Source organism: Globicephala melas, unplaced genomic scaffold, assembly GCF_963455315.2.
Source record: "Globicephala melas unplaced genomic scaffold, mGloMel1.2 SCAFFOLD_172, whole genome shotgun sequence".
NCBI lineage: Eukaryota > Metazoa > Chordata > Mammalia > Artiodactyla > Delphinidae > Globicephala > Globicephala melas.
In genome coordinates this window covers 154,331-296,331 of record NW_027207344.1, presented here as the reverse complement: position 1 = coordinate 296,331, position 142,001 = coordinate 154,331, and positions in this window count along the sequence as shown.

Below are 142,001 nucleotides of genomic sequence, written 5' to 3'. Positions count from 1 at the left end.
GTTCACACGTTGAGTTTCCTTTTAGTGCTAGAGCTTGTCAGGCTGACCACACCGCAGTCACGGAAGCACCTGGTTTAGACAGCAAATTCATTTTCTCCCCAGAAGCATTCTTACAGGGTTTGCAGGCCTATCAAGTGCAGGGAATGTCAGGCAGCTTCAAGGCAGCATGAATGCAGCCTTCAAAACGGGAAACCAAGGCTAGTTGCAGCAGGCCCCCGTTTCCATGGGCACACTCAGCATACCCCACTGTGGTTTCTAACAAGTCCAAAGAGACACAGGTTACCCTGTGTTTCCTTCCGTAAATCAGCTTCTCAAAATAGGGTGTTCTGCATCAAGCGAACTGCCTAAACCAAGGAACGCCGTAGCTGCTCCTCTGGGCCTTGGCTATTCAAAAGCCTGCAGTGCCACAGGAAGAACAGGACTTAAACTGCAGTCAGAAAGCAAGCCGACTTGCTCTAGGAGGCATGGTGACTTCAGGCAGGAGGTCCTGGATGGTATGCGAAGCCGAGGGTTACTCTGAGTGCAGCTCAGACTAGGGCAACGCCTAAGACTTCTACGCCATGTGGGACGTGCCAGAACGGTGTTCGTGAACGTGCGCGAGTGCTGAGGAAATTAAGACGCTCCAAAAGAGAGTGCAGTGCGTTTCCCTACGCTCGGCATGCACAGAGGGGCTCTACAGGGCTACGGGACTGGATGTCGCTTAGCAGACCCAGGTGCGCCTGGGGCTACTCAGTGTTCCTGCCGGCAACAGGGTGCCCACGCTAGCCTCCTAGGTGTCCACGTTACAGGTACGCAGAGCACAGGCCACCGGCTCATGGAAACTGCTGCACGCCTCCGCTTCTGCACGGCAAATCAGGGCCTTACTTCCAGGCATGTGTTTCTACTGGGTGTGCCGTCAGCGGCACCGCATGGCAAGATGCTGACTTTCTCCTCGAGCAGAGTGACTGCAGGTACGAGGGCCTCGAAGCATTCAAAGCAGAGTGTTATCACATGGCAGCTCACACAAGGGCCATGACAAAGTCTTCCTGGGCAGTTCGCACTCACCAGCAATGTTGTCCTGAGGCCGGTCGAGGTCTCTGGAAATGTAGCTCTCCTCAAGGAACGTACAGTGTGTTGCCCGTCTCTAGGCACGCACAGACGGCCTCCGAGGGATCAACAAATGGGACTGGAAGTTTCGCAGCCGGCACACAGGGGTCTGGAGGTTCTCAGTGAACTTGGAGGGGAAATGATGCATACCCGAAAGGACTAGGGGTCCTCAGAAGTGTTCTTCTTTATAATAAAGCATATAAGCGACTAAGAACTCATGGAAAGAGCTGTATGCCTCCGTATCTACATGGCTACTAAGGTCTTAAACTGGAGGCAAGTTCTCACGTTAAGTTTCCTTTTAGTGCTAGAGCTTGTCAGGCTGATCACACCGCAGTCACGGAAGCACCTGGTTTAGACAGCAAATTCATTTTCTCCCCAGAAGCATTCTTACAGGGTTTACAGGCCTGTCAAGAGCAGGGAATGTCAGGCAGCTTCAAGGCAGCATGAATGCAGCCTTCAAAATGGGAAAGCAAGGCTAGTTCCAGCAGGCCCCCGTTTCCATGGGCACACTCAGCATACCCCACTGTGGTTTCTAACAAGTCCAAAGAGACACAGGTTACCCTGTGTTTCCTTCCCTGAATCAGCTTCTCAAAGTAGGGTGTTCTGCATCAGGCGAACTGCCTCAACCAAGGAACGCCGTAGCTGCTCCTCCGGGCCTTGGCTATTCAAAAGCCTGCAGTGCCACAGGAAGAACAGGACTTAAACTGCAGTCAGAACGCAAGCCGACTTCCTCTAGGAGGCATGGTGACTTCAGGCAGGAGGTCCTGGATGGAATGCGAAGCCGAGGGTTACTCTGAGTGCAGCTCAGACTAGGGCAACGCCTAAGACTTCTATGCCATGTGGGACGTGCCAGAACGGTGTTCGTGAACGTGCGCGAGTGCTGAGGAAATTAAGACTCTCCAAAAGAGAGTGCAGTGCGTTTCCCTACGCTCGGCATGCACAGAGGGGCTCTAAAGGGCTACGGGACTGGATGTTGCTTAGCAGACCCAGGTGCGCCTGGGGCTACTCAGTGTTCCTGCCCGCAACAGGGTGCCCACGCTAGCCTCCTATGTGTCCAGAAAACTGTGCTGCCGTTAAAGTTACGCAGGGCACAGGCCCCCGGCTCATGCAAACTGCTGCACGCCTCCGCTTCAGCACGGCAAATCAGGGCCTTACTTCCAGGCATGTGTTTCTGCTGGGTGTGCCGTCATCGACACCGCATAGCAAGATGCTGACTTTCTCCTCGAGCAGAGTGACTGCAGGTACGAGGGCCTCGAAGCATTCAAAGCAGAGTGTTATCACATGGCAGCTCACACAAGGGCCATGACAAAGTCTTCCTGGGCAGTTCGCACTCACCAGCAATGTTGTCCTGAGGCCGGTCGAGGTCTCTGGAAATGTAGCTCTCCTCAAGGAACGTACAGTGTGTTGCCCGTCTCTAGGCACGCACAGACGGCCTCCGAGGGATCAACAAATGGGACTGGAAGTTTCGCAGCCGGCACACAGGGGTCTGGAGGTACTCAGTGAACTTGGAGGGGAAATGATGCATACCCGAGAGGCCTAGGAGTCCTCAGAAGTGTAGTTCCTTTAAAATAAAGCATATAAGCGACTAAGAACTCACGGAAAGAGCTGTATGCCTCCGTATCTACATGGCTACTAAGGGCTTAAACTGGAGGCAAGTTCACACGTTGAGTTTCCTTTTAGTGCTAGAGCTTGTCAGGCTGACCACACCGCAGTCACGGAAGCACCTGGTTTAGACAGCAAATTCATTTTCTCCCCAGAAGCATTCTTACAGGGTTTGCAGGCCTATCAAGTGCAGGGAATGTCAGGCAGCTTCAAGGCAGCATGAATGCAGCCTTCAAAACGGGAAACCAAGGCTAGTTCCAGCAGGCCCCCGTTTCCATGGGCACACTCAGCATACCCCACTGTGGTTTCTAACAAGTCCAAAGAGACACAGGTTACCCTGTGTTTCCTTCCGTAAATCAGCTTCTCAAAATAGGGTGTTCTGCATCAAGCGAACTGCCTAAACCAAGGAACGCCGTAGCTGCTCCTCTGGGCCTTGGCTATTCAAAAGCCTGCAGTGCCACAGGAAGAACAGGACTTAAACTGCAGTCAGAACGCAAGCCGACTTGCTCTAGGAGGCATGGTGACTTCAGGCAGGAGGTCCTGGATGGTATGCGAAGCCGAGGGTTACTCTGAGTGCAGCTCAGACTAGGGCAACGCCTAAGACTTCTACGCCATGTGGGACGTGCCAGAACGGTGTTCGTGAACGTGCGCGAGTGCTGAGGAAATTAAGACGCTCCAAAAGAGAGTGCAGTGCGTTTCCCTACGCTCGGCATGCACAGAGGGGCTCTACAGGGCTACGGGACTGGATGACGCTTAGCAGACCCAGGTGCGCCTGGGGCTACTCAGTGTTCCTGCCGGCAACAGGGTGCCCACGCTAGCCTCCTAGGTGTCCACGTTACAGGTACGCAGAGCACAGGCCACCGGCTCATGGAAACTGCTGCACGCCTCCGCTTCTGCACGGCAAATCAGGGCCTTACTTCCAGGCATGTGTTTCTGCTGGGTGTGCCGTCAGCGGCACCGCATGGCAAGATGCTGACTTTCTCCTCGAGCAGAGTGACTGCAGGTACGAGGGCCTCGAAGCATTCAAAGCAGAGTGTTATCACATGGCAGCTCACACAAGGGCCATGACAAAGTCTTCCTGGGCAGTTCGCACTCACCAGCAATGTTGTCCTGAGGCCGGTCGAGGTCTCTGGAAATGTAGCTCTCCTCAAGGAACGTACAGTGTGTTGCCCGTCTCTAGGCACGCACAGACGGCCTCCGAGGGATCAACAAATGGGACTGGAAGTTTCGCAGCCGGCACACAGGGGTCTGGAGGTACTCAGTGAACTTGGAGGGGAAATGATGCATACCCGAAAGGACTAGGGGTCCTCAGAAGTGTTCTTCTTTATAATAAAGCATATAAGCGACTAAGAACTCATGGAAAGAGCTGTATGCCTCCGTATCTACATGGCTACTAAGGTCTTAAACTGGAGGCAAGTTCTCACGTTAAGTTTCCTTTTAGTGCTAGAGCTTGTCAGGCTGATCACACCGCAGTCACGGAAGCACCTGGTTTAGACAGCAAATTCATTTTCTCCCCAGAAGCATTCTTACAGGGTTTACAGGCCTGTCAAGAGCAGGGAATGTCAGGCAGCTTCAAGGCAGCATGAATGCAGCCTTCAAAATGGGAAAGCAAGGCTAGTTCCAGCAGGCCCCCGTTTCCATGGGCACACTCAGCATACCCCACTGTGGTTTCTAACAAGTCCAAAGAGACACAGGTTACCCTGTGTTTCCTTCCCTGAATCAGCTTCTCAAAGTAGGGTGTTCTGCATCAAGCGAACTGCCTCAACCAAGGAACGCCGTAGCTGCTCCTCTGGGCCTTGGCTATTCAAAAGCCTGCAGTGCCACAGGAAGAACAGGACTTAAACTGCAGTCAGAATGCAAGCCGACTTCCTCTAGGAGGCATGGTGACTTCAGGCAGGAGGTCCTGGATGGAATGCGAAGCCGAGGGTTACTCTGAGTGCAGCTCAGACTAGGGCAACGCCTAAGACTTCTATGCCATGTGGGACGTGCCAGAACGGTGTTCGTGAACGTGCGCGAGTGCTGAGGAAATTAAGACGCTCCAAAAGAGAGTGCAGTGCGTTTCCCTACGCTCGGCATGCACAGAGGGGCTCTAAAGGGCTACGGGACTGGATGTTGCTTAGCAGACCCAGGTTAGCCTGGGGCTACTCAGTGTTCCTGCCGGCAACAGGGTGCCCACGCTAGCCTCCTATGTGTCCAGAAAACTGTGCTGCCGTTAAAGGTACGCAGAGCACAGGCCCCCGGCTCATGCAAACTGCTGCACGCCTCCGCTTCAGCACGGCAAATCAGGGCCTTACTTCCAGGCATGTGTTTCTGCTGGGTGTGCCGTCATCGACACCGCATAGCAAGATGCTGACTTTCTCCTCGAGCAGAGTGACTGCAGGTACGAGGGCCTCGAAGCATTCAAAGCAGAGTGTTATCACATGGCAGCTCACACAAGGGCCATGACAAAGTCTTCCTGGGCAGTTCGCACTCACCAGCAATGTTGTCCTGAGGCCGGTCGAGGTCTCTGGAAATGTAGCTCTCCTCAAGGAACGTACAGTGTGTTGCCCGTCTCTAGGCACGCACAGACGGCCTCCGAGGGATCAACAAATGGGACTGGAAGTTTCGCAGCCGGCACACAGGGGTCTGGAGGTACTCAGTGAACTTGGAGGGGAAATGATGCATACCCGAGAGGCCTAGGAGTCCTCAGAAGTGTAGTTCCTTTAAAATAAAGCATATAAGCGACTAAGAACTCACGGAAAGAGCTGTATGCCTCCGTATCTACATGGCTACTAAGGGCTTAAACTGGAGGCAAGTTCACACGTTGAGTTTCCTTTTAGTGCTAGAGCTTGTCAGGCTGACCACACCGCAGTCACGGAAGCACCTGGTTTAGACAGCAAATTCATTTTCTCCCCAGAAGCATTCTTACAGGGTTTGCAGGCCTATCAAGTGCAGGGAATGTCAGGCAGCTTCAAGGCAGCATGAATGCAGCCTTCAAAACGGGAAACCAAGGCTAGTTCCAGCAGGCCCCCGTTTCCATGGGCACACTCAGCATACCCCACTGTGGTTTCTAACAAGTCCAAAGAGACACAGGTTACCCTGTGTTTCCTTCCGTAAATCAGCTTCTCAAAATAGGGTGTTCTGCATCAAGCGAACTGCCTAAACCAAGGAACGCCGTAGCTGCTCCTCTGGGCCTTGGCTATTCAAAAGCCTGCAGTGCCACAGGAAGAACAGGACTTAAACTGCAGTCAGAACGCAAGCCGACTTGCTCTAGGAGGCATGGTGACTTCAGGCAGGAGGTCCTGGATGGTATGCGAAGCCGAGGGTTACTCTGAGTGCAGCTCAGACTAGGGCAACGCCTAAGACTTCTATGCCATGTGGGACGTGCCAGAACGGTGTTCGTGAACGTGCGCGAGTGCTGAGGAAATTAAGACGCTCCAAAAGAGAGTGCAGTGCGTTTCCCTACGCTCGGCATGCACAGAGGGGCTCTACAGGGCTACGGGACTGGATGTCGCTTAGCAGACCCAGGTGCGCCTGGGGCTACTCAGTGTTCCTGCCGGCAACAGGGTGCCCACGCTAGCCTCCTAGGTGTCCACGTTACAGGTACGCAGAGCACAGGCCACCGGCTCATGGAAACTGCTGCACGCCTCCGCTTCTGCACGGCAAATCAGGGCCTTACTTCCAGGCATGTGTTTCTGCTGGGTGTGCCGTCAGCGGCACCGCATGGCAAGATGCTGACTTTCTCCTCGAGCAGAGTGACTGCAGGTACGAGGGCCTCGAAGCATTCAAAGCAGAGTGTTATCACATGGCAGCTCACACAAGAGCCATGACAAAGTCTACCTGGGCACTTCGGACTCAGCAGCAATGTTGTCCTGAGGCCGTTCGAGGACTCTGGAAATGTAGCTCTCCTCAAGGAACGTACAGTGTGTTGCCCGTCTCTAGGCACTCACAGAGGGCCTCCGAGGGATCAACAAATGGGACTGGAAGTTTCGCAGCCGGCACACAGGGTTCTTGAGGTACTCAGTGAACTTGGAGGGGAAATGATGCATACCCGAAAGGACTAGGAGTCCTCAGAAGTGTTCTTCTTTATAATAAAGCATATAAGCGACTAAGAACTCATGGAAAGAGCTGTATGCCTCCGTATCTACATGGCTACTAAGGTCTTAAACTGGAGGCAAGTTCTCACGTTAAGTTTCCTTTTAGTGCTAGAGCTTTTCAGGCTGATCACACCGCAGTCACGGAAGCACCTGGTTTAGACAGCAAATTCATTTTCTCCCCAGAAGCATTCTTACAGGGTTTACAGGCCTGTCCAGAGCAGGGAATGTCAGGCAGCTTCAAGGCAGCATGAATGCAGCCTTCAAAATGGGAAAGCAAGGCTACTTCCAGCAGGCCCCCGTTTCCATGGGCACACTCAGCATACCCCACTGTGGTTTCTAACAAGTCCAAAGAGACACAGGTTACCCTGTGTTTCCTTCCCTGAATCAGCTTCTCAAAGTAGGATGTTCTGCATCAAGCGAACTGCCTCAACCAAGGAACGCCGTAGCTGCTCCTCTGGGCCTTGGCTATTCAAAAGCCTGCAGTGCCACAGGAAGAACAGGACTTAAACTGCAGTCAGAACGCAAGCCGACTTGCTCTAGGAGGCATGGTGACTTCAGGCAGGAGGTCCTGGATGGAATGCGAAGCCGAGGGTTACTCTGAGTGCAGCTCAGACTAGGGCAACGCCTAAGACTTCTATGCCATGTGGGACGTGCCAGAACGGTGTTCGTGAACGTGCGCGAGTGCTGAGGAAATTAAGACTCTCCAAAAGAGAGTGCAGTGCGTTTCCCTACGCTCGGCATGCACAGAGGGGCTCTAAAGGGCTACGGGACTGGATGTTGCTTAGCAGACCCAGGTGCGCCTGGGGCTACTCAGTGTTCCTGCCCGCAACAGGGTGCCCACGCTAGCCTCCTATGTGTCCAGAAAACTGTGCTGCCGTTAAAGTTACGCAGGGCACAGGCCCCCGGCTCATGCAAACTGCTGCACGCCTCCGCTTCAGCACGGCAAATCAGGGCCTTACTTCCAGGCATGTGTTTCTGCTGGGTGTGCCGTCATCGACACCGCATAGCAAGATGCTGACTTTCTCCTCGAGCAGAGTGACTGCAGGTACGAGGGCCTCGAAGCATTCAAAGCAGAGTGTTATCACATGGCAGCTCACACAAGGGCCATGACAAAGTCTTCCTGGGCAGTTCGCACTCACCAGCAATGTTGTCCTGAGGCCGGTCGAGGTCTCTGGAAATGTAGCTCTCCTCAAGGAACGTACAGTGTGTTGCCCGTCTCTAGGCACGCACAGACGGCCTCCGAGGGATCAACAAATGGGACTGGAAGTTTCGCAGCCGGCACACAGGGGTCTGGAGGTACTCAGTGAACTTGGAGGGGAAATGATGCATACCCGAGAGGCCTAGGAGTCCTCAGAAGTGTAGTTCCTTTAAAATAAAGCATATAAGCGACTAAGAACTCACGGAAAGAGCTGTATGCCTCCGTATCTACATGGCTACTAAGGGCTTAAACTGGAGGCAAGTTCACACGTTGAGTTTCCTTTTAGCGCTAGAGCTTGTCAGGCTGACCACACCGCAGTCACGGAAGCACCTGGTTTAGACAGCAAATTCATTTTCTCCCCAGAAGCATTCTTACAGGGTTTGCAGGCCTATCAAGTGCAGGGAATGTCAGGCAGCTTCAAGGCAGCATGAATGCAGCCTTCAAAACGGGAAACCAAGGCTAGTTCCAGCAGGCCCCCGTTTCCATGGGCACACTCAGCATACCCCACTGTGGTTTCTAACAAGTCCAAAGAGACACAGGTTACCCTGTGTTTCCTTCCCTGAATCAGCTTCTCGAAGTAGGATGTTCTGCATCAAGCGAACTGCCTCAACCAAGGAACGCCGTAGCTGCTCCTCTGGGCCTTGGCTATTCAAAAGCCTGCAGTGCCACAGGAAGAACAGGACTTAAACTGCAGTCAGAACGCAAGCCGACTTCCTCTAGGAGGCATGCTGACTTCAGGCAGGAGGTCCTGGATGGAATGCGAAGCCGAGGGTTACTCTGAGTGCAGCTCAGACTAGGGCAACGCCTAAGACTTCTACGCCATGTGGGACGTGCCAGAACGGTGTTGGTGAACGTGCGCGAGTGCTGAGGAAATTAAGACGCTCCAAAAGAGAGTGCAGTGCGTTTCCCTACGCTCGGCATGCACAGAGGGGCTCTAAAGGGCTACGGGACTGGATGTTGCTTAGCAGACCCAGGTGCGCCTGGGGCTACTCACTGTTCCTGCCGGCAACAGGGTGCCCACGCTAGCCTCCTAGGTGTCCACGTTACAGGTACGCAGAGCACAGGCCACCGGCTCATGGAAACTGCTGCACGCCTTCGCTTCTGCACGGCAAATCAGGGCCTTACTTCCAGGCATGTGTTTCTGCTGGGTGTGCCGTCAGCGACACCGCATGGCAAGATGCTGACTTTCTCCTCGAGCAGAGTGACTGCAGGTACGAGGGCCTCGAAGCATTCAAAGCAGAGTGTTATCACATGGCAGCTCACACAAGAGCCATGACAAAGTCTACCTGGGCACTGCAGACTCAGCAGCAATGTTGTCCTGAGGCCGTTCGAGGACTCTGGAAATGTAGCTCTCCTCAAGGAACGTACAGTGTGTTGCCCGTCTCTAGGCACTCACAGAGGGCCTCCGAGGGATCAACAAATGGGACTGGAAGTTTCGCAGCCGGCACACAGGGGTCTGGAGGTACTCAGTGAACTTGGGGGGGAAATGATGCATACCCGAGAGGACTAGGAGTCCTCAGAAGTGTTCTTCTTTATAATAAAGCATATAAGCGACTAAGAACTCATGGAAAGAGCTGTATGCCTCCGTATCTACATGGCTACTAAGGGCTTACACTGGAAGCAAATTCTCACGTTAAGTTTCCTTTTAGTGCTAGAGCTTGTCAGGCTGATCACACCGCAGTCACGGAAGCACCTGGTTTAGACAGCAAATTCATTTTCTCCCCAGAAGCATTCTTACAGGGTTTACAGGCCTGTCAAGAGCAGGGAATGTCAGGCAGCTTCAAGGCAGCATGAATGCAGCCTTCAAAATGGGAAAGCAAGGCTAGTTCCAGCAGGCCCCCGTTTCCATGGGCACACTCAGCATACCCCACTGTGGTTTCTAACAAGTCCAAAGAGACACAGGTTACCCTGTGTTTCCTTCCCTGAATCAGCTTCTCAAAGTAGGGTGTTCTGCATCAAGCGAACTGCCTCAACCAAGGAACGCCGTAGCTGCTCCTCTGGGCCTTGGCTATTCAAAAGCCTGCAGTGCCACAGGAAGAACAGGACTTAAACTGCAGTCAGAACGCAAGCCGACTTCCTCTAGGAGGCATGCTGACTTCAGGCAGGAGGTCCTGGATGGAATGCGAAGCCGAGGGTTACTCTGAGTGCAGCTCAGACTAGGGCAACGCCTAAGACTTCTATGCCATGTGGGACGTGCCAGAACGGTGTTCGTGAACGTGCGCGAGTGCTGAGGAAATTAAGACGCTCCAAAAGAGAGTGCAGTGCGTTGCCCTACGCACGGCATGCACAGAGGGGCTCTAAAGGGCTACGGGACTGGATGTTGCTTAGCAGACCCAGGTGTGCCTGGGGGTACTCAGTGTTCCTGCCGGCAACAGGGTGCCCACGCTAGCCTCCTATGTGTCCAGAAAACTGTGCTGCCGTTAAAGGTACGCAGAGCACAGGCCCCCGGCTCATGCAAACTGCTGCACGCCTCCGCTTCAGCACGGCAAATCAGGGCCTTACTTCCAGGCATGTGTTTCTGCTGGGTGTGCCGTCAGAGACACCGCATGGCAAGATGCTGACTTTCTCCTCGAGCAGAGTGACTCCAGGTACGAGGGCCTCGAAGCATTCAAAGCAGAGTGTTATCAAAAGGCAGCTCACACAAGGGCCATGACAAAGTCTTCCTGGGCACTTCGGACTCAGCAGCAATGTTGTCCTGAGGCCGTTCGAGGACTCTGGAAATGTAGCTCTCCTCAAGGAACGTACAGTGTGTTGCCCGTCTCTAGGCACGCACAGACGGCCTCTGAGGGATCAACAAATGGGACTGGAAGTTTCGCAGCCGGCACACAGGGGTCTGGAGGTACTCAGTGAACTTGGAGGGGAAATGATGCATACCCGAGAGGCCTAGGAGTCCTCAGAAGTGTAGTTCCTTTAAAATAAAGCATATAAGCGACTAAGAACTCACGGAAAGAGCTGTATGCCTCCGTATCTACATGGCTACTAAGGGCTTAAACTGGAGGCAAGTTCACACGTTGAGTTTCCTTTTAGCGCTAGAGCTTGTCAGGCTGACCACACCGCAGTCACGGAAGCACCTGGTTTAGACAGCAAATTCATTTTCTCCCCAGAAGCATTCTTACAGGGTTTGCAGGCCTATCAAGTGCAGGGAATGTCAGGCAGCTTCAAGGCAGCATGAATGCAGCCTTCAAAACGGGAAAGCAAGGCTAGTTCCAGCAGGCCCCCGTTTCCATGGGCACACTCAGCATACCCCACTGTGGTTTCTAACAAGTCCAAAGAGACACAGGTTACCCTGTGTTTCCTTCCCTGAATCAGCTTCTCAAAGTAGGGTGTTCTGCATCAAGCGAACTGCCTCAACCAAGGAACGCCGTAGCTGCTCCTCTGGGCCTTGGCTATTCAAAAGCCTGCAGTGCCACAGGAAGAACAGGACTTAAACTGCAGTCAGAACGCAAGCCGACTTGCTCTAGGAGGCATGGTGACTTCAGGCAGGAGGTCCTGGATGGAATGCGAAGCCGAGGGTTACTCTGAGTGCAGCTCAGACTAGGGCAACGCCTAAGACTTCTACGCCATGTGGGACGTGCCAGAACGGTGTTCGTGAACGTGCGCGAGTGCTGAGGAAATTAAGACTCTCCAAAAGAGAGTGCAGTGCGTTTCCCTACGCTCGGCATGCACAGAGGGGCTCTAAAGGGCTACGGGACTGGATGTTGCTTAGCAGACCCAGGTGCGCCTGGGGGTACTCAGTGTTCCTGCCGGCAACAGGGTGCCCACGCTAGCCTCCTATGTGTCCAGAAAACTGTGCTGCCGTTAAAGGTACGCAGAGCACAGGCCACCGGCTCATGCAAACTGCTGCACGCCTCCGCTTCAGCACGGCAAATCAGGGCCTTACTTCCAGGCATGTGTTTCTGCTGGGTGTGCCGTCATCGACACCGCATAGCAAGATGCTGACTTTCTCCTCGAGCAGAGTGACTGCAGGTACGAGGGCCTCGAAGCATTCAAAGCAGAGTGTTATCACATGGCAGCTCACACAAGGGCCATGACAAAGTCTTCCTGGGCAGTTCGCACTCACCAGCAATGTTGTCCTGAGGCCGGTCGAGGTCTCTGGAAATGTAGCTCTCCTCAAGGAACGTACAGTGTGTTGCCCGTCTCTAGGCACGCACAGACGGCCTCCGAGGGATCAACAAATGGGACTGGAAGTTTCGCAGCCGGCACACAGGGGTCTGGAGGTACTCAGTGAACTTGGAGGGGAAATGATGCATACCCGAGAGGCCTAGGAGTCCTCAGAAGTGTAGTTCCTTTAAAATAAAGCATATAAGCGACTAAGAACTCACGGAAAGAGCTGTATGCCTCCGTATCTACATGGCTACTAAGGGCTTAAACTGGAGGCAAGTTCACACGTTGAGTTTCCTTTTAGCGCTAGAGCTTGTCAGGCTGACCACACCGCAGTCACGGAAGCACCTGGTTTAGACAGCAAATTCATTTTCTCCCCAGAAGCATTCTTACAGGGTTTGCAGGCCTATCAAGTGCAGGGAATGTCAGGCAGCTTCAAGGCAGCATGAATGCAGCCTTCAAAACGGGAAAGCAAGGCTAGTTCCAGCAGGCCCCCGTTTCCATGGGCACACTCAGCATACCCCACTGTGGTTTCTAACAAGTCCAAAGAGACACAGGTTACCCTGTGTTTCCTTCCCTGAATCAGCTTCTCGAAGTAGGATGTTCTGCATCAAGCGAACTGCCTCAACCAAGGAACGCCGTAGCTGCTCCTCTGGGCCTTGGCTATTCAAAAGCCTGCAGTGCCACAGGAAGAACAGGACTTAAACTGCAGTCAGAACGCAAGCCGACTTCCTCTAGGAGGCATGCTGACTTCAGGCAGGAGGTCCTGGATGGAATGCGAAGCCGAGGGTTACTCTGAGTGCAGCTCAGACTAGGGCAACGCCTAAGACTTCTACGCCATGTGGGACGTGCCAGAACGGTGTTGGTGAACGTGCGCGAGTGCTGAGGAAATTAAGACGCTCCAAAAGAGAGTGCAGTGCGTTTCCCTACGCTCGGCATGCACAGAGGGGCTCTAAAGGGCTACGGGACTGGATGTTGCTTAGCAGACCCAGGTGCGCCTGGGGCTACTCACTGTTCCTGCCGGCAACAGGGTGCCCACGCTAGCCTCCTAGGTGTCCACGTTACAGGTACGCAGAGCACAGGCCACCGGCTCATGGAAACTGCTGCACGCCTTCGCTTCTGCACGGCAAATCAGGGCCTTACTTCCAGGCATGTGTTTCTGCTGGGTGTGCCGTCAGCGACACCGCATGGCAAGATGCTGACTTTCTCCTCGAGCAGAGTGACTGCAGGTACGAGGGCCTCGAAGCATTCAAAGCAGAGTGTTATCACATGGCAGCTCACACAAGAGCCATGACAAAGTCTACCTGGGCACTTCGGACTCAGCAGCAATGTTGTCCTGAGGCCGTTCGAGGACTCTGGAAATGTAGCTCTCCTCAAGGAACGTACAGTGTGTTGCCCGTCTCTAGGCACTCACAGAGGGCCTCCGAGGGATCAACAAATGGGACTGGAAGTTTCGCAGCCGGCACACAGGGGTCTGGAGGTACTCAGTGAACTTGGGGGGGAAATGATGCATACACGAGAGGCCTAAGAGTCCTCAGAAGTGTTCTTCCTTCATAATAAAGCATATAAGCGACTAAGAACTCATGGAAAGAGCTGCATGCCTCCGTATCTACATGGCTACTAAGGGCTTAAACTGGAGGCAAGTTCACACGTTGAGTTTCCTTTTAGTGCTAGAGCTTGTCAGGCTGACCACACCGCAGTCACGGAAGCACATGGTTTAGACAGCAAATTCATTTTCTCCCCAGAAGCATTCTTACAGGGTTTGCAGGCCTATCAAGTGCAGGGAATGTCAGGCAGCTTCAACGCAGCATGAATGCAGCCTTCAAAACGGGAAAGCAAGGCTAGTTCCAGCAGGCCCCCGTTTCCATGGGCACACTCAGCATACCCCACTGGGGTTTCTAACAAGTCCAAAGAGACACAGGTTACCCTGTGTTTCCTTCCCTGAATCAGCTTTTCGAAGTAGGGTGTTCTGCATCAAGCGAACTGCCTCAACCAAGGAAAGCCGTAGCTGCTCCTCTGGGCCTTGGCTATTCAAAAGCCTGCAGTGCCACAGGAAGAACAGGACTTAAACTGCAGTCAGAACGCAAGCCGACTTCCTCTAGGAGGCATGGTGACTTCAGGCAGGAGGTCCTGGATGGAATGCGAAGCTGAGGGTTACTCTGAGTGCAGCTCAGACTAGGGCAACGCCTAAGACTTCTACGCCATGTGGGACGTGCCAGAACGGTGTTCGTGAACGTGCGCGAGTGCTGAGGAAATTAAGACGCTCGAAAAGAGAGTGCAGTGCGTTTCCCTACGCTCGGCATGCACAGAGGGGCTCTAAAGGTCTATGGGACTGGATGTTGCTTAGCAGACCCAGGTGAGCCTGGGGCTACTCAGTGTTCCTGCCGGCAACAGGGTGCCCACGCTAGCTTCCTAGGTGTCCACGTTAAAGGTACGCAGAGCACAGGCCACCGGCTCATGGAAACTGCTGCACGCCTCCGCTTCTGCACGGCAAATCAGGGCCTTACTTCCAGGCATGTGTTTCTGCTGGGTGTGCCGTCAGCGACACCGCATGGCAAGATGCTGACTTTCTCCTCGAGCAGAGTGACTGCAGGTACGAGGGCCTCGAAGCATTCAAAGCAGAGTGTTATCACATGGCAGCTCACAAAAGGGCCATGACAAAGTCTTCCTGAGCATTTCGGACTCAGCAGCAATGTTGTCCAGACGCCGTTCGAGGACTCTGGAAATGTAGCTCACCTCAAGGAACATACAGTGTGTTGCCCGTCTCTAGGCACGCACAGACGGCCTCCAAGGGATCAACAAATGGGATTCGAAGTTTCGCAGCCGGCACACAGGGGTCTGGAGGTACTCAGTGAACTTGGAGTGGAAATGATGCATACCCGAGAGCACTGGGAGTCCTCAGAAGTGTACTTCCTTTAAAATAAAGCATATAAGCGACTAAGAACTCTTGGAAAGAGCTGTATGCCTCCGTATCTACATGGCTACTAAGGGCCTAAACTGGAGGCAAGTTCACACGTTGAGTTTCCTTTTAGTGCTAGAGCTTGTCAGGCTGACCACACTGCAGTCACGGAAGCACATGGTTTAGACAGCAATTCATTTTCTCCCCAGAAGCATTCTTACAGGGTTTGCAGGCCTATCAAGTACAGGGAATGTCAGGCAGCTTCAAGGCAGCATGAATGCAGCCCTCAAAACGGGAAAGCAAGGCTAGTTCCAGCAGGCCCCCGTTTCCATGGGCACACTCAGCATACCCAACTGTGGTTTCTAACAAGTCCAAAGAGACACAGGTTACCCTGTGTTTCCTTCCCTGAATCAGCTTCTCGAAGTAGGGTGTTCTGCATCAAGTGAACTGCCTCAACCAAGGAACGCCGTAGCTGCTCCTCTGGGCCTTGTCTATTCAAAAGCCTGCAGTGCCACAGGAAGAACAGGACTTAAACTGCAGTCAGAACGCAAGCCGACTTCCTCTAGGAGGCATGGTGACTTCAGGCAGGAGGTCCTGGATGGAATGCGAAGCCAAGGGTTACTCTGAGTGCAGCTCAGACTAGGGCAACGCCTAAGACTTCTACGCCATGTGGGACGTGCCAGAACAGTGTTCGTAAACGTGCGTGAGTGCTGAGGAAATTAAGACGCTCCAAAAGAGAGTGCAGTGCGTTTCCCTACGCTCGGCATGCACAGAGGGGCTCTACAGGGCTACGGGACTGGATGTTGCTTAGCAGACCCAGGTGCGCCTGGGGGTACTCAGTGTTCCTGCAGGCAACAGGGTGCCCACTCTAGCCTCCTAGGTGTCCAGAAAACTGTGCTGCCGTTAAAGGTACGCAGAGCACAGGCCACCGGCTCATGGAAACTGCTGCACGCCTCCGCTTCTCCACGGCAAATCAGGGCCTTACTTCTAGGCATGTGTTTCTGCTGGGTGTGCCGTCAGCGACACCGCATGGCAAGATGCTGACTTTCTCCGCGAGCAGAGTGACTGCAGGTACGAGGGCCTCGAAACAGTCAAAGCAGAGTGTTATCACATGGCAGCTCACACAAGAGCCATGACAAAGTCTTCCTGGGCTCTTCGCAATCACCAGCAATGTTGTCCTGAGGCCGGTCGAGGTCTCTGGAAACGTAGCTCTCCTCAAGGATCGTACAGTGTGTTGCCCGTCTCTAGGCACGCACAGACGGCCTCCGAGGGATCAACAAACGGGACTGGAAGTTTCGCAGCCGGCACACAGGGGTCTGGAGGTACTCAGTGAAGTTGGAGGGGAAATGATGCATACACGAGAGGCCTAAGAGTCCTCAGAAGTGTTCTTCCTTCATAATAAAGCATATAAGCGACTAAGAACTCATGGAAAGAGCTGCATGCCTCCGTATCTACATGGGTACTAAGGGCCTAAACTGGAGGCAAATTCACACGTTGAGTTTCCTTTTAGCGCTAGAGCTTGTCAGGGTGACCACACCGCAAGCGCAGAAGCACCTGGTTTAGGTAGCAAATTCATTTTCTCCCCAGAAGCATTCTTACAGTGTTTACAGGCCTGTCAAGAGCACGGAATATCAGGCAGCTTCAAGGCAGCATGAATGCAGCCTTCATAATGGGAAAGCATGGCTAGTTCCAGCAAGTCCCCGTTTCCATGGGCACACTCAGCATACCCCACTGTGGTTTCTAACAAGTCCAAAGAGACACAGGTTACCCTGTGTGTCTTTCCCTGAATCAGCTTCTCTAAGTAGAGTGTTCTGCATCAAGCGAACTGACTCAACCAAGGAACGCCGTAGCTGCTCCTCTGGGCCTTGGCTATTCAAAAGCCTGCAGTGCCACAGGAAGAACAGGACTTAAACTGCAGTCAGAATGCAAGCCGACTTCCTCTAGGAGGCACGGTGATTTCAGGCAGGAGGTCCTGGATGGAATGCGAAGCCGAGGGTTACTCTGAGTGCAGCTCAGACTAGGGCAACGCCTAAGACTTCTACGCCATGTGGGACGTGCCAGAACGGTGTTGGTGAACGTGCGCGAGTGCTGAGGAAATTAAGACGCTCCAAAAGAGAGTGCAGTGCGTTTCCCTACGCTCTGCAAGCAAAGATGGGCTCTACAGGGCTACGGGACTGGATGTTGCTTAGCAGACCCAGGTGCGCCTGGGGGTACTCAGTGTTCCTGCCGGCAACAGGGTGCCCACGCTAGCCTCCTAGGTGTCCAGAAAACTGTGCTGCCGTTAAAGGTACGCAGAGCACAGGCCACCGGCTCATGGAAACTGCTGCACGCCTCCGCTTCTGCACGGCAAATCAGGGCCTTACTTCCAGGCATGTGTTTCTGCTGGGTGTGCCGTCAGCGATACCGCATGGCAAGATGCTGACTTTCACCTCGAGCAGAGTGACTCCAGGTACGAGGGCCTCGAAGCATTCAAAGCAGAGTGTTATCAAAAGGCAGCTCACACAAGGGCCATGACAAAGTCTTCCTGGGCACTTCGGACTCAGCAGCAATGTTGTCCTGAGGCCGTTCGAGGACTCTGGAAATGTAGCTCTCCTCAAGGAACGTACAGTGTGTTGCCCGTCTCTAGGCACGCACAGACGGCCTCCGAGGGATCAACAAATGGGACTGGAAGTTTCGCAGCCGGCACACAGGGGTCTGGAGGTACTCAGTGAACTTAGAGGGGAAATGATGCATACCCGAGAGCACTGGGAGTCCTCAGAAGTGTACTTCCTTTAAAATAAAGCATATAAGCGACTAAGAACTCTTGGAAAGAGCTGTATGCCTCTGTATCTACATGGCTACTAAGGGCCTAAACTGGAGGCAAGTTCACACGTTGAGTTTCCTTTTAGTGCTAGAGCTTGTCAGGCTGACCACACCGCAGTCACGGAAGCACATGGTTTAGACAGCAAATTCATTTTCTCCCCAGAAGCATTCTTACAGGGTTTGCAGGCCTATCAAGTGAAGGGAATGTCAGGCAGCTTCAAGGCAGCATGAATGCAGCCTTCAAAACGGGAAAGCAAGGCTAGTTCCAGCAGGCCCCCGTTTCCATGGGCACACTCAGCATACCCCACTGTGGTTTCTAACAAGTCCAAAGAGACACAGGTTACCCTGTGTTTCCTTCCCTGAATCAGCTTCTCTAAGTAGAGTGTTCTGCATCAAGCGAACTGACTCAACCAAGGAACGCCGTAGCTGCTCCTCTGGGCCTTGGCTATTCAAAAGCCTGCAGTGCCACAGGAAGAACAGGACTTAAACTGCAGTCAGAATGCAAGCCGACTTCCTCTAGGAGGCACGGTGATTTCAGGCAGGAGGTCCTGGATGGAATGCGAAGCCGAGGGTTACTCTGAGTGCAGCTCAGACTAGGGCAACGCCTAAGACTTCTACGCCATGTGGGACGTGCCAGAACGGTGTTGGTGAACGTGCGCGAGTGCTGAGGAAATTAAGACGCTCCAAAAGAGAGTGCAGTGCGTTTCCCTACGCTCTGCAAGCAAAGATGGGCTCTACAGGGCTACGGGACTGGATGTTGCTTAGCAGACCCAGGTGCGCCTGGGGGTACTCAGTGTTCCTGCCGGCAACAGGGTGCCCACGCTAGCCTCCTAGGTGTCCAGAAAACTGTGCTGCCGTTAAAGGTACGCAGAGCACAGGCCACCGGCTCATGGAAACTGCTGCACGCCTCCGCTTCTGCACGGCAAATCAGGGCCTTACTTCCAGGCATGTGTTTCTGCTGGGTGTGCCGTCAGCGACACCGCATGGCAAGATGCTGACTTTCACCTCGAGCAGAGTGACTCCAGGTACGAGGGCCTCGAAGCATTCAAAGCAGAGTGTTATCAAAAGGCAGCTCACACAAGGGCCATGACAAAGTCTTCCTGGGCACTTCGGACTCAGCAGCAATGTTGTCCTGAGGCCGTTCGAGGACTCTGGAAATGTAGCTCTCCTCAAGGAACGTACAGTGTGTTGCCCGTCTCTAGGCACGCACAGACGGCCTCCGAGGGATCAACAAATGGGACTGGAAGTTTCGCAGCCGGCACACAGGGGTCTGGAGGTACTCAGTGAACTTAGAGGGGAAATGATGCATACCCGAGAGCACTGGGAGTCCTCAGAATTGTACTTCCTTTAAAATAAAGCATATAAGCGACTAAGAACTCTTGGAAAGAGCTGTATGCCTCTGTATCTACATGGCTACTAAGGGCCTAAACTGGAGGCAAGTTCACACGTTGAGTTTCCTTTTAGTGCTAGAGCTTGTCAGGCTGACCACACCGCAGTCACGGAAGCACATGGTTTAGACAGCAAATTCATTTTCTCCCCAGAAGCATTCTTACAGGGTTTGCAGGCCTATCAAGTGAAGGGAATGTCAGGCAGCTTCAAGGCAGCATGAATGCAGCCTTCAAAACGGGAAAGCAAGGCTAGTTCCAGCAGGCCCCCGTTTCCATGGGCACACTCAGCATACCCCACTGTGGTTTCTAACAAGTCCAAAGAGACACAGGTTACCCTGTGTTTCCTTCCCTGAATCAGCTTCTCGAAGTAGGGTGTTCTGCATCAAGCGAACTGCCTCAACCAAGGAACGCCGTAGCTGCTCCTCTGGGCCTTGGCTATTCAAAAGCCTGCAGTGCCACAGGAAGAACAGGACTTAAACTGCAGTCAGAACGCAAGCCGACTTGCTCTAGGAGGCATGGTGACTTCAGGCAGGAGGTCCTGGATGGAATGCGAAGCCGAGGGTTACTCTGAGTGCAGCTCAGACTAGGGCAACGCCTAAGACTTCTACGCCATGTGGGACGTGCCAGAACGGTGTTCGTGAACGTGTGCGAGTGCTGAGGAAATTAAGACGCTCCAAAAGAGAGTGCAGTGCGTTTCCCTACGCTCGGCATGCACAGAGGGGCTCTAAAGGCCTACGGGACTGGATGTTGCTTAGCAGACCCAGGTGCGCCTGGGGCTACTCAGTGTTCCTGCCGGCAACAGGGTGCCCACGCTAGCCTCCTAGGTGTCCACGTTACAGGTACGCAGAGCACAGGCCACCGGCTCATGGAACCTGCTGCACGCCTCCGCTTCTGCACGGCAAATCAGGGCCTTACTTCCAGGCATGTGTTTCTGCTGGGTGTGCCGTCAGCGACACCTCATGGCAAGATGCTGACTTTCTCCTCGAGCAGAGTGACTGCAGGTACGAGGGCCTCGAAGCATTCAAAGCAGAATGTTATCACATGGCAGCTCACACAAGGGCCATGACAAAGTCTACCTGGGCACTTCGGACTCAGCAGCAATGTTGTCCTGAGGCCGTTCGAGGACTCTGGAAATGTAGCTCTCCTCAAGGAACGTACAGTGTGTTGCCCGTCTCTAGGAACTCACAGAGGGTCTCCGAGGGATCAACAAATGGGACTGGAAGTTTCGCAGCCGGCACACAGGGGTCTGGAGGTACTCAGTGAACTTGGAGGGGAAATGATGCATACCCGAGAGGACTAGGAGTCCTCAGAAGTGTTCTTCTTTATAATAAAGCATATAAGCGACTAAGAACTCATGGAAAGAGCTGCATGCCTCCGTATCTACATGGCTACTAAGGGCTTAAACTGGAGGCAAGTTCTCACGTTAAGTTTCCTTTTAGTGCTAGAGCTTGTCAGGCTGACCACACCGCAGTCACGGAAGCACCTGGTATAGACAGCAAATTCATTTTCTCCCCAGAAGCATTCTTACAGGGTTTACAGGCCTTTCAAGAGCAGGGAATGTCTGGCAGCTTCAAGGCAGCATGAATGCAGCCTTCAAAACGGGAAAGCAAGGCTAGTTCCAGCAGGCCCCCGTTTCCATGGGCACACTCAGCATACCCCACTGTGGTTTCTAACAAGTCCAAAGAGACACAGGTTACCCTGTGTTTCCTTCCGTAAATCAGCTTCTCAAAATAGTGTGTTGTGCATCAAGCGAACTGCCTCAACCAAGGAACGCCGTAGCTGCTCCTCTGGGCCTTGGCTATTCAAAAGCCTGCAGTGCCATAGGAAGAACAGGACTTAAACTGCAGTCAGAACGCAAGCCGACTTCCTCTAGGAGGCATGGTGACTTCAGGCAGGAGGTCCTGGTTGGAATGCGAAGCCGAGGGTTACTCTGAGTGCAGCTCAGACTAGGGCAACGCCTAAGACTTCTACGCCATGTGGGACGTGCCAGAACGGTGTTCGTGAACGTGCGTGAGTGCTGAGGAAATTAAGACGCTCGAAAAGAGAGTGCAGTGTGTTTCTCTACGCTCGGCATGCACAGAGGGGCTCTAAAGGGCTACGAGACTGGATGTTGCTTAGCAGACCCAGGTGAGCCTGGGGCTACTCAGTGTTCCTGCCGGCAACAGGGTGCCCACGCTAGCTTCCTAGGTGTCCACGTTAAAGGTACGCAGAGCACAGGCCACCGGCTCATGGAAACTGCTGCACGCCTCCGCTTCTGCACGGCAAATCAGGGCCTTACTTCCAGGCATGTGTTTCTGCTGGGTGTGCCGTCAGCGACACCGCATGGAAAGATGCTGACTTTCTCCTCGAGCAGAGTGACTGCAGGTACGAGGGCCTCGAAGCATTCAAAGCAGAGTGTTATCACATGGCAGCTCACACAAGGGCCATGACAAAGTCTTCCTGGGCACTTCGGACTCAGCAGCAATGTTGTCCTGAGGCCGTTCGAGGACTCTGGAAATGTAGCTCTCCTCAAGGAATGTACAGTGTGTTGCCCGTCTCTAGGCACGCACAGACGGCCTCCGAGGGATCAACAAATGGGACTGGAAGTTTCGCAGCCGGCACACAGGGGTCTGGAGGTACTCAGTGAACTTGGAGGGGAAATGATGCATACACGAGAGGCCTAGGAGTCCTCAGAAGTGTAGTTCCTTTAAAATAAAGCATATAAGCGACTAAGAACTCACGGAAAGAGCTGTATGCCTCCGTATCTAAATGGCTACTAAGGGCTTAAACTGGAGGCAAGTTCACACGTTGAGTTTCCTTTTAGCGCTAGAGCTTGTCAGGCTGACCACACCGCAGTCACGGAAGCACCTGGTTTAGACAGCAAATTCATTTTCTCCCCAGAAGCATTCTTACAGGGTTTGCAGGCCTATCAAGTGCAGGGAATGTCAGGCAGCTTCAAGGCAGCATGAATGCAGCCTTCAAAACGGGAAAGCAAGGCTAGTTCCAGCAGGCCCCCGTTTCCATGGGCACACTCAGCATACCCCACTGTGGTTTCTAACAAGTCCAAAGAGACACAGGTTACCCTGTGTTTCTTTCCCTGAATCAGCTTCTCGAAGTAGGGTGTTCTGCATCAAGCGAACTGCCTCAACCAAGGAACGCCATAGCTGCTCCTCTGGGCCTTGGCTATTCAAAAGCCTGCAGTGCCACAGGAAGAACAGGACTTCAACTGCAGTCAGAACGCAAGCCGACTTCCTCTAGGAGGCATGGTGACTTCAGGCAGGAGGTCCTGGATGGAATGCGAAGCCAAGGGTTACTCTGAGTGCAGCTCAGACTAGGGCAACGCCTAAGACTTCTACGCCATGTGGGACGTGCCAGAACGGTGTTCGTGAACGTGCGTGAGTGCTGAGGAAATTAAGACGCTCGAAAAGAGAGTGCAGTGCGTTTCTCTACGCTCGGCATGCACAGAGGGGCTCTAAAGGGCTACGGGACTGGATGTTGCTTAGCAGACCCAGGTGAGCCTGGGGCTACTCAGTGTTCCTGCCGGCAACAGGGTGCCCACGCTAGCTTCCTAGGTGTCCACGTTAAAGGTACGCAGAGCACAGGCCACCGGCTCATGGAAACTGCTGCACGCCTCCGCTTCTGCACGGCAAATCAGGGCCTTACTTCCAGGCATGTGTTTCTGCTGGGTGTGCCGTCAGCGACACCGCATGGCAAGATGCTGACTTTCTCCTCGAGCAGAGTGACTGCATGTACGAGGGTCTCCAAACAGTCAAAGCAGAGTGTTATCACATGGCAGCTCACACAAGGGTCATGACAAAGTCTTCCTGGGCACTTCGGACTCTGCAGCAATGTTGTCCTGAGGCCGGTCGAGGTCTATGGAAATGTAGCTCTCCTCAAGGAACGTACAGTGTGTTGCCCGTCTCTAGGCACGCACAGACGGCCTCCGAGGGATCAACAAATGGGAGTGGAAATTTCGCAGCCGGCACACAGGGGTCTGGAGGTACTCAGTGAACTTGGAGGGGAAATGATGCATACCCGAGAGGACTAGGAGTCCTCAGAAGTGTTCTTCTTTATAATAAAGCATATAAGCGACTAAGAACTCATGGAAAGAGCTGCATGCCTCCGTATCTACATGGCTACTAAGGGCTTAAACTGGTGGCAAGTTCTCACGTTAAGTTTCCTTTTAGTGCTACAGCTTGTCAGGCTGACCACACCGCAGTCACGGAAGCACCTGGTTTAGACAGCAAATTCATTTTCTCCCCAGAAGCATTCTTACAGGGTTTACAGGCCTGTCAAGAGCAGGGAATGTCAGGCAGCTTCAAGGCAGCATGAATGCAGCCTTCAAAATGGGAAAGCAAGGCTAGTTCCAGCAGGCCCCCGTTTCCATGGGCACACTCAGCATACCCCACTGTGGTTTCTAACAAGTCCAAAGAGACACAGGTTACCCTGTGTTTCCTTCCCTGAATCAGCTTCTCGAAGTAGGGTGTTCTGCATCAAGCGAACTGCCTCAACCAAGGAACGCCGTAGCTGCTCCTCTGGGCCTTGGCTATTCAAAAGCCTGCAGTGCCACAGGAAGAACAGGACTTAAACTGCAGTCAGAACGCAAGCCGACTTCCTCTAGGAGGCATGGTGACTTCAGGCAGGAGGTCCTGGATGGAATGCGAAGCCGAGGGTTACTCTGAGTGCAGCTCAGACTAGGGCAACGCCTAAGACTTCTACGCCATGTGAGACGTGCCAGAACGGTGTTCGTGAACGTGCGCGAGTGCTGAGGAAATTAAGACGCTCGAAAAGAGAGTGCAGTGAGTTTCCCTACGCTCGGCATGCACAGAGGGGCTCTAAAGGGCTACGGGACTGGATGTTGCTTAGCAGACCCAGGTGCGCCTGGGGCTACTCAGTGTTCCTGCCGGCAACAGGGTGCCCACGCTAGCTTCCTAGGTGTCCACGTTAAAGGTACGCAGAGCACAGGCCACCGGCTCATGGAAACTGCTGCACGCCTCCGCTTCTGCACGGCAAATCAGGGCCTTACTTCCAGGCATGTGTTTCTGCTGGGTGTGCCGTCAGCGACACCGCATGGCAAGATGCTGACTTTCTCCTCGAGCAGAGTGACTGCAGGTACGAGGGCCTCGAAGCATTCAAAGCAGAGTGTTATCACATGGCAGCTCACACAAGGGCCATGACAAAGTCTTCCTGGGCACTTCGGACTCAGCAGCAATGTTGTCCTGAGGCCGTTCGAGGACTCTGGAAATGTAGCTCTCCTCAAGGAACGTACAGTGTGTTGCCCGTCTCTAGGCACGCACAGACGGCCTCCGAGGGATCAACAAATGGGACTGGAAGTTTCGCAGCCGGCACACAGGGGTCTGGAGGTACTCAGTGAACTTGGAGGGGAAATGATGCATACACGAGAGGCCTAGGAGTCCTCAGAAGTGTAGTTCCTTTAAAATAAAGCATATAAGCGACTAAGAACTCACGGAAAGAGCTGTATGCCTCCGTATCTAAATGGCTACTAAGGGCTTAAACTGGAGGCAAGTTCACACGTTGAGTTTCCTTTTAGCGCTAGAGCTTGTCAGGCTGACCACACCGCAGTCACGGAAGCACCTGGTTTAGACAGCAAATTCATTTTCTCCCCAGAAGCATTCTTACAGGGTTTGCAGGCCTATCAAGTGCAGGGAATGTCAGGCAGCTTCAAGGCAGCATGAATGCAGCCTTCAAAACGGGAAAGCAAGGCTAGTTCCAGCAGGTCCCCGTTTCCATGGGCACACTCAGCATACCCCACTGTGGTTTCTAACAAGTCCAAAGAGACACAGGTTACCCTGTGTTTCTTTCCCTGAATCAGCTTCTCGAAGTAGGGTGTTCTGCATCAAGCGAACTGCCTCAACCAAGGAACGCCATAGCTGCTCCTCTGGGCCTTGGCTATTCAAAAGCCTGCAGTGCCACAGGAAGAACAGGACTTAAACTGCAGTCAGAACGCAAGCCGACTTCCTCTAGGAGGCATGGTGACTTCAGGCAGGAGGTCCTGGATGGAATGCGAAGCCAAGGGTTACTCTGAGTGCAGCTCAGACTAGGGCAACGCCTAAGACTTCTACGCCATGTGGGACGTGCCAGAACGGTGTTCGTGAACGTGCGTGAGTGCTGAGGAAATTAAGACGCTCGAAAAGAGAGTGCAGTGCGTTTCTCTACGCTCGGCATGCACAGAGGGGCTCTAAAGGGCTACGGGACTGGATGTTGCTTAGCAGACCCAGGTGAGCCTGGGGCTACTCAGTGTTCCTGCCGGCAACAGGGTGCCCACGCTAGCTTCCTAGGTGTCCACGTTAAAGGTACGCAGAGCACAGGCCACCGGCTCATGGAAACTGCTGCACGCCTCCGCTTCTGCACGGCAAATCAGGGCCTTACTTCCAGGCATGTGTTTCTGCTGGGTGTGCCGTCAGCGACACCGCATGGCAAGATGCTGACTTTCTCCTCGAGCAGAGTGACTGCATGTACGAGGGTCTCCAAACAGTCAAAGCAGAGTGTTATCACATGGCAGCTCACACAAGGGTCATGACAAAGTCTTCCTGGGCACTTCGGACTCTGCAGCAATGTTGTCCTGAGGCCGGTCGAGGTCTATGGAAATGTAGCTCTCCTCAAGGAACGTACAGTGTGTTGCCCGTCTCTAGGCACGCACAGACGGCCTCCGAGGGATCAACAAATGGGAGTGGAAATTTCGCAGCCGGCACACAGGGGTCTGGAGGTACTCAGTGAACTTGGAGGGGAAATGATGCATACCCGAGAGGACTAGGAGTCCTCAGAAGTGTTCTTCTTTATAATAAAGCATATAAGCGACTAAGAACTCATGGAAAGAGCTGCATGCCTCCGTATCTACATGGCTACTAAGGGCTTAAACTGGTGGCAAGTTCTCACGTTAAGTTTCCTTTTAGTGCTACAGCTTGTCAGGCTGACCACACCGCAGCCACGGAAGCACCTGGTTTAGACAGCAAATTCATTTTCTCCCCAGAAGCATTCTTACAGGGTTTACAGGCCTGTCAAGAGCAGGGAATGTCAGGCAGCTTCAAGGCAGCATGAATGCAGCCTTCAAAATGGGAAAGCAAGGCTAGTTCCAGCAGGCCCCCGTTTCCATGGGCACACTCAGCATACCCCACTGTGGTTTCTAACAAGTCCAAAGAGACACAGGTTACCCTGTGTTTCCTTCCCTGAATCAGCTTCTCGAAGTAGGGTGTTCTGCATCAAGCGAACTGCCTCAACCAAGGAACGCCGTAGCTGCTCCTCTGGGCCTTGGCTATTCAAAAGCCTGCAGTGCCACAGGAAGAACAGGACTTAAACTGCAGTCAGAACGCAAGCCGACTTCCTCTAGGAGGCATGGTGACTTCAGGCAGGAGGTCCTGGATGGAATGCGAAGCCGAGGGTTACTCTGAGTGCAGCTCAGACTAGGGCAACGCCTAAGACTTCTACGCCATGTGAGACGTGCCAGAACGGTGTTCGTGAACGTGCGCGAGTGCTGAGGAAATTAAGACGCTCGAAAAGAGAGTGCAGTGAGTTTCCCTACGCTCGGCATGCACAGAGGGGCTCTAAAGGGCTACGGGACTGGATGTTGCTTAGCAGACCCAGGTGCGCCTGGGGCTACTCAGTGTTCCTGCCGGCAACAGGGTGCCCACGCTAGACTCCTAGGTGTCCAGAAAACTGTGCTGCCGTTAAAAGTACGCAGAGCACAGGCCACCGGCTCATGGAAACTGCTGCACGCCTCCGCTTCTGCACGGCAAATCAGGGCCTTACTTCCAGGCATGTGTTTCTGCTGGGTGTGCCGTCAGCGACACCGCATGGCAAGATGCTGACTTTCTCCTCGAGCAGAGTGACTGCAGGTACGAGGGCGTCGAAGCATTCAAAGCAGAGTGTTATCACATGGCAGCTCACACAAGGGCCATGACAAAGTCTTCCTGGGCAGTTCGCACTCACCAGCAATGTTGTCCTGAGGCCGGTCGAGGTCTCTGGAAATGTAGCTCTCCTCAAGGAACGTACAGTGTGTTGCCCGTCTCTAGGCACGCACAGACGGCCTCCGAGGGATCAACAAATGGGACTGGAAGTTTCGCAGCCGGCACACAGGGTTCTGGAGGTACTCAGTGAACTTGGAGGGGAAATGATGCATACCCGAGAGGCCTAGGAGTCCTCAGAAGTGTAGTTCCTTTAAAATAAAGCATATAAGCGACTAAGAACTCACGGAAAGAGCTGTATGCCTCCGTATCTACATGGCTACTAAGGGCTTAAACTGGAGGCAAGTTCACACGTTGAGTTTCCTTTTAGTGCTAGAGCTTGTCAGGCTGACCACACCGCAGTCACGGAAGCACCTGGTTTAGACAGCAAATTCATTTTCTCCCCAGAAGCATTCTTACAGGGTTTGCAGGCCTATCAAGTGCAGGGAATGTCAGGCAGCTTCAAGGCAGCATGAATGCAGCCTTCAAAACGGGAAACCAAGGCTAGTTGCAGCAGGCCCCCGTTTCCATGGGCACACTCAGCATACCCCACTGTGGTTTCTAACAAGTCCAAAGAGACACAGGTTACCCTGTGTTTCCTTCCGTAAATCAGCTTCTCAAAATAGGGTGTTCTGCATCAAGCGAACTGCCTAAACCAAGGAACGCCGTAGCTGCTCCTCTGGGCCTTGGCTATTCAAAAGCCTGCAGTGCCACAGGAAGAACAGGACTTAAACTGCAGTCAGAACGCAAGCCGACTTGCTCTAGGAGGCATGGTGACTTCAGGCAGGAGGTCCTGGGTGGTATGCGAAGCCGAGGGTTACTCTGAGTGCAGCTCAGACTAGGGCAACGCCTAAGACTTCTACGCCATGTGGGACGTGCCAGAACGGTGTTCGTGAACGTGCGCGAGTGCTGAGGAAATTAAGACGCTCCAAAAGAGAGTGCAGTGCGTTTCCCTACGCTCGGCATGCACAGAGGGGCTCTACAGGGCTACGGGACTGGATGACGCTTAGCAGACCCAGGTGCGCCTGGGGCTACTCAGTGTTCCTGCCGGCAACAGGGTGCCCACGCTAGCCTCCTAGGTGTCCACGTTACAGGTACGCAGAGCACAGGCCACCGGCTCATGGAAACTGCTGCACGCCTCCGCTTCTGCACGGCAAATCAGGGCCTTACTTCCAGGCATGTGTTTCTGCTGGGTGTGCCGTCAGCGACACCGCATGGCAAGATGCTGACTTTCTCCTCGAGCAGAGTGACTGCAGGTACGAGGGCCTCGAAGCATTCAAAGCAGAGTGTTATCACATGGCAGCTCACACAAGGGCCATGACAAAGTCTTCCTGGGCAGTTCGCACTCACCAGCAATGTTGTCCTGAGGCCGGTCGAGGTCTCTGGAAATGTAGCTCTCCTCAAGGAACGTACAGTGTGTTGCCCGTCTCTAGGCACGCACAGACGGCCTCCGAGGGATCAACAAATGGGACTGGAAGTTTCGCAGCCGGCACACAGGGGTCTGGAGGTACTCAGTGAACTTGGAGGGGAAATGATGCATACCCGAAAGGACTAGGGGTCCTCAGAAGTGTTCTTCTTTATAATAAAGCATATAAGCGACTAAGAACTCATGGAAAGAGCTGTATGCCTCCGTATCTACATGGCTACTAAGGGCTTAAACTGGAGGCAAGTTCACACGTTGAGTTTCCTTTTAGTGCTAGAGCTTGTCAGGCTGACCACACCGCAGTCACGGAAGCACCTGGTTTAGACAGCAAATTCATTTTCTCCCCAGAAGCATTCTTACAGGGTTTGCAGGCCTATCAAGTGCAGGGAATGTCAGGCAGCTTCAAGGCAGCATGAATGCAGCCTTCAAAACGGGAAACCAAGGCTAGTTCCAGCAGGCCCCCGTTTCCATGGGCACACTCAGCATACCCCACTGTGGTTTCTAACAAGTCCAAAGAGACACAGGTTACCCTGTGTTTCCTTCCGTAAATCAGCTTCTCAAAATAGGGTGTTCTGCATCAAGCGAACTGCCTAAACCAAGGAACGCCGTAGCTGCTCCTCTGGGCCTTGGCTATTCAAAAGCCTGCAGTGCCACAGGAAGAACAGGACTTAAACTGCAGTCAGAACGCAAGCCGACTTGCTCTAGGAGGCATGGTGACTTCAGGCAGGAGGTCCTGGATGGTATGCGAAGCCGAGGGTTACTCTGAGTGCAGCTCAGACTAGGGCAACGCCTAAGACTTCTACGCCATGTGGGACGTGCCAGAACGGTGTTCGTGAACGTGCGCGAGTGCTGAGGAAATTAAGACGCTCGAAAAGAGAGTGCAGTGCGTTTCCCTACGCTCGGCATGCACAGAGGGGCTCTACAGGGCTACGGGACTGGATGTCGCTTAGCAGACCCAGGTGCGCCTGGGGCTACTCAGTGTTCCTGCCGGCAACAGGGTGCCCACGCTAGCCTCCTAGGTGTCCACGTTACAGGTACGCAGAGCACAGGCCACCGGCTCATGGAAACTGCTGCACGCCTCCGCTTCTGCACGGCAAATCAGGGCCTTACTTCCAGGCATGTGTTTCTGCTGGGTGTGCCGTCAGCGGCACCGCATGGCAAGATGCTGACTTTCTCCTCGAGCAGAGTGACTGCAGGTACGAGGGCCTCGAAGCATTCAAAGCAGAGTGTTATCACATGGCAGCTCACACAAGAGCCATGACAAAGTCTACCTGGGCACTTCGGACTCAGCAGCAATGTTGTCCTGAGGCCGTTCGAGGACTCTGGAAATGTAGCTCTCCTCAAGGAACGTACAGTGTGTTGCCCGTCTCTAGGCACTCACAGAGGGCCTCCGAGGGATCAACAAATGGGACTGGAAGTTTCGCAGCCGGCACACAGGGTTCTTGAGGTACTCAGTGAACTTGGAGGGGAAATGATGCATACACGAGAGGCCTAGGAGTCCTCAGAAGTGTAGTTCCTTTAAAATAAAGCATATAAGCGACTAAGAACTCACGGAAAGAGCTGTATGCCTCCGTATCTACATGGCTACTAAGGGCTTAAACTGGAGGCAAGTTCACACGTTGAGTTTCCTTTTAGCGGTAGAGCTTGTCAGGCTGACCACACCGCAGTCATGGAAGCACCTGGTTTAGACAGCAAATTCATTTTCTCCCCAGAAGCATTCTTACAGGGTTTGCAGGCCTATCAAGTGCAGGGAATGTCAGGCAGCTTCAAGGCAGCATGAATGCAGCCTTCAAAATGGGAAAGCAAGGCTAGTTCCAGCAGGCCCGCGTTTCCATGGGCACACTCAGCATACCCCACTGTGGTTTCTAACAAGTCCAAAGAGACACAGGTTACCCTGTGTTTCCTTCCCTGAATCAGCTTCTCAAAGTAGGGTGTTCTGCATCAAGCGAACTGCCTCAACCAAGGAACGCCGTAGCTGCTCCTCTGGGCCTTGGCTATTCAAAAGCCTGCAGTGCCACAGGAAGAACAGGACTTAAACTGCAGTCAGAACGCAAGCCGACTTGCTCTAGGAGGCATGGTGACTTCAGGCAGGAGGTCCTGGATGGAATGCGAAGCCGAGGGTTACTCTGAGTGCAGCTCAGACTAGGGCAACGCCTAAGACTTCTACGCCATGTGGGACGTGCCAGAACGGTGTTCGTGAACATGCGCGAGTGCTGAGGAAATTAAGACTCTCCAAAAGAGAGTGCAGTGCGTTTCCCTACGCTCGGCATGCACAGAGGGGCTCTAAAGGGCTACGGGACTGGATGTTGCTTAGCAGACCCAGGTGCGCCTGGGGGTACTCAGTGTTCCTGCCGGCAACAGGGTGCCCACGCTAGCCTCCTATGTGTCCAGAAAACTGTGCTGCCGTTAAAGGTACGCAGAGCACAGGCCCCCGGCTCATGCAAACTGCTGCACGCCTCCGCTTCAGCACGGCAAATCAGGGCCTTACTTCCAGGCATGTGTTTCTGCTGTGTGTGCCGTCATCGACACCGCATAGCAAGATGCTGACTTTCTCCTCGAGCAGAGTGACTGCAGGTACGAGGGCCTCGAAGCATTCAAAGCAGAGTGTTATCACATGGCAGCTCACACAAGGGCCATGACAAAGTCTTCCTGGGCAGTTCGCACTCACCAGCAATGTTGTCCTGAGGCCGGTCGAGGTCTCTGGAAATGTAGCTCTCCTCAAGGAACGTACAGTGTGTTGCCCGTCTCTAGGCACGCACAGACGGCCTCCGAGGGATCAACAAATGGGACTGGAAGTTTCGCAGCCGGCACACAGGGGTCTGGAGGTACTCAGTGAACTTGGAGGGGAAATGATGCATACCCGAGAGGCCTAGGAGTCCTCAGAAGTGTAGTTCCTTTAAAATAAAGCATATAAGCGACTAAGAACTCACGGAAAGAGCTGTATGCCTCCGTATCTACATGGCTACTAAGGGCTTAAACTGGAGGCAAGTTCACACGTTGAGTTTCCTTTTAGCGCTAGAGCTTGTCAGGCTGACCACACCGCAGTCACGGAAGCACCTGGTTTAGACAGCAAATTCATTTTCTCCCCAGAAGCATTCTTACAGGGTTTGCAGGCCTATCAAGTGCAGGGAATGTCAGGCAGCTTCAAGGCAGCATGAATGCAGCCTTCAAAACGGGAAAGCAAGGCTAGTTCCAGCAGGCCCCCGTTTCCATGGGCACACTCAGCATACCCCACTGTGGTTTCTAACAAGTCCAAAGAGACACAGGTTACCCTGTGTTTCCTTCCCTGAATCAGCTTCTCGAAGTAGGATGTTCTGCATCAAGCGAACTGCCTCAACCAAGGAACGCCGTAGCTGCTCCTCTGGGCCTTGGCTATTCAAAAGCCTGCAGTGCCACAGGAAGAACAGGACTTAAACTGCAGTCAGAACGCAAGCCGACTTCCTCTAGGAGGCATGCTGACTTCAGGCAGGAGGTCCTGGATGGAATGCGAAGCCGAGGGTTACTCTGAGTGCAGCTCAGACTAGGGCAACGCCTAAGACTTCTACGCCATGTGGGACGTGCCAGAACGGTGTTCGTGAACGTGCGCGAGTGCTGAGGAAATTAAGACGCTCCAAAAGAGAGTGCAGTGCGTTTCCCTACGCTCGGCATGCACAGAGGGGCTCTAAAGGGCTACGGGACTGGATGTTGCTTAGCAGACCCAGGTGCGCCTGGGGCTACTCACTGTTCCTGCCGGCAACAGGGTGCCCACGCTAGCCTCCTAGGTGTCCACGTTACAGGTACGCAGAGCACAGGCCACCGGCTCATGGAAACTGCTGCACGCCTTCGCTTCTGCACGGCAAATCAGGGCCTTACTTCCAGGCATGTGTTTCTGCTGGGTGTGCCGTCAGCGACACCGCATGGAAAGATGCTGACTTTCTCCTCGAGCAGAGTGACTGCAGGTACGAGGGCCTCGAAGCATTCAAAGCAGAGTGTTATCACATGGCAGCTCACACAAGAGCCATGACAAAGTCTACCTGGGCACTTCGGACTCAGCAGCAATGTTGTCCTGAGGCCGTTCGAGGACTCTGGAAATGTAGCTCTCCTCAAGGAACGTACAGTGTGTTGCCCGTCTCTAGGCACTCACAGAGGGCCTCCGAGGGATCAACAAATGGGACTGGAAGTTTCGCAGCCGGCACACAGGGGTCTGGAGGTACTCAGTGAACTTGGGGGGGAAATGATGCATACCCGAGAGGACTAGGAGTCCTCAGAAGTGTTCTTCTTTATAATAAAGCATATAAGCGACTAAGAACTCATGGAAAGAGCTGTATGCCTCCGTATCTACATGGCTACTAAGGGCTTACACTGGAAGCAAATTCTCACGTTAAGTTTCCTTTTAGTGCTAGAGCTTGTCAGGCTGATCACACCGCAGTCACGGAAGCACCTGGTTTAGACAGCAAATTCATTTTCTCCCCAGAAGCATTCTTACAGGGTTTACAGGCCTGTCAAGAGCAGGGAATGTCAGGCAGCTTCAAGGCAGCATGAATGCAGCCTTCAAAATGGGAAAGCAAGGCTAGTTCCAGCAGGCCCCCGTTTCCATGGGCACACTCAGCATACCCCACTGTGGTTTCTAACAAGTCCAAAGAGACACAGGTTACCCTGTGTTTCCTTCCCTGAATCAGCTTCTCAAAGTAGGGTGTTCTGCATCAAGCGAACTGCCTAAACCAAGGAACGCCGTAGCTGCTCCTCTGGGCCTTGGCTATTCAAAAGCCTGCAGTGCCACAGGAAGAACAGGACTTAAACTGCAGTCAGAACGCAAGCCGACTTCCTCTAGGAGGCATGCTGACTTCAGGCAGGAGGTCCTGGATGGAATGCGAAGCCGAGGGTTACTCTGAGTGCAGCTCAGACTAGGGCAACGCCTAAGACTTCTATGCCATGTGGGACGTGCCAGAACGGTGTTCGTGAACGTGCGCGAGTGCTGAGGAAATTAAGACGCTCCAAAAGAGAGTGCAGTGCGTTGCCCTACGCACGGCATGCACAGAGGGGCTCTAAAGGGCTACGGGACTGGATGTTGCTTAGCAGACCCAGGTGTGCCTGGGGGTACTCAGTGTTCCTGCCGGCAACAGGGTGCCCACGCTAGCCTCCTATGTGTCCAGAAAACTGTGCTGCCGTTAAAGGTACGCAGAGCACAGGCCCCCGGCTCATGCAAACTGCTGCACGCCTCCGCTTCAGCACGGCAAATCAGGGCCTTACTTCCAGGCATGTGTTTCTGCTGGGTGTGCCGTCAGAGACACCGCATGGCAAGATGCTGACTTTCTCCTCGAGCAGAGTGACTCCAGGTACGAGGGCCTCGAAGCATTCAAAGCAGAGTGTTATCAAAAGGCAGCTCACACAAGGGCCATGACAAAGTCTTCCTGGGCACTTCGGACTCAGCAGCAATGTTGTCCTGAGGCCGTTCGAGGACTCTGGAAATGTAGCTCTCCTCAAGGAACGTACAGTGTGTTGCCCGTCTCTAGGCACGCACAGACGGCCTCCGAGGGATCAACAAATGGGACTGGAAGTTTCGCAGCCGGCACACAGGGGTCTGGAGGTACTCAGTGAACTTGGAGGGGAAATGATGCATACCCGAGAGGCCTAGGAGTCCTCAGAAGTGTAGTTCCTTTAAAATAAAGCATATAAGCGACTAAGAACTCACGGAAAGAGCTGTATGCCTCCGTATCTACATGGCTACTAAGGGCTTAAACTGGAGGCAAGTTCACACGTTGAGTTTCCTTTTAGCGCTAGAGCTTGTCAGGCTGACCACACCGCAGTCACGGAAGCACCTGGTTTAGACAGCAAATTCATTTTCTCCCCAGAAGCATTCTTACAGGGTTTGCAGGCCTATCAAGTGCAGGGAATGTCAGGCAGCTTCAAGGCAGCATGAATGCAGCCTTCAAAACGGGAAAGCAAGGCTAGTTCCAGCAGGCCCCCGTTTCCATGGGCACACTCAGCATACCCCACTGTGGTTTCTAACAAGTCCAAAGAGACACAGGTTACCCTGTGTTTCCTTCCCTGAATCAGCTTCTCAAAGTAGGGTGTTCTGCATCAAGCGAACTGCCTCAACCAAGGAACGCCGTAGCTGCTCCTCTGGGCCTTGGCTATTCAAAAGCCTGCAGTGCCACAGGAAGAACAGGACTTAAACTGCAGTCAGAACGCAAGCCGACTTGCTCTAGGAGGCATGGTGACTTCAGGCAGGAGGTCCTGGATGGAATGCGAAGCCGAGGGTTACTCTGAGTGCAGCTCAGACTAGGGCAACGCCTAAGACTTCTACGCCATGTGGGACGTGCCAGAACGGTGTTCGTGAACGTGCGCGAGTGCTGAGGAAATTAAGACTCTCCAAAAGAGAGTGCAGTGCGTTTCCCTACGCTCGGCATGCACAGAGGGGCTCTAAAGGGCTACGGGACTGGATGTTGCTTAGCAGACCCAGGTGCGCCTGGGGGTACTCAGTGTTCCTGCCGGCAACAGGGTGCCCACGCTAGCCTCCTATGTGTCCAGAAAACTGTGCTGCCGTTAAAGGTACGCAGAGCACAGGCCCCCGGCTCATGCAAACTGCTGCACGCCTCCGCTTCAGCACGGCAAATCAGGGCCTTACTTCCAGGCATGTGTTTCTGCTGGGTGTGCCGTCATCGACACCGCATAGCAAGATGCTGACTTTCTCCTCGAGCAGAGTGACTGCAGGTACGAGGGCCTCGAAGCATTCAAAGCAGAGTGTTATCACATGGCAGCTCACACAAGGGCCATGACAAAGTCTTCCTGGGCAGTTCGCACTCACCAGCAATGTTGTCCTGAGGCCGGTCGAGGTCTCTGGAAATGTAGCTCTCCTCAAGGAACGTACAGTGTGTTGCCCGTCTCTAGGCACGCACAGACGGCCTCCGAGGGATCAACAAATGGGACTGGAAGTTTCGCAGCCGGCACACAGGGGTCTGGAGGTACTCAGTGAACTTGGAGGGGAAATGATGCATACCCGAGAGGCCTAGGAGTCCTCAGAAGTGTAGTTCCTTTAAAATAAAGCATATAAGCGACTAAGAACTCACGGAAAGAGCTGTATGCCTCCGTATCTACATGGCTACTAAGGGCTTAAACTGGAGGCAAGTTCACACGTTGAGTTTCCTTTTAGCGCTAGAGCTTGTCAGGCTGACCACACCGCAGTCACGGAAGCACCTGGTTTAGACAGCAAATTCATTTTCTCACCAGAAGCATTCTTACAGGGTTTGCAGGCCTATCAAGTGCAGGGAATGTCAGGCAGCTTCAAGGCAGCATGAATGCAGCCTTCAAAACGGGAAAGCAAGGCTAGTTCCAGCAGGCCCCCGTTTCCATGGGCACACTCAGCATACCCCACTGTGGTTTCTAACAAGTCCAAAGAGACACAGGTTACCCTGTGTTTCCTTCCCTGAATCAGCTTCTCGAAGTAGGATGTTCTGCATCAAGCGAACTGCCTCAACCAAGGAACGCCGTAGCTGCTCCTCTGGGCCTTGGCTATTCAAAAGCCTGCAGTGCCACAGGAAGAACAGGACTTAAACTGCAGTCAGAACGCAAGCCGACTTCCTCTAGGAGGCATGCTGACTTCAGGCAGGAGGTCCTGGATGGAATGCGAAGCCGAGGGTTACTCTGAGTGCAGCTCAGACTAGGGCAACGCCTAAGACTTCTACGCCATGTGGGACGTGCCAGAACGGTGTTCGTGAACGTGCGCGAGTGCTGAGGAAATTAAGACGCTCCAAAAGAGAGTGCAGTGCGTTTCCCTACGCTCGGCATGCACAGAGGGGCTCTAAAGGGCTACGGGACTGGATGTTGCTTAGCAGACCCAGGTGCGCCTGGGGCTACTCACTGTTCCTGCCGGCAACAGGGTGCCCACGCTAGCCTCCTAGGTGTCCACGTTACAGGTACGCAGAGCACAGGCCACCGGCTCATGGAAACTGCTGCACGCCTTCGCTTCTGCACGGCAAATCAGGGCCTTACTTCCAGGCATGTGTTTCTGCTGGGTGTGCCGTCAGCGACACCGCATGGCAAGATGCTGACTTTCTCCTCGAGCAGAGTGACTGCAGGTACGAGGGCCTCGAAGCATTCAAAGCAGAGTGTTATCACATGGCAGCTCACACAAGAGCCATGACAAAGTCTACCTGGGCACTTCGGACTCAGCAGCAATGTTGTCCTGAGGCCGTTCGAGGACTCTGGAAATGTAGCTCTCCTCAAGGAACGTACAGTGTGTTGCCCGTCTCTAGGCACTCACAGAGGGCCTCCGAGGGATCAACAAATGGGACTGGAAGTTTCGCAGCCGGCACACAGGGGTCTGGAGGTACTCAGTGAACTTGGGGGGGAAATGATGCATACCCGAGAGGACTAGGAGTCCTCAGAAGTGTTCTTCTTTATAATAAAGCATATAAGCGACTAAGAACTCATGGAAAGAGCTGTATGCCTCCGTATCTACATGGCTACTAAGGGCTTACACTGGAAGCAAATTCTCACGTTAAGTTTCCTTTTAGTGCTAGAGCTTGTCAGGCTGATCACACCGCAGTCACGGAAGCACCTGGTTTAGACAGCAAATTCATTTTCTCCCCAGAAGCATTCTTACAGGGTTTACAGGCCTGTCAAGAGCAGGGAATGTCAGGCAGCTTCAAGGCAGCATGAATGCAGCCTTCAAAATGGGAAAGCAAGGCTAGTTCCAGCAGGCCCCCGTTTCCATGGGCACACTCAGCATACCCCACTGTGGTTTCTAACAAGTCCAAAGAGACACAGGTTACCCTGTGTTTCCTTCCCTGAATCAGCTTCTCAAAGTAGGGTGTTCTGCATCAAGCGAACTGCCTCAACCAAGGAACGCCGTAGCTGCTCCTCTGGGCCTTGGCTATTCAAAAGCCTGCAGTGCCACAGGAAGAACAGGACTTAAACTGCAGTCAGAACGCAAGCCGACTTCCTCTAGGAGGCATGCTGACTTCAGGCAGGAGGTCCTGGATGGAATGCGAAGCCGAGGGTTACTCTGAGTGCAGCTCAGACTAGGGCAACGCCTAAGACTTCTATGCCATGTGGGACGTGCCAGAACGGTGTTCGTGAACGTGCGCGAGTGCTGAGGAAATTAAGACGCTCCAAAAGAGAGTGCAGTGCGTTGCCCTACGCACGGCATGCACAGAGGGGCTCTAAAGGGCTACGGGACTGGATGTTGCTTAGCAGACCCAGGTGTGCCTGGGGGTACTCAGTGTTCCTGCCGGCAACAGGGTGCCCACGCTAGCCTCCTATGTGTCCAGAAAACTGTGCTGCCGTTAAAGGTACGCAGAGCACAGGCCCCCGGCTCATGCAAACTGCTGCACGCCTCCGCTTCAGCACGGCAAATCAGGGCCTTACTTCCAGGCATGTGTTTCTGCTGGGTGTGCCGTCAGAGACACCGCATGGCAAGATGCTGACTTTCTCCTCGAGCAGAGTGACTCCAGTTACGAGGGCCTCAAAGCATTCAAAGCAGAGTGTTATCAAAAGGCAGCTCACACAAGGGCCATGACAAAGTCTTCCTGGGCACTTCGGACTCAGCAGCAATGTTGTCCTGAGGCCGTTCGAGGACTCTGGAAATGTAGCTCTCCTCAAGGAACGTACAGTGTGTTGCCCGTCTCTAGGCACGCACAGACGGCCTCCGAGGGATCAACAAATGGGACTGGAAGTTTCGCAGCCGGCACACAGGGGTCTGGAGGTACTCAGTGAACTTGGAGGGGAAATGATGCATACCCGAGAGGCCTAGGAGTCCTCAGAAGTGTAGTTCCTTTAAAATAAAGCATATAAGCGACTAAGAACTCACGGAAAGAGCTGTATGCCTCCGTATCTACATGGCTACTAAGGGCTTAAACTGGAGGCAAGTTCACACGTTGAGTTTCCTTTTAGCGCTAGAGCTTCTCAGGCTGACCACACCGCAGTCACGGAAGCACCTGGTTTAGACAGCAAATTCATTTTCTCCCCAGAAGCATTCTTACAGGGTTTGCAGGCCTATCAAGTGCAGGGAATGTCAGGCAGCTTCAAGGCAGCATGAATGCAGCCTTCAAAACGGGAAAGCAAGGCTAGTTCCAGCAGGCCCCCGTTTCCATGGGCACACTCAGCATACCCCACTGTGGTTTCTAACAAGTCCAAAGAGACACAGGTTACCCTGTGTTTCCTTCCCTGAATCAGCTTCTCAAAGTAGGGTGTTCTGCATCAAGCGAACTGCCTCAACCAAGGAACGCCGTAGCTGCTCCTCTGGGCCTTGGCTATTCAAAAGCCTGCAGTGCCACAGGAAGAACAGGACTTAAACTGCAGTCAGAACGCAAGCCGACTTGCTCTAGGAGGCATGGTGACTTCAGGCAGGAGGTCCTGGATGGAATGCGAAGCCGAGGGTTACTCTGAGTGCAGCTCAGACTAGGGCAACGCCTAAGACTTCTACGCCATGTGGGACGTGCCAGAACGGTGTTCGTGAACGTGCGCGAGTGCCGAGGAAATTAAGACTCTCCAAAAGAGAGTGCAGTGCGTTTCCCTACGCTCGGCATGCACAGAGGGGCTCTAAAGGGCTACGGGACTGGATGTTGCTTAGCAGACCCAGGTGCGCCTGGGGGTACTCAGTGTTCCTGCCGGCAACAGGGTGCCCACGCTAGCCTCCTATGTGTCCAGAAAACTGTGCTGCCGTTAAAGGTACGCAGAGCACAGGCCCCCGGCTCATGCAAACTGCTGCACGCCTCCGCTTCAGCACGGCAAATCAGGGCCTTACTTCCAGGCATGTGTTTCTGCTGGGTGTGCCGTCATCGACACCGCATAGCAAGATGTTGACTTTCTCCTCGAGCAGAGTGACTGCAGGTACGAGGGCCTCGAAGCATTCAAAGCAGAGTGTTATCACATGGCAGCTCACACAAGGGCCATGACAAAGTCTTCCTGGGCAGTTCGCACTCACCAGCAATGTTGTCCTGAGGCCGGTCGAGGTCTCTGGAAATGTAGCTCTCCTCAAGGAACGTACAGTGTGTTGCCCGTCTCTAGGCACGCACAGACGGCCTCCGAGGGATCAACAAATGGGACTGGAAGTTTCGCAGCCGGCACACAGGGGTCTGGAGGTACTCAGTGAACTTGGAGGGGAAATGATGCATACCCGAGAGGCCTAGGAGTCCTCAGAAGTGTAGTTCCTTTAAAATAAAGCATATAAGCGACTAAGAACTCACGGAAAGAGCTGTATGCCTCCGTATCTACATGGCTACTAAGGGCTTAAACTGGAGGCAAGTTCACACGTTGAGTTTCCTTTTAGCGCTAGAGCTTGTCAGGCTGACCACACCGCAGTCACGGAAGCACCTGGTTTAGACAGCAAATTCATTTTCTCCCCAGAAGCATTCTTACAGGGTTTGCAGGCCTATCAAGTGCAGGGAATGTCAGGCAGCTTCAAGGCAGCATGAATGCAGCCTTCAAAACGGGAAAGCAAGGCTAGTTCCAGCAGGCCCCCGTTTCCATGGGCACACTCAGCATACCCCACTGTGGTTTCTAACAAGTCCAAAGAGACACAGGTTACCCTGTGTTTCCTTCCCTGAATCAGCTTCTCGAAGTAGGATGTTCTGCATCAAGCGAACTGCCTCAACCAAGGAACGCCGTAGCTGCTCCTCTGGGCCTTGGCTATTCAAAAGCCTGCAGTGCCACAGGAAGAACAGGACTTAAACTGCAGTCAGAACGCAAGCCGACTTCCTCTAGGAGGCATGCTGACTTCAGGCAGGAGGTCCTGGATGGAATGCGAAGCCGAGGGTTACTCTGAGTGCAGCTCAGACTAGGGCAACGCCTAAGACTTCTACGCCATGTGGGACGTGCCAGAACGGTGTTCGTGAACGTGCGCGAGTGCTGAGGAAATTAAGACGCTCCAAAAGAGAGTGCAGTGCGTTTCCCTACGCTCGGCATGCACAGAGGGGCTCTAAAGGGCTACGGGACTGGATGTTGCTTAGCAGACCCAGGTGCGCCTGGGGCTACTCACTGTTCCTGCCGGCAACAGGGTGCCCACGCTAGCCTCCTAGGTGTCCACGTTACAGGTACGCAGAGCACAGGCCACCGGCTCATGGAAACTGCTGCACGCCTTCGCTTCTGCACGGCAAATCAGGGCCTTACTTCCAGGCTTGTGTTTCTGCTGGTTGTGCCGTCAGCGACACCGCATGGCAAGATGCTGACTTTCTCCTCGAGCAGAGTGACTGCAGGTACGAGGGCCTCGAAGCATTCAAAGCAGAGTGTTATCACATGGCAGCTCACACAAGAGCCATGACAAAGTCTACCTGGGCACTTCGGACTCAGCAGCAATGTTGTCCTGAGGCCGTTCGAGGACTCTGGAAATGTAGCTCTCCTCAAGGAACGTACAGTGTGTTGCCCGTCTCTAGGCACTCACAGAGGGCCTCCGAGGGATCAACAAATGGGACTGGAAGTTTCGCAGCCGGCACACAGGGTTCTGGAGGTACTCAGTGAACTTGGGGGGGAAATGATGCATACCCGAGAGGACTAGGAGTCCTCCGAAGTGTTCTTCTTTATAATAAAGCATATAAGCGACTAAGAACTCATGGAAAGAGCTGTATGCCTCCGTATCTACATGGCTACTAAGGGCTTACACTGGAAGCAAATTCTCACGTTAAGTTTCCTTTTAGTGCTAGAGCTTGTCAGGCTGATCACACCGCAGTCACGGAAGCACCTGGTTTAGACAGCAAATTCATTTTCTCCCCAGAAGCATTCTTACAGGGTTTACAGGCCTGTCAAGAGCAGGGAATGTCAGGCAGCTTCAAGGCAGCATGAATGCAGCCTTCAAAATGGGAAAGCAAGGCTAGTTCCAGCAGGCCCCCGTTTCCATGGGCACACTCAGCATACCCCACTGTGGTTTCTAACAAGTCCAAAGAGACACAGGTTACCCTGTGTTTCCTTCCCTGAATCAGCTTCTCAAAGTAGGGTGTTCTGCATCAAGCGAACTGCCTCAACCAAGGAACGCCGTAGCTGCTCCTCTGGGCCTTGGCTATTCAAAAGCCTGCAGTGCCACAGGAAGAACAGGACTTAAACTGCAGTCAGAACGCAAGCCGACTTCCTCTAGGAGGCATGCTGACTTCAGGCAGGAGGTCCTGGATGGAATGCGAAGCCGAGGGTTACTCTGAGTGCAGCTCAGACTAGGGCAACGCCTAAGACTTCTATGCCATGTGGGACGTGCCAGAACGGTGTTCGTGAACGTGCGCGAGTGCTGAGGAAATTAAGACGCTCCAAAAGAGAGTGCAGTGAGTTTCCCTACGCTCGGCATGCACAGAGGGGCTCTAAAGGGCTACGGGACTGGATGTTGCTTAGCAGACCCAGGTGTGCCTGGGGGTACTCAGTGTTCCTGCCGGCAACAGGGTGCCCACGCTAGCCTCCTATGTGTCCAGAAAACTGTGCTGCCGTTAAAGGTACGCAGAGCACAGGCCCCCGGCTCATGCAAACTGCTGCACGCCTCCGCTTCAGCACGGCAAATCAGGGCCTTACTTCCAGGCATGTGTTTCTGCTGGGTGTGCCGTCAGAGACACCGCATGGCAAGATGCTGACTTTCTCCTCGAGCAGAGTGACTCCAGGTACGAGGGCCTCGAAGCATTCAAAGCAGAGTGTTATCAAAAGGCAGCTCACACAAGGGCCATGACAAAGTCTTCCTGGGCACTTCGGACTCAGCAGCAATGTTGTCCTGAGGCCGTTCGAGGACTCTGGAAATGTAGCTCTCCTCAAGGAACGTACAGTGTGTTGCCCGTCTCTAGGCACGCACAGACGGCCTCCGAGGGATCAACAAATGGGACTGGAAGTTTCGCAGCCGGCACACAGGGGTCTGGAGGTACTCAGTGAACTTGGAGGGGAAATGATGCATACCCGAGAGGCCTAGGAGTCCTCAGAAGTGTAGTTCCTTTAAAATAAAGCATATAAGCGACTAAGAACTCACGGAAAGAGCTGTATGCCTCCGTATCTACATGGCTACTAAGGGCTTAAACTGGAGGCAAGTTCACACGTTGAGTTTCCTTTTAGCGCTAGAGCTTGTCAGGCTGACCACACCGCAGTCACGGAAGCACCTGGTTTAGACAGCAAATTCATTTTCTCCCCAGAAGCATTCTTACAGGGTTTGCAGGCCTATCAAGTGCAGGGAATGTCAGGCAGCTTCAAGGCAGCATGAATGCAGCCTTCAAAACGGGAAAGCAAGGCTAGTTCCAGCAGGCCCCCGTTTCCATGGGCACACTCAGCATACCCCACTGTGGTTTCTAACAAGTCCAAAGAGACACAGGTTACCCTGTGTTTCCTTCCCTGAATCAGCTTCTCAAAGTAGGGTGTTCTGCATCAAGCGAACTGCCTCAACCAAGGAACGCCGTAGCTGCTCCTCTGGGCCTTGGCTATTCAAAAGCCTGCAGTGCCACAGGAAGAACAGGACTTAAACTGCAGTCAGAACGCAAGCCGACTTGCTCTAGGAGGCATGGTGACTTCAGGCAGGAGGTCCTGGATGGAATGCGAAGCCGAGGGTTACTCTGAGTGCAGCTCAGACTAGGGCAACGCCTAAGACTTCTACGCCATGTGGGACGTGCCAGAACGGTGTTCGTGAACGTGCGCGAGTGCTGAGGAAATTAAGACTCTCCAAAAGAGAGTGCAGTGCGTTTCCCTACGCTCGGCATGCACAGAGGGGCTCTAAAGGGCTACGGGACTGGATGTTGCTTAGCAGACCCAGGTGCGCCTGGGGCTACTCAGTGTTCCTGCCGGCAACAGGGTGCCCACGCTAGCCTCCTAGGTGTCCACGTTACAGGTACGCAGAGCACAGGCCCCCGGCTCATGGAAACTGCTGCACGCCTCCGCTTCTGCACGGCAAATCAGGGCCTTACTTCCAGGCATGTGTTTCTGCTGGGTGTGCCGTCAGCGACACCGCATGGCAAGATGCTGACTTTCTCCTCGAGCAGAGTGACTGCAGGTACGAGGGCCTCGAAGCATTCAAAGCAGAGTGTTATCACATGGCAGCTCACACAAGAGCCATGACAAAGTCTACCTGGACACTTCGAACTCAGCAGCAATGTTGTCCTGAGGCCGTTCGAGGACTCTGGAAATGTAGCTCTCCTCAAGGAACGTACAGTGTGTTGCCCGTCTCTAGGCACTCACAGAGGGCCTCCGAGGGATCAACAAATGGGACTGGAAGTTTCGCAGCCGGCACACAGGGTTCTGGAGGTACTCAGTGAACTTGGAGGGGAAATGATGCATACCCGAGAGGACTAGGAGTCCTCAGAAGTGTTCTTCTTTATAATAAAGCATATAAGCGACTAAGAACTCATGGAAAGAGCTGTATGCCTCCGTATCTACATGGCTACTAAGGGCTTAAACTGGAGGCAACTTCTCACGTTAAGTTTCCTTTTAGTGCTAGAGCTGGTCAGGCTGACCACACCGCAGTCACGGAAGCACCTGGTTTAGACAGCAAATTCATTTTCTCCCCAGAAGCATTCTTACAGGGTTTACAGGCCTTTCAAGAGCAGGGAATGTCAGGCAGCTTCAAGGCAGCATGAATGCAGCCTTGAAAATGGGAAAGCAAGGCTAGTTCCAGCAGGCCCCCGTTTCCATGGGCACACTCAGCATACCCCACTGTGGTTTCTAACAAGTCCAAAGAGACACAGGTTACCCTGTGTTTCCTTCCGTAAATCAGCTTCTCAAAATAGGGTGTTCTGCATCAAGCGAACTGCCTCAACCAAGGAACGCCGTAGCTGCTCCTCTGGGCCTTGGCTATTCAAAAGCCTGCAGTGCCACAGGAAGAACAGGACTTAAACTGCAGTCAGAACGCAAGCCGACTTCCTCTAGGAGGCATGGTGACTTCAGGCAGGAGGTCCTGGATGGAATGCGAAGCCAAGGGTTACTCTGAGTGCAGCTCAGACTAGGGCAACGCCTAAGACTTCTACGCCATGTGGGACGTGCCAGAACGGTGTTCGTGAACGTGCGCGAGTGCTGAGGAAATTAAGACGCTCGAAAAGAGAGTGCAGTGCGTTTCCCTACGCTCGGCATGCACAGAGGGGCTCTAAAGGGCTATGGGACTGGATGTTGCTTAGCAGACCCAGGTGCGCCTGGGGCTACTCAGTGTTCCTGCCGGCAACAGGGTGCCCACGCTAGCTTCCTAGGTGTCCACGTTAAAGGTACGCAGAGCACAGGCCACAGGCTCATGGAAACTGCTGCACGCCTCCGCTTCTGCACGGCAAATCAGGGCCTTACTTCCAGGCATGTGTTTCTGCTGGGTGTGCCGTCAGCGACACCGCATGGCAAGATGCTGACTTTCTCCTCGAGCAGAGTGACTGCATGTACGAGGGTCTCCAAACAGTCAAAGCAGAGTGTTATCACATGGCAGCTCACACAAGGGCCATGACAAAGTCTTCCTGAGCATTTCGGACTCAGCAGCAATGTTGTCCAGACGCCGTTCGATGACTCTGGAAATGTAGCTCACCTCAAGGAACATACAGTGTGTTGCCCGTCTCTAGGCACGCACAGACGGCCTCCAAGGGATCAACAAATGGGAGTGGAAGTTTCGCAGCCGGCACACAGGGGTCTGGAGGTACTCAGTGAACTTGGAGGGGAAATGATGCATACCCGAGAGCACTGCAAGTCCTCAGAAGTGTACTTCCTTTAAAATAAAGCATATAAGCGACTAAGAACTCTTGGAAAGAGCTGTATGCCTCCGTATCTACATGGCTACTAAGGGCCTAAACTGGAGGCAAGTTCACACGTTGAGTTTCCTTTTAGTGCTAGAGCTTGTCAGGTTGACCACACCGCAGTCACGGAAGCACGTGGTTTAGACAGCAAATTCATTTTCTCCCCAGAAGCATTCTTACAGGGTTTGCAGGCCTATCAAGTACAGGGAATGTCAGGCAGCTTCAAGGCCGCATGAATGCAGCCCTCAAAACGGGAAAGCAAGGCTAGTTCCAGCAGGCCCCCGTTTCCATGGGCACACTCAGCATACCCCACTGTGGTTTCTAACAAGTCCAAAGAGACACAGGTTACCCTGTGTTTCCTTCCCTGAATCAGCTTCTCGAAGTAGGGTGTTCTGCATCAAGTGAACTGCCTCAACCAAGGAACGCCGTAGCTGCTCCTCTGGGCCTTGTCTATTCAAAAGCCTGCAGTGCCACAGGAAGAACAGGACTTAAACTGCAGTCAGAACACAAGCCGACTTCCTCTAGGAGGCATGGTGACTTCAGGCAGGAGGTCCTGGATGGAATGCGAAGCCAAGGGTTACTCTGAGTGCAGCTCAGACTAGGGCAACGCCTAAGACTTCTATGCCATGTGGAACGTGCCAGAACGGTGTTCTTGAACGTGCGTGAGTGCTGAGGAAATTAAGACGCTCGAAAAGAGAGTGCAGTGCGTTTCCCTACTCTCGGCATGCACAGAGGGGCTCTAAAGGGCTACGGGACTGGATGTTGCTTAGCAGACCCAGGTGCGCCTGGGCCTACTCAGTGTTCCTGCCGGCAACAGGGTGCCCACGCTAGCCTCCTAGGTGTCCACGTTACAGGTACGCAGAGCACAGGCCACCGGCTCATGGAAACTGCTGCACGCCTCCGCTTCTGCACGGCAAATCAGGGCCTTACTTCCAGGCATGTGTTTCTGCTGGGTGTGCCGTCAGCGACACCGCATGGCAAGATGCTGACTTTCTCCTCGAGCAGAGTGACTGCAGGTACGAGGGCCTCGAAGCATTCAAAGCAGAGTGTTATCACATGGCAGCTCACACAAGGGCCATGACAAAGTCTTCCTGAGAACCTCGGACTCAGCAGCAATGTTGTCCTGAGGCCGTTCGAGGACTCTGGAAATGTAGCTCTCCTCAAGGTACGTACAGTGTGTTGCCCGTCTCTAGGCACGCACAGACGGCCTCCGAGGGATCAACAAATGGGACTGGAAGTTTCGCAGCCGGCACACATGGGTCTGGAGGTACTCAGTGAACTTGGAGGGGAAATGATGCATACACGACAGGCCTAGGAGTCCTCAGAAGTGTACTTCCTTTATAATAAAGCATATAAGCGACTAAGAACTCATGGAAAGTGTTGCATGCCTCCGTATCTACACGGGTACTAAGGGCCTATCGTGGAGGCAATTTCACACGTTGAGTTTCCTTTTAGCGCTAGAGCTTGTCAGGGTGATCACACCGCAGGCGCAGAAGCACCTGGTTTAGACCGCAAATTCATTTTCTCCCCAGAAGCATTCTTACAGGCTTTACAGGCCCATCAAGTGCAGGGAATGTCAGGCAGCTTCAAGGCAGCCTGAATGCAGCCCTCAAAATGGGAAAGCAAGGCTAGTTCCAGCAGGCCACCATCTCCATGGGCACATTCAGCATACCCCACTGTGGTTTCTAACAAGTCCAAAGAGACACAGGTTACCCTGTGTTTCTTTCCCTGAATCAGCTTCTCGAAGTAGGGTGTTCTGCATCAAGCGAACTGCCTCAACCAAGGAACGCCATAGCTGCTCCTCTGGGCCTTGGCTATTCAAAAGCCTGCAGTGCCACAGGAAGAACAGGACTTAAACTGCAGTCAGAACGCAAGCCGACTTCCTCTAGGAGGCATGGTGACTTCAGGCAGGAGGTCCTGGATGGAATGCGAAGCCAAGGGTTACTCTGAGTGCAGCTCAGACTAGGGCAACGCCTAAGACTTCTACGCCATGTGGGACGTGCCAGAACGGTGTTCGTGAACGTGCGTGAGTGCTGAGGAAATTAAGACGCTCGAAAAGAGAGTGCAGTGCGTTTCTCTACGCTCGGCATGCACAGAGGGGCTCTAAAGGGCTACGGGACTGGATGTTGCTTAGCAGACCCAGGTGAGCCTGGGGCTACTCAGTGTTCCTGCCGGCAACAGGGTGCCCACGCTAGCTTCCTAGGTGTCCACGTTAAAGGTACGCAGAGCACAGGCCACCGGCTCATGGAAACTGCTGCACGCCTCCGCTTCTGCACGGCAAATCAGGGCCTTACTTCCAGGCATGTGTTTCTGCTGGGTGTGCCGTCAGCGACACCGCATGGCAAGATGCTGACTTTCTCCTCGAGCAGAGTGACTGCATGTACGAGGGTCTCCAAACAGTCAAAGCAGAGTGTTATCACATGGCAGCTCACACAAGGGTCATGACAAAGTCTTCCTGGGCACTTCGGACTCTGCAGCAATGTTGTCCTGAGGCCGGTCGAGGTCTATGGAAATGTAGCTCTCCTCAAGGAACGTACAGTGTGTTGCCCGTCTCTAGGCACGCACAGACGGCCTCCGAGGGATCAACAAATGGGAGTGGAAGTTTCGCAGCCGGCACACAGGGGTCTGGAGGTACTCAGTGAACTTGGAGGGGAAATGATGCATACCCGAGAGGACTAGGAGTCCTCAGAAGTGTTCTTCTTTATAATAAAGCATATAAGCGACTAAGAACTCATGGAAAGAGCTGCATGCCTCCGTATCTACATGGCTACTAAGGGCTTAAACTGGAGGCAAGTTCTCACGTTAAGTTTCCTTTTAGTGCTACAGCTTGTCAGGCTGACCACACCGCAGTCACGGAAGCACCTGGTTTAGACAGCAAATTCATTTTCTCCCCAGAAGCATTCTTACAGGGTTTACAGGCCTGTCAAGAGCAGGGAATGTCAGGCAGCTTCAAGGCAGCATGAATGCAGCCTTCAAAATGGGAAAGCAAGGCTACTTCCAGCAGGCCCCCGTTTCCATGGGCACACTCAGCATACCCCACTGTGGTTTCTAACAAGTCCAAAGAGACACAGGTTACCCTGTGTTTCCTTCCCTGAATCAGCTTCTCGAAGTAGGGTGTTCTGCATCAAGCGAACTGCCTCAACCAAGGAACGCCGTAGCTGCTCCTCTGGGCCTTGGCTATTCAAAAGCCTGCAGTGCCACAGGAAGAACAGGACTTAAACTGCAGTCAGAACGCAAGCCGACATCCTCTAGGAGGCATGGTGACTTCAGGCAGGAGGTCCTGGATGGAATGCGAAGCCGAGGGTTACTCTGAGTGCAGCTCAGACTAGGGCAACGCCTAAGACTTCTACGCCATGTGAGACGTGCCAGAACAGTGTTCGTGAACGTGCGCGAGTGCTGAGGAAATTAAGACGCTCGAAAAGAGAGTGCAGTGAGTTTCCCTACGCTCGGCATGCACGGAGGGGCTCTAAAGGGCTACGGGACTGGATGTTGCTTAGCAGACCCAGGTGCGCCTGGGGGTACTCAGTGTTCCTGCCGGCAACAGGGTGCCCACGCTAGACTCCTAGGTGTCCAGAAAACTGTGCTGCCGTTAAAGGTACGCAGAGCACAGGCCACCGGCTCATGGAAACTGCTGCACGCCTCCGCTTCTGCACGGCAAATCAGGGCCTTACTTCCAGGCATGTGTTTCTGCTGGGTGTGCCGTCAGCGACACCGCATGGAAAGATGCTGACTTTCTCCTCGAGCAGAGTGACTGCAGGTACGAGGGCGTCGAAGCATTCAAAGCAGAGTGTTATCACATGGCAGCTCACACAAGGGCCATGACAAAGTCTTCCTGGGCAGTTCGCACTCACCAGCAATGTTGTCCTGAGGCCGGTCGAGGTCTCTGGAAATGTAGCTCTCCTCAAGGAACGTACAGTGTGTTGCCCGTCTCTAGGCACGCACAGACGGCCTCCGAGGGATCAACAAATGGGACTGGAAGTTTCGCAGCCGGCACACAGGGGTCTGGAGGTACTCAGTGAACTTGGAGGGGAAATGATGCATACCCGAGAGGCCTAGGAGTCCTCAGAAGTGTAGTTCCTTTAAAATAAAGCATATAAGCGACTAAGAACTCACGGAAAGAGCTGTATGCCTCCGTATCTACATGGCTACTAAGGGCTTAAACTGGAGGCAAGTTCACACGTTGAGTTTCCTTTTAGTGCTAGAGCTTGTCAGGCTGACCACACCGCAGTCACGGAAGCACCTGGTTTAGACAGCAAATTCATTTTCTCCCCAGAAGCATTCTTACAGGGTTTGCAGGTCTATCAAGTGCAGGGAATGTCAGGCAGCTTCAAGGCAGCATGAATGCAGCCTTCAAAACGGGAAACCAAGGCTAGTTCCAGCAGGCCCCCGTTTCCATGGGCACACTCAGCATACCCCACTGTGGTTTCTAACAAGTCCAAAGAGACACAGGTTACCCTGTGTTTCCTTCCGTAAATCAGCTTCTCAAAATAGGGTGTTCTGCATCAAGCGAACTGCCTAAACCAAGGAACGCCGTAGCTGCTCCTCTGGGCCTTGGCTATTCAAAAGCCTGCAGTGCCACAGGAAGAACAGGACTTAAACTGCAGTCAGAACGCAAGCCGACTTGCTCTAGGAGGCATGGTGACTTCAGGCAGGAGGTCCTGGATGGTATGCGAAGCCGAGGGTTACTCTGAGTGCAGCTCAGACTAGGGCAACGCCTAAGACTTCTACGCCATGTGGGACGTGCCAGAACGGTGTTCGTGAACGTGCGCGAGTGCTGAGGAAATTAAGACGCTCGAAAAGAGAGTGCAGTGCGTTTCCCTACGCTCGGCATGCACAGAGGGGCTCTACAGGGCTACGGGACTGGATGTCGCTTAGCAGACCCAGGTGCGCCTGGGGCTACTCAGTGTTCCTGCCGGCAACAGGGTGCCCACGCTAGCCTCCTAGGTGTCCACGTTACAGGTACGCAGAGCACAGGCCACCGGCTCATGGAAACTGCTGCACGCCTCCGCTTCTGCACGGCAAATCAGGGCCTTACTTCCAGGCATGTGTTTCTGCTGGGTGTGCCGTCAGCGGCACCGCATGGCAAGATGCTGACTTTCTCCTCGAGCAGAGTGACTGCAGGTACGAGGGCCTCGAAGCATTCAAAGCAGAGTGTTATCACATGGCAGCTCACACAAGGGCCATGACAAAGTCTTCCTGGGCACTTCGGACTCAGCAGCAATGTTGTCCTGAGGCCGTTCGAGGACTCTGGAAATGTAGCTCTCCTCAAGGAACGTACAGTGTGTTGCCCGTCTCTAGGCACGCACAGACGGCCTCCGAGGGATCAACAAATGGGACTGGAAGTTTCGCAGCCGGCACACAGGGGTCTGGAGGTACTCAGTGAACTTGGAGGGGAAATGATGCATACCCGAGAGGCCTAGGAGTCCTCAGAAGTGTAGTTCCTTTAAAATAAAGCATATAAGCGACTAAGAACTCACGGAAAGAGCTGTATGCCTCCGTATCTACATGGCTACTAAGGGCTTAAACTGGAGGCAAGTTCACACGTTGAGTTTCCTTTTAGCGCTAGAGCTTGTCAGGCTGACCACACCGCAGTCACGGAAGCACCTGGTTTAGACAGCAAATTCATTTTCTCCCCAGAAGCATTCTTACAGGGTTTGCAGGCCTATCAAGTGCAGGGAATGTCAGGCAGCTTCAAGGCAGCATGAATGCAGCCTTCAAAACGGGAAAGCAAGGCTAGTTCCAGCAGGCCCCCGTTTCCATGGGCACACTCAGCATACCCCACTGTGGTTTCTAACAAGTCCAAAGAGACACAGGTTACCCTGTGTTTCCTTCCCTGAATCAGCTTCTCAAAGTAGGGTGTTCTGCATCAAGCGAACTGCCTCAACCAAGGAACGCCGTAGCTGCTCCTCTGGGCCTTGGCTATTCAAAAGCCTGCAGTGCCACAGGAAGAACAGGACTTAAACTGCAGTCAGAACGCAAGCCGACTTGCTCTAGGAGGCATGGTGACTTCAGGCAGGAGGTCCTGGATGGTATGCGAAGCCGAGGGTTACTCTGAGTGCAGCTCAGACTAGGGCAACGCCTAAGACTTCTACGCCATGTGGGACGTGCCAGAACGGTGTTCGTGAACGTGCGCGAGTGCTGAGGAAATTAAGACGCTCGAAAAGAGAGTGCAGTGAGTTTCCCTACGCTCGGCATGCACAGAGGGGCTCTAAAGGGCTACGGGACTGGATGTTGCTTAGCAGACCCAGGTGCGCCTGGGGGTACTCAGTGTTCCTGCCGGCAACAGGGTGCCCACGCTAGCCTCCTATATGTCCAGAAAACTGTGCTGCCGTTAAAGGTACGCAGAGCACAGGCCCCCGGCTCATGCAAACTGCTGCACGCCTCCGCTTCAGCACGGCAAATCAGGGCCTTACTTCCAGGCATGTGTTTCTGCTGGGTGTGCCGTCATCGACACCGCATAGCAAGATGCTGACTTTCTCCTCGAGCAGAGTGACTGCAGGTACGAGGGCCTCGAAGCATTCAAAGCAGAGTGTTATCACATGGCAGCTCACACAAGGGCCATGACAAAGTCTTCCTGGGCACTTCGGACTCAGCAGCAATGTTGTCCTGAGGCCGTTCGAGGACTCTGGAAATGTAGCTCTCCTCAAGGAACGTACAGTGTGTTGCCCGTCTCTAGGCACGCACAGACGGCCTCCGAGGGATCAACAAATGGGACTGGAAGTTTCGCAGCCGGCACACAGGGGTCTGGAGGTACTCAGTGAACTTGGAGGGGAAATGATGCATACCCGAGAGGCCTAGGAGTCCTCAGAAGTGTAGTTCCTTTAAAATAAAGCATATAAGCGACTAAGAACTCACGGAAAGAGCTGTATGCCTCCGTATCTACATGGCTACTAAGGGCTTAAACTGGAGGCAAGTTCACACGTTGAGTTTCCTTTTAGCGCTAGAGCTTGTCAGGCTGACCACACCGCAGTCACGGAAGCACCTGGTTTAGACAGCAAATTCATTTTCTCCCCAGAAGCATTCTTACAGGGTTTGCAGGCCTATCAAGTGCAGGGAATGTCAGGCAGCTTCAAGGCAGCATGAATGCAGCCTTCAAAACGGGAAAGCAAGGCTAGTTCCAGCAGGCCCCCGTTTCCATGGGCACACTCAGCATACCCCACTGTGGTTTCTAACAAGTCCAAAGAGACACAGGTTACCCTGTGTTTCCTTCCCTGAATCAGCTTCTCAAAGTAGGGTGTTCTGCATCAAGCGAACTGCCTCAACCAAGGAACGCCGTAGCTGCTCCTCTGGGCCTTGGCTATTCAAAAGCCTGCAGTGCCACAGGAAGACCAGGACTTAAACTGCAGTCAGAACGCAAGCCGACTTGCTCTAGGAGGCATGGTGACTTCAGGCAGGAGGTCCTGGATGGAATGCGAAGCCGAGGGTTACTCTGAGTGCAGCTCAGACTAGGGCAACGCCTAAGACTTCTACGCCATGTGAGACGTGCCAGAACAGTGTCCGTGAACGTGCGCGAGTGCTGAGGAAATTAAGACGCTCGAAAAGAGAGTGCAGTGAGTTTCCCTACGCTCGGCATGCACGGAGGGGCTCTAAAGGGCTACGGGACTGGATGTTGCTTAGCAGACCCAGGTGCGCCTGGGGGTACTCAGTGTTCCTGCCGGCAACAGGGTGCCCACGCTAGACTCCTAGGTGTCCAGAAAACTGTGCTGCCGTTAAAGGTACGCAGAGCACAGGCCACCGGCTCATGGAAACTGCTGCACGCCTCCGCTTCTGCACGGCAAATCAGGGCCTTACTTCCAGGCATGTGTTTCTGCTGGGTGTGCCGTCAGCGACACCGCATGGAAAGATGCTGACTTTCTCCTCGAGCAGAGTGACTGCAGGTACGAGGGCGTCGAAGCATTCAAAGCAGAGTGTTATCACATGGCAGCTCACACAAGGGCCATGACAAAGTCTTCCTGGGCAGTTCGCACTCACCAGCAATGTTGTCCTGAGGCCGGTCGAGGTCTCTGGAAATGTAGCTCTCCTCAAGGAACGTACAGTGTGTTGCCCGTCTCTAGGCACGCACAGACGGCCTCCGAGGGATCAACAAATGGGACTGGAAGTTTCGCAGCCGGCACACAGGGGTCTGGAGGTACTCAGTGAACTTGGAGGGGAAATGATGCATACCCGAGAGGCCTAGGAGTCCTCAGAAGTGTAGTTCCTTTAAAATAAAGCATATAAGCGACTAAGAACTCACGGAAAGAGCTGTATGCCTCCGTATCTACATGGCTACTAAGGGCTTAAACTGGAGGCAAGTTCACACGTTGAGTTTCCTTTTAGTGCTAGAGCTTGTCAGGCTGACCACACCGCAGTCACGGAAGCACCTGGTTTAGACAGCAAATTCATTTTCTCCCCAGAAGCATTCTTACAGGGTTTGCAGGTCTATCAAGTGCAGGGAATGTCAGGCAGCTTCAAGGCAGCATGAATGCAGCCTTCAAAACGGGAAACCAAGGCTAGTTCCAGCAGGCCCCCGTTTCCATGGGCACACTCAGCATACCCCACTGTGGTTTCTAACAAGTCCAAAGAGACACAGGTTACCCTGTGTTTCCTTCCGTAAATCAGCTTCTCAAAATAGGGTGTTCTGCATCAAGCGAACTGCCTAAACCAAGGAACGCCGTAGCTGCTCCTCTGGGCCTTGGCTATTCAAAAGCCTGCAGTGCCACAGGAAGAACAGGACTTAAACTGCAGTCAGAACGCAAGCCGACTTGCTCTAGGAGGCATGGTGACTTCAGGCAGGAGGTCCTGGATGGTATGCGAAGCCGAGGGTTACTCTGAGTGCAGCTCAGACTAGGGCAACGCCTAAGACTTCTACGCCATGTGGGACGTGCCAGAACGGTGTTCGTGAACGTGCGCGAGTGCTGAGGAAATTAAGACGCTCGAAAAGAGAGTGCAGTGCGTTTCCCTACGCTCGGCATGCACAGAGGGGCTCTACAGGGCTACGGGACTGGATGTCGCTTAGCAGACCCAGGTGCGCCTGGGGCTACTCAGTGTTCCTGCCGGCAACAGGGTGCCCACGCTAGCCTCCTAGGTGTCCACGTTACAGGTACGCAGAGCACAGGCCACCGGCTCATGGAAACTGCTGCACGCCTCCGCTTCTGCACGGCAAATCAGGGCCTTACTTCCAGGCATGTGTTTCTGCTGGGTGTGCCGTCAGCGGCACCGCATGGCAAGATGCTGACTTTCTCCTCGAGCAGAGTGACTGCAGGTACGAGGGCCTCGAAGCATTCAAAGCAGAGTGTTATCACATGGCAGCTCACACAAGGGCCATGACAAAGTCTTCCTGGGCACTTCGGACTCAGCAGCAATGTTGTCCTGAGGCCGTTCGAGGACTCTGGAAATGTAGCTCTCCTCAAGGAACGTACAGTGTGTTGCCCGTCTCTAGGCACGCACAGACGGCCTCCGAGGGATCAACAAATGGGACTGGAAGTTTCGCAGCCGGCACACAGGGGTCTGGAGGTACTCAGTGAACTTGGAGGGGAAATGATGCATACCCGAGAGGCCTAGGAGTCCTCAGAAGTGTAGTTCCTTTAAAATAAAGCATATAAGCGACTAAGAACTCACGGAAAGAGCTGTATGCCTCCGTATCTACATGGCTACTAAGGGCTTAAACTGGAGGCAAGTTCACACGTTGAGTTTCCTTTTAGCGCTAGAGCTTGTCAGGCTGACCACACCGCAGTCACGGAAGCACCTGGTTTAGACAGCAAATTCATTTTCTCCCCAGAAGCATTCTTACAGGGTTTGCAGGCCTATCAAGTGCAGGGAATGTCAGGCAGCTTCAAGGCAGCATGAATGCAGCCTTCAAAACGGGAAAGCAAGGCTAGTTCCAGCAGGCCCCCGTTTCCATGGGCACACTCAGCATACCCCACTGTGGTTTCTAACAAGTCCAAAGAGACACAGGTTACCCTGTGTTTCCTTCCCTGAATCAGCTTCTCAAAGTAGGGTGTTCTGCATCAAGCGAACTGCCTCAACCAAGGAACGCCGTAGCTGCTCCTCTGGGCCTTGGCTATTCAAAAGCCTGCAGTGCCACAGGAAGAACAGGACTTAAACTGCAGTCAGAACGCAAGCCGACTTGCTCTAGGAGGCATGGTGACTTCAGGCAGGAGGTCCTGGATGGTATGCGAAGCCGAGGGTTACTCTGAGTGCAGCTCAGACTAGGGCAACGCCTAAGACTTCTACGCCATGTGGGACGTGCCAGAACGGTGTTCGTGAACGTGCGCGAGTGCTGAGGAAATTAAGACGCTCGAAAAGAGAGTGCAGTGAGTTTCCCTACGCTCGGCATGCACAGAGGGGCTCTAAAGGGCTACGGGACTGGATGTTGCTTAGCAGACCCAGGTGCGCCTGGGGGTACTCAGTGTTCCTGCCGGCAACAGGGTGCCCACGCTAGCCTCCTATATGTCCAGAAAACTGTGCTGCCGTTAAAGGTACGCAGAGCACAGGCCCCCGGCTCATGCAAACTGCTGCACGCCTCCGCTTCAGCACGGCAAATCAGGGCCTTACTTCCAGGCATGTGTTTCTGCTGGGTGTGCCGTCATCGACACCGCATAGCAAGATGCTGACTTTCTCCTCGAGCAGAGTGACTGCAGGTACGAGGGCCTCGAAGCATTCAAAGCAGAGTGTTATCACATGGCAGCTCACACAAGGGCCATGACAAAGTCTTCCTGGGCACTTCGGACTCAGCAGCAATGTTGTCCTGAGGCCGTTCGAGGACTCTGGAAATGTAGCTCTCCTCAAGGAACGTACAGTGTGTTGCCCGTCTCTAGGCACGCACAGACGGCCTCCGAGGGATCAACAAATGGGACTGGAAGTTTCGCAGCCGGCACACAGGGGTCTGGAGGTACTCAGTGAACTTGGAGGGGAAATGATGCATACCCGAGAGGCCTAGGAGTCCTCAGAAGTGTAGTTCCTTTAAAATAAAGCATATAAGCGACTAAGAACTCACGGAAAGAGCTGTATGCCTCCGTATCTACATGGCTACTAAGGGCTTAAACTGGAGGCAAGTTCACACGTTGAGTTTCCTTTTAGCGCTAGAGCTTGTCAGGCTGACCACACCGCAGTCACGGAAGCACCTGGTTTAGACAGCAAATTCATTTTCTCCCCAGAAGCATTCTTACAGGGTTTGCAGGCCTATCAAGTGCAGGGAATGTCAGGCAGCTTCAAGGCAGCATGAATGCAGCCTTCAAAACGGGAAAGCAAGGCTAGTTCCAGCAGGCCCCCGTTTCCATGGGCACACTCAGCATACCCCACTGTGGTTTCTAACAAGTCCAAAGAGACACAGGTTACCCTGTGTTTCCTTCCCTGAATCAGCTTCTCAAAGTAGGGTGTTCTGCATCAAGCGAACTGCCTCAACCAAGGAACGCCGTAGCTGCTCCTCTGGGCCTTGGCTATTCAAAAGCCTGCAGTGCCACAGGAAGACCAGGACTTAAACTGCAGTCAGAACGCAAGCCGACTTGCTCTAGGAGGCATGGTGACTTCAGGCAGGAGGTCCTGGATGGAATGCGAAGCCGAGGGTTACTCTGAGTGCAGCTCAGACTAGGGCAACGCCTAAGACTTCTACGCCATGTGGGACGTGCCAGAACGGTGTTCGTGAACGTGCGCGAGTGCTGAGGAAATTAAGACTCTCCAAAAGAGAGTGCAGTGCGTTTCCCTACGCTCGGCATGCACAGAGGGGCTCTAAAGGGCTACGGGACTGGATGTTGCTTAGCAGACCCAGGTGCGCCTGGGGGTACTCAGTGTTCCTGCCGGCAACAGGGTGCCCACGCTAGCCTCCTATGTGTCCAGAAAACTGTGCTGCCGTTAAAGGTACGCAGAGCACAGGCCCCCGGCTCATGCAAACTGCTGCACGCCTCCGCTTCAGCACGGCAAATCAGGGCCTTACTTCCAGGCATGTGTTTCTGCTGGGTGTGCCGTCATCGACACCGCATAGCAAGATGCTGACTTTCTCCTCGAGCAGAGTGACTGCAGGTACGAGGGCCTCGAAGCATTCAAAGCAGAGTGTTATCACATGGCAGCTCACACAAAGGCCATGACAAAGTCTTCCTGGGCACTTCGGACTCAGCAGCAATGTTGTCCTGAGGCCGTTCGAGGACTCTGGAAATGTAGCTCTCCTTAAGGAACGTACAGTGTGTTGCCCGTCTCTAGGCACGCACAGACGGCCTCCGAGGGATCAACAAATGGGACTGGAAGTTTCGCAGCCGGCACACAGGGGTCTGGAGGTACTCAGTGAACTTGGAGGGGAAATGATGCATACCCGAGAGGCCTAGGAGTCCTCAGAAGTGTAGTTCCTTTAAAATAAAGCATATAAGCGACTAAGAACTCACGGAAAGAGCTGTATGCCTCCGTATCTACATGGCTACTAAGGGCTTAAACTGGAGGCAAGTTCACACGTTGAGTTTCCTTTTAGCGCTAGAGCTTGTCAGGCTGACCACACCGCAGTCACGGAAGCACCTGGTTTAGACAGCAAATTCATTTTCTCCCCAGAAGCATTCTTACAGGGTTTGCAGGCCTATCAAGTGCAGGGAATGTCAGGCAGCTTCAAGGCAGCATGAATGCAGCCTTCAAAATGGGAAAGCAAGGCTAGTTCCAGCAGGCCCCCGTTTCCATGGGCACACTCAGCATACCCCACTGTGGTTTCTAACAAGTCCAAAGAGACACAGGTTACCCTGTGTTTCCTTCCCTGAATCAGCTTCTCAAAGTAGGGTGTTCTGCATCAAGCGAACTGCCTCAACCAAGGAACGCCGTAGCTGCTCCTCTGGGCCTTGGCTATTCAAAAGCCTGCAGTGCCACAGGAAGAACAGGACTTAAACTGCAGTCAGAACGCAAGCCGACTTGCTCTAGGAGGCATGGTGACTTCAGGCAGGAGGTCCTGGATGGAATGCGAAGCCGAGGGTTACTCTGAGTGCAGCTCAGACTAGGGCAACGCCTAAGACTTCTACGCCATGTGGGACGTGCCAGAACGGTGTTCGTGAACGTGCGCGAGTGCTGAGGAAATTAAGACTCTCCAAAAGAGAGTGCAGTGCGTTTCCCTACGCTCGGCATGCACAGAGGGGCTCTAAAGGGCTACGGGACTGGATGTTGCTTAGCAGACCCAGGTGCGCCTGGGGGTACTCAGTGTTCCTGCCGGCAACAGGGTGCCCACGCTAGCCTCCTATGTGTCCAGAAAACTGTGCTGCCGTTAAAGGTACGCAGAGCACAGGCCCCCGGCTCATGCAAACTGCTGCACGCCTCCGCTTCAGCACGGCAAATCAGGGCCTTACTTCCAGGCATGTGTTTCTGCTGGGTGTGCCGTCATCGACACCGCATAGCAAGATGCTGACTTTCTCCTCGAGCAGAGTGACTGCAGGTACGAGGGCCTCGAAGCATTCAAAGCAGAGTGTTATCACATGGCAGCTCACACAAGGGCCATGACAAAGTCTTCCTGGGCAGTTCGCACTCACCAGCAATGTTGTCCTGAGGCCGGTCGAGGTCTCTGGAAATGTAGCTCTCCTCAAGGAACGTACAGTGTGTTGCCCGTCTCTAGGCACGCACACACGGCCTCCGAGGGATCAACAAATGGGACTGGAAGTTTCGCAGCCGGCACACAGGGGTCTGGAGGTACTCAGTGAACTTGGAGGGGAAATGATGCATACCCGAGAGGCCTAGGAGTCCTCAGAAGTGTAGTTCCTTTAAAATAAAGCATATAAGCGACTAAGAACTCACGGAAAGAGCTGTATGCCTCCGTATCTACATGGCTACTAAGGGCTTAAACTGGAGGCAAGTTCACACGTTGAGTTTCCTTTTAGCGCTAGAGCTTGTCAGGCTGACCACACCGCAGTCACGGAAGCACCTGGTTTAGACAGCAAATTCATTTTCTCCCCAGAAGCATTCTTACAGGGTTTGCAGGCCTATCAAGTGCAGGGAATGTCAGGCAGCTTCAAGGCAGCATGAATGCAGCCTTCAAAACGGGAAAGCAAGGCTAGTTCCAGCAGGCCCCCGTTTCCATGGGCACACTCAGCATACCCCACTGTGGTTTCTAACAAGTCCAAAGAGACACAGGTTACCCTGTGTTTCCTTCCGTAAATCAGCTTCTCAAAATAGGGTGTTCTGCATCAAGCGAACTGCCTAAACCAAGGAACGTCGTAGCTGCTCCTCTGGGCCTTGGCTATTCAAAAGCCTGCAGTGCCACAGGAAGAACAGGACTTAAACTGCAGTCAGAACGCAAGCCGACTTGCTCTAGGAGGCATGGTGACTTCAGGCAGGAGGTCCTGGATGGTATGCGAAGCCGAGGGTTACTCTGAGTGCAGCTCAGACTAGGGCAACGCCTAAGACTTCTACGCCATGTGGGACGTGCCAGAACGGTGTTCGTGAACGTGCGCGAGTGCTGAGGAAATTAAGACGCTCCAAAAGAGAGTGCAGTGCGTTTCCCTACGCTCGGCATGCACAGAGGGGCTCTACAGGGCTACGGGACTGGATGTCGCTTAGCAGACCCAGGTGCGCCTGGGGCTACTCAGTGTTCCTGCCGGCAACAGGGTGCCCACGCTAGCCTCCTAGGTGTCCACGTTACAGGTACGCAGAGCACAGGCCACCGGCTCATGGAAACTGCTGCACGCCTCCGCTTCTGCACGGCAAATCAGGGCCTTACTTCCAGGCATGTGTTTCTGCTGGGTGTGCCGTCAGCGACACCGCATGGCAAGATGCTGACATTCTCCGCGAGCAGAGTGACTGCAGGTACGAGGGCCTCGAAGCATTCAAAGCAGAGTGTTATCACATGGCAGCTCACACAAGGGCCATGACAAAGTCTTCCTGGGCACTTCGGACTCAGCAGCAATGTTGTCCTGAGGCCGTTCGAGGACTCTGGAAATGTAGCTCTCCTCAAGGAACGTACAGTGTGTTGCCCGTCTCTAGGCACCCACAGACGGCCTCCGAGGGATCAACAAATGGGACTGGAAGTTTCGCAGCCGGCACACAGGGGTCTGGAGGTACTCAGTGAACTTGGAGGGGAAATGATGCATACACGAGAGGCCTAGGAGTCCTCAGAAGTGTAGTTCCTTTAAAATAAAGCATATAAGCGACTAAGAACTCACGGAAAGAGCTGTATGCCTCCGTATCTACATGGCTACTAAGGGCTTAAACTGGAGGCAAGTTCACACGTTGAGTTTCCTTTTAGCGCTAGAGCTTGTCAGGCTGACCACACCGCAGTCACGGAAGCACCTGGTTTAGACAGCAAATTCATTTTCTCCCCAGAAGCATTCTTACAGGGTTTGCAGGCCTATCAAGTGCAGGGAATGTCAGGCAGCTTCAAGGCAGCATGAATGCAGCCTTCAAAACGGGAAAGCAAGGCTAGTTCCAGCAGGCCCCCGTTTCCATGGGCACACTCAGCATACCCCACTGTGGTTTCTAACAAGTCCAAAGAGACACAGGTTACCCTGTGTTTCCTTCCCTGAATCAGCTTCTCGAAGTAGGATGTTCTGCATCAAGCGAACTGCCTCAACCAAGGAACGCCGTAGCTGCTCCTCTGGGCCTTGTCTATTCAAAAGCCTGCAGTGCCACAGGAAGAACAGGACTTAAACTGCAGTCAGAACGCAAGCCGACTTGCTCTAGGAGGCATGGTGACTTCAGGCAGGAGGTCCTGGATGGAATGCGAAGCCGAGGGTTACTCTGAGTGCAGCTCAGACTAGGGCAACGCCTAAGACTTCTACGCCATGTGAGACGTGCCAGAACAGTGTCCGTGAACGTGCGCGAGTGCTGAGGAAATTAAGACGCTCGAAAAGAGAGTGCAGTGAGTTTCCCTACGCTCGGCATGCACGGAGGGGCTCTAAAGGGCTACGGGACTGGATGTTGCTTAGCAGACCCAGGTGCGCCTGGGGGTACTCAGTGTTCCTGCCGGCAACAGGGTGCCCACGCTAGACTCCTAGGTGTCCAGAAAACTGTGCTGCCGTTAAAGGTACGCAGAGCACAGGCCACCGGCTCATGGAAACTGCTGCACGCCTCCGCTTCTGCACGGCAAATCAGGGCCTTACTTCCAGGCATGTGTTTCTGCTGGGTGTGCCGTCAGCGACACCGCATGGAAAGATGCTGACTTTCTCCTCGAGCAGAGTGACTGCAGGTACGAGGGCGTCGAAGCATTCAAAGCAGAGTGTTATCACATGGCAGCTCACACAAGGGCCATGACAAAGTCTTCCTGGGCAGTTCGCACTCACCAGCAATGTTGTCCTGAGGCCGGTCGAGGTCTCTGGAAATGTAGCTCTCCTCAAGGAACGTACAGTGTGTTGCCCGTCTCTAGGCACGCACAGACGGCCTCCGAGGGATCAACAAATGGGACTGGAAGTTTCGCAGCCGGCACACAGGGGTCTGGAGGTACTCAGTGAACTTGGAGGGGAAATGATGCATACCCGAGAGGCCTAGGAGTCCTCAGAAGTGTAGTTCCTTTAAAATAAAGCATATAAGCGACTAAGAACTCACGGAAAGAGCTGTATGCCTCCGTATCTACATGGCTACTAAGGGCTTAAACTGGAGGCAAGTTCACACGTTGAGTTTCCTTTTAGTGCTAGAGCTTGTCAGGCTGACCACACCGCAGTCACGGAAGCACCTGGTTTAGACAGCAAATTCATTTTCTCCCCAGAAGCATTCTTACAGGGTTTGCAGGTCTATCAAGTGCAGGGAATGTCAGGCAGCTTCAAGGCAGCATGAATGCAGCCTTCAAAACGGGAAACCAAGGCTAGTTCCAGCAGGCCCCCGTTTCCATGGGCACACTCAGCATACCCCACTGTGGTTTCTAACAAGTCCAAAGAGACACAGGTTACCCTGTGTTTCCTTCCGTAAATCAGCTTCTCAAAATAGGGTGTTCTGCATCAAGCGAACTGCCTAAACCAAGGAACGCCGTAGCTGCTCCTCTGGGCCTTGGCTATTCAAAAGCCTGCAGTGCCACAGGAAGAACAGGACTTAAACTGCAGTCAGAACGCAAGCCGACTTGCTCTAGGAGGCATGGTGACTTCAGGCAGGAGGTCCTGGATGGTATGCGAAGCCGAGGGTTACTCTGAGTGCAGCTCAGACTAGGGCAACGCCTAAGACTTCTACGCCATGTGGGACGTGCCAGAACGGTGTTCGTGAACGTGCGCGAGTGCTGAGGAAATTAAGACGCTCGAAAAGAGAGTGCAGTGCGTTTCCCTACGCTCGGCATGCACAGAGGGGCTCTACAGGGCTACGGGACTGGATGTCGCTTAGCAGACCCAGGTGCGCCTGGGGCTACTCAGTGTTCCTGCCGGCAACAGGGTGCCCACGCTAGCCTCCTAGGTGTCCACGTTACAGGTACGCAGAGCACAGGCCACCGGCTCATGGAAACTGCTGCACGCCTCCGCTTCTGCACGGCAAATCAGGGCCTTACTTCCAGGCATGTGTTTCTGCTGGGTGTGCCGTCAGCGGCACCGCATGGCAAGATGCTGACTTTCTCCTCGAGCAGAGTGACTGCAGGTACGAGGGCCTCGAAGCATTCAAAGCAGAGTGTTATCACATGGCAGCTCACACAAGGGCCATGACAAAGTCTTCCTGGGCACTTCGGACTCAGCAGCAATGTTGTCCTGAGGCCGTTCGAGGACTCTGGAAATGTAGCTCTCCTCAAGGAACGTACAGTGTGTTGCCCGTCTCTAGGCACGCACAGACGGCCTCCGAGGGATCAACAAATGGGACTGGAAGTTTCGCAGCCGGCACACAGGGGTCTGGAGGTACTCAGTGAACTTGGAGGGGAAATGATGCATACCCGAGAGGCCTAGGAGTCCTCAGAAGTGTAGTTCCTTTAAAATAAAGCATATAAGCGACTAAGAACTCACGGAAAGAGCTGTATGCCTCCGTATCTACATGGCTACTAAGGGCTTAAACTGGAGGCAAGTTCACACGTTGAGTTTCCTTTTAGCGCTAGAGCTTGTCAGGCTGACCACACCGCAGTCACGGAAGCACCTGGTTTAGACAGCAAATTCATTTTCTCCCCAGAAGCATTCTTACAGGGTTTGCAGGCCTATCAAGTGCAGGGAATGTCAGGCAGCTTCAAGGCAGCATGAATGCAGCCTTCAAAACGGGAAAGCAAGGCTAGTTCCAGCAGGCCCCCGTTTCCATGGGCACACTCAGCATACCCCACTGTGGTTTCTAACAAGTCCAAAGAGACACAGGTTACCCTGTGTTTCCTTCCCTGAATCAGCTTCTCAAAGTAGGGTGTTCTGCATCAAGCGAACTGCCTCAACCAAGGAACGCCGTAGCTGCTCCTCTGGGCCTTGGCTATTCAAAAGCCTGCAGTGCCACAGGAAGAACAGGACTTAAACTGCAGTCAGAACGCAAGCCGACTTGCTCTAGGAGGCATGGTGACTTCAGGCAGGAGGTCCTGGATGGTATGCGAAGCCGAGGGTTACTCTGAGTGCAGCTCAGACTAGGGCAACGCCTAAGACTTCTACGCCATGTGGGACGTGCCAGAACGGTGTTCGTGAACGTGCGCGAGTGCTGAGGAAATTAAGACGCTCGAAAAGAGAGTGCAGTGAGTTTCCCTACGCTCGGCATGCACAGAGGGGCTCTAAAGGGCTACGGGACTGGATGTTGCTTAGCAGACCCAGGTGCGCCTGGGGGTACTCAGTGTTCCTGCCGGCAACAGGGTGCCCACGCTAGCCTCCTATATGTCCAGAAAACTGTGCTGCCGTTAAAGGTACGCAGAGCACAGGCCCCCGGCTCATGCAAACTGCTGCACGCCTCCGCTTCAGCACGGCAAATCAGGGCCTTACTTCCAGGCATGTGTTTCTGCTGGGTGTGCCGTCATCGACACCGCATAGCAAGATGCTGACTTTCTCCTCGAGCAGAGTGACTGCAGGTACGAGGGCCTCGAAGCATTCAAAGCAGAGTGTTATCACATGGCAGCTCACACAAGGGCCATGACAAAGTCTTCCTGGGCACTTCGGACTCAGCAGCAATGTTGTCCTGAGGCCGTTCGAGGACTCTGGAAATGTAGCTCTCCTCAAGGAACGTACAGTGTGTTGCCCGTCTCTAGGCACGCACAGACGGCCTCCGAGGGATCAACAAATGGGACTGGAAGTTTCGCAGCCGGCACACAGGGGTCTGGAGGTACTCAGTGAACTTGGAGGGGAAATGATGCATACCCGAGAGGCCTAGGAGTCCTCAGAAGTGTAGTTCCTTTAAAATAAAGCATATAAGCGACTAAGAACTCACGGAAAGAGCTGTATGCCTCCGTATCTACATGGCTACTAAGGGCTTAAACTGGAGGCAAGTTCACACGTTGAGTTTCCTTTTAGCGCTAGAGCTTGTCAGGCTGACCACACCGCAGTCACGGAAGCACCTGGTTTAGACAGCAAATTCATTTTCTCCCCAGAAGCATTCTTACAGGGTTTGCAGGCCTATCAAGTGCAGGGAATGTCAGGCAGCTTCAAGGCAGCATGAATGCAGCCTTCAAAACGGGAAAGCAAGGCTAGTTCCAGCAGGCCCCCGTTTCCATGGGCACACTCAGCATACCCCACTGTGGTTTCTAACAAGTCCAAAGAGACACAGGTTACCCTGTGTTTCCTTCCCTGAATCAGCTTCTCAAAGTAGGGTGTTCTGCATCAAGCGAACTGCCTCAACCAAGGAACGCCGTAGCTGCTCCTCTGGGCCTTGGCTATTCAAAAGCCTGCAGTGCCACAGGAAGACCAGGACTTAAACTGCAGTCAGAACGCAAGCCGACTTGCTCTAGGAGGCATGGTGACTTCAGGCAGGAGGTCCTGGATGGAATGCGAAGCCGAGGGTTACTCTGAGTGCAGCTCAGACTAGGGCAACGCCTAAGACTTCTACGCCATGTGGGACGTGCCAGAACGGTGTTCGTGAACGTGCGCGAGTGCTGAGGAAATTAAGACTCTCCAAAAGAGAGTGCAGTGCGTTTCCCTACGCTCGGCATGCACAGAGGGGCTCTAAAGGGCTACGGGACTGGATGTTGCTTAGCAGACCCAGGTGCGCCTGGGGGTACTCAGTGTTCCTGCCGGCAACAGGGTGCCCACGCTAGCCTCCTATGTGTCCAGAAAACTGTGCTGCCGTTAAAGGTACGCAGAGCACAGGCCCCCGGCTCATGCAAACTGCTGCACGCCTCCGCTTCAGCACGGCAAATCAGGGCCTTACTTCCAGGCATGTGTTTCTGCTGGGTGTGCCGTCATCGACACCGCATAGCAAGATGCTGACTTTCTCCTCGAGCAGAGTGACTGCAGGTACGAGGGCCTCGAAGCATTCAAAGCAGAGTGTTATCACATGGCAGCTCACACAAAGGCCATGACAAAGTCTTCCTGGGCACTTCGGACTCAGCAGCAATGTTGTCCTGAGGCCGTTCGAGGACTCTGGAAATGTAGCTCTCCTTAAGGAACGTACAGTGTGTTGCCCGTCTCTAGGCACGCACAGACGGCCTCCGAGGGATCAACAAATGGGACTGGAAGTTTCGCAGCCGGCACACAGGGGTCTGGAGGTACTCAGTGAACTTGGAGGGGAAATGATGCATACCCGAGAGGCCTAGGAGTCCTCAGAAGTGTAGTTCCTTTAAAATAAAGCATATAAGCGACTAAGAACTCACGGAAAGAGCTGTATGCCTCCGTATCTACATGGCTACTAAGGGCTTAAACTGGAGGCAAGTTCACACGTTGAGTTTCCTTTTAGCGCTAGAGCTTGTCAGGCTGACCACACCGCAGTCACGGAAGCACCTGGTTTAGACAGCAAATTCATTTTCTCCCCAGAAGCATTCTTACAGGGTTTGCAGGCCTATCAAGTGCAGGGAATGTCAGGCAGCTTCAAGGCAGCATGAATGCAGCCTTCAAAATGGGAAAGCAAGGCTAGTTCCAGCAGGCCCCCGTTTCCATGGGCACACTCAGCATACCCCACTGTGGTTTCTAACAAGTCCAAAGAGACACAGGTTACCCTGTGTTTCCTTCCCTGAATCAGCTTCTCAAAGTAGGGTGTTCTGCATCAAGCGAACTGCCTCAACCAAGGAACGCCGTAGCTGCTCCTCTGGGCCTTGGCTATTCAAAAGCCTGCAGTGCCACAGGAAGAACAGGACTTAAACTGCAGTCAGAACGCAAGCCGACTTGCTCTAGGAGGCATGGTGACTTCAGGCAGGAGGTCCTGGATGGAATGCGAAGCCGAGGGTTACTCTGAGTGCAGCTCAGACTAGGGCAACGCCTAAGACTTCTACGCCATGTGGGACGTGCCAGAACGGTGTTCGTGAACGTGCGCGAGTGCTGAGGAAATTAAGACTCTCCAAAAGAGAGTGCAGTGCGTTTCCCTACGCTCGGCATGCACAGAGGGGCTCTAAAGGGCTACGGGACTGGATGTTGCTTAGCAGACCCAGGTGCGCCTGGGGGTACTCAGTGTTCCTGCCGGCAACAGGGTGCCCACGCTAGCCTCCTATGTGTCCAGAAAACTGTGCTGCCGTTAAAGGTACGCAGAGCACAGGCCCCCGGCTCATGCAAACTGCTGCACGCCTCCGCTTCAGCACGGCAAATCAGGGCCTTACTTCCAGGCATGTGTTTCTGCTGGGTGTGCCGTCATCGACACCGCATAGCAAGATGCTGACTTTCTCCTCGAGCAGAGTGACTGCAGGTACGAGGGCCTCGAAGCATTCAAAGCAGAGTGTTATCACATGGCAGCTCACACAAGGGCCATGACAAAGTCTTCCTGGGCAGTTCGCACTCACCAGCAATGTTGTCCTGAGGCCGGTCGAGGTCTCTGGAAATGTAGCTCTCCTCAAGGAACGTACAGTGTGTTGCCCGTCTCTAGGCACGCACACACGGCCTCCGAGGGATCAACAAATGGGACTGGAAGTTTCGCAGCCGGCACACAGGGGTCTGGAGGTACTCAGTGAACTTGGAGGGGAAATGATGCATACCCGAGAGGCCTAGGAGTCCTCAGAAGTGTAGTTCCTTTAAAATAAAGCATATAAGCGACTAAGAACTCACGGAAAGAGCTGTATGCCTCCGTATCTACATGGCTACTAAGGGCTTAAACTGGAGGCAAGTTCACACGTTGAGTTTCCTTTTAGCGCTAGAGCTTGTCAGGCTGACCACACCGCAGTCACGGAAGCACCTGGTTTAGACAGCAAATTCATTTTCTCCCCAGAAGCATTCTTACAGGGTTTGCAGGCCTATCAAGTGCAGGGAATGTCAGGCAGCTTCAAGGCAGCATGAATGCAGCCTTCAAAACGGGAAAGCAAGGCTAGTTCCAGCAGGCCCCCGTTTCCATGGGCACACTCAGCATACCCCACTGTGGTTTCTAACAAGTCCAAAGAGACACAGGTTACCCTGTGTTTCCTTCCGTAAATCAGCTTCTCAAAATAGGGTGTTCTGCATCAAGCGAACTGCCTAAACCAAGGAACGTCGTAGCTGCTCCTCTGGGCCTTGGCTATTCAAAAGCCTGCAGTGCCACAGGAAGAACAGGACTTAAACTGCAGTCAGAACGCAAGCCGACTTGCTCTAGGAGGCATGGTGACTTCAGGCAGGAGGTCCTGGATGGTATGCGAAGCCGAGGGTTACTCTGAGTGCAGCTCAGACTAGGGCAACGCCTAAGACTTCTACGCCATGTGGGACGTGCCAGAACGGTGTTCGTGAACGTGCGCGAGTGCTGAGGAAATTAAGACGCTCCAAAAGAGAGTGCAGTGCGTTTCCCTACGCTCGGCATGCACAGAGGGGCTCTACAGGGCTACGGGACTGGATGTCGCTTAGCAGACCCAGGTGCGCCTGGGGCTACTCAGTGTTCCTGCCGGCAACAGGGTGCCCACGCTAGCCTCCTAGGTGTCCACGTTACAGGTACGCAGAGCACAGGCCACCGGCTCATGGAAACTGCTGCACGCCTCCGCTTCTGCACGGCAAATCAGGGCCTTACTTCCAGGCATGTGTTTCTGCTGGGTGTGCCGTCAGCGACACCGCATGGCAAGATGCTGACATTCTCCGCGAGCAGAGTGACTGCAGGTACGAGGGCCTCGAAGCATTCAAAGCAGAGTGTTATCACATGGCAGCTCACACAAGGGCCATGACAAAGTCTTCCTGGGCACTTCGGACTCAGCAGCAATGTTGTCCTGAGGCCGTTCGAGGACTCTGGAAATGTAGCTCTCCTCAAGGAACGTACAGTGTGTTGCCCGTCTCTAGGCACCCACAGACGGCCTCCGAGGGATCAACAAATGGGACTGGAAGTTTCGCAGCCGGCACACAGGGGTCTGGAGGTACTCAGTGAACTTGGAGGGGAAATGATGCATACACGAGAGGCCTAGGAGTCCTCAGAAGTGTAGTTCCTTTAAAATAAAGCATATAAGCGACTAAGAACTCACGGAAAGAGCTGTATGCCTCCGTATCTACATGGCTACTAAGGGCTTAAACTGGAGGCAAGTTCACACGTTGAGTTTCCTTTTAGCGCTAGAGCTTGTCAGGCTGACCACACCGCAGTCACGGAAGCACCTGGTTTAGACAGCAAATTCATTTTCTCCCCAGAAGCATTCTTACAGGGTTTGCAGGCCTATTAAGTGCAGGGAATGTCAGGCAGCTTCAAGGCAGCATGAATGCAGCCTTCAAAACGGGAAAGCAAGGCTAGTTCCAGCAGGCCCCCGTTTCCATGGGCACACTCAGCATACCCCACTGTGGTTTCTAACAAGTCCAAAGAGACACAGGTTACCCTGTGTTTCCTTCCCTGAATCAGCTTCTCGAAGTAGGATGTTCTGCATCAAGCGAACTGCCTCAACCAAGGAACGCCGTAGCTGCTCCTCTGGGCCTTGTCTATTCAAAAGCCTGCAGTGCCACAGGAAGAACAGGACTTAAACTGCAGTCAGAACGCAAGCCGACTTCCTCTAGGAGGCATGGTGACTTCAGGCAGGAGGTCCTGGATGGAATGCGAAGCCGAGGGTTACTCTGAGTGCAGCTCAGACTAGGGCAACGCCTAAGACTTCTACGCCATGTGGGACGTGCCAGAACGGTGTTCGTGAACGTGCGCGAGTGCTGAGGAAATTAAGACTCTCCAAAAGAGAGTGCAGTGCGTTTCCCTACGCTCGGCATGCACAGAGGGGCTCTAAAGGGCTACGGGACTGGATGTTGCTTAGCAGACCCAGGTGCGCCTGGGGGTACTCAGTGTTCCTGCCGGCAACAGGGTGCCCACGCTAGCCTCCTCGGTGTCCAGAAAACTGTGCTGCCGTTAAAGGTACGCAGAGCACAGGCCCCCGGCTCATGCAAACTGCTGCACGCCTCCGCTTCAGCACGGCAAATCAGGGCCTTACTTCCAGGCATGTGTTTCTGCTGGGTGTGCCGTCAGCGACACCGCATGGCAAGATGCTGACTTTCTCCTCGAGCAGAGTGACTCCAGGTACGAGGGCCTCGAAGCATTCAAAGCAGAGTGTTATCAAAAGGCAGCTCACACAAGGGCCATGACAAAGTCTTCCTGGGCACTTCGGACTCAGCAGCAATGTTGTCCTGAGGCCGTTCGAGGACTCTGGAAATGTAGCTCTCCTCAAGGAACGTACAGTGTGTTGCCCGTCTCTAGGCACGCACAGACGGCCTCCGAGGGATCAACAAATGGAACTGGAAGTTTCGCAGCCGGCACACAGGGGTCTGGAGGTACTCAGTGAACTTGGAGGGGAAATGATGCATACCCGAGAGGACTAGGAGTCCTCAGAAGTGCTCTTCTTTATAATAAAGCATATAAGCGACTAAGAACTCATGGAAAGAGCTGTATACCTCCGTATCTACATGGCTACTAAGGGCTTAAACTGGAGGCAAGTTCTCACGTTAAGTTTCCTTTTAGTGCTAGAGCTGGTCAGGCTGACCACACCGCAGTCACGGAAGCACCTGGTTTAGACAGCAAATTCATTTTCTCCCCAGAAGCATTCTTACAGGGTTTACAGGCCTGTCAAGAGCAGGGAATGTCAGGCAGCTTCAAGGCAGCATGAATGCAGCCTTGAAAATGGGAAAGCAAGGCTAGTTCCAGCAGGCCCCCGTTTCCATGGGCACACTCAGCATACCCCACTGTGGTTTCTAACAAGTCCAAAGAGACACAGGTTACCCTGTGTTTCCTTCCCTGAATCAGCTTCTCAAAGTAGGGTGTTCTGCATCAAGCGAACTGCCTCAACCAAGGAACGCCGTAGCTGCTCCTCTGGGCCTTGGCTATTCAAAAGCCTGCAGTGCCACAGGAAGAACAGGACTTAAACTGCAGTCAGAACGCAAGCCGACTTCCTCTAGGAGGCATGGTGACTTCAGGCAGGAGGTCCTGGATGGAATGCGAAGCCGAGGGTTACTCTGAGTGCAGCTCAGACTAGGGCAACGCCTAAGACTTCTACGCCATGTGGGACGTGCCAGAACGGTGTTCGTGAACGTGCGCGAGTGCTGAGGAAATTAAGACTCTCCAAAAGAGAGTGCAGTGCGTTTCCCTACGCTCGGCATGCACAGAGGGGCTCTAAAGGGCTACGGGACTGGATGTTGCTTAGCAGACCCAGGTGCGCCTGGGGCTACTCAGTGTTCCTGCCGGCAACAGGGTGCCCACGCTAGCCTCCTCGGTGTCCAGAAAACTGTGCTGCCGTTAAAGGTAGGCAGAGCACAGGCCCCCGGCTCATGGAAACTGCTGCACGCCTCCGCTTCTGCACGGCAAATCAGGGCCTTACTTCCAGGCATGTGTTTCTGCTGGGTGTGCCGTCAGCGACACCGCATGGCAAGATGCTGACTTTCTCCTCGAGCAGAGTGACTGCAGGTACGAGGGCCTCGAAGCATTCAAAGCAGAGTGTTATCACATGGCAGCTCACACAAGAGCCATGACAAAGTCTACCTGGGCACTTCGGACTCAGCAGCAATGTTGTCCTGAGGCCGTTCGAGGACTCTGGAAATGTAGCTCTCCTCAAGGAACGTACAGTGTGTTGCCCGTCTCTAGGCACTCACAGAGGGCCTCCGAGGGATCAACAAATGGGACTGGAAGTTTCGCAGCCCGCACACAGGGTTCTGGAGGTACTCAGTGAACTTGGGGGGGAAATGATGCATACCCGAGAGGACTAGGAGTCCTCAGAAGTGTTCTTCTTTATAATAAAGCATATAAGAGACTAAGAACTCATGGAAAGAGCTGTATGCCTCCGTATCTACATGGCCACTAAGGGCTTACACTGGAGGCAAATTCTCACGTTAAGTTTCCTTTTAGTGCTAGAGCTTGTCAGGCTGATCACACCGCAGTCACGGAAGCACCTGGTTTAGACAGCAAATTCATTTTCTCCCCAGAAGCATTCTTACAGGGTTTACAGGCCTGTCAAGAGCAGGGAATGTCAGGCAGCTTCAAGGCAGCATGAATGCAGCCTTCAAAATGGGAAAGCAAGGCTAGTTCCAGCAGGCCCCCGTTTCCATGGGCACACTCAGCATACCCCACTGTGGTTTCTAACAAGTCCAAAGAGACACAGGTTACCCTGTGTTTCCTTCCCTGAATCAGCTTCTCAAAGTAGGGTGTTCTGCATCAAGCGAACTGCCTCAACCAAGGAACGCCGTAGCTGCTCCTCTGGGCCTTGGCTATTCAAAAGCCTGCAGTGCCACAGGAAGAACAGGACTTAAACTGCAGGCAGAACGCAAGCCGACTTCCTCTAGGAGGCATGCTGACTTCAGGCAGGAGGTCCTGGATGGAATGCGAAGCCGAGGGTTACTCTGAGTGCAGCTCAGACTAGGGCAACGCCTAAGACTTCTATGCCATGTGGGACGTGCCAGAACGGTGTTCGTGAACGTGCGCGAGTGCTGAGGAAATTAAGACGCTCCAAAAGAGAGTGCAGTGCGTTGCCCTACGCACGGCATGCACAGAGGGGCTCTAAAGGGCTACGGGACTGGATGTTGCTTAGCAGACCCAGGGGCGCCTGGGGCTACTCAGTGTTCCTGCCGGCAACAGGGTGCCCACGCTAGCCTCCTAGGTGTCCAGAAAACTGTGCTGCCGTTAAAGGTACGCAGAGCACAGGCCCCCGGCTCATGCAAACTGCTGCACGCCTCCGCTTCAGCACGGCAAATCAGGGCCTTACTTCCAGGCATTGTGTTTCTGCTGGGTGTGCCGTCAGTGACACCGCATGGCAAGATGCTGACTTTCTCCTCGAGCAGAGTGACTGCAGGTACGAGGGCCTCGAAGCATTCAAAGCAGAGTGTTATCACATGGCAGCTCACACAAGGGCCATGACAAAGTCTTCCTGGGCACTTCGGACTCAGCAGCAATGTTGTCCTGAGGCCGTTCGAGGACTCTGGAAATGTAGCTCTCCTCAAGGAACGTACAGTGTGTTGCCCGTCTCTAGGCACGCACAGACGGCCTCCGAGGGATCAACAAATGGGACTGGAAGTTTCGCAGCCGGCACACAGGGGTCTGGAGGTACTCAGTGAACTTGGAGGGGAAATGATGCATACACGAGAGCCCTAGGAGTCCTCAGAAGTGTAGTTCCTTTAAAATAAAGCATATAAGCGACTAAGAACTCACGGAAAGAGCTGTATGCCTCCGTATCTACATGGCTACTAAGGGCTTAAACTGGAGGCAAGTTCACACGTTGAGTTTCCTTTTAGCGCTAGAGCTTGTCAGGCTGACCACACTGCAGTCACGGAAGCACCTGGTTTAGACAGCAAATTCATTTTCTCCCCAGAAGCATTCTTACAGGGTTTGCAGGCCTATCAAGTGCAGGGAATGTCAGGCAGCTTCAAGGCAGCATGAATGCAGCCTTCAAAACGGGAAAGCAAGGCTAGTTCCAGCAGGCCCCCGTTTCCATGGGCACACTCAGCATACCCCACTGTGGTTTCTAACAAGTCCAAAGAGACACAGGTTACCCTGTGTTTCCTTCCCTGAATCAGCTTCTCAAAGTAGGGTGTTCTGCATCAAGCGAACTGCCTCAACCAAGGAACGCCGTAGCTGCTCCTCTGGGCCTTGGCTATTCAAAAGCCTGCAGTGCCACAGGAAGAACAGGACTTAAACTGCAGTCAGAACGCAAGCCGACTTCCTCTAGGAGGCATGGTGACTTCAGGCAGGAGGTCCTGGATGGAATGCGAAGCCGAGGGTTACTCTGAGTGCAGCTCAGACTAGGGCAACGCCTAAGACTTCTACGCCATGTGAGACGTGCCAGAACGGTGTTCGTGAACGTGCGCGAGTGCTGAGGAAATTAAGACGCTCGAAAAGAGAGTGCAGTGCGTTTCCCTACGCTCGGCATGCACAGAGGGGCTCTAAAGGGCTACGGGACTGGATGTTGCTTAGCAGACCCAGGTGCGCCTGGGGCTACTCAGTGTTCCTGCCGGCAACAGGGTGCCCACGCTAGCCTCCTATGTGTCCAGAAAACTGTGCTGCCGTTAAAGGTACGCAGAGCACAGGCCCCCGGCTCATGCAAACTGCTGCACGCCTCCGCTTCATCACGGCAAATCAGGGCCTTACTTCCAGGCATTGTGTTTCTGCTGGGTGTGCCGTCAGTGACACCGCATTGCAAGATGCTGACTTTCTCCTCGAGCAGAGTGACTGCAGGTACGAGGGCCTCGAAGCATTCAAAGCAGAGTGTTATCACATGGCAGCTCACACAAGGGCCATGACAAAGTCTTCCTGGGCACTTCGGACTCAGCAGCAATGTTGTCCTGAGGCCGTTCGAGGACTCTGGAAATGTAGCTCTCCTCAAGGAACGTACAGTGTGTTGCCCGTCTCTAGGCACGCACAGACGGCCTCCGAGGGATCAACAAATGGGACTGGAAGTTTCGCAGCCGGCACACAGGGGTCTGGAGGTACTCAGTGAACTTGGAGGGGAAATGATGCATACACGAGAGCCCTAGGAGTCCTCAGAAGTGTAGTTCCTTTAAAATAAAGCATATAAGCGACTAAGAACTCACGGAAAGAGCTGTATGCCTCCGTATCTACATGGCTACTAAGGGCTTAAACTGGAGGCAAGTTCACACGTTGAGTTTCCTTTTAGCGCTAGAGCTTGTCAGGCTGACCACACTGCAGTCACGGAAGCACCTGGTTTAGACAGCAAATTCATTTTCTCCCCAGAAGCATTCTTACAGGGTTTGCAGGCCTATCAAGTGCAGGGAATGTCAGGCAGCTTCAAGGCAGCATGAATGCAGCCTTCAAAACGGGAAAGCAAGGCTAGTTCCAGCAGGCCCCCGTTTCCATGGGCACACTCAGCATACCCCACTGTGGTTTCTAACAAGTCCAAAGAGACACAGGTTACCCTGTGTTTCCTTCCCTGAATCAGCTTCTCAAAGTAGGGTGTTCTGCATCAAGCGAACTGCCTCAACCAAGGAACACCGTAGCTGCTCCTCTGGGCCTTGGCTATTCAAAAGCCTGCAGTGCCACAGGAAGAACAGGACTTAAACTGCAGTCAGAACGCAAGCCGACTTCCTCTAGGAGGCATGGTGACTTCAGGCAGGAGGTCCTGGATGGAATGCGAAGCCGAGGGTTACTCTGAGTGCAGCTCAGACTAGGGCAACGCCTAAGACTTCTACGCCATGTGAGACGTGCCAGAACGGTGTTCGTGAACGTGCGCGAGTGCTGAGGAAATTAAGACGCTCGAAAAGAGAGTGCAGTGCGTTTCCCTACGCTCGGCATGCACAGAGGGGCTCTAAAGGGCTACGGGACTGGATGTTGCTTAGCAGACCCAGGTGCGCCTGGGGCTACTCAGTGTTCCTGCCGGCAACAGGGTGCCCACGCTAGCCTCCTAGGTGTCCAGAAAACTGTGCTGCCGTTAAAGGTACGCAGAGCACAGGCCCCCGGCTCATGCAAACTGCTGCACGCCTCCGCTTCAGCACGGCAAATCAGGGCCTTACTTCCAGGCATTGTGTTTCTGCTGGGTGTGCCGTCAGTGACACCGCATGGCAAGATGCTGACTTTCTCCTCGAGCAGAGTGACTGCAGGTTCGAGGGCTTCGAAGCATTCAAAGCAGAGTGTTATCACATGGCAGCTCACACAAGGGCCATGACAAAGTCTTCCTGGGCACTTCGGACTCAGCAGCAATGTTGTCCTGAGGCCGTTCGAGGACTCTGGAAATGTAGCTCTACTCAAGGAACGTACAGTGTGTTGCCCGTCTCTAGGCACGCACAGACGGCCTCCGAGGGATCAACAAATGGGACTGGAAGTTTCGCAGCCGGCACACAGGGGTCTGGAGGTACTCAGTGAACTTGGAGGGGAAATGATGCATACACGAGAGCCCTAGGAGTCCTCAGAAGTGTAGTTCCTTTAAAATAAAGCATATAAGCGACTAAGAACTCACGGAAAGAGCTGTATGCCTCCGTATCTACATGGCTACTAAGGGCTTAAACTGGAGGCAAGTTCACACGTTGAGTTTCCTTTTAGCGCTAGAGCTTGTCAGGCTGACCACACTGCAGTCACGGAAGCACCTGGTTTAGACAGCAAATTCATTTTCTCCCCAGAAGCATTCTTACAGGGTTTGCAGGCCTATCAAGTGCAGGGAATGTCAGGCAGCTTCAAGGCAGCATGAATGCAGCCTTCAAAACGGGAAAGCAAGGCTAGTTCCAGCAGGCCCCCGTTTCCATGGGCACACTCAGCATACCCCACTGTGGTTTCTAACAAGTCCAAAGAGACACAGGTTACCCTGTGTTTCCTTCCCTGAATCAGCTTCTCAAAGTAGGGTGTTCTGCATCAAGCGAACTGCCTCAACCAAGGAACGCCGTAGCTGCTCCTCTGGGCCTTGGCTATTCAAAAGCCTGCAGTGCCACAGGAAGAACAGGACTTAAACTGCAGTCAGAACGCAAGCCGACTTCCTCTAGGAGGCATGGTGACTTCAGGCAGGAGGTCCTGGATGGAATGCGAAGCCGAGGGTTACTCTGAGTGCAGCTCAGACTAGGGCAACGCCTAAGACTTCTACGCCATGTGAGACGTGCCAGAACGGTGTTCGTGAACGTGCGCGAGTGCTGAGGAAATTAAGACGCTCGAAAAGAGAGTGCAGTGCGTTTCCCTACGCTCGGCATGCACAGAGGGGCTCTAAAGGGCTACGGGACTGGATGTTGCTTAGCAGACCCAGGTGCGCCTGGGGCTACTCAGTGTTCCTGCCGGCAACAGGGTGCCCACGCTAGCCTCCTAGGTGTCCAGAAAACTGTGCTGCCGTTAAAGGTAGGCAGAGCACAGGCCACCGGCTCATGGAAACTGCTGCACGCCTCCGCTTCTGCACGGCAAATCAGGGCCTTACTTCCAGGCATGTGTTTCTGCTGGGTGTGCCGTCAGCGACACCGCATGGCAAGATGCTGACTTTCTCCTCGAGCAGAGTGACTGCAGGTACGAGGGCCTCGAAGCATTCAAAGCAGAGTGTTATCACATGGCAGCTCACACAAGGGCCATGACAAAGTCTTCCTGGGCAGTTCGCACTCACCATCAATGTTGTCCTGAGGCCGGTCGAGGTCTCTGGAAATGTAGCTCTCCTCAAGGAACGTACAGTGTGTTGCCCGTCTCTAGGCACGCACAGACGGCCTCCGAGGGATCAACAAATGGGACTGGAATTTTCGCAGCCAGCACACAGGGGTCTGGAGGTACTCAGTGAACTTGGAGGGGAAATGATGCATACCCGAGAGGCCTAGGAGTCCTCAGAAGTGTAGTTCCTTTAAAATAAAGCATATAAGCGACTAAGAACTCACGGAAAGAGCTGTATGCCTCCGTATCTACATGGCTACTAAGGGCTTAAACTGGAGGCAAGTTCACACGTTGAGTTTCCTTTTAGTGCTAGAGCTTGTCAGGCTGACCACACCGCAGTCACGGAAGCACCTGGTTTAGACAGCAAATTCATTTTCTCCCCAGAAGCATTCTTACAGGGTTTGCAGGCCTATCAAGTGCAGGGAATGTCAGGCAGCTTCAAGGCAGCATGAATGCAGCCTTCAAAACGGGAAAGCAAGGCTAGTTCCAGCAGGCCCCCGTTTCCATGGGCACACTCAGCATACCCCACTGTGGTTTCTAACAAGTCCAAAGAGACACAGGTTACCCTGTGTTTCCTTCCCTGAATCAGCTTCTCAAAATAGGGTGTTCTGCATCAAGCGAACTGCCTCAACCAAGGAACGCCGTAGCTGCTCCTCTGGGCCTTGGCTATTCAAAAGCCTGCAGTGCCACAGGAAGAACAGGACTTAAACTGCAGTCAGAACGCAAGCCGACTTGCTCTAGGAGGCATGGTGACTTCGGGCAGGAGGTCCTGGATGGTATGCGAAGCCGAGGGTTACTCTGAGTGCAGCTCAGACTAGGGCAACGCCTAAGACTTCTACGCCATGTGGGACGTGCCAGAACGGTGTTTGTGAACGTGCGCGAGTGCTGAGGAAATTAGGACGCTCCAAAAGAGAGTGCAGTGCGTTTCCCTACGCTCGGCATGCACAGAGGGGCTCTACAGGGCTACGGGACTGGATGTCGCTTAGCAGACCCAGGTGCGCCTGGGGCTACTCAGTGTTCCTGCCGGCAACATGGTGCCCACGCTAGCCTCCTAGGTGTCCACGTTACAGGTACGCAGAGCACAGGCCACCGGCTCATGGAAACTGCTGCACGCCTCCGCTTCTGCACGGCAAATCAGGGCCTTACTTCCAGGCATGTGTTTCTGCTGGGTGTGCCGTCAGCGGCACCGCATGGCAAGATGCTGACTTTCTCCTCGAGCAGAGTGACTGCAGGTACGAGGGCCTCGAAGCATTCAAAGCAGAGTGTTATCACATGGCAGCTCACACAAGAGCCATGACAAAGTCTACCTGGGCACTTCGGACTCAGCAGCAATGTTGTCCTGAGGCCGTTCGAGGACTCTGGAAATGTAGCGCTCCTCAAGGAACGTACAGTGTGTTGTCCGTCTCTAGGCACTCACAGACGGCCTCCGAGGGATCAACAAATGGGACTGGAAGTTTCGCAGCCGGCACACAGGGTTCTGGAGGTACTCAGTGAACTTGGGGGGGAAATGATGCATACCCGAGAGGACTAGGAGTCCTCAGAAGTGTTCTTCTTTATAATAAAGCATATAAGCGACTAAGAACTCATGGAAAGAGCTGTATGCCTTCGTATCTACATGGCTACTAAGGGCTTACACTGGAGGCAAATTCTCACGTTAAGTTTCCTTTTAGTGCTAGAGCTTGTCAGGCTGACCACACCGCAGTCACGGAAGCACCTGGTTTAGACAGCAAATTCATTTTCTCCCCAGAAGCATTCTTACAGGGTTTACAGGCCTGTCAAGAGCAGGGAATGTCAGGCAGCTTCAAGGCAGCATGAATGCAGCCTTCAAAATGGGAAAGCAAGGCTAGTTCCAGCAGGCCCCCGTTTCCATGGGCACACTCAGCATACCCCACTGTGGTTTCTAACAAGTCCAAAGAGACACAGGTTACCCTGTGTTTCCTTCCATAAATCAGCTTCTCAAAATAGGGTGTTCTGCATCAAGCGAACTGCCTCAACCAAGGAACGCCGTAGCTGCTCTTCTGGGCCTTGGCTATTCAAAAGCCTGCAGTGCCACAGGAAGAACAGGACTTAAACTGCAGTCAGAACGCAAGCCGACTTCCTCTAGGAGGCATGGTGACTTCAGGCAGGAGGTCCTGAATGGAATGCGAAGCCGAGGGTTACTCTGAGTGCAGCTCAGACTACGGCAACGCCTAAGACTTCTATGCCATGTGGGACGTGCCAGAACGGTGTTCGTGAACGTGCGCGAGTGCTGAGGAAATTAAGACGCTCCAAAAGAGAGTGCAGTGCGTTTCCCTACGCTCGGCATGCACAGAGGGGCTCTAAAGGGCTACGGGACTGGATGTTGCTTAGCAGACCCAGGTGCGCCTGGGGCTACTCAGTGTTCCTGCCGGCAACAGGGTGCCCACGCTAGCCTCCTATGTGTCCAGAAAACTGTGCTGCCGTTAAAGGTACGCAGAGCACAGGCCCCCGGCTCATGCAAACTGCTGCACGCCTCCGCTTCAGCACGGCAAATCAGGGCCTTACTTCCAGGCATTGTGTTTCTGCTGGGTGTGCCGTCAGTGACACCGCATGGCAAGATGCTGACTTTCTCCTCGAGCAGAGTGACTGCAGGTACGAGGACCTCGAAGCATTCAAAGCAGAGTGTTATCACATGGCAGCTCACACAAGGGCCATGACAAAGTCTTCCTGGGCACTTCGGACTCAGCAGCAATGTTGTCCTGAGGCCGTTCGCGGTCTCTGGAAATGTAGCTCTCCTCAAGGAACGTACAGTGTGTTGCCCGTCTCTAGGCACGCACAGAGGGCCGCCAAGGGATCAACAAATGGGAGTCGAAGTTTCGCAGCCGGCCCACAGGGCTCTGGAGGTACTCAGTGAACTTGGAGGGGAAATGATGCATACCCGAGAGGCCTAGGAGTCCTCAGAAGTGTACTTCCTTTATAGTAAAGCATATAAGCGACTAAGAACTCATGGAAAGAGCTGCATGCCTCCGTATCTACATGGGTACTAAGGGCCTAAACTGGAGGCAAGTTCACACGTTGAGTTTCCTTTTAGCGCTAGAGCTTGTCAGGGTGACCACACCGCAGGCGCAGAAGCACCTAGTGTAGATAGCAAATTCATTTTCTCCCCAGAAGCATTCTTACAGGGTTTGCAGGCCTGTCAAGAGCAGGGAATGTCAGGCAGCTTCAAGGCAGCATGAACGCAGCCTTCAAAATGGGAAAGCAAGGCTAGTTCCAGCAGGCCCCCGTTTCCATGGGCACACTCAGCATACCCCACTGTGGTTTCTAACAAGCCCAAAGAGACACCGGTTACGCTATGTATCTTTCCCTGAATCAACTTCTCGAATTCGAGTGTTCTGCATCAAGCGAACTGCCTCAACCAAGGAACGCCGTAGCTGCTCCTCTGGGCCTGTGGCTATTCAAAAGCCTGCAGTGCCACAGGAAGAACAGGACTTAAACTGCAGTCAGAACGCAAGCCGACTTCCTCTAGGAGGCACGTTGATTTCAGGCAGGAGGTCCTGGATGGAAGGCGAAGCCGAGGGTTACTCTGAGTGCTGCTCAGACTAGGGCAACGCCTAAGACTTCTACGCCATGTGGGACGTGCCAGAACGGTGTTCGTGAACGTGCGCGAGTGCTGAGGAAACTAAGACGCTTCAAAGGAGAGTGCAGTGCGTTTCCCTACGCTCGGCATGCACAGAGGGGGCTCTAAAGGGCTACGGGACTGGATGTTGCTTAGCAGACCCAGGTGCGCCTGGGCCTACTCGGTGTTCCTGCCGGCAACAGGGTGCCCACGCTAGCCTCCTAGGTGTCCAGAAAACTGTGCTGCCGTTAAAGGTAGGCAGAGCACAGGCCACCGGCTCATGGAAACTGCTGCACGCCTCCGCTTCTGCACGGTAAATCAGGGCCTTACTTCCAGGCATGTGTTTCTGCTGGGTGTGCCGTCATCGACACCGCATGGCAAGATGCTGACTTTCTCCTCGAGCAGAGTGACTCCAGGTACGAGGGCCTCGAAGCATTCAAAGCAGAGTGTTATCACATGGCAGCTCACACAAGGGCCATGACAAAGTCTTCCTGGGCACTTCGGACTCAGCAGCAATGTTGTCCTGAGGCCGTTCGCGGTCTCTGGAAATGTAGCTCTCCTCAAGGAACGTACAGTGTGTTGCCCGTCTCTAGGCACGCACAGAGGGCCGCCAAGGGATCAACAAATGGGAGTCGAAGTTTCGCAGCCGGCCCACAGGGCTCTGGAGGTACTCAGTGAACTTGGAGGGGAAATGATGCATACCCGAGAGGCCTAGGAGTCCTCAGAAGTGTACTTCCTTTATAGTAAAGCATATAAGCGACTAAGAACTCATGGAAAGAGCTGCATGCCTCCGTATCTACATGGGTACTAAGGGGCTAAACTGGAGGCAAGTTCACACGTTGAGTTTCCTTTTAGCGCTAGAGCTTGTCAGGCTGACCACACTGCAGTCACGGAAGCACCTGGTTTAGACAGCAAATTCATTTTCTCCCCAGAAGCATTCTTACAGGGTTTGCAGGCCTATCAAGTGCAGGGAATGTCAGGCAGCTTCAAGGCAGCATGAATGCAGCCTTCAAAACGGGAAAGCAAGGCTAGTTCCAGCAGGCCCCCGTTTCCATGGGCACACTCAGCATACCCCACTGTGGTTTCTAACAAGTCCAAAGAGACACAGGTTACCCTGTGTTTCCTTCCCTGAATCAGCTTCTCAAAGTAGGGTGTTCTGCATCAAGCGAACTGCCTCAACCAAGGAACGCCGTAGCTGCTCCTCTGGGCCTTGGCTATTCAAAAGCCTGCAGTGCCACAGGAAGAACAGGACTTAAACTGCAGTCAGAACGCAAGCCGACTTCCTCTAGGAGGCATGGTGACTTCAGGCAGGAGGTCCTGGATGGAATGCGAAGCCGAGGGTTACTCTGAGTGCAGCTCAGACTAGGGCAACGCCTAAGACTTCAACGCCATGTGAGACGTGCCAGAACGGTGTTCGTGAACGTGCGCGAGTGCTGAGGAAATTAAGACGCTCGAAAAGAGAGTGCAGTGCGTTTCCCTACGCTCGGCATGCACAGAGGGGCTCTAAAGGGCTACGGGACTGGATGTTGCTTAGCAGACCCAGGTGCGCCTGGGGCTACTCAGTGTTCCTGCCGGCAACAGGGTGCCCACGCTAGCCTCCTAGGTGTCCAGAAAACTGTGCTGCCGTTAAAGGTAGGCAGAGCACAGGCCACCGGCTCATGGAAACTGCTGCACGCCTCCGCTTCTGCACGGCAAATCAGGGCCTTACTTCCAGGCATGTGTTTCTGCTGGGTGTGCCGTCAGCGACACCGCATGGCAAGATGCTGACTTTCTCCTCGAGCAGAGTGACTGCAGGTACGAGGGCCTCGAAGCATTCAAAGCAGAGTGTTATCACATGGCAGCTCACACAAGGGCCATGACAAAGTCTTCCTGGGCAGTTCGCACTCACCATCAATGTTGTCCTGAGGCCGGTCGAGGTCTCTGGAAATGTAGCTCTCCTCAAGGAACGTACAGTGTGTTGCCCGTCTCTAGGCACGCACAGACGGCCTCCGAGGGATCAACAAATGGGACTGGAAGTTTCGCAGCCAGCACACAGGGGTCTGGAGGTACTCAGTGAACTTGGAGGGGAAATGATGCATACCCGAGAGGCCTAGGAGTCCTCAGAAGTGTAGTTCCTTTAAAATAAAGCATATAAGCGACTAAGAACTCACGGAAAGAGCTGTATGCCTCCGTATCTACATGGCTACTAAGGGCTTAAACTGGAGGCAAGTTCACACGTTGAGTTTCCTTTTAGTGCTAGAGCTTGTCAGGCTGACCACACCGCAGTCACGGAAGCACCTGGTTTAGACAGCAAATTCATTTTCTCCCCAGAAGCATTCTTACAGGGTTTGCAGGCCTATCAAGTGCAGGGAATGTCAGGCAGCTTCAAGGCAGCATGAATGCAGCCTTCAAAACGGGAAAGCAAGGCTAGTTCCAGCAGGCCCCCGTTTCCATGGGCACACTCAGCATACCCCACTGTGGTTTCTAACAAGTCCAAAGAGACACAGGTTACCCTGTGTTTCCTTCCCTGAATCAGCTTCTCAAAATAGGGTGTTCTGCATCAAGCGAACTGCCTCAACCAAGGAACGCCGTAGCTGCTCCTCTGGGCCTTGGCTATTCAAAAGCCTGCAGTGCCACAGGAAGAACAGGACTTAAACTGCAGTCAGAACGCAAGCCGACTTGCTCTAGGAGGCATGGTGACTTCGGGCAGGAGGTCCTGGATGGTATGCGAAGCCGAGGGTTACTCTGAGTGCAGCTCAGACTAGGGCAACGCCTAAGACTTCTACGCCATGTGGGACGTGCCAGAACGGTGTTTGTGAACGTGCGCGAGTGCTGAGGAAATTAGGACGCTCCAAAAGAGAGTGCAGTGCGTTTCCCTACGCTCGGCATGCACAGAGGGGCTCTACAGGGCTACGGGACTGGATGTCGCTTAGCAGACCCAGGTGCGCCTGGGGCTACTCAGTGTTCCTGCCGGCAACATGGTGCCCACGCTAGCCTCCTAGGTGTCCACGTTACAGGTACGCAGAGCACAGGCCACCGGCTCATGGAAACTGCTGCACGCCTCCGCTTCTGCACGGCAAATCAGGGCCTTACTTCCAGGCATGTGTTTCTGCTGGGTGTGCCGTCAGCGGCACCGGATGGCAAGATGCTGACTTTCTCCTCGAGCAGAGTGACTGCAGGTACGAGGGCCTCGAAGCATTCAAAGCAGAGTGTTATCACATGGCAGCTCACACAAGAGCCATGACAAAGTCTACCTGGGCACTTCGGACTCAGCAGCAATGTTGTCCTGAGGCCGTTCGAGGACTCTGGAAATGTAGCGCTCCTCAAGGAACGTACAGTGTGTTGTCCGTCTCTAGGCACTCACAGACGGCCTCCGAGGGATCAACAAATGGGACTGGAAGTTTCGCAGCCGGCACACAGGGTTCTGGAGGTACTCAGTGAACTTGGGGGGGAAATGATGCATACCCGAGAGGACTAGGAGTCCTCAGAAGTGTTCTTCTTTATAATAAAGCATATAAGCGACTAAGAACTCATGGAAAGAGCTGTATGCCTTCGTATCTACATGGCTACTAAGGGCTTACACTGGAGGCAAATTCTCACGTTAAGTTTCCTTTTAGTGCTAGAGCTTGTCAGGCTGACCACACCGCAGTCACGGAAGCACCTGGTTTAGACAGCAAATTCATTTTCTCCCCAGAAGCATTCTTACAGGGTTTACAGGCCTGTCAAGAGCAGGGAATGTCAGGCAGCTTCAAGGCAGCATGAATGCAGCCTTCAAAATGGGAAAGCAAGGCTAGTTCCAGCAGGCCCCCGTTTCCATGGGCACACTCAGCATACCCCACTGTGGTTTCTAACAAGTCCAAAGAGACACAGGTTACCCTGTGTTTCCTTCCATAAATCAGCTTCTCAAAATAGGGTGTTCTGCATCAAGCGAACTGCCTCAACCAAGGAACGCCGTAGCTGCTCTTCTGGGCCTTGGCTATTCAAAAGCCTGCAGTGCCACAGGAAGAACAGGACTTAAACTGCAGTCAGAACGCAAGCCGACTTCCTCTAGGAGGCATGGTGACTTCAGGCAGGAGGTCCTGGATGGAATGCGAAGCCGAGGGTTACTCTGAGTGCAGCTCAGACTACGGCAACGCCTAAGACTTCTATGCCATGTGGGACGTGCCAGAACGGTGTTCGTGAACGTGCGCGAGTGCTGAGGAAATTAAGACGCTCCAAAAGAGAGTGCAGTGCGTTTCCCTACGCTCGGCATGCACAGAGGGGCTCTAAAGGGCTACGGGACTGGATGTTGCTTAGCAGACCCAGGTGCGCCTGGGGCTACTCAGTGTTCCTGCCGGCAACAGGGTGCCCACGCTAGCCTCCTATGTGTCCAGAAAACTGTGCTGCCGTTAAAGGTACGCAGAGCACAGGCCCCCGGCTCATGCAAACTGCTGCACGCCTCCGCTTCAGCACGGCAAATCAGGGCCTTACTTCCAGGCATGTGTTTCTGCTGGGTGTGGCGTCAGCGACACCGCATGGCAAGATGCTGACTTTCTCCTCGAGCAGAGTGACTCCAGGTACGAGGGCCTCGAAGCATTCAAAGCAGAGTGTTATCACATGGCAGCTCACACAAGGGCCATGACAAAGTCTTCCTGGGCACTTCGGACTCAGCAGCAATGTTGTCCTGAGGCCGTTCGCGGTCTCTGGAAATGTAGCTCTCCTCAAGGAACGTACAGTGTGTTGCCCGTCTCTAGGCACGCACAGAGGGCCGCCAAGGGATCAACAAATGGGAGTCGAAGTTTCGCAGCCGGCCCACAGGGCTCTGGAGGTACTCAGTGAACTTGGAGGGGAAATGATGCATACCCGAGAGGCCTAGGAGTCCTCAGAAGTGTACTTCCTTTATAGTAAAGCATATAAGCGACTAAGAACTCATGGAAAGAGCTGCATGCCTCCGTATCTACATGGGTACTAAGGGCCTAAACTGGAGGCAAGTTCACACGTTGAGTTTCCTTTTAGCGCTAGAGCTTGTCAGGGTGACCACACCGCAGGCGCAGAAGCACCTAGTGTAGATAGCAAATTCATTTTCTCCCCAGAAGCATTCTTACAGGGTTTGCAGGCCTGTCAAGAGCAGGGAATGTCAGGCAGCTTCAAGGCAGCATGAACGCAGCCTTCAAAATGGGAAAGCAAGGCTAGTTCCAGCAGGCCCCCGTTTCCATGGGCACACTCAGCATACCCCACTGTGGTTTCTAACAAGCCCAAAGAGACACCGGTTACGCTATGTATCTTTCCCTGAATCAACTTCTCGAATTCGAGTGTTCTGCATCAAGCGAACTGCCTCAACCAAGGAACGCCGTAGCTGCTCCTCTGGGCCTGTGGCTATTCAAAAGCCTGCAGTGCCACAGGAAGAACAGGACTTAAACTGCAGTCAGAACGCAAGCCGACTTCCTCTAGGAGGCACGTTGATTTCAGGCAGGAGGTCCTGGATGGAAGGCGAAGCCGAGGGTTACTCTGAGTGCTGCTCAGACTAGGGCAACGCCTAAGACTTCTACGCCATGTGGGACGTGCCAGAACGGTGTTCGTGAACGTGCGCGAGTGCTGAGGAAACTAAGACTCTTCAAAGGAGAGTGCAGTGCGTTTCCCTACGCTCGGCATGCACAGAGGGGGCTCTAAAGGGCTACGGGACTGGATGTTGCTTAGCAGACCCAGGTGCGCCTGGGCCTACTCGGTGTTCCTGCCGGCAACAGGGTGCCCACGCTAGCCTCCTAGGTGTCCAGAAAACTGTGCTGCCGTTAAAGGTAGGCAGAGCACAGGCCCCCGGCTCATGGAAACTGCTGCACGCCTCCGCTTCTGCACGGTAAATCAGGGCCTTACTTCCAGGCATGTGTTTCTGCTGGGTGTGCCGTCATCGACACCGCATGGCAAGATGCTGACTTTCTCCTCGAGCAGAGTGACTCCAGGTACGAGGGCCTCGAAGCATTCAAAGCAGAGTGTTATCACATGGCAGCTCACACAAGGGCCATGACAAAGTCTTCCTGGGCACTTCGGACTCAGCAGCAATGTTGTCCTGAGGCCGTTCGCGGTCTCTGGAAATGTAGCTCTCCTCAAGGAACGTACAGTGTGTTGCCCGTCTCTAGGCACGCACAGAGGGCCGCCAAGGGATCAACAAATGGGAGTCGAAGTTTCGCAGCCGGCCCACAGGGCTCTGGAGGTACTCAGTGAACTTGGAGGGGAAATGATGCATACCCGAGAGGCCTAGGAGTCCTCAGAAGTGTACTTCCTTTATAGTAAAGCATATAAGCGACTAAGAACTCATGGAAAGAGCTGCATGCCTCCGTATCTACATGGGTACTAAGGGCCTAAACTGGAGGCAAGTTCACACGTTGAGTTTCCTTTTAGCGCTAGAGCTTGTCAGGGTGACCACACCGCAGGCGCAGAAGCACCTAGTGTAGATAGCAAATTCATTTTCTCCCCAGAAGCATTCTTACAGGGTTTGCAGGCCTGTCAAGAGCAGGGAATGTCAGGCAGCTTCAAGGCAGCATGAACGCAGCCTTCAAAATGGGAAAGCAAGGCTAGTTCCAGCAGGCCCCCGTTTCCATGGGCACACTCAGCATACCCCACTGTGGTTTCTAACAAGCCCAAAGAGACACCGGTTACGCTATGTATCTTTCCCTGAATCAACTTCTCGAATTCGAGTGTTCTGCATCAAGCGAACTGCCTCAACCAAGGAACGCCGTAGCTGCTCCTCTGGGCCTGTGGCTATTCAAAAGCCTGCAGTGCCACAGGAAGAACAGGACTTAAACTGCAGTCAGAACGCAAGCCGACTTCCTCTAGGAGGCACGTTGATTTCAGGCAGGAGGTCCTGGATGGAAGGCGAAGCCGAGGGTTACTCTGAGTGCTGCTCAGACTAGGGCAACGCCTAAGACTTCTACGCCATGTGGGACGTGCCAGAACGGTGTTCGTGAACGTGCGCGAGTGCTGAGGAAACTAAGACGCTTCAAAGGAGAGTGCAGTGCGTTTCCCTACGCTCGGCATGCACAGAGGGGGCTCTAAAGGGCTACGGGACTGGATGTTGCTTAGCAGACCCAGGTGCGCCTGGGCCTACTCGGTGTTCCTGCCGGCAACAGGGTGCCCACGCTAGCCTCCTCGGTGTCCAGAAAACTATGCTGCCGTTAAAGGTAGGCAGAGCACAGGCCACCGGCTCATGGAAACTGCCGCACGCCTCCGCTTCTGCACGGCAAATCAGGGCCTTACTTCCAGGCATGTGTTTCTGCTGGGTGTGGCGTCAGCGACACCGCATGGCAAGATGCTGACTTTCTCCTCGAGCAGAGTGACTCCAGGTACGAGGGCCTCGAAGCATCCAAAGCAGAGTGTTACCACATGGCAGCTCACACAAGGGCCATGACAAAGTCTTCCTGGGCACTTCGGACTCAGCAGCAACGTTGTCCTGAGGCCGTTCGCGGTCTCTGGAAATGTAGCTCTCCTCAAGGAACGTACAGTGTGTTGCCCGTCTCTAGGCACGCACAGAGGGCCGCCAAGGGATCAACAAATGGGAGTCGAAGTTTCGCAGCCGGCCCACAGGGCTCTGGAGGTACTCAGTGAACTTGGAGGGGAAATGATGCATACCCGAGAGGCCTAGGAGTCCTCAGAAGTGTACTTCCTTTATAGTAAAGCATATAAGCGACTAAGAACTCATGGAAAGAGCTGCATGCCTCCGTATCTACATGGGTACTAAGGGCCTAAACTGGAGGCAAGTTCACACGTTGAGTTTCCTTTTAGCGCTAGAGCTTGTCAGGGTGACCACACCGCAGGCGCAGAAGCACCTAGTGTAGATAGCAAATTCATTTTCTCCCCAGAAGCATTCTTACAGGGTTTGCAGGCCTGTCAAGAGCAGGGAATGTCAGGCAGCTTCAAGGCAGCATGAACGCAGCCTTCAAAATGGGAAAGCAAGGCTAGTTCCAGCAGGCCCCCGTTTCCATGGGCACACTCAGCATACCCCACTGTGGTTTCTAACAAGTCCAAAGAGACACCGGTTACGCTATGTATCTTTCCCTGAATCAACTTCTCGAATTCGAGTGTTCTGCATCAAGCGAACTGCCTCAACCAAGGAACGCCGTAGCTGCTCCTCTGGGCCTGTGGCTATTCCAAAGCCTGCAGTGCCACAGGAAGAACAGGACTTAAACTGCAGTCAGAACGCAAGCCGACTTCCTCTAGGAGGCACGTTGATTTCAGGCAGGAGGTCCTGGATGGAAGGCGAAGCCGAGGGTTACTCTGAGTGCTGCTCAGACTAGGGCAACGCCTAAGACTTCTACGCCATGTGGGACGTGCCAGAACGGTGTTCGTGAACGTGCGCGAGTGCTGAGGAAACAAGACGCTTCAAAGGAGAGTGCAGTGCGTTTCCCTACGCTCGGCATGCACAGAGGGGGCTCTAAAGGGCTACGGGACTGGATGTTGCTTAGCAGACCCAGGTGCGCCTGGGCCTACTCGGTGTTCCTGCCGGCAACAGGGTGCCCACGCTAGCCTCCTCGGTGTCCAGAAAACTGTCCTGCCGTTAAAGGTAGGCAGAGCACAGGCCACCGGCTCATGGAAACTGCCGCACGCCTCCGCTTCTGCACGGCAAATCAGGGCCTTACTTCCAGGCATGTGTTTCTGCTGGGTGTGGCGTCAGCGACACCGCATGGCAAGATGCTGACTTTCTCCTCGAGCAGAGTGACTCCAGGTACGAGGGCCTCGAAGCATCCAAAGCAGAGTGTTATCACATGGCAGCTCACACAAGGGCCATGACAAAGTCTTCCTGGGCACTTCGGACTCAGCAGCAACGTTGTCCTGAGGCCGTTCGCGGTCTCTGGAAATGTAGCTCTCCTCAAGGAACGTACAGTGTGTTGCCCGTCTCTAGGCACGCACAGAGGGCCGCCAAGGGATCAACAAATGGGAGTCGAAGTTTCGCAGCCGGCCCACAGGGCTCTGGAGGTACTCAGTGAACTTGGAGGGGAAATGATGCGTACCCGAGAGGCCTAGGAGTCCTCAGAAGTGTACTTCCTTTATAGTAAAGCATATAAGCGACTAAGAACTCATGGAAAGAGCTGCATGCCTCCGTATCTACATGGGTACTAAGGGCCTAAACTGGAGGCAAGTTCACACGTTGAGTTTCCTTTTAGCGCTAGAGCTTGTCAGGGTGACCACACCGCAGGCGCAGAAGCACCTAGTGTAGATAGCAAATTCATTTTCTCCCCAGAAGCATTCTTACAGGGTTTGCAGGCCTGTCAAGAGCAGGGAATGTCAGGCAGCTTCAAGGCAGCATGAACACAGCCTTCAAAATGGGAAAGCAAGGCTAGTTCCAGCAGGCCCCCGTTTCCATGGGCACACTCAGCATACCCCACTGTGGTTTCTAACAAGTCCAAAGAGACACCGGTTACGCTATGTATCTTTCCCTGAATCAACTTCTCGAATTCGAGTGTTCTGCATCAAGCGAACTGCCTCAACCAAGGAACGCCGTAGCTGCTCCTCTGGGCCTGTGGCTATTCAAAAGCCTGCAGTGCCACAGGAAGAACAGGACTTAAACTGCAGTCAGAACGCAAGCCGACTTCCTCTAGGAGGCACGTTGATTTCAGGCAGGAGGTCCTGGATGGAAGGCGAAGCCGAGGGTTACTCTGAGTGCTGCTCAGACTAGGGCAACGCCTAAGACTTCTACGCCATGTGGGACGTGCCAGAACGGTGTTCGTGAACGTGCGCGAGTGCTGAGGAAACTAAGACTCTTCAAAGGAGAGTGCAGTGCGTTTCCCTACGCTCGGCATGCACAGAGGGGGCTCTAAAGGGCTACGGGACTGGATGTTGCTTAGCAGACCCAGGTGCGCCTGGGCCTACTCGGTGTTCCTGCCGGCAACAGGGTGCCCACGCTAGCCTCCTAGGTGTCCAGAAAACTGTGCTGCCGTTAAAGGTAGGCAGAGCACAGGCCCCCGGCTCATGGAAACTGCTGCACGCCTCCGCTTCTGCACGGTAAATCAGGGCCTTACTTCCAGGCATGTGTTTCTGCTGGGTGTGCCGTCATCGACACCGCATGGCAAGATGCTGACTTTCTCCTCGAGCAGAGTGACTCCAGGTACGAGGGCCTCGAAGCATTCAAAGCAGAGTGTTATCACATGGCAGCTCACACAAGGGCCATGACAAAGTCTTCCTGGGCACTTCGGACTCAGCAGCAATGTTGTCCTGAGGCCGTTCGCGGTCTCTGGAAATGTAGCTCTCCTCAAGGAACGTACAGTGTGTTGCCCGTCTCTAGGCACGCACAGAGGGCCGCCAAGGGATCAACAAATGGGAGTCGAAGTTTCGCAGCCGGCCCACAGGGCTCTGGAGGTACTCAGTGAACTTGGAGGGGAAATGATGCATACCCGAGAGGCCTAGGAGTCCTCAGAAGTGTACTTCCTTTATAGTAAAGCATATAAGCGACTAAGAACTCATGGAAAGAGCTGCATGCCTCCGTATCTACATGGGTACTAAGGGCCTAAACTGGAGGCAAGTTCACACGTTGAGTTTCCTTTTAGCGCTAGAGCTTGTCAGGGTGACCACACCGCAGGCGCAGAAGCACCTAGTGTAGATAGCAAATTCATTTTCTCCCCAGAAGCATTCTTACAGGGTTTGCAGGCCTGTCAAGAGCAGGGAATGTCAGGCAGCTTCAAGGCAGCATGAACGCAGCCTTCAAAATGGGAAAGCAAGGCTAGTTCCAGCAGGCCCCCGTTTCCATGGGCACACTCAGCATACCCCACTGTGGTTTCTAACAAGCCCAAAGAGACACCGGTTACGCTATGTATCTTTCCCTGAATCAACTTCTCGAATTCGAGTGTTCTGCATCAAGCGAACTGCCTCAACCAAGGAACGCCGTAGCTGCTCCTCTGGGCCTGTGGCTATTCAAAAGCCTGCAGTGCCACAGGAAGAACAGGACTTAAACTGCAGTCAGAACGCAAGCCGACTTCCTCTAGGAGGCACGTTGATTTCAGGCAGGAGGTCCTGGATGGAAGGCGAAGCCGAGGGTTACTCTGAGTGCTGCTCAGACTAGGGCAACGCCTAAGACTTCTACGCCATGTGGGACGTGCCAGAACGGTGTTCGTGAACGTGCGCGAGTGCTGAGGAAACTAAGACGCTTCAAAGGAGAGTGCAGTGCGTTTCCCTACGCTCGGCATGCACAGAGGGGGCTCTAAAGGGCTACGGGACTGGATGTTGCTTAGCAGACCCAGGTGCGCCTGGGCCTACTCGGTGTTCCTGCCGGCAACAGGGTGCCCACGCTAGCCTCCTCGGTGTCCAGAAAACTATGCTGCCGTTAAAGGTAGGCAGAGCACAGGCCACCGGCTCATGGAAACTGCCGCACGCCTCCGCTTCTGCACGGCAAATCAGGGCCTTACTTCCAGGCATGTGTTTCTGCTGGGTGTGGCGTCAGCGACACCGCATGGCAAGATGCTGACTTTCTCCTCGAGCAGAGTGACTCCAGGTACGAGGGCCTCGAAGCATCCAAAGCAGAGTGTTACCACATGGCAGCTCACACAAGGGCCATGACAAAGTCTTCCTGGGCACTTCGGACTCAGCAGCAACGTTGTCCTGAGGCCGTTCGCGGTCTCTGGAAATGTAGCTCTCCTCAAGGAACGTACAGTGTGTTGCCCGTCTCTAGGCACGCACAGAGGGCCGCCAAGGGATCAACAAATGGGAGTCGAAGTTTCGCAGCCGGCCCACAGGGCTCTGGAGGTACTCAGTGAACTTGGAGGGGAAATGATGCGTACCCGAGAGGCCTAGGAGTCCTCAGAAGTGTACTTCCTTTATAGTAAAGCATATAAGCGACTAAGAACTCATGGAAAGAGCTGCATGCCTCCGTATCTACATGGGTACTAAGGGCCTAAACTGGAGGCAAGTTCACACGTTGAGTTTCCTTTTAGCGCTAGAGCTTGTCAGGGTGACCACACCGCAGGCGCAGAAGCACCTAGTGTAGATAGCAAATTCATTTTCTCCCCAGAAGCATTCTTACAGGGTTTGCAGGCCTGTCAAGAGCAGGGAATGTCAGGCAGCTTCAAGGCAGCATGAACGCAGCCTTCAAAATGGGAAAGCAAGGCTAGTTCCAGCAGGCCCCCGTTTCCATGGGCACACTCAGCATACCCCACTGTGGTTTCTAACAAGTCCAAAGAGACACCGGTTACGCTATGTATCTTTCCCTGAATCAACTTCTCGAATTCGAGTGTTCTGCATCAAGCGAACTGCCTCAACCAAGGAACGCCGTAGCTGCTCCTCTGGGCCTGTGGCTATTCCAAAGCCTGCAGTGCCACAGGAAGAACAGGACTTAAACTGCAGTCAGAACGCAAGCCGACTTCCTCTAGGAGGCACGTTGATTTCAGGCAGGAGGTCCTGGATGGAAGGCGAAGCCGAGGGTTACTCTGAGTGCTGCTCAGACTAGGGCAACGCCTAAGACTTCTACGCCATGTGGGACGTGCCAGAACGGTGTTCGTGAACGTGCGCGAGTGCTGAGGAAACAAGACGCTTCAAAGGAGAGTGCAGTGCGTTTCCCTACGCTCGGCATGCACAGAGGGGGCTCTAAAGGGCTACGGGACTGGATGTTGCTTAGCAGACCCAGGTGCGCCTGGGCCTACTCGGTGTTCCTGCCGGCAACAGGGTGCCCACGCTAGCCTCCTCGGTGTCCAGAAAACTGTCCTGCCGTTAAAGGTAGGCAGAGCACAGGCCACCGGCTCATGGAAACTGCCGCACGCCTCCGCTTCTGCACGGCAAATCAGGGCCTTACTTCCAGGCATGTGTTTCTGCTGGGTGTGGCGTCAGCGACACCGCATGGCAAGATGCTGACTTTCTCCTCGAGCAGAGTGACTCCAGGTACGAGGGCCTCGAAGCATCCAAAGCAGAGTGTTATCACATGGCAGCTCACACAAGGGCCATGACAAAGTCTTCCTGGGCACTTCGGACTCAGCAGCAACGTTGTCCTGAGGCCGTTCGCGGTCTCTGGAAATGTAGCTCTCCTCAAGGAACGTACAGTGTGTTGCCCGTCTCTAGGCACGCACAGAGGGCCGCCAAGGGATCAACAAATGGGAGTCGAAGTTTCGCAGCCGGCCCACAGGGCTCTGGAGGTACTCAGTGAACTTGGAGGGGAAATGATGCGTACCCGAGAGGCCTAGGAGTCCTCAGAAGTGTACTTCCTTTATAGTAAAGCATATAAGCGACTAAGAACTCATGGAAAGAGCTGCATGCCTCCGTATCTACATGGGTACTAAGGGCCTAAACTGGAGGCAAGTTCACACGTTGAGTTTCCTTTTAGCGCTAGAGCTTGTCAGGGTGACCACACCGCAGGCGCAGAAGCACCTAGTGTAGATAGCAAATTCATTTTCTCCCCAGAAGCATTCTTACAGGGTTTGCAGGCCTGTCAAGAGCAGGGAATGTCAGGCAGCTTCAAGGCAGCATGAACACAGCCTTCAAAATGGGAAAGCAAGGCTAGTTCCAGCAGGCCCCCGTTTCCATGGGCACACTCAGCATACCCCACTGTGGTTTCTAACAAGTCCAAAGAGACACCGGTTACGCTATGTATCTTTCCCTGAATCAACTTCTCGAATTCGAGTGTTCTGCATCAAGCGAACTGCCTCAACCAAGGAACGCCGTAGCTGCTCCTCTGGGCCTGGGGCTATTCAAAAGCCTGCAGTGCCACAGGAAGAACAGGACTTAAACTGCAGTCAGAACGCAAGCCGACTTCCTCTAGGAGGCACGTTGATTTCAGGCAGGAGGTCCTGGATGGAAGGCGAAGCCGAGGGTTACTCTGAGTGCTGCTCAGACTAGGGCAACGCCTAAGACTTCTACGCCATGTGGGACGTGCCAGAACGGTGTTCGTGAACGTGCGCGAGTGCTGAGGAAACTAAGACGCTTCAAAGGAGAGTGCAGTGCGTTTCCCTACGCTCGGCATGCACAGAGGGGGCTCTAAAGGGCTACGGGACTGGATGTTGCTTAGCAGACCCAGGTGCGCCTGGGCCTACTCGGTGTTCCTGCCGGCAACAGGGTGCCCACGCTAGCCTCCTCGGTGTCCAGAAAACTGTGCTGCCGTTAAAGGTAGGCAGAGCACAGGCCACCGGCTCATGGAAACTGCCGCACGCCTCCGCTTCTGCACGGCAAATCAGGGCCTTACTTCCAGGCATGTGTTTCTGCTGGGTGTGGCGTCAGCGACACCGCATGGCAAGATGCTGACTTTCTCCTCGAGCAGAGTGACTCCAGGTACGAGGGCCTCGAAGCATCCAAAGCAGAGTGTTATCACATGGCAGCTCACACAAGGGCCATGACAAAGTCTTCCTGGGCACTTCGGACTCAGCAGCAACGTTGTCCTGAGGCCGTTCGCGGTCTCTGGAAATGTAGCTCTCCTCAAGGAACGTACAGTGTGTTGCCCGTCTCTAGGCACGCACAGAGGGCCGCCAAGGGATCAACAAATGGGAGTCGAAGTTTCGCAGCCGGCCCACAGGGCTCTGGAGGTACTCAGTGAACTTGGAGGGGAAATGATGCGTACCCGAGAGGGCTAGGAGTCCTCAGAAGTGTACTTCCTTTATAGTAAAGCATATAAGCGACTAAGAACTCATGGAAAGAGCTGCATGCCTCCGTATCTACATGGGTACTAAGGGCCTAAACTGGAGGCAAGTTCACACGTTGAGTTTCCTTTTAGCGCTAGAGCTTGTCAGGGTGACCACACCGCAGGCGCAGAAGCACCTAGTGTAGATAGCAAATTCATTTTCTCCCCAGAAGCATTCTTACAGGGTTTGCAGGCCTGTCAAGAGCAGGGAGTGTCAGGCAGCTTCAAGGCAGCATGAACGCAGCCTTCAAAATGGGAAAGCAAGGCTAGTTCCAGCAGGCCCCCGTTTCCATGGGCACACTCAGCATACCCCACTGTGGTTTCTAACAAGTCCAAAGAGACACCGGTTACGCTATGTATCTTTCCCTGAATCAACTTCTCGAATTCGAGTGTTCTGCATCAAGCGAACTGCCTCAACCAAGGAACGCCGTAGCTGCTCCTCTGGGCCTGTGGCTATTCAAAAGCCTGCAGTGCCACAGGAAGAACAGGACTTAAACTGCAGTCAGAACGCAAGCCGACTTCCTCTAGGAGGCACGTTGATTTCAGGCAGGAGGTCCTGGATGGAAGGCGAAGCCGAGGGTTACTCTGAGTGCTGCTCCGACTAGGGCAACGCCTAAGACTTCTACGCCATGTGGGACGTGCCAGAACGGTGTTCGTGAACGTGCGCGAGTGCTGAGGAAACTAAGACGCTTCAAAGGAGAGTGCAGTGCGTTTCCCTACGCTCGGCATGCACAGAGGGGGCTCTAAAGGGCTACGGGACTGGATGTTGCTTAGCAGACCCAGGTGCGCCTGGGCCTACTCGGTGTTCCTGCCGGCAACAGGGTGCCCACGCTAGCCTCCTCGGTGTCCAGAAAACTGTGCTGCCGTTAAAGGTAGGCAGAGCACAGGCCACCGGCTCATGGAAACTGCCGCACGCCTCCGCTTCTGCACGGCAAATCAGGGCCTTACTTCCAGGCATGTGTTTCTGCTGGGTGTGGCGTCAGCGACACCGCATGGCAAGATGCTGACTTTCTCCTCGAGCAGAGTGACTCCAGGTACGAGGGCCTCGAAGCATTCAAAGCAGAGTGTTATCACATGGCAGCTCACACAAGGGCCATGACAAAGTCTTCCTGGGCACTTCGGACTCAGCAGCAATGTTGTCCTGAGGCCGTTCGCGGTCTCTGGAAATGTAGCTCTCCTCAAGGAACGTACAGTGTGTTGCCCGTCTCTAGGCACGCACAGAGGGCCGCCAAGGGATCAACAAATGGGAGTCGAAGTTTCGCAGCCGGCCCACAGGGCTCTGGAGGTACTCAGTGAACTTGGAGGGGAAATGATGCGTACCCGAGAGGCCTAGGAGTCCTCAGAAGTGTACTTCCTTTATAGTAAAGCATATAAGCGACTAAGAACTCATGGAAAGAGCTGCATGCCTCCGTATCTACATGGGTACTAAGGGCCTAAACTGGAGGCAAGTTCACACGTTGAGTTTCCTTTTAGCGCTAGAGCTTGTCAGGGTGACCACACCGCAGGCGCAGAAGCACCTAGTGTAGATAGCAAATTCATTTTCTCCCCAGAAGCATTCTTACAGGGTTTGCAGGCCTGTCAAGAGCAGGGAATGTCAGGCAGCTTCAAGGCAGCATGAACGCAGCCTTCAAAATGGGAAAGCAAGGCTAGTTCCAGCAGGCCCCCGTTTCCATGGGCACACTCAGCATACCCCACTGTGGTTTCTAACAAGTCCAAAGAGACACCGGTTACGCTATGTATCTTTCCCTGAATCAACTTCTCGAATTCGAGTGTTCTGCATCAAGCGAACTGCCTCAACCAAGGAACGCCGTAGCTGCTCCTCTGGGCCTGTGGCTATTCAAAAGCCTGCAGTGCCACAGGAAGAACAGGACTTAAACTGCAGTCAGAACGCAAGCCGACTTCCTCTAGGAGGCACGTTGATTTCAGGCAGGAGGTCCTGGATGGAAGGCGAAGCCGAGGGTTACTCTGAGTGCTGCTCAGACTAGGGCAACGCCTAAGACTTCTACGCCATGTGGGACGTGCCAGAACGGTGTTCGTGAACGTGCGCGAGTGCTGAGGAAACTAAGACGCTTCAAAGGAGAGTGCAGTGCGTTTCCCTACGCTCGGCATGCACAGAGGGGGCTCTAAAGGGCTACGGGACTGGATGTTGCTTAGCAGACCCAGGTGCGCCTGGGCCTACTCGGTGTTCCTGCCGGCAACAGGGTGCCCACGCTAGCCTCCTCGGTGTCCAGAAAACTGTGCTGCCGTTAAAGGTAGGCAGAGCACAGGCCACCGGCTCATGGAAACTGCCGCACGCCTCCGCTTCTGCACGGCAAATCAGGGCCTTACTTCCAGGCATGTGTTTCTGCTGGGTGTGGCGTCAGCGACACCGCATGGCAAGATGCTGACTTTCTCCTCGAGCAGAGTGACTCCAGGTACGAGGGCCTCGAAGCATCCAAAGCAGAGTGTTACCACATGGCAGCTCACACAAGGGCCATGACAAAGTCTTCCTGGGCACTTCGGACTCAGCAGCAACGTTGTCCTGAGGCCGTTCGCGGTCTCTGGAAATGTAGCTCTCCTCAAGGAACGTACAGTGTGTTGCCCGTCTCTAGGCACGCACAGAGGGCCGCCAAGGGATCAACAAATGGGAGTCGAAGTTTCGCAGCCGGCCCACAGGGCTCTGGAGGTACTCAGTGAACTTGGAGGGGAAATGATGCATACCCGAGAGGCCTAGGAGTCCTCAGAAGTGTACTTCCTTTATAGTAAAGCATATAAGCGACTAAGAACTCATGGAAAGAGCTGCATGCCTCCGTATCTACATGGGTACTAAGGGCCTAAACTGGAGGCAAGTTCACACGTTGAGTTTCCTTTTAGCGCTAGAGCTTGTCAGGGTGACCACACCGCAGGCGCAGAAGCACCTAGTGTAGATAGCAAATTCATTTTCTCCCCAGAAGCATTCTTACAGGGTTTGCAGGCCTGTCAAGAGCAGGGAATGTCAGGCAGCTTCAAGGCAGCATGAACGCAGCCTTCAAAATGGGAAAGCAAGGCTAGTTCCAGCAGGCCCCCGTTTCCATGGGCACACTCAGCATACCCCACTGTGGTTTCTAACAAGTCCAAAGAGACACCGGTTACGCTATGTATCTTTCCCTGAATCAACTTCTCGAATTCGAGTGTTCTGCATCAAGCGAACTGCCTCAACCAAGGAACGCCGTAGCTGCTCCTCTGGGCCTGTGGCTATTCCAAAGCCTGCAGTGCCACAGGAAGAACAGGACTTAAACTGCAGTCAGAACGCAAGCCGACTTCCTCTAGGAGGCACGTTGATTTCAGGCAGGAGGTCCTGGATGGAAGGCGAAGCCGAGGGTTACTCTGAGTGCTGCTCAGACTAGGGCAACGCCTAAGACTTCTACGCCATGTGGGACGTGCCAGAACGGTGTTCGTGAACGTGCGCGAGTGCTGAGGAAACAAGACGCTTCAAAGGAGAGTGCAGTGCGTTTCCCTACGCTCGGCATGCACAGAGGGGGCTCTAAAGGGCTACGGGACTGGATGTTGCTTAGCAGACCCAGGTGCGCCTGGGCCTACTCGGTGTTCCTGCCGGCAACAGGGTGCCCACGCTAGCCTCCTCGGTGTCCAGAAAACTGTGCTGCCGTTAAAGGTAGGCAGAGCACAGGCCACCGGCTCATGGAAACTGCCGCACGCCTCCGCTTCTGCACGGCAAATCAGGGCCTTACTTCCAGGCATGTGTTTCTGCTGGGTGTGGCGTCAGCGACACCGCATGGCAAGATGCTGACTTTCTCCTCGAGCAGAGTGACTCCAGGTACGAGGGCCTCGAAGCATCCAAAGCAGAGTGTTATCACATGGCAGCTCACACAAGGGCCATGACAAAGTCTTCCTGGGCACTTCGGACTCAGCAGCAACGTTGTCCTGAGGCCGTTCGCGGTCTCTGGAAATGTAGCTCTCCTCAAGGAACGTACAGTGTGTTGCCCGTCTCTAGGCACGCACAGAGGGCCGCCAAGGGATCAACAAATGGGAGTCGAAGTTTCGCAGCCGGCCCACAGGGCTCTGGAGGTACTCAGTGAACTTGGAGGGGAAATGATGCGTACCCGAGAGGCCTAGGAGTCCTCAGAAGTGTACTTCCTTTATAGTAAAGCATATAAGCGACTAAGAACTCATGGAAAGAGCTGCATGCCTCCGTATCTACATGGGTACTAAGGGCCTAAACTGGAGGCAAGTTCACACGTTGAGTTTCCTTTTAGCGCTAGAGCTTGTCAGGGTGACCACACCGCAGGCGCAGAAGCACCTAGTGTAGATAGCAAATTCATTTTCTCCCCAGAAGCATTCTTACAGGGTTTGCAGGCCTGTCAAGAGCAGGGAATGTCAGGCAGCTTCAAGGCAGCATGAACACAGCCTTCAAAATGGGAAAGCAAGGCTAGTTCCAGCAGGCCCCCGTTTCCATGGGCACACTCAGCATACCCCACTGTGGTTTCTAACAAGTCCAAAGAGACACCGGTTACGCTATGTATCTTTCCCTGAATCAACTTCTCGAATTCGAGTGTTCTGCATCAAGCGAACTGCCTCAACCAAGGAACGCCGTAGCTGCTCCTCTGGGCCTGGGGCTATTCAAAAGCCTGCAGTGCCACAGGAAGAACAGGACTTAAACTGCAGTCAGAACGCAAGCCGACTTCCTCTAGGAGGCACGTTGATTTCAGGCAGGAGGTCCTGGATGGAAGGCGAAGCCGAGGGTTACTCTGAGTGCTGCTCAGACTAGGGCAACGCCTAAGACTTCTACGCCATGTGGGACGTGCCAGAACGGTGTTCGTGAACGTGCGCGAGTGCTGAGGAAACTAAGACGCTTCAAAGGAGAGTGCAGTGCGTTTCCCTACGCTCGGCATGCACAGAGGGGGCTCTAAAGGGCTACGGGACTGGATGTTGCTTAGCAGACCCAGGTGCGCCTGGGCCTACTCGGTGTTCCTGCCGGCAACAGGGTGCCCACGCTAGCCTCCTCGGTGTCCAGAAAACTGTGCTGCCGTTAAAGGTAGGCAGAGCACAGGCCACCGGCTCATGGAAACTGCCGCACGCCTCCGCTTCTGCACGGCAAATCAGGGCCTTACTTCCAGGCATGTGTTTCTGCTGGGTGTGGCGTCAGCGACACCGCATGGCAAGATGCTGACTTTCTCCTCGAGCAGAGTGACTCCAGGTACGAGGGCCTCGAATCATCCAAAGCAGAGTGTTATCACATGGCAGCTCACACAAGGGCCATGACAAAGTCTTCCTGGGCACTTCGGACTCAGCAGCAACGTTGTCCTGAGGCCGTTCGCGGTCTCTGGAAATGTAGCTCTCCTCAAGGAACGTACAGTGTGTTGCCCGTCTCTAGGCACGCACAGAGGGCCGCCAAGGGATCAACAAATGGGAGTCGAAGTTTCGCAGCCGGCCCACAGGGCTCTGGAGGTACTCAGTGAACTTGGAGGGGAAATGATGCGTACCCGAGAGGGCTAGGAGTCCTCAGAAGTGTACTTCCTTTATAGTAAAGCATATAAGCGACTAAGAACTCATGGAAAGAGCTGCATGCCTCCGTATCTACATGGGTACTAAGGGCCTAAACTGGAGGCAAGTTCACACGTTGAGTTTCCTTTTAGCGCTAGAGCTTGTCAGGGTGACCACACCGCAGGCGCAGAAGCACCTAGTGTAGATAGCAAATTCATTTTCTCCCCAGAAGCATTCTTACAGGGTTTGCAGGCCTGTCAAGAGCAGGGAGTGTCAGGCAGCTTCAAGGCAGCATGAACGCAGCCTTCAAAATGGGAAAGCAAGGCTAGTTCCAGCAGGCCCCCGTTTCCATGGGCACACTCAGCATACCCCACTGTGGTTTCTAACAAGTCCAAAGAGACACCGGTTACGCTATGTATCTTTCCCTGAATCAACTTCTCGAATTCGAGTGTTCTGCATCAAGCGAACTGCCTCAACCAAGGAACGCCGTAGCTGCTCCTCTGGGCCTCTGGCTATTCAAAAGCCTGCAGTGCCACAGGAAGAACAGGACTTAAACTGCAGTCAGAACGCAAGCCGACTTCCTCTAGGAGGCACGTTGATTTCAGGCAGGAGGTCCTGGATGGAAGGCGAAGCCGAGGGTTACTCTGAGTGCTGCTCAGACTAGGGCAACGCCTAAGACTTCTACGCCATGTGGGACGTGCCAGAACGGTGTTCGTGAACGTGCGCGAGTGCTGAGGAAACTAAGACGCTTCAAAGGAGAGTGCAGTGCGTTTCCCTACGCTCGGCATGCACAGAGGGGGCTCTAAAGGGCTACGGGACTGGATGTTGCTTAGCAGACCCAGGTGCGCCTGGGCCTACTCGGTGTTCCTGCCGGCAACAGGGTGCCCACGCTAGCCTCCTCGGTGTCCAGAAAACTGTGCTGCCGTTAAAGGTAGGCAGAGCACAGGCCACCGGCTCATGGAAACTGCCGCACGCCTCCGCTTCTGCACGGCAAATCAGGGCCTTACTTCCAGGCATGTGTTTCTGCTGGGTGTGGCGTCAGCGACACCGCATGGCAAGATGCTGACTTTCTCCTCGAGCAGAGTGACTCCAGGTACGAGGGCCTCGAAGCATCCAAAGCAGAGTGTTACCACATGGCAGCTCACACAAGGGCCATGACAAAGTCTTCCTGGGCACTTCGGACTCAGCAGCAACGTTGTCCTGAGGCCGTTCGCGGTCTCTGGAAATGTAGCTCTCCTCAAGGAACGTACAGTGTGTTGCCCGTCTCTAGGCACGCACAGAGGGCCGCCAAGGGATCAACAAATGGGAGTCGAAGTTTCGCAGCCGGCCCACAGGGGTCTGGAGGTACTCAGTGAACTTGGAGGGGAAATGATGCATACCCGAGAGGCCTAGGAGTCCTCAGAAGTGTACTTCCTTTATAGTAAAGCATATAAGCGACTAAGAACTCATGGAAAGAGCTGCATGCCTCCGTATCTACATGGGTACTAAGGGCCTAAACTGGAGGCAAGTTCACACGTTGAGTTTCCTTTTAGCGCTAGAGCTTGTCAGGGTGACCACACCGCAGGCGCAGAAGCACCTAGTGTAGATAGCAAATTCATTTTCTCCCCAGAAGCATTCTTACAGGGTTTGCAGGCCTGTCAAGAGCAGGGAATGTCAGGCAGCTTCAAGGCAGCATGAACGCAGCCTTCAAAATGGGAAAGCAAGGCTAGTTCCAGCAGGCCCCCGTTTCCATGGGCACACTCAGCATACCCCACTGTGGTTTCTAACAAGTCCAAAGAGACACCGGTTACGCTATGTATCTTTCCCTGAATCAACTTCTCGAATTCGAGTGTTCTGCATCAAGCGAACTGCCTCAACCAAGGAACGCCGTAGCTGCTCCTCTGGGCCTGTGGCTATTCCAAAGCCTGCAGTGCCACAGGAAGAACAGGACTTAAACTGCAGTCAGAACGCAAGCCGACTTCCTCTAGGAGGCACGTTGATTTCAGGCAGGAGGTCCTGGATGGAAGGCGAAGCCGAGGGTTACTCTGAGTGCTGCTCAGACTAGGGCAACGCCTAAGACTTCTACGCCATGTGGGACGTGCCAGAACGGTGTTCGTGAACGTGCGCGAGTGCTGAGGAAACAAGACGCTTCAAAGGAGAGTGCAGTGCGTTTCCCTACGCTCGGCATGCACAGAGGGGGCTCTAAAGGGCTACGGGACTGGATGTTGCTTAGCAGACCCAGGTGCGCCTGGGCCTACTCGGTGTTTCTGCCGGCAACAGGGTGCCCACGCTAGCCTCCTCGGTGTCCAGAAAACTGTGCTGCCGTTAAAGGTAGGCAGAGCACAGGCCACCGGCTCATGGAAACTGCCGCACGCCTCCGCTTCTGCACGGCAAATCAGGGCCTTACTTCCAGGCATGTGTTTCTGCTGGGTGTGCCGTCAGCGACACCGCATGGCAAGATGCTGACTTTCTCCTCGAGCAGAGTGACTCCAGGTACGAGGGCCTCGAAGCATTCAAAGCAGAGTGTTATCACATGGCAGCTCACACAAGGGCCATGACAAAGTCTTCCTGGGCACTTCGGACTCAGCAGCAATGTTGTCCTGAGGCCGTTCGCGGTCTCTGGAAATGTAGCTCTCCTCAAGGAACGTACAGTGTGTTGCCCGTCTCTAGGCACGCACAGAGGGCCGCCAAGGGATCAACAAATGGGAGTCGAAGTTTCGCAGCCGGCCCACAGGGCTCTGGAGGTACTCAGTGAACTTGGAGGGGAAATGATGCGTACCCGAGAGGCCTAGGAGTCCTCAGAAGTGTACTTCCTTTATAGTAAAGCATATAAGCGACTAAGAACTCATGGAAAGAGCTGCATGCCTCCGTATCTACATGGGTACTAAGGGCCTAAACTGGAGGCAAGTTCACACGTTGAGTTTCCTTTTAGCGCTAGAGCTTGTCAGGGTGACCACACCGCAGGCGCAGAAGCACCTAGTGTAGATAGCAAATTCATTTTCTCCCCAGAAGCATTCTTACAGGGTTTGCAGGCCTGTCAAGAGCAGGGAGTGTCAGGCAGCTTCAAGGCAGCATGAACGCAGCCTTCAAAATGGGAAAGCAAGGCTAGTTCCAGCAGGCCCCCGTTTCCATGGGCACACTCAGCATACCCCACTGTGGTTTCTAACAAGTCCAAAGAGACACCGGTTACGCTATGTATCTTTCCCTGAATCAACTTCTCGAATTCGAGTGTTCTGCATCAAGCGAACTGCCTCAACCAAGGAACGCCGTAGCTGCTCCTCTGGGCCTGTGGCTATTCCAAAGCCTGCAGTGCCACAGGAAGAACAGGACTTAAACTGCAGTCAGAACGCAAGCCGACTTCCTCTAGGAGGCACGTTGATTTCAGGCAGGAGGTCCTGGATGGAAGGCGAAGCCGAGGGTTACTCTGAGTGCTGCTCAGACTAGGGCAACGCCTAAGACTTCTACGCCATGTGGGACGTGCCAGAACGGTGTTCGTGAACGTGCGCGAGTGCTGAGGAAACTAAGACGCTTCAAAGGAGAGTGCAGTGCGTTTCCCTACGCTCGGCATGCACAGAGGGGGCTCTAAAGGGCTACGGGACTGGATGTTGCTTAGCAGACCCAGGTGCGCCTGGGCCTACTCGGTGTTCCTGCCGGCAACAGGGTGCCCACGCTAGCCTCCTCGGTGTCCAGAAAACTGTGCTGCCGTTAAAGGTAGGCAGAGCACAGGCCACCGGCTCATGGAAACTGCCGCACGCCTCCGCTTCTGCACGGCAAATCAGGGCCTTACTTCCAGGCATGTGTTTCTGCTGGGTGTGGCGTCAGCGACACCGCATGGCAAGATGCTGACTTTCTCCTCGAGCAGAGTGACTCCAGGTACGAGGGCCTCGAAGCATCCAAAGCAGAGTGTTACCACATGGCAGCTCACACAAGGGCCATGACAAAGTCTTCCTGGGCACTTCGGACTCAGCAGCAACGTTGTCCTGAGGCCGTTCGCGGTCTCTGGAAATGTAGCTCTCCTCAAGGAACGTACAGTGTGTTGCCCGTCTCTAGGCACGCACAGAGGGCCGCCAAGGGATCAACAAATGGGAGTCGAAGTTTCGCAGCCGGCTCACAGGGGTCTGGAGGTACTCAGTGAACTTGGAGGGGAAATGATGCATACCCGAGAGGCCTAGGAGTCCTCAGAAGTGTACTTCCTTTATAGTAAAGCATATAAGCGACTAAGAACTCATGGAAAGAGCTGCATGCCTCCGTATCTACATGGGTACTAAGGGCCTAAACTGGAGGCAAGTTCACACGTTGAGTTTCCTTTTAGCGCTAGAGCTTGTCAGGGTGACCACACCGCAGGCGCAGAAGCACCTAGTGTAGATAGCAAATTCATTTTCTCCCCAGAAGCATTCTTACAGGGTTTGCAGGCCTGTCAAGAGCAGGGAATGTCAGGCAGCTTCAAGGCAGCATGAACGCAGCCTTCAAAATGGGAAAGCAAGGCTAGTTCCAGCAGGCCCCCGTTTCCATGGGCACACTCAGCATACCCCACTGTGGTTTCTAACAAGTCCAAAGAGACACCGGTTACGCTATGTATCTTTCCCTGAATCAACTTCTCGAATTCGAGTGTTCTGCATCAAGCGAACTGCCTCAACCAAGGAACGCCGTAGCTGCTCCTCTGGGCCTGTGGCTATTCCAAAGCCTGCAGTGCCACAGGAAGAACAGGACTTAAACTGCAGTCAGAACGCAAGCCGACTTCCTCTAGGAGGCACGTTGATTTCAGGCAGGAGGTCCTGGATGGAAGGCGAAGCCGAGGGTTACTCTGAGTGCTGCTCAGACTAGGGCAACGCCTAAGACTTCTACGCCATGTGGGACGTGCCAGAACGGTGTTCGTGAACGTGCGCGAGTGCTGAGGAAACAAGACGCTTCAAAGGAGAGTGCAGTGCGTTTCCCTACGCTCGGCATGCACAGAGGGGGCTCTAAAGGGCTACGGGACTGGATGTTGCTTAGCAGACCCAGGTGCGCCTGGGCCTACTCGGTGTTCCTGCCGGCAACAGGGTGCCCACGCTAGCCTCCTCGGTGTCCAGAAAACTGTGCTGCCGTTAAAGGTAGGCAGAGCACAGGCCACCGGCTCATGGAAACTGCCGCACGCCTCCGCTTCTGCACGGCAAATCAGGGCCTTACTTCCAGGCATGTGTTTCTGCTGGGTGTGGCGTCAGCGACACCGCATGGCAAGATGCTGACTTTCTCCTCGAGCAGAGTGACTCCAGGTACGAGGGCCTCGAAGCATTCAAAGCAGAGTGTTATCACATGGCAGCTCACACAAGGGCCATGACAAAGTCTTCCTGGGCACTTCGGACTCAGCAGCAATGTTGTCCTGAGGCCGTACGCGGTCTCTGGAAATGTAGCTCTCCTCAAGGAACGTACAGTGTGTTGCCCGTCTCTAGGCACGCACAGAGGGCCGCCAAGGGATCAACAAATGGGAGTCGAAGTTTCGCAGCCGGCCCACAGGGCTCTGGAGGTACTCAGTGAATTTGGAGGGGAAATGATGCGTACCCGAGAGGCCTAGGAGTCCTCAGAAGTGTACTTCCTTTATAGTAAAGCATATAAGCGACTAAGAACTCATGGAAAGAGCTGCATGCCTCCGTATCTACATGGGTACTAAGGGCCTAAACTGGAGGCAAGTTCACACGTTGAGTTTCCTTTTAGCGCTAGAGCTTGTCAGGGTGACCACACCGCAGGCGCAGAAGCACCTAGTGTAGATAGCAAATTCATTTTCTCCCCAGAAGCATTCTTACAGGGTTTGCAGGCCTGTCAAGAGCAGGGAGTGTCAGGCAGCTTCAAGGCAGCATGAACGCAGCCTTCAAAATGGGAAAGCAAGGCTAGTTCCAGCAGGCCCCCGTTTCCATGGGCACACTCAGCATACCCCACTGTGGTTTCTAACAAGTCCAAAGAGACACCGGTTACGCTATGTATCTTTCCCTGAATCAACTTCTCGAATTCGAGTGTTCTGCATCAAGCGAACTGCCTCAACCAAGGAACGCCGTAGCTGCTCCTCTGGGCCTGTGGCTATTCAAAAGCCTGCAGTGCAACAGGAAGAACAGGACTTAAACTGCAGTCAGAACGCAAGCTGACTTCCTCTAGGAGGCACGTTGATTTCAGGCAGGAGGTCCTGGATGGAAGGCGAAGCCGAGGGTTACTCTGAGTGCTGCTCGGACTAGGGCAACGCCTAAGACTTCTACGCCATGTGGGACGTGCCAGAACGGTGTTCGTGAACGTGCGCGAGTGCTGAGGAAACAAGACGCTTCAAAGGAGAGTGCAGTGCGTTTCCCTACGCTCGGCATGCACAGAGGGGGCTCTAAAGGGCTACGGGACTGGATGTTGCTTAGCAGACCCAGGTGCGCCTGGGCCTACTCGGTGTTTCTGCCGGCAACAGGGTGCCCACGCTAGCCTCCTCGGTGTCCAGAAAACTGTGCTGCCGTTAAAGGTAGGCAGAGCACAGGCCACCGGCTCATGGAAACTGCCGCACGCCTCCGCTTCTGCACGGCAAATCAGGGCCTTACTTCCAGGCATGTGTTTCTGCTGGGTGTGCCGTCAGCGACACCGCATGGCAAGATGCTGACTTTCTCCTCGAGCAGAGTGACTCCAGGTACGAGGGCCTCGAAGCATTCAAAGCAGAGTGTTATCACATGGCAGCTCACACAAGGGCCATGACAAAGTCTTCCTGGGCACTTCGGACTCAGCAGCAATGTTGTCCTGAGGCCGTTCGCGGTCTCTGGAAATGTAGCTCTCCTCAAGGAACGTACAGTGTGTTGCCCGTCTCTAGGCACGCACAGAGGGCCGCCAAGGGATCAACAAATGGGAGTCGAAGTTTCGCAGCCGGCCCACAGGGCTCTGGAGGTACTCAGTGAACTTGGAGGGGAAATGATGCGTACCCGAGAGGCCTAGGAGTCCTCAGAAGTGTACTTCCTTTATAGTAAAGCATATAAGCGACTAAGAACTCATGGAAAGAGCTGCATGCCTCCGTATCTACATGGGTACTAAGGGCCTAAACTGGAGGCAAGTTCACACGTTGAGTTTCCTTTTAGCGCTAGAGCTTGTCAGGGTGACCACACCGCAGGCGCAGAAGCACCTAGTGTAGATAGCAAATTCATTTTCTCCCCAGAAGCATTCTTACAGGGTTTGCAGGCCTGTCAAGAGCAGGGAGTGTCAGGCAGCTTCAAGGCAGCATGAACGCAGCCTTCAAAATGGGAAAGCAAGGCTAGTTCCAGCAGGCCCCCGTTTCCATGGGCACACTCAGCATACCCCACTGTGGTTTCTAACAAGTCCAAAGAGACACCGGTTACGCTATGTATCTTTCCCTGAATCAACTTCTCGAATTCGAGTGTTCTGCATCAAGCGAACTGCCTCAACCAAGGAACGCCGTAGCTGCTCCTCTGGGCCTGTGGCTATTCCAAAGCCTGCAGTGCCACAGGAAGAACAGGACTTAAACTGCAGTCAGAACGCAAGCCGACTTCCTCTAGGAGGCACGTTGATTTCAGGCAGGAGGTCCTGGATGGAAGGCGAAGCCGAGGGTTACTCTGAGTGCTGCTCAGACTAGGGCAACGCCTAAGACTTGTACGCCATGTGGGACGTGCCAGAACGGTGTTCGTGAACGTGCGCGAGTGCTGAGGAAACTAAGACGCTTCAAAGGAGAGTGCAGTGCGTTTCCCTACGCTCGGCATGCACAGAGGGGCTCTAAAGGGCTACGGGACTGGATGTTGCTTAGCAGACCCAGGTGCGCCTGGGCCTACTCGGTGTTCCTGCCGGCAACAGGGTGCCCACGCTAGCCTCCTCGGTGTCCAGAAAACTGTGCTGCCGTTAAAGGTAGGCAGAGCACAGGCCACCGGCTCATGGAAACTGCCGCACGCCTCCGCTTCTGCACGGCAAATCAGGGCCTTACTTCCAGGCATGTGTTTCTGCTGGGTGTGGCGTCAGCGACACCGCATGGCAAGATGCTGACTTTCTCCTCGAGCAGAGTGACTCCAGGTACGAGGGCCTCGAAGCATTCAAAGCAGAGTGTTATCACATGGCAGCTCACACAAGGGCCATGACAAAGTCTTCCTGGGCACTTCGGACTCAGCAGCAATGTTGTCCTGAGGCCGTTCGAGGACTCTGGAAATGTAGCTCTCCTCAAGGAACGTACAGTGTGTTGCCCGTCTCTAGGCACGCACAGAGGGCCGCCAAGGGATCAACAAATGGGAGTCGAAGTTTCGCAGCCGGCCCACAGGGCTCTGGAGGTACTCAGTGAACTTGGAGGGGAAATGATGCGTACCCGAGAGGCCTAGGAGTCCTCAGAAGTGTACTTCCTTTATAGTAAAGCATATAAGCGACTAAGAACTCATGGAAAGAGCTGCATGCCTCCGTATCTACATGGGTACTAAGGGCCTAAACTGGAGGCAAGTTCACACGTTGAGTTTCCTTTTAGCGCTAGAGCTTGTCAGGGTGACCACACCGCAGGCGCAGAAGCACCTAGTGTAGATAGCAAATTCATTTTCTCCCCAGAAGCATTCTTACAGGGTTTGCAGGCCTGTCAAGAGCAGGGAGTGTCAGGCAGCTTCAAGGCAGCATGAACGCAGCCTTCAAAATGGGAAAGCAAGGCTAGTTCCAGCAGGCCCCCGTTTCCATGGGCACACTCAGCATACCCCACTGTGGTTTCTAACAAGTCCAAAGAGACACCGGTTACGCTATGTATCTTTCCCTGAATCAACTTCTCGAATTCGAGTGTTCTGCATCAAGCGAACTGCCTCAACCAAGGAACGCCGTAGCTGCTCCTCTGGGCCTGTGGCTATTCAAAAGCCTGCAGTGCCACAGGAAGAACAGGACTTAAACTGCAGTCAGAACGCAAGCCGACTTCCTCTAGGAGGCACGTTGATTTCAGGCAGGAGGTCCTGGATGGAAGGCGAAGCCGAGGGTTACTCTGAGTGCTGCTCGGACTAGGGCAACGCCTAAGACTTCTACGCCATGTGGGACGTGCCAGAACGGTGTTCGTGAACGTGCGCGAGTGCTGAGGAAACAAGACGCTTCAAAGGAGAGTGCAGTGCGTTTCCCTACGCTCGGCATGCACAGAGGGGGCTCTAAAGGGCTACGGGACTGGATGTTGCTTAGCAGACCCAGGTGCGCCTGGGCCTACTCGGTGTTCCTGCCGGCAACAGGGTGCCCACGCTAGCCTCCTCGGTGTCCAGAAAACTGTGCTGCCGTTAAAGGTAGGCAGAGCACAGGCCACCGGCTCATGGAAACTGCCGCACGCCTCCGCTTCTGCACGGCAAATCAGGGCCTTACTTCCAGGCATGTGTTTCTGCTGGGTGTGGCGTCAGCGACACCGCATGGCAAGATGCTGACTTTCTCCTCGAGCAGAGTGACTCCAGGTACGAGGGCCTCGAAGCATTCAAAGCAGAGTGTTATCACATGGCAGCTCACACAAGGGCCATGACAAAGTCTTCCTGGGCACTTCGGACTCAGCAGCAATGTTGTCCTGAGGCCGTACGCGGTCTCTGGAAATGTAGCTCTCCTCAAGGAACGTACAGTGTGTTGCCCGTCTCTAGGCACGCACAGAGGGCCGCCAAGGGATCAACAAATGGGAGTCGAAGTTTCGCAGCCGGCCCACAGGGCTCTGGAGGTACTCAGTGAACTTGGAGGGGAAATGATGCGTACCCGAGAGGCCTAGGAGTCCTCAGAAGTGTACTTCCTTTATAGTAAAGCATATAAGCGACTAAGAACTCATGGAAAGAGCTGCATGCCTCCGTATCTACATGGGTACTAAGGGCCTAAACTGGAGGCAAGTTCACACGTTGAGTTTCCTTTTAGCGCTAGAGCTTGTCAGGGTGACCACACCGCAGGCGCAGAAGCACCTAGTGTAGATAGCAAATTCATTTTCTCCCCAGAAGCATTCTTACAGGGTTTGCAGGCCTGTCAAGAGCAGGGAGTGTCAGGCAGCTTCAAGGCAGCATGAACGCAGCCTTCAAAATGGGAAAGCAAGGCTAGTTCCAGCAGGCCCCCGTTTCCATGGGCACACTCAGCATACCCCACTGTGGTTTCTAACAAGTCCAAAGAGACACCGGTTACGCTATGTATCTTTCCCTGAATCAACTTCTCGAATTCGAGTGTTCTGCATCAAGCGAACTGCCTCAACCAAGGAACGCCGTAGCTGCTCCTCTGGGCCTGTGGCTATTCAAAAGCCTGCAGTGCAACAGGAAGAACAGGACTTAAACTGCAGTCAGAACGCAAGCTGACTTCCTCTAGGAGGCACGTTGATTTCAGGCAGGAGGTCCTGGATGGAAGGCGAAGCCGAGGGTTACTCTGAGTGCTGCTCGGACTAGGGCAACGCCTAAGACTTCTACGCCATGTGGGACGTGCCAGAACGGTGTTCGTGAACGTGCGCGAGTGCTGAGGAAACAAGACGCTTCAAAGGAGAGTGCAGTGCGTTTCCCTACGCTCGGCATGCACAGAGGGGGCTCTAAAGGGCTACGGGACTGGATGTTGCTTAGCAGACCCAGGTGCGCCTGGGCCTACTCGGTGTTTCTGCCGGCAACAGGGTGCCCACGCTAGCCTCCTCGGTGTCCAGAAAACTGTGCTGCCGTTAAAGGTAGGCAGAGCACAGGCCACCGGCTCATGGAAACTGCCGCACGCCTCCGCTTCTGCACGGCAAATCAGGGCCTTACTTCCAGGCATGTGTTTCTGCTGGGTGTGGCGTCAGCGACACCGCATGGCAAGATGCTGACTTTCTCCTCGAGCAGAGTGACTCCAGGTACGAGGGCCTCGAAGCATTCAAAGCAGAGTGTTATCACATGGCAGCTCACACAAGGGCCATGACAAAGTCTTCCTGGGCACTTCGGACTCAGCAGCAATGTTGTCCTGAGGCCGTTCGCGGTCTCTGGAAATGTAGCTCTCCTCAAGGAACGTACAGTGTGTTGCCCGTCTCTAGGCACGCACAGAGGGCCGCCAAGGGATCAACAAATGGGAGTCGAAGTTTCGCAGCCGGCCCACAGGGCTCTGGAGGTACTCAGTGAACTTGGAGGGGAAATGATGCGTACCCGAGAGGCCTAGGAGTCCTCAGAAGTGTACTTCCTTTATAGTAAAGCATATAAGCGACTAAGAACTCATGGAAAGAGCTGCATGCCTCCGTATCTACATGGGTACTAAGGGCCTAAACTGGAGGCAAGTTCACACGTTGAGTTTCCTTTTAGCGCTAGAGCTTGTCAGGGTGACCACACCGCAGGCGCAGAAGCACCTAGTGTAGATAGCAAATTCATTTTCTCCCCAGAAGCATTCTTACAGGGTTTGCAGGCCTGTCAAGAGCAGGGAGTGTCAGGCAGCTTCAAGGCAGCATGAACGCAGCCTTCAAAATGGGAAAGCAAGGCTAGTTCCAGCAGGCCCCCGTTTCCATGGGCACACTCAGCATACCCCACTGTGGTTTCTAACAAGTCCAAAGAGACACCGGTTACGCTATGTATCTTTCCCTGAATCAACTTCTCGAATTCGAGTGTTCTGCATCAAGCGAACTGCCTCAACCAAGGAACGCCGTAGCTGCTCCTCTGGGCCTGTGGCTATTCCAAAGCCTGCAGTGCCACAGGAAGAACAGGACTTAAACTGCAGTCAGAACGCAAGCCGACTTCCTCTAGGAGGCACGTTGATTTCAGGCAGGAGGTCCTGGATGGAAGGCGAAGCCGAGGGTTACTCTGAGTGCTGCTCAGACTAGGGCAACGCCTAAGACTTGTACGCCATGTGGGACGTGCCAGAACGGTGTTCGTGAACGTGCGCGAGTGCTGAGGAAACTAAGACGCTTCAAAGGAGAGTGCAGTGCGTTTCCCTACGCTCGGCATGCACAGAGGGGCTCTAAAGGGCTACGGGACTGGATGTTGCTTAGCAGACCCAGGTGCGCCTGGGCCTACTCGGTGTTCCTGCCGGCAACAGGGTGCCCACGCTAGCCTCCTCGGTGTCCAGAAAACTGTGCTGCCGTTAAAGGTAGGCAGAGCACAGGCCACCGGCTCATGGAAACTGCCGCACGCCTCCGCTTCTGCACGGCAAATCAGGGCCTTACTTCCAGGCATGTGTTTCTGCTGGGTGTGGCGTCAGCGACACCGCATGGCAAGATGCTGACTTTCTCCTCGAGCAGAGTGACTCCAGGTACGAGGGCCTCGAAGCATTCAAAGCAGAGTGTTATCACATGGCAGCTCACACAAGGGCCATGACAAAGTCTTCCTGGGCACTTCGGACTCAGCAGCAATGTTGTCCTGAGGCCGTTCGCGGTCTCTGGAAATGTAGCTCTCCTCAAGGAACGTACAGTGTGTTGCCCGTCTCTAGGCACGCACAGAGGGCCGCCAAGGGATCAACAAATGGGAGTCGAAGTTTCGCAGCCGGCCCACAGGGCTCTGGAGGTACTCAGTGAACTTGGAGGGGAAATGATGCGTACCCGAGAGGCCTAGGAGTCCTCAGAAGTGTACTTCCTTTATAGTAAAGCATATAAGCGACTAAGAACTCATGGAAAGAGCTGCATGCCTCCGTATCTACATGGGTACTAAGGGCCTAAACTGGAGGCAAGTTCACACGTTGAGTTTCCTTTTAGCGCTAGAGCTTGTCAGGGTGACCACACCGCAGGCGCAGAAGCACCTAGTGTAGATAGCAAATTCATTTTCTCCCCAGAAGCATTCTTACAGGGTTTGCAGGCCTGTCAAGAGCAGGGAGTGTCAGGCAGCTTCAAGGCAGCATGAACGCAGCCTTCAAAATGGGAAAGCAAGGCTAGTTCCAGCAGGCCCCCGTTTCCATGGGCACACTCAGCATACCCCACTGTGGTTTCTAACAAGTCCAAAGAGACACCGGTTACGCTATGTATCTTTCCCTGAATCAACTTCTCGAATTCGAGTGTTCTGCATCAAGCGAACTGCCTCAACCAAGGAACGCCGTAGCTGCTCCTCTGGGCCTGTGGCTATTCAAAAGCCTGCAGTGCCACAGGAAGAACAGGACTTAAACTGCAGTCAGAACGCAAGCCGACTTCCTCTAGGAGGCACGTTGATTTCAGGCAGGAGGTCCTGGATGGAAGGCGAAGCCGAGGGTTACTCTGAGTGCTGCTCGGACTAGGGCAACGCCTAAGACTTCTACGCCATGTGGGACGTGCCAGAACGGTGTTCGTGAACGTGCGCGAGTGCTGAGGAAACAAGACGCTTCAAAGGAGAGTGCAGTGCGTTTCCCTACGCTCGGCATGCACAGAGGGGGCTCTAAAGGGCTACGGGACTGGATGTTGCTTAGCAGACCCAGGTGCGCCTGGGCCTACTCGGTGTTCCTGCCGGCAACAGGGTGCCCACGCTAGCCTCCTCGGTGTCCAGAAAACTGTGCTGCCGTTAAAGGTAGGCAAAGCACAGGCCACCGGCTCATGGAAACTGCCGCACGCCTCCGCTTCTGCACGGCAAATCAGGGCCTTACTTCCAGGCATGTGTTTCTGCTGGGTGTGCCGTCAGCGACACCGCATGGCAAGATGCTGACTTTCTCCTCGAGCAGAGTGACTCCAGGTACGAGGGCCTCGAAGCATTCAAAGCAGAGTGTTATCACATGGCAGCTCACACAAGGGCCATGACAAAGTCTTCCTGGGCACTTCGGACTCAGCAGCAATGTTGTCCTGAGGCCGTTCGCGGTCTCTGGAAATGTAGCTCTCCTCAAGGAACGTACAGTGTGTTGCCCGTCTCTAGGCACGCACAGAGGGCCGCCAAGGGATCAACAAATGGGAGTCGAAGTTTCGCAGCCTGCCCACAGGGCTCTGGAGGTACTCAGTGAACTTGGAGGGGAAATGATGCGTACCCGAGAGGCCTAGGAGTCCTCAGAAGTGTACTTCCTTTATAGTAAAGCATATAAGCGACTAAGAACTCATGGAAAGAGCTGCATGCCTCCGTATCTACATGGGTACTAAGGGCCTAAACTGGAGGCAAGTTCACACGTTGAGTTTCCTTTTAGCGCTAGAGCTTGTCAGGGTGACCACACCGCAGGCGCAGAAGCACCTAGTGTAGATAGCAAATTCATTTTCTCCCCAGAAGCATTCTTACAGGGTTTGCAGGCCTGTCAAGAGCAGGGAGTGTCAGGCAGCTTCAAGGCAGCATGAACGCAGCCTTCAAAATGGGAAAGCAAGGCTAGTTCCAGCAGGCCCCCGTTTCCATGGGCACACTCAGCATACCCCACTGTGGTTTCTAACAAGTCCAAAGAGACACCGGTTACGCTATGTATCTTTCCCTGAATCAACTTCTCGAATTCGAGTGTTCTGCATCAAGCGAACTGCCTCAACCAAGGAACGCCGTAGCTGCTCCTCTGGGCCTGTGGCTATTCCAAAGCCTGCAGTGCCACAGGAAGAACAGGACTTAAACTGCAGTCAGAACGCAAGCCGACTTCCTCTAGGAGGCACGTTGATTTCAGGCAGGAGGTCCTGGATGGAAGGCGAAGCCGAGGGTTACTCTGAGTGCTGCTCAGACTAGGGCAACGCCTAAGACTTGTACGCCATGTGGGACGTGCCAGAACGGTGTTCGTGAACGTGCGCGAATGCTGAAGAAACTAAGACGCTTCAAAGGAGAGTGCAGTGCGTTTCCCTACGCTCGGCATGCACAGAGGGGGCTCTAAAGGGCTACGGGACTGGATGTTGCTTAGCAGACCCAGGTGCGCCTGGGCCTACTCGGTGTTCCTGCCGGCAACAGGGTGCCCACGCTAGCCTCCTCGGTGTCCAGAAAACTGTGCTGCCGTTAAAGGTAGGCAGAGCACAGGCCACCGGCTCATGGAAACTTCCGCAAGCCTCCGCTTCTGCACGGCAAATCAGGGCCTTACTTCCAGGCATGTGTTTCTGCTGGGTGTGGCGTCAGCGACACCGCATGGCAAGATGCTGACTTTCTCCTCGAGCAGAGTGACTCCAGGTACGAGGGCCTCGAAGCATTCAAAGCAGAGTGTTATCACATGGCAGCTCACACAAGGGCCATGACAAAGTCTTCCTGGGCACTTCGGACTCAGCAGCAATGTTGTCCTGAGGCCGTTCGCGGTCTCTGGAAATGTAGCTCTCCTCAAGGAACGTACAGTGTGTTGCCCGTCTCTAGGCACGCACAGAGGGCCGCCAAGGGATCAACAAATGGGAGTCGAAGTTTCGCAGCCGGCCCACAGGGCTCTGGAGGTACTCAGTGAACTTGGAGGGGAAATGATGCGTACCCGAGAGGGCTAGGAGTCCTCAGAAGTGTACTTCCTTTATAGTAAAGCATATAAGCGACTAAGAACTCATGGAAAGAGCTGCATGCCTCCGTATCTACATGGGTACTAAGGGCCTAAACTGGAGGCAAGTTCACACGTTGAGTTTCCTTTTAGCGCTAGAGCTTGTCAGGGTGACCACACCGCAGGCGCAGAAGCACCTAGTGTAGATAGCAAATTCATTTTCTCCCCAGAAGCATTCTTACAGGGTTTGCAGGCCTGTCAAGAGCAGGGAGTGTCAGGCAGCTTCAAGGCAGCATGAACGCAGCCTTCAAAATGGGAAAGCAAGGCTAGTTCCAGCAGGCCCCCGTTTCCATGGGCACACTCAGCATACCCCACTGTGGTTTCTAACAAGTCCAAAGAGACACCGGTTACGCTATGTATCTTTCCCTGAATCAACTTCTCGAATTCGAGTGTTCTGCATCAAGCGAACTGCCTCAACCAAGGAACGCCGTAGCTGCTCCTCTGGGCCTGTGGCTATTCAAAAGCCTGCAGTGCCACAGGAAGAACAGGACTTAAACTGCAGTCAGAACGCAAGCCGACTTCCTCTAGGAGGCACGTTGATTTCAGGCAGGAGGTCCTGGATGGAAGGCGAAGCCGAGGGTTACTCTGAGTGCTGCTCAGACTAGGGCAACGCCTAAGACTTCTACGCCATGTGGGACGTGCCAGAACGGTGTTCGTGAACGTGCGCGAGTGCTGAGGAAACTAAGACGCTTCAAAGGAGAGTGCAGTGCGTTTCCCTACGCTCGGCATGCACAGAGGGGGCTCTAAAGGGCTACGGGACTGGATGTTGCTTAGCAGACCCAGGTGCGCCTGGGCCTACTCGGTGTTCCTGCCGGCAACAGGGTGCCCACGCTAGCCTCCTCGGTGTCCAGAAAACTGTGCTGCCGTTAAAGGTAGGCAAAGCACAGGCCACCGGCTCATGGAAACTGCTGCACGCCTCCGCTTCTGCACGGCAAATCAGGGCCTTACTTCCAGGCATGTGTTTCTGCTGGGTGTGGCGTCAGCGACACCGCATGGCAAGATGCTGACTTTCTCCTCGAGCAGAGTGACTCCAGGTACGAGGGCCTCGAAGCATTCAAAGCAGAGTGTTATCACATGGCAGCTCACACAAGGGCCATGACAAAGTCTTCCTGGGCACTTCGGACTCAGCAGCAATGTTGTCCTGAGGCCGTTCGCGGTCTCTGGAAATGTAGCTCTCCTCAAGGAACGTACAGTGTGTTGCCCGTCTCTAGGCACGCACAGAGGGCCGCCAAGGGATCAACAAATGGGAGTCGAAGTTTCGCAGCCGGCCCACAGGGCTCTGGAGGTACTCAGTGAACTTGGAGGGGAAATGATGCATACCCGAGAGGCCTAGGAGTCCTCAGAAGTGTACTTCCTTTATAGTAAAGCATATAAGCGACTAAGAACTCATGGAAAGAGCTGCATGCCTCCGTATCTACATGGGTACTAAGGGCCTAAACTGGAGGCAAGTTCACACGTTGAGTTTCCTTTTAGCGCTAGAGCTTGTCAGGGTGACCACACCGCAGGCGCAGAAGCACCTAGTGTAGATAGCAAATTCATTTTCTCCCCAGAAGCATTCTTACAGGGTTTGCAGGCCTGTCAAGAGCAGGGAATGTCAGGCAGCTTCAAGGCAGCATGAACGCAGCCTTCAAAATGGGAAAGCAAGGCTAGTTCCAGCAGGCCCCCGTTTCCATGGGCACACTCAGCATACCCCACTGTGGTTTCTAACAAGTCCAAAGAGACACCGGTTACGCTATGTATCTTTCCCTGAATCAACTTCTCGAATTCGAGTGTTCTGCATCAAGCGAACTGCCTCAACCAAGGAACGCCGTAGCTGCTCCTCTGGGCCTGTGGCTATTCAAAAGCCTGCAGTGCCACAGGAAGAACAGGATTTAAACTGCAGTCAGAACGCAAGCCGACTTCCTCTAGGAGGCACGTTGATTTCAGGCAGGAGGTCCTGGATGGAAGGCGAAGTCGAGGGTTACTCTGAGTGCTGCTCGGACTAGGGCAACGCCTAAGACTTCTACGCCATGTGGGACGTGCCAGAACGGTGTTCGTGAACGTGCGCGAGTGCTGAGGAAACAAGACGCTTCAAAGGAGAGTGCAGTGCGTTTCCCTACGCTCGGCATGCACAGAGGGGGCTCTAAAGGGCTACGGGACTGGATGTTGCTTAGCAGACCCAGGTGCGCCTGGGCCTACTCGGTGTTCCTGCCGGCAACAGGGTGCCCACGCTAGCCTCCTCGGTGTCCAGAAAACTGTGCTGCCGTTAAAGGTAGGCAGAGCACAGGCCACCGGCTCATGGAAACTGCCGCACGCCTCCGCTTCTGCACGGCAAATCAGGGCCTTACTTCCAGGCATGTGTTTCTGCTGGGTGTGGCGTCAGCGACACCGCATGGCAAGATGCTGACTTTCTCCTCGAGCAGAGTGACTCCAGGTACGAGGGCCTCGAAGCATTCAAAGCAGAGTGTTATCACATGGCAGCTCACACAAGGGCCATGACAAAGTCTTCCTGGGCACTTCGGACTCAGCAGCAATGTTGTCCTGAGGCCGTTCGCGGTCTCTGGAAATGTAGCTCTCCTCAAGGAACGTACAGTGTGTTGCCCGTCTCTAGGCACGCACAGAGGGCCGCCAAGGGATCAACAAATGGGAGTCGAAGTTTCGCAGCCGGCCCACAGGGCTCTGGAGGTACTCAGTGAACTTGGAGGGGAAATGATGCGTACCCGAGAGGGCTAGGAGTCCTCAGAAGTGTACTTCCTTTATAGTAAAGCATATAAGCGACTAAGAACTCATGGAAAGAGCTGCATGCCTCCGTATCTACATGGGTACTAAGGGCCTAAACTGGAGGCAAGTTCACACGTTGAGTTTCCTTTTAGCGCTAGAGCTTGTCAGGGTGACCACACCGCAGGCGCAGAAGCACCTAGTGTAGATAGCAAATTCATTTTCTCCCCAGAAGCATTCTTACAGGGTTTGCAGGCCTGTCAAGAGCAGGGAGTGTCAGGCAGCTTCAAGGCAGCATGAACGCAGCCTTCAAAATGGGAAAGCAAGGCTAGTTCCAGCAGGCCCCCGTTTCCATGGGCACACTCAGCATACCCCACTGTGGTTTCTAACAAGTCCAAAGAGACACCGGTTACGCTATGTATCTTTCCCTGAATCAACTTCTCGAATTCGAGTGTTCTGCATCAAGCGAACTGCCTCAACCAAGGAACGCCGTAGCTGCTCCTCTGGGCCTGTGGCTATTCAAAAGCCTGCAGTGCCACAGGAAGAACAGGACTTAAACTGCAGTCAGAACGCAAGCCGACTTCCTCTAGGAGGCACGTTGATTTCAGGCAGGAGGTCCTGGATGGAAGGCGAAGCCGAGGGTTACTCTGAGTGCTGCTCAGACTAGGGCAACGCCTAAGACTTCTACGCCATGTGGGACGTGCCAGAACGGTGTTCGTGAACGTGCGCGAGTGCTGAGGAAACTAAGACGCTTCAAAGGAGAGTGCAGTGCGTTTCCCTACGCTCGGCATGCACAGAGGGGGCTCTAAAGGGCTACGGGACTGGATGTTGCTTAGCAGACCCAGGTGCGCCTGGGCCTACTCGGTGTTCCTGCCGGCAACAGGGTGCCCACGCTAGCCTCCTCGGTGTCCAGAAAACTGTGCTGCCGTTAAAGGTAGGCAGAGCACAGGCCACCGGCTCATGGAAACTGCCGCACGCCTCCGCTTCTGCACGGCAAATCAGGGCCTTACTTCCAGGCATGTGTTTCTGCTGGGTGTGGCGTCAGCGACACCGCATGGCAAGATGCTGACTTTCTCCTCGAGCAGAGTGACTCCAGGTACGAGGGCCTCGAAGCATCCAAAGCAGAGTGTTACCACATGGCAGCTCACACAAGGGCCATGACAAAGTCTTCCTGGGCACTTCGGACTCAGCAGCAACGTTGTCCTGAGGCCGTTCGCGGTCTCTGGAAATGTAGCTCTCCTCAAGGAACGTACAGTGTGTTGCCCGTCTCTAGGCACGCACAGAGGGCCGCCAAGGGATCAACAAATGGGAGTCGAAGTTTCGCAGCCGGCCCACAGGGCTCTGGAGGTACTCAGTGAACTTGGAGGGGAAATGATGCATACCCGAGAGGCCTAGGAGTCCTCAGAAGTGTACTTCCTTTATAGTAAAGCATATAAGCGACTAAGAACTCATGGAAAGAGCTGCATGCCTCCGTATCTACATGGGTACTAAGGGCCTAAACTGGAGGCAAGTTCACACGTTGAGTTTCCTTTTAGCGCTAGAGCTTGTCAGGGTGACCACACCGCAGGCGCAGAAGCACCTAGTGTAGATAGCAAATTCATTTTCTCCCCAGAAGCATTCTTACAGGGTTTGCAGGCCTGTCAAGAGCAGGGAATGTCAGGCAGCTTCAAGGCAGCATGAACGCAGCCTTCAAAATGGGAAAGCAAGGCTAGTTCCAGCAGGCCCCCGTTTCCATGGGCACACTCAGCATACCCCACTGTGGTTTCTAACAAGTCCAAAGAGACACCGGTTACGCTATGTATCTTTCCCTGAATCAACTTCTCGAATTCGAGTGTTCTGCATCAAGCGAACTGCCTCAACCAAGGAACGCCGTAGCTGCTCCTCTGGGCCTGTGGCTATTCCAAAGCCTGCAGTGCCACAGGAAGAACAGGACTTAAACTGCAGTCAGAACGCAAGCCGACTTCCTCTAGGAGGCACGTTGATTTCAGGCAGGAGGTCCTGGATGGAAGGCGAAGCCGAGGGTTACTCTGAGTGCTGCTCAGACTAGGGCAACGCCTAAGACTTCTACGCCATGTGGGACGTGCCAGAACGGTGTTCGTGAACGTGCGCGAGTGCTGAGGAAACAAGACGCTTCAAAGGAGAGTGCAGTGCGTTTCCCTACGCTCGGCATGCACAGAGGGGGCTCTAAAGGGCTACGGGACTGGATGTTGCTTAGCAGACCCAGGTGCGCCTGGGCCTACTCGGTGTTCCTGCCGGCAACAGGGTGCCCACGCTAGCCTCCTCGGTGTCCAGAAAACTGTGCTGCCGTTAAAGGTAGGCAGAGCACAGGCCCCCGGCTCATGGAAACTGCCGCACGCCTCCGCTTCTGCACGGCAAATCAGGGCCTTACTTCCAGGCATGTGTTTCTGCTGGGTGTGGCGTCAGCGACACCGCATGGCAAGATGCTGACTTTCTCCTCGAGCAGAGTGACTCCAGGTACGAGGGCCTCGAAGCATTCAAAGCAGAGTGTTATCACATGGCAGCTCACACAAGGGCCATGACAAAGTCTTCCTGGGCACTTCGGACTCAGCAGCAATGTTGTCCTGAGGCCGTTCGCGGTCTCTGGAAATGTAGCTCTCCTCAAGGAACGTACAGTGTGTTGCCCGTCTCTAGGCACGCACAGAGGGCCGCCAAGGGATCAACAAATGGGAGTCGAAGTTTCGCAGCCGGCCCACAGGGCTCTGGAGGTACTCAGTGAACTTGGAGGGGAAATGATGCGTACCCGAGAGGCCTAGGAGTCCTCAGAAGTGTACTTCCTTTATAGTAAAGCATATAAGCGACTAAGAACTCATGGAAAGAGCTGCATGCCTCCGTATCTACATGGGTACTAAGGGCCTAAACTGGAGGCAAGTTCACACGTTGAGTTTCCTTTTAGCGCTAGAGCTTGTCAGGGTGACCACACCGCAGGCGCAGAAGCACCTAGTGTAGATAGCAAATTCATTTTCTCCCCAGAAGCATTCTTACAGGGTTTGCAGGCCTGTCAAGAGCAGGGAGTGTCAGGCAGCTTCAAGGCAGCATGAACGCAGCCTTCAAAATGGGAAAGCAAGGCTAGTTCCAGCAGGCCCCCGTTTCCATGGGCACACTCAGCATACCCCACTGTGGTTTCTAACAAGTCCAAAGAGACACCGGTTACGCTATGTATCTTTCCCTGAATCAACTTCTCGAATTCGAGTGTTCTGCATCAAGCGAACTGCCTCAACCAAGGAACGCCGTAGCTGCTCCTCTGGGCCTGTGGCTATTCAAAAGCCTGCAGTGCCACAGGAAGAACAGGACTTAAACTGCAGTCAGAACGCAAGCTGACTTCCTCTAGGAGGCACGTTGATTTCAGGCAGGAGGTCCTGGATGGAAGGCGAAGCCGAGGGTTACTCTGAGTGCTGCTCGGACTAGGGCAACGCCTAAGACTTCTACGCCATGTGGGACGTGCCAGAACGGTGTTCGTGAACGTGCGCGAGTGCTGAGGAAACAAGACGCTTCAAAGGAGAGTGCAGTGCGTTTCCCTACGCTCGGCATGCACAGAGGGGGCTCTAAAGGGCTACGGGACTGGATGTTGCTTAGCAGACCCAGGTGCGCCTGGGCCTACTCGGTGTTTCTGCCGGCAACAGGGTGCCCACGCTAGCCTCCTCGGTGTCCAGAAAACTGTGCTGCCGTTAAAGGTAGGCAGAGCACAGGCCACCGGCTCATGGAAACTGCCGCACGCCTCCGCTTCTGCACGGCAAATCAGGGCCTTACTTCCAGGCATGTGTTTCTGCTGGGTGTGCCGTCAGCGACACCGCATGGCAAGATGCTGACTTTCTCCTCGAGCAGAGTGACTCCAGGTACGAGGGCCTCGAAGCATTCAAAGCAGAGTGTTATCACATGGCAGCTCACACAAGGGCCATGACAAAGTCTTCCTGGGCACTTCGGACTCAGCAGCAATGTTGTCCTGAGGCCGTTCGCGGTCTCTGGAAATGTAGCTCTCCTCAAGGAACGTACAGTGTGTTGCCCGTCTCTAGGCACGCACAGAGGGCCGCCAAGGGATCAACAAATGGGAGTCGAAGTTTCGCAGCCGGCCCACAGGGCTCTGGAGGTACTCAGTGAACTTGGAGGGGAAATGATGCGTACCCGAGAGGCCTAGGAGTCCTCAGAAGTGTACTTCCTTTATAGTAAAGCATATAAGCGACTAAGAACTCATGGAAAGAGCTGCATGCCTCCGTATCTACATGGGTACTAAGGGCCTAAACTGGAGGCAAGTTCACACGTTGAGTTTCCTTTTAGCGCTAGAGCTTGTCAGGGTGACCACACCGCAGGCGCAGAAGCACCTAGTGTAGATAGCAAATTCATTTTCTCCCCAGAAGCATTCTTACAGGGTTTGCAGGCCTGTCAAGAGCAGGGAGTGTCAGGCAGCTTCAAGGCAGCATGAACGCAGCCTTCAAAATGGGAAAGCAAGGCTAGTTCCAGCAGGCCCCCGTTTCCATGGGCACACTCAGCATACCCCACTGTGGTTTCTAACAAGTCCAAAGAGACACCGGTTACGCTATGTATCTTTCCCTGAATCAACTTCTCGAATTCGAGTGTTCTGCATCAAGCGAACTGCCTCAACCAAGGAACGCCGTAGCTGCTCCTCTGGGCCTGTGGCTATTCAAAAGCCTGCAGTGCCACAGGAAGAACAGGACTTAAACTGCAGTCAGAACGCAAGCTGACTTCCTCTAGGAGGCACGTTGATTTCAGGCAGGAGGTCCTGGATGGAAGGCGAAGCCGAGGGTTACTCTGAGTGCTGCTCGGACTAGGGCAACGCCTAAGACTTCTACGCCATGTGGGACGTGCCAGAACGGTGTTCGTGAACGTGCGCGAGTGCTGAGGAAACAAGACGCTTCAAAGGAGAGTGCAGTGCGTTTCCCTACGCTCGGCATGCACAGAGGGGGCTCTAAAGGGCTACGGGACTGGATGTTGCTTAGCAGACCCAGGTGCGCCTGGGCCTACTCGGTGTTTCTGCCGGCAACAGGGTGCCCACGCTAGCCTCCTCGGTGTCCAGAAAACTGTGCTGCCGTTAAAGGTAGGCAGAGCACAGGCCACCGGCTCATGGAAACTGCCGCACGCCTCCGCTTCTGCACGGCAAATCAGGGCCTTACTTCCAGGCATGTGTTTCTGCTGGGTGTGCCGTCAGCGACACCGCATGGCAAGATGCTGACTTTCTCCTCGAGCAGAGTGACTCCAGGTACGAGGGCCTCGAAGCATTCAAAGCAGAGTGTTATCACATGGCAGCTCACACAAGGGCCATGACAAAGTCTTCCTGGGCACTTCGGACTCAGCAGCAATGTTGTCCTGAGGCCGTTCGCGGTCTCTGGAAATGTAGCTCTCCTCAAGGAACGTACAGTGTGTTGCCCGTCTCTAGGCACGCACAGAGGGCCGCCAAGGGATCAACAAATGGGAGTCGAAGTTTCGCAGCCGGCCCACAGGGCTCTGGAGGTACTCAGTGAACTTGGAGGGGAAATGATGCGTACCCGAGAGGCCTAGGAGTCCTCAGAAGTGTACTTCCTTTATAGTAAAGCATATAAGCGACTAAGAACTCATGGAAAGAGCTGCATGCCTCCGTATCTACATGGGTACTAAGGGCCTAAACTGGAGGCAAGTTCACACGTTGAGTTTCCTTTTAGCGCTAGAGCTTGTCAGGGTGACCACACCGCAGGCGCAGAAGCACCTAGTGTAGATAGCAAATTCATTTTCTCCCCAGAAGCATTCTTACAGGGTTTGCAGGCCTGTCAAGAGCAGGGAGTGTCAGGCAGCTTCAAGGCAGCATGAACGCAGCCTTCAAAATGGGAAAGCAAGGCTAGTTCCAGCAGGCCCCCGTTTCCATGGGCACACTCAGCATACCCCACTGTGGTTTCTAACAAGTCCAAAGAGACACCGGTTACGCTATGTATCTTTCCCTGAATCAACTTCTCGAATTCGAGTGTTCTGCATCAAGCGAACTGCCTCAACCAAGGAACGCCGTAGCTGCTCCTCTGGGCCTGTGGCTATTCCAAAGCCTGCAGTGCCACAGGAAGAACAGGACTTAAACTGCAGTCAGAACGCAAGCCGACTTCCTCTAGGAGGCACGTTGATTTCAGGCAGGAGGTCCTGGATGGAAGGCGAAGCCGAGGGTTACTCTGAGTGCTGCTCAGACTAGGGCAACGCCTAAGACTTCTACGCCATGTGGGACGTGCCAGAACGGTGTTCGTGAACGTGCGCGAGTGCTGAGGAAACTAAGACGCTTCAAAGGAGAGTGCAGTGCGTTTCCCTACGCTCGGCATGCACAGAGGGGGCTCTAAAGGGCTACGGGACTGGATGTTGCTTAGCAGACCCAGGTGCGCCTGGGCCTACTCGGTGTTCCTGCCGGCAACAGGGTGCCCACGCTAGCCTCCTCGGTGTCCAGAAAACTGTGCTGCCGTTAAAGGTAGGCAGAGCACAGGCCACCGGCTCATGGAAACTGCCGCACGCCTCCGCTTCTGCACGGCAAATCAGGGCCTTACTTCCAGGCATGTGTTTCTGCTGGGTGTGGCGTCAGCGACACCGCATGGCAAGATGCTGACTTTCTCCTCGAGCAGAGTGACTCCAGGTACGAGGGCCTCGAAGCATCCAAAGCAGAGTGTTACCACATGGCAGCTCACACAAGGGCCATGACAAAGTCTTCCTGGGCACTTCGGACTCAGCAGCAACGTTGTCCTGAGGCCGTTCGCGGTCTCTGGAAATGTAGCTCTCCTCAAGGAACGTACAGTGTGTTGCCCGTCTCTAGGCACGCACAGAGGGCCGCCAAGGGATCAACAAATGGGAGTCGAAGTTTCGCAGCCGGCCCACATGGGTCTGGAGGTACTCAGTGAACTTGGAGGGGAAATGATGCATACCCGAGAGGCCTAGGAGTCCTCAGAAGTGTACTTCCTTTATAGTAAAGCATATAAGCGACTAAGAACTCATGGAAAGAGCTGCATGCCTCCGTATCTACATGGGTACTAAGGGCCTAAACTGGAGGCAAGTTCACACGTTGAGTTTCCTTTTAGCGCTAGAGCTTGTCAGGGTGACCACACCGCAGGCGCAGAAGCACCTAGTGTAGATAGCAAATTCATTTTCTCCCCAGAAGCATTCTTACAGGGTTTGCAGGCCTGTCAAGAGCAGGGAATGTCAGGCAGCTTCAAGGCAGCATGAACGCAGCCTTCAAAATGGGAAAGCAAGGCTAGTTCCAGCAGGCCCCCGTTTCCATGGGCACACTCAGCATACCCCACTGTGGTTTCTAACAAGTCCAAAGAGACACCGGTTACGCTATGTATCTTTCCCTGAATCAACTTCTCGAATTCGAGTGTTCTGCATCAAGCGAACTGCCTCAACCAAGGAACGCCGTAGCTGCTCCTCTGGGCCTGTGGCTATTCCAAAGCCTGCAGTGCCACAGGAAGAACAGGACTTAAACTGCAGTCAGAACGCAAGCCGACTTCCTCTAGGAGGCACGTTGATTTCAGGCAGGAGGTCCTGGATGGAAGGCGAAGCCGAGGGTTACTCTGAGTGCTGCTCAGACTAGGGCAACGCCTAAGACTTCTACGCCATGTGGGACGTGCCAGAACGGTGTTCGTGAACGTGCGCGAGTGCTGAGGAAACAAGACGCTTCAAAGGAGAGTGCAGTGCGTTTCCCTACGCTCGGCATGCACAGAGGGGGCTCTAAAGGGCTACGGGACTGGATGTTGCTTAGCAGACCCAGGTGCGCCTGGGCCTACTCGGTGTTCCTGCCGGCAACAGGGTGCCCACGCTAGCCTCCTCGGTGTCCAGAAAACTGTGCTGCCGTTAAAGGTAGGCAGAGCACAGGCCACCGGCTCATGGAAACTGCCGCACGCCTCCGCTTCTGCACGGCAAATCAGGGCCTTACTTCCAGGCATGTGTTTCTGCTGGGTGTGGCGTCAGCGACACCGCATGGCAAGATGCTGACTTTCTCCTCGAGCAGAGTGACTCCAGGTACGAGGGCCTCGAAGCATTCAAAGCAGAGTGTTATCACATGGCAGCTCACACAAGGGCCATGACAAAGTCTTCCTGGGCACTTCGGACTCAGCAGCAATGTTGTCCTGAGGCCGTACGCGGTCTCTGGAAATGTAGCTCTCCTCAAGGAACGTACAGTGTGTTGCCCGTCTCTAGGCACGCACAGAGGGCCGCCAAGGGATCAACAAATGGGAGTCGAAGTTTCGCAGCCGGCCCACAGGGCTCTGGAGGTACTCAGTGAACTTGGAGGGGAAATGATGCGTACCCGAGAGGCCTAGGAGTCCTCAGAAGTGTACTTCCTTTATAGTAAAGCATATAAGCGACTAAGAACTCATGGAAAGAGCTGCATGCCTCCGTATCTACATGGGTACTAAGGGCCTAAACTGGAGGCAAGTTCACACGTTGAGTTTCCTTTTAGCGCTAGAGCTTGTCAGGGTGACCACACCGCAGGCGCAGAAGCACCTAGTGTAGATAGCAAATTCATTTTCTCCCCAGAAGCATTCTTACAGGGTTTGCAGGCCTGTCAAGAGCAGGGAGTGTCAGGCAGCTTCAAGGCAGCATGAACGCAGCCTTCAAAATGGGAAAGCAAGGCTAGTTCCAGCAGGCCCCCGTTTCCATGGGCACACTCAGCATACCCCACTGTGGTTTCTAACAAGTCCAAAGAGACACCGGTTACGCTATGTATCTTTCCCTGAATCAACTTCTCGAATTCGAGTGTTCTGCATCAAGCGAACTGCCTCAACCAAGGAACGCCGTAGCTGCTCCTCTGGGCCTGTGGCTATTCAAAAGCCTGCAGTGCAACAGGAAGAACAGGACTTAAACTGCAGTCAGAACGCAAGCTGACTTCCTCTAGGAGGCACGTTGATTTCAGGCAGGAGGTCCTGGATGGAAGGCGAAGCCGAGGGTTACTCTGAGTGCTGCTCGGACTAGGGCAACGCCTAAGACTTCTACGCCATGTGGGACGTGCCAGAACGGTGTTCGTGAACGTGCGCGAGTGCTGAGGAAACAAGACGCTTCAAAGGAGAGTGCAGTGCGTTTCCCTACGCTCGGCATGCACAGAGGGGGCTCTAAAGGGCTACGGGACTGGATGTTGCTTAGCAGACCCAGGTTCGCCTGGGCCTACTCGGTGTTTCTGCCGGCAACAGGGTGCCCACGCTAGCCTCCTCGGTGTCCAGAAAACTGTGCTGCCGTTAAAGGTAGGCAGAGCACAGGCCACCGGCTCATGGAAACTGCCGCACGCCTCCGCTTCTGCACGGCAAATCAGGGCCTTACTTCCAGGCATGTGTTTCTGCTGGGTGTGCCGTCAGCGACACCGCATGGCAAGATGCTGACTTTCTCCTCGAGCAGAGTGACTCCAGGTACGAGGGCCTCGAAGCATTCAAAGCAGAGTGTTATCACATGGCAGCTCACACAAGGGCCATGACAAAGTCTTCCTGGGCACTTCGGACTCAGCAGCAATGTTGTCCTGAGGCCGTTCGCGGTCTCTGGAAATGTAGCTCTCCTCAAGGAACGTACAGTGTGTTGCCCGTCTCTAGGCACGCACAGAGGGCCGCCAAGGGATCAACAAATGGGAGTCGAAGTTTCGCAGCCGGCCCACAGGGCTCTGGAGGTACTCAGTGAACTTGGAGGGGAAATGATGCGTACCCGAGAGGCCTAGGAGTCCTCAGAAGTGTACTTCCTTTATAGTAAAGCATATAAGCGACTAAGAACTCATGGAAAGAGCTGCATGCCTCCGTATCTACATGGGTACTAAGGGCCTAAACTGGAGGCAAGTTCACACGTTGAGTTTCCTTTTAGCGCTAGAGCTTGTCAGGGTGACCACACCGCAGGCGCAGAAGCACCTAGTGTAGATAGCAAATTCATTTTCTCCCCAGAAGCATTCTTACAGGGTTTGCAGGCCTGTCAAGAGCAGGGAGTGTCAGGCAGCTTCAAGGCAGCATGAACGCAGCCTTCAAAATGGGAAAGCAAGGCTAGTTCCAGCAGGCCCCCGTTTCCATGGGCACACTCAGCATACCCCACTGTGGTTTCTAACAAGTCCAAAGAGACACCGGTTACGCTATGTATCTTTCCCTGAATCAACTTCTCGAATTCGAGTGTTCTGCATCAAGCGAACTGCCTCAACCAAGGAACGCCGTAGCTGCTCCTCTGGGCCTGTGGCTATTCAAAAGCCTGCAGTGCCACAGGAAGAACAGGACTTAAACTGCAGTCAGAACGCAAGCCGACTTCCTCTAGGAGGCACGTTGATTTCAGGCAGGAGGTCCTGGATGGAAGGCGAAGCCGAGGGTTACTCTGAGTGCTGCTCAGACTAGGGCAACGCCTAAGACTTGTACGCCATGTGGGACGTGCCAGAACGGTGTTCGTGAACGTGCGCGAGTGCTGAGGAAACTAAGACGCTTCAAAGGAGAGTGCAGTGCGTTTCCCTACGCTCGGCATGCACAGAGGGGCTCTAAAGGGCTACGGGACTGGATGTTGCTTAGCAGACCCAGGTGCGCCTGGGCCTACTCGGTGTTCCTGCCGGCAACAGGGTGCCCACGCTAGCCTCCTCGGTGTCCAGAAAACTGTGCTGCCGTTAAAGGTAGGCAGAGCACAGGCCACCGGCTCATGGAAACTGCCGCACGCCTCCGCTTCTGCACGGCAAATCAGGGCCTTACTTCCAGGCATGTGTTTCTGCTGGGTGTGGCGTCAGCGACACCGCATGGCAAGATGCTGACTTTCTCCTCGAGCAGAGTGACTCCAGGTACGAGGGCCTCGAAGCATTCAAAGCAGAGTGTTATCACATGGCAGCTCACACAAGGGCCATGACAAAGTCTTCCTGGGCACTTCGGACTCAGCAGCAATGTTGTCCTGAGGCCGTTCGCGGTCTCTGGAAATGTAGCTCTCCTCAAGGAACGTACAGTGTGTTGCCCGTCTCTAGGCACGCACAGAGGGCCGCCAAGGGATCAACAAATGGGAGTCGAAGTTTCGCAGCCGGCCCACAGGGCTCTGGAGGTACTCAGTGAACTTGGAGGGGAAATGATGCGTACCCGAGAGGCCTAGGAGTCCTCAGAAGTGTACTTCCTTTATAGTAAAGCATATAAGCGACTAAGAACTCATGGAAAGAGCTGCATGCCTCCGTATCTACATGGGTACTAAGGGCCTAAACTGGAGGCAAGTTCACACGTTGAGTTTCCTTTTAGCGCTAGAGCTTGTCAGGGTGACCACACCGCAGGCGCAGAAGCACCTAGTGTAGATAGCAAATTCATTTTCTCCCCAGAAGCATTCTTACAGGGTTTGCAGGCCTGTCAAGAGCAGGGAGTGTCAGGCAGCTTCAAGGCAGCATGAACGCAGCCTTCAAAATGGGAAAGCAAGGCTAGTTCCAGCAGGCCCCCGTTTCCATGGGCACACTCAGCATACCCCACTGTGGTTTCTAACAAGTCCAAAGAGACACCGGTTACGCTATGTATCTTTCCCTGAATCAACTTCTCGAATTCGAGTGTTCTGCATCAAGCGAACTGCCTCAACCAAGGAACGCCGTAGCTGCTCCTCTGGGCCTGTGGCTATTCAAAAGCCTGCAGTGCCACAGGAAGAACAGGACTTAAACTGCAGTCAGAACGCAAGCCGACTTCCTCTAGGAGGCACGTTGATTTCAGGCAGGAGGTCCTGGATGGAAGGCGAAGCCGAGGGTTACTCTGAGTGCTGCTCGGACTAGGGCAACGCCTAAGACTTCTACGCCATGTGGGACGTGCCAGAACGGTGTTCGTGAACGTGCGCGAGTGCTGAGGAAACAAGACGCTTCAAAGGAGAGTGCAGTGCGTTTCCCTACGCTCGGCATGCACAGAGGGGGCTCTAAAGGGCTACGGGACTGGATGTTGCTTAGCAGACCCAGGTGCGCCTGGGCCTACTCGGTGTTCCTGCCGGCAACAGGGTGCCCACGCTAGCCTCCTCGGTGTCCAGAAAACTGTGCTGCCGTTAAAGGTAGGCAAAGCACAGGCCACCGGCTCATGGAAACTGCCGCACGCCTCCGCTTCTGCACGGCAAATCAGGGCCTTACTTCCAGGCATGTGTTTCTGCTGGGTGTGCCGTCAGCGACACCGCATGGCAAGATGCTGACTTTCTCCTCGAGCAGAGTGACTCCAGGTACGAGGGCCTCGAAGCATTCAAAGCAGAGTGTTATCACATGGCAGCTCACACAAGGGCCATGACAAAGTCTTCCTGGGCACTTCGGACTCAGCAGCAATGTTGTCCTGAGGCCGTTCGCGGTCTCTGGAAATGTAGCTCTCCTCAAGGAACGTACAGTGTGTTGCCCGTCTCTAGGCACGCACAGAGGGCCGCCAAGGGATCAACAAATGGGAGTCGAAGTTTCGCAGCCGGCCCACAGGGCTCTGGAGGTACTCAGTGAACTTGGAGGGGAAATGATGCGTACCCGAGAGGCCTAGGAGTCCTCAGAAGTGTACTTCCTTTATAGTAAAGCATATAAGCGACTAAGAACTCATGGAAAGAGCTGCATGCCTCCGTATCTACATGGGTACTAAGGGCCTAAACTGGAGGCAAGTTCACACGTTGAGTTTCCTTTTAGCGCTAGAGCTTGTCAGGGTGACCACACCGCAGGCGCAGAAGCACCTAGTGTAGATAGCAAATTCATTTTCTCCCCAGAAGCATTCTTACAGGGTTTGCAGGCCTGTCAAGAGCAGGGAGTGTCAGGCAGCTTCAAGGCAGCATGAACGCAGCCTTCAAAATGGGAAAGCAAGGCTAGTTCCAGCAGGCCCCCGTTTCCATGGGCACACTCAGCATACCCCACTGTGGTTTCTAACAAGTCCAAAGAGACACCGGTTACGCTATGTATCTTTCCCTGAATCAACTTCTCGAATTCGAGTGTTCTGCATCAAGCGAACTGCCTCAACCAAGGAACGCCGTAGCTGCTCCTCTGGGCCTGTGGCTATTCCAAAGCCTGCAGTGCCACAGGAAGAACAGGACTTAAACTGCAGTCAGAACGCAAGCCGACTTCCTCTAGGAGGCACGTTGATTTCAGGCAGGAGGTCCTGGATGGAAGGCGAAGCCGAGGGTTACTCTGAGTGCTGCTCAGACTAGGGCAACGCCTAAGACTTGTACGCCATGTGGGACGTGCCAGAACGGTGTTCGTGAACGTGCGCGAATGCTGAAGAAACTAAGACGCTTCAAAGGAGAGTGCAGTGCGTTTCCCTACGCTCGGCATGCACAGAGGGGGCTCTAAAGGGCTACGGGACTGGATGTTGCTTAGCAGACCCAGGTGCGCCTGGGCCTACTCGGTGTTCCTGCCGGCAACAGGGTGCCCACGCTAGCCTCCTCGGTGTCCAGAAAACTGTGCTGCCGTTAAAGGTAGGCAGAGCACAGGCCACCGGCTCATGGAAACTGCTGCAAGCCTCCGCTTCTGCACGGCAAATCAGGGCCTTACTTCCAGGCATGTGTTTCTGCTGGGTGTGGCGTCAGCGACACCGCATGGCAAGATGCTGACTTTCTCCTCGAGCAGAGTGACTCCAGGTACGAGGGCCTCGAAGCATTCAAAGCAGAGTGTTATCACATGGCAGCTCACACAAGGGCCATGACAAAGTCTTCCTGGGCACTTCGGACTCAGCAGCAATGTTGTCCTGAGGCCGTTCGCGGTCTCTGGAAATGTAGCTCTCCTCAAGGAACGTACAGTGTGTTGCCCGTCTCTAGGCACGCACAGAGGGCCGCCAAGGGATCAACAAATGGGAGTCGAAGTTTCGCAGCCGGCCCACAGGGCTCTGGAGGTACTCAGTGAACTTGGAGGGGAAATGATGCGTACCCGAGAGGCCTAGGAGTCCTCAGAAGTGTACTTCCTTTATAGTAAAGCATATAAGCGACTAAGAACTCATGGAAAGAGCTGCATGCCTCCGTATCTACATGGGTACTAAGGGCCTAAACTGGAGGCAAGTTCACACGTTGAGTTTCCTTTTAGCGCTAGAGCTTGTCAGGGTGACCACACCGCAGGCGCAGAAGCACCTAGTGTAGATAGCAAATTCATTTTCTCCCCAGAAGCATTCTTACAGGGTTTGCAGGCCTGTCAAGAGCAGGGAGTGTCAGGCAGCTTCAAGGCAGCATGAACGCAGCCTTCAAAATGGGAAAGCAAGGCTAGTTCCAGCAGGCCCCCGTTTCCATGGGCACACTCAGCATACCCCACTGTGGTTTCTAACAAGTCCAAAGAGACACCGGTTACGCTATGTATCTTTCCCTGAATCAACTTCTCGAATTCGAGTGTTCTGCATCAAGCGAACTGCCTCAACCAAGGAACGCCGTAGCTGCTCCTCTGGGCCTGTGGCTATTCAAAAGCCTGCAGTGCCACAGGAAGAACAGGACTTAAACTGCAGTCAGAACGCAAGCCGACTTCCTCTAGGAGGCACGTTGATTTCAGGCAGGAGGTCCTGGATGGAAGGCGAAGCCGAGGGTTACTCTGAGTGCTGCTCGGACTAGGGCAACGCCTAAGACTTCTACGCCATGTGGGACGTGCCAGAACGGTGTTCGTGAACGTGCGCGAGTGCTGAGGAAACAAGACGCTTCAAAGGAGAGTGCAGTGCGTTTCCCTACGCTCGGCATGCACAGAGGGGGCTCTAAAGGGCTACGGGACTGGATGTTGCTTAGCAGACCCAGGTGCGCCTGGGCCTACTCGGTGTTCCTGCCGGCAACAGGGTGCCCACGCTAGCCTCCTCGGTGTCCAGAAAACTGTGCTGCCGTTAAAGGTAGGCAAAGCACAGGCCACCGGCTCATGGAAACTGCCGCACGCCTCCGCTTCTGCACGGCAAATCAGGGCCTTACTTCCAGGCATGTGTTTCTGCTGGGTGTGCCGTCAGCGACACCGCATGGCAAGATGCTGACTTTCTCCTCGAGCAGAGTGACTCCAGGTACGAGGGCCTCGAAGCATTCAAAGCAGAGTGTTATCACATGGCAGCTCACACAAGGGCCATGACAAAGTCTTCCTGGGCACTTCGGACTCAGCAGCAATGTTGTCCTGAGGCCGTTCGCGGTCTCTGGAAATGTAGCTCTCCTCAAGGAACGTACAGTGTGTTGCCCGTCTCTAGGCACGCACAGAGGGCCGCCAAGGGATCAACAAATGGGAGTCGAAGTTTCGCAGCCGGCCCACAGGGCTCTGGAGGTACTCAGTGAACTTGGAGGGGAAATGATGCGTACCCGAGAGGCCTAGGAGTCCTCAGAAGTGTACTTCCTTTATAGTAAAGCATATAAGCGACTAAGAACTCATGGAAAGAGCTGCATGCCTCCGTATCTACATGGGTACTAAGGGCCTAAACTGGAGGCAAGTTCACACGTTGAGTTTCCTTTTAGCGCTAGAGCTTGTCAGGGTGACCACACCGCAGGCGCAGAAGCACCTAGTGTAGATAGCAAATTCATTTTCTCCCCAGAAGCATTCTTACAGGGTTTGCAGGCCTGTCAAGAGCAGGGAGTGTCAGGCAGCTTCAAGGCAGCATGAACGCAGCCTTCAAAATGGGAAAGCAAGGCTAGTTCCAGCAGGCCCCCGTTTCCATGGGCACACTCAGCATACCCCACTGTGGTTTCTAACAAGTCCAAAGAGACACCGGTTACGCTATGTATCTTTCCCTGAATCAACTTCTCGAATTCGAGTGTTCTGCATCAAGCGAACTGCCTCAACCAAGGAACGTCGTAGCTGCTCCTCTGGGCCTGTGGCTATTCCAAAGCCTGCAGTGCCACAGGAAGAACAGGACTTAAACTGCAGTCAGAACGCAAGCCGACTTCCTCTAGGAGGCACGTTGATTTCAGGCAGGAGGTCCTGGATGGAAGGCGAAGCCGAGGGTTACTCTGAGTGCTGCTCAGACTAGGGCAACGCCTAAGACTTGTACGCCATGTGGGACGTGCCAGAACGGTGTTCGTGAACGTGCGCGAATGCTGAAGAAACTAAGACGCTTCAAAGGAGAGTGCAGTGCGTTTCCCTACGCTCGGCATGCACAGAGGGGGCTCTAAAGGGCTACGGGACTGGATGTTGCTTAGCAGACCCAGGTGCGCCTGGGCCTACTCGGTGTTCCTGCCGGCAACAGGGTGCCCACGCTAGCCTCCTCGGTGTCCAGAAAACTGTGCTGCCGTTAAAGGTAGGCAGAGCACAGGCCACCGGCTCATGGAAACTGCTGCAAGCCTCCGCTTCTGCACGGCAAATCAGGGCCTTACTTCCAGGCATGTGTTTCTGCTGGGTGTGGCGTCAGCGACACCGCATGGCAAGATGCTGACTTTCTCCTCGAGCAGAGTGACTCCAGGTACGAGGGCCTCGAAGCATTCAAAGCAGAGTGTTATCACATGGCAGCTCACACAAGGGCCATGACAAAGTCTTCCTGGGCACTTCGGACTCAGCAGCAATGTTGTCCTGAGGCCGTTCGCGGTCTCTGGAAATGTAGCTCTCCTCAAGGAACGTACAGTGTGTTGCCCGTCTCTAGGCACGCACAGAGGGCCGCCAAGGGATCAACAAATGGGAGTCGAAGTTTCGCAGCCGGCCCACAGGGCTCTGGAGGTACTCAGTGAACTTGGAGGGGAAATGATGCGTACCCGAGAGGCCTAGGAGTCCTCAGAAGTGTACTTCCTTTATAGTAAAGCATATAAGCGACTAAGAACTCATGGAAAGAGCTGCATGCCTCCGTATCTACATGGGTACTAAGGGCCTAAACTGGAGGCAAGTTCACACGTTGAGTTTCCTTTTAGCGCTAGAGCTTGTCAGGGTGACCACACCGCAGGCGCAGAAGCACCTAGTGTAGATAGCAAATTCATTTTCTCCCCAGAAGCATTCTTACAGGGTTTGCAGGCCTGTCAAGAGCAGGGAGTGTCAGGCAGCTTCAAGGCAGCATGAACGCAGCCTTCAAAATGGGAAAGCAAGGCTAGTTCCAGCAGGCCCCCGTTTCCATGGGCACACTCAGCATACCCCACTGTGGTTTCTAACAAGTCCAAAGAGACACCGGTTACGCTATGTATCTTTCCCTGAATCAACTTCTCGAATTCGAGTGTTCTGCATCAAGCGAACTGCCTCAACCAAGGAACGCCGTAGCTGCTCCTCTGGGCCTGTGGCTATTCAAAAGCCTGCAGTGCCACAGGAAGAACAGGACTTAAACTGCAGTCAGAACGCAAGCCGACTTCCTCTAGGAGGCACGTTGATTTCAGGCAGGAGGTCCTGGATGGAAGGCGAAGCCGAGGGTTACTCTGAGTGCTGCTCAGACTAGGGCAACGCCTAAGACTTCTACGCCATGTGGGACGTGCCAGAACGGTGTTCGTGAACGTGCGCGAGTGCTGAGGAAACTAAGACGCTTCAAAGGAGAGTGCAGTGCGTTTCCCTACGCTCGGCATGCACAGAGGGGGCTCTAAAGGGCTACGGGACTGGATGTTGCTTAGCAGACCCAGGTGCGCCTGGGCCTACTCGGTGTTCCTGCCGGCAACAGGGTGCCCACGCTAGCCTCCTAGGTGTCCAGAAAACTGTGCTGCCGTTAAAGGTAGGCAAAGCACAGGCCACCGGCTCATGGAAACTGCTGCACGCCTCCGCTTCTGCACGGCAAATCAGGGCCTTACTTCCAGGCATGTGTTTCTGCTGGGTGTGGCGTCAGCGACACCGCATGGCAAGATGCTGACTTTCTCCTCGAGCAGAGTGACTCCAGGTACGAGGGCCTCGAAGCATTCAAAGCAGAGTGTTATCACATGGCAGCTCACACAAGGGCCATGACAAAGTCTTCCTGGGCACTTCGGACTCAGCAGCAATGTTGTCCTGAGGCCGTTCGCGGTCTCTGGAAATGTAGCTCTCCTCAAGGAACGTACAGTGTGTTGCCCGTCTCTAGGCACGCACAGAGGGCCGCCAAGGGATCAACAAATGGGAGTCGAAGTTTCGCAGCCGGCCCACAGGGCTCTGGAGGTACTCAGTGAACTTGGAGGGGAAATGATGCATACCCGAGAGGCCTAGGAGTCCTCAGAAGTGTACTTCCTTTATAGTAAAGCATATAAGCGACTAAGAACTCATGGAAAGAGCTGCATGCCTCCGTATCTACATGGGTACTAAGGGCCTAAACTGGAGGCAAGTTCACACGTTGAGTTTCCTTTTAGCGCTAGAGCTTGTCAGGGTGACCACACCGCAGGCGCAGAAGCACCTAGTGTAGATAGCAAATTCATTTTCTCCCCAGAAGCATTCTTACAGGGTTTGCAGGCCTGTCAAGAGCAGGGAATGTCAGGCAGCTTCAAGGCAGCATGAACGCAGCCTTCAAAATGGGAAAGCAAGGCTAGTTCCAGCAGGCCCCCGTTTCCATGGGCACACTCAGCATACCCCACTGTGGTTTCTAACAAGTCCAAAGAGACACCGGTTACGCTATGTATCTTTCCCTGAATCAACTTCTCGAATTCGAGTGTTCTGCATCAAGCGAACTGCCTCAACCAAGGAACGCCGTAGCTGCTCCTCTGGGCCTGTGGCTATTCCAAAGCCTGCAGTGCCACAGGAAGAACAGGACTTAAACTGCAGTCAGAACGCAAGCCGACTTCCTCTAGGAGGCACGTTGATTTCAGGCAGGAGGTCCTGGATGGAAGGCGAAGCCGAGGGTTACTCTGAGTGCTGCTCAGACTAGGGCAACGCCTAAGACTTGTACGCCATGTGGGACGTGCCAGAACGGTGTTCGTGAACGTGCGCGAATGCTGAAGAAACTAAGACGCTTCAAAGGAGAGTGCAGTGCGTTTCCCTACGCTCGGCATGCACAGAGGGGGCTCTAAAGGGCTACGGGACTGGATGTTGCTTAGCAGACCCAGGTGCGCCTGGGCCTACTCGGTGTTCCTGCCGGCAACAGGGTGCCCACGCTAGCCTCCTCGGTGTCCAGAAAACTGTGCTGCCGTTAAAGGTAGGCAGAGCACAGGCCACCGGCTCATGGAAACTGCTGCACGCCTCCGCTTCTGCACGGCAAATCAGGGCCTTACTTCCAGGCATGTGTTTCTGCTGGGTGTGGCGTCAGCGACACCGCATGGCAAGATGCTGACTTTCTCCTCGAGCAGAGTGACTCCAGGTACGAGGGCCTCGAAGCATTCAAAGCAGAGTGTTATCACATGGCAGCTCACACAAGGGCCATGACAAAGTCTTCCTGGGCACTTCGGACTCAGCAGCAATGTTGTCCTGAGGCCGTTCGCGGTCTCTGGAAATGTAGCTCTCCTCAAGGAACGTACAGTGTGTTGCCCGTCTCTAGGCACGCACAGAGGGCCGCCAAGGGATCAACAAATGGGAGTCGAAGTTTCGCAGCCGGCCCACAGGGCTCTGGAGGTACTCAGTGAACTTGGAGGGGAAATGATGCGTACCCGAGAGGCCTAGGAGTCCTCAGAAGTGTACTTCCTTTATAGTAAAGCATATAAGCGACTAAGAACTCATGGAAAGAGCTGCATGCCTCCGTATCTACATGGGTACTAAGGGCCTAAACTGGAGGCAAGTTCACACGTTGAGTTTCCTTTTAGCGCTAGAGCTTGTCAGGGTGACCACACCGCAGGCGCAGAAGCACCTAGTGTAGATAGCAAATTCATTTTCTCCCCAGAAGCATTCTTACAGGGTTTGCAGGCCTGTCAAGAGCAGGGAGTGTCAGGCAGCTTCAAGGCAGCATGAACGCAGCCTTCAAAATGGGAAAGCAAGGCTAGTTCCAGCAGGCCCCCGTTTCCATGGGCACACTCAGCATACCCCACTGTGGTTTCTAACAAGTCCAAAGAGACACCGGTTACGCTATGTATCTTTCCCTGAATCAACTTCTCGAATTCGAGTGTTCTGCATCAAGCGAACTGCCTCAACCAAGGAACGCCGTAGCTGCTCCTCTGGGCCTGTGGCTATTCCAAAGCCTGCAGTGCCACAGGAAGAACAGGACTTAAACTGCAGTCAGAACGCAAGCCGACTTCCTCTAGGAGGCACGTTGATTTCAGGCAGGAGGTCCTGGATGGAAGGCGAAGCCGAGGGTTACTCTGAGTGCTGCTCAGACTAGGGCAACGCCTAAGACTTCTACGCCATGTGGGACGTGCCAGAACGGTGTTCGTGAACGTGCGCGAGTGCTGAGGAAACTAAGACGCTTCAAAGGAGAGTGCAGTGCGTTTCCCTACGCTCGGCATGCACAGAGGGGGCTCTAAAGGGCTACGGGACTGGATGTTGCTTAGCAGACCCAGGTGCGCCTGGGCCTACTCGGTGTTCCTGCCGGCAACAGGGTGCCCACGCTAGCCTCCTCGGTGTCCAGAAAACTGTGCTGCCGTTAAAGGTAGGCAGAGCACAGGCCACCGGCTCATGGAAACTGCAGCACGCCTCCGCTTCTGCACGGCAAATCAGGGCCTTACTTCCAGGCATGTGTTTCTGCTGGGTGTGGCGTCAGCGACACCGCATGGCAAGATGCTGACTTTCTCCTCGAGCAGAGTGACTCCAGGTACGAGGGCCTCGAAGCATTCAAAGCAGAGTGTTATCACATGGCAGCTCACACAAGGGCCATGACAAAGTCTTCCTGGGCACTTCGGACTCAGCAGCAATGTTGTCCTGAGGCCGTTCGCGGTCTCTGGAAATGTAGCTCTCCTCAAGGAACGTACAGTGTGTTGCCCGTCTCTAGGCACGCACAGAGGGCCGCCAAGGGATCAACAAATGGGAGTCGAAGTTTCGCAGCCGGCCCACAGGGCTCTGGAGGTACTCAGTGAACTTGGAGGGGAAATGATGCGTACCCGAGAGGCCTAGGAGTCCTCAGAAGTGTACTTCCTTTATAGTAAAGCATATAAGCGACTAAGAACTCATGGAAAGAGCTGCATGCCTCCGTATCTACATGGGTACTAAGGGCCTAAACTGGAGGCAAGTTCACACGTTGAGTTTCCTTTTAGCGCTAGAGCTTGTCAGGGTGACCACACCGCAGGCGCAGAAGCACCTAGTGTAGATAGCAAATTCATTTTCTCCCCAGAAGCATTCTTACAGGGTTTGCAGGCCTGTCAAGAGCAGGGAGTGTCAGGCAGCTTCAAGGCAGCATGAACGCAGCCTTCAAAATGGGAAAGCAAGGCTAGTTCCAGCAGGCCCCCGTTTCCATGGGCACACTCAGCATACCCCACTGTGGTTTCTAACAAGTCCAAAGAGACACCGGTTACGCTATGTATCTTTCCCTGAATCAACTTCTCGAATTCGAGTGTTCTGCATCAAGCGAACTGCCTCAACCAAGGAACGCCGTAGCTGCTCCTCTGGGCCTGTGGCTATTCCAAAGCCTGCAGTGCCACAGGAAGAACAGGACTTAAACTGCAGTCAGAACGCAAGCCGACTTCCTCTAGGAGGCACGTTGATTTCAGGCAGGAGGTCCTGGATGGAAGGCGAAGCCGAGGGTTACTCTGAGTGCTGCTCAGACTAGGGCAACGCCTAAGACTTCTACGCCATGTGGGACGTGCCAGAACGGTGTTCGTGAACGTGCGCGAGTGCTGAGGAAACTAAGACGCTTCAAAGGAGAGTGCAGTGCGTTTCCCTACGCTCGGCATGCACAGAGGGGGCTCTAAAGGGCTACGGGACTGGATGTTGCTTAGCAGACCCAGGTGCGCCTGGGCCTACTCGGTGTTCCTGCCGGCAACAGGGTGCCCACGCTAGCCTCCTCGGTGTCCAGAAAACTGTGCTGCCGTTAAAGGTAGGCAGAGCACAGGCCACCGGCTCATGGAAACTGCAGCACGCCTCCGCTTCTGCACGGCAAATCAGGGCCTTACTTCCAGGCATGTGTTTCAGCTGGGTGTGGCGTCAGCGACACCGCATGGCAAGATGCTGACTTTCTCCTCGAGCAGAGTGACTCCAGGTACGAGGGCCTCGAAGCATTCAAAGCAGAGTGTTATCACATGGCAGCTCACACAAGGGCCATGACAAAGTCTTCCTGGGCACTTCGGACTCAGCAGCAATGTTGTCCTGAGGCCGTTCGCGGTCTCTGGAAATGTAGCTCTCCTCAAGGAACGTACAGTGTGTTGCCCGTCTCTAGGCACGCACAGAGGGCCGCCAAGGGATCAACAAATGGGAGTCGAAGTTTCGCAGCCGGCCCACAGGGCTCTGGAGGTACTCAGTGAACTTGGAGGGGAAATGATGCGTACCCGAGAGGCCTAGGAGTCCTCAGAAGTGTACTTCCTTTATAGTAAAGCATATAAGCGACTAAGAACTCATGGAAAGAGCTGCATGCCTCCGTATCTACATGGGTACTAAGGGCCTAAACTGGAGGCAAGTTCACACGTTGAGTTTCCTTTTAGCGCTAGAGCTTGTCAGGGTGACCACACCGCAGGCGCAGAAGCACCTAGTGTAGATAGCAAATTCATTTTCTCCCCAGAAGCATTCTTACAGGGTTTGCAGGCCTGTCAAGAGCAGGGAGTGTCAGGCAGCTTCAAGGCAGCATGAACGCAGCCTTCAAAATGGGAAAGCAAGGCTAGTTCCAGCAGGCCCCCGTTTCCATGGGCACACTCAGCATACCCCACTGTGGTTTCTAACAAGTCCAAAGAGACACCGGTTACGCTATGTATCTTTCCCTGAATCAACTTCTCGAATTCGAGTGTTCTGCATCAAGCGAACTGCCTCAACCAAGGAACGCCGTAGCTGCTCCTCTGGGCCTGTGGCTATTCAAAAGCCTGCAGTGCCACAGGAAGAACAGGACTTAAACTGCAGTCAGAACGCAAGCCGACTTCCTCTAGGAGGCACGTTGATTTCAGGCAGGAGGTCCTGGATGGAAGGCGAAGCCGAGGGTTACTCTGAGTGCTGCTCAGACTAGGGCAACGCCTAAGACTTCTACGCCATGTGGGACGTGCCAGAACGGTGTTCGTGAACGTGCGCGAGTGCTGAGGAAACTAAGACGCTTCAAAGGAGAGTGCAGTGCGTTTCCCTACGCTCGGCATGCACAGAGGGGGCTCTAAAGGGCTACGGGACTGGATGTTGCTTAGCAGACCCAGGTGCGCCTGGGCCTACTCGGTGTTCCTGCCGGCAACAGGGTGCCCACGCTAGCCTCCTAGGTGTCCAGAAAACTGTGCTGCCGTTAAAGGTAGGCAAAGCACAGGCCACCGGCTCATGGAAACTGCTGCACGCCTCCGCTTCTGCACGGCAAATCAGGGCCTTACTTCCAGGCATGTGTTTCTGCTGGGTGTGGCGTCAGCGACACCGCATGGCAAGATGCTGACTTTCTCCTCGAGCAGAGTGACTCCAGGTACGAGGGCCTCGAAGCATTCAAAGCAGAGTGTTATCACATGGCAGCTCACACAAGGGCCATGACAAAGTCTTCCTGGGCACTTCGGACTCAGCAGCAATGTTGTCCTGAGGCCGTTCGCGGTCTCTGGAAATGTAGGTCTCCTCAAGGAACGTACAGTGTGTTGCCCGTCTCTAGGCACGCACAGAGGGCCGCCAAGGGATCAACAAATGGGAGTCGAAGTTTCGCAGCCGGCACACAGGGCTCTGGAGGTACTCAGTGAACTTGGAGGGGAAATGATGCATACCCGAGAGGCCTAGGAGTCCTCAGAAGTGTACTTCCTTTATAGTAAAGCATATAAGCGACTAAGAACTCATGGAAAGAGCTGCATGCCTCCGTATCTACATGGGTACTAAGGGCCTAAACTGGAGGCAAGTTCACACGTTGAGTTTCCTTTTAGCGCTAGAGCTTGTCAGGGTGACCACACCGCAGGCGCAGAAGCACCTAGTGTAGATAGCAAATTCATTTTCTCCCCAGAAGCATTCTTACAGGGTTTGCAGGCCTGTCAAGAGCAGGGAATGTCAGGCAGCTTCAAGGCAGCATGAACGCAGCCTTCAAAATGGGAAAGCAAGGCTAGTTCCAGCAGGCCCCCGTTTCCATGGGCACACTCAGCATACCCCACTGTGGTTTCTAACAAGTCCAAAGAGACACCGGTTACGCTATGTATCTTTCCCTGAATCAACTTCTCGAATTCGAGTGTTCTGCATCAAGCGAACTGCCTCAACCAAGGAACGCCGTAGCTGCTCCTCTGGGCCTGTGGCTATTCCAAA